At 54.4% G+C, this 142,407-nt stretch overlaps 1 protein-coding gene across 1 annotated transcript; it reads right to left on the minus strand.

The window, feature by feature from the left end:
- Positions 1-33,315: 33,315 nt before the first annotated feature.
- Positions 33,316-99,559, minus strand: Ajap1 (adherens junctions associated protein 1). Its single transcript, XM_042701992.1, has 7 exons — positions 99,469-99,559; positions 93,109-93,241; positions 91,204-92,024; positions 49,323-49,410; positions 46,846-47,088; positions 44,924-45,055; positions 33,316-34,455 (listed from the first exon to the last, which is right to left on the minus strand). The coding sequence occupies exons 1-6, from the start codon at positions 99,557-99,559 to the stop codon at positions 44,983-44,985; spliced, it is 1,449 nt and encodes a 482-aa protein (XP_042557926.1). The 3' UTR covers positions 33,316-34,455; positions 44,924-44,982.
- Between the last annotated feature and the right edge of the window lie 42,848 nt (positions 99,560-142,407).

The raw sequence follows: 142,407 nt of genomic DNA on the forward strand, positions 1-142,407 counted from the left end.
TTCGGAGGCACTGGTGTCTGAACTTTTGTTTTTGTTTTTTTGTCAGTCATGGGGCTTGAACTCTGGGCCTGGACACTGTCCCTGAGCCTCATTGGGCTCAAGGCTAGGTCTCTACCACTTGAACCACAGTGCCACTTCTGGCTTTGTTGTTGCTGTTGGTGGTGGGGCTTGAACTCTGGGCCTGGGCACTGTCCCTCAGCGTTTCAGCTCAAGGCAAACACTCTACCACTTAAGCCATAACACCACATCCAGTTTTCTGTTGATTCATTGGAGATAAGAGTCTCACGGACTTTCCTGCCCAGGCTGGCTTTGAACCACAATCCTCAGATCTCAGCCTCCTGAGTAGCTAGAATAACAGGCATGAGCCACCAGTGCCCAGCTATTGTCAATGTTTACTGAGCCTGACTGAGAGAGCTGTGGCTTCATACCACCTTGCATTTGCACAGGCCCCTCTGTCATATTCCCAGTCCTCCCTCCCACCTAACTTGACCCTAAAAGCCATCCGTCGTTGAGGAAGAGGAGGGAGGAGGCCGATGCATGGAGTTGGCGCCCAGCACCAGCTGTGGGAAGCTCTATGATGCAAGATGGGTGGAAGGAGGCTCCGCAGGATCTTGCTGGGCAGAGGCCTGGGGCATGTTGAGTTTAGAGCAGAGCACAGAGCTGTCTATAACAAGGCGACACGGAGGTCAGTGTGACCTTGAGCCCAGGCCACGGGGTCATCCCCATGGTGTGACTGTCTCAGTCAGGTGTGGCCACACAGCACCATGCTCCGGGCTCCTCTGCTCCTTCTGCCCTCTGCCACAGAGAACTCCTCTGGCAGGTATGGACTTTTTATCCATCAAGCCCAGAGAGGTTTAGTAACTTTGTCTGGCTCCCAGAACCAGGATGTGAGGGGGAAAACAACAACAACAACAAAAATGCCATTCTATGTTTACACTCTTGACAACCACTCCCCAGGCCTATCCAATTAGTGAAAGACGGAATCGCAGAAAAGCCACTGGTGCCTCTGCCTCCAGGATGCGAAGGCTACAGCGGATGGACGGGGGAGAGCTGGGCGCCAGCATGCCCAGAGCTTGGCTACTGTTCCATCTGGAGCTGAACGCAGCCCAAGATTTTCAGTTGCATTAGCCAAAAAAAAAAATCCTGTTTTCCCGAAGACAGTTTGCATCAAGTTTTGTCGCTTACAACAGAAAGAATCATAACTGATTCAGAATTCTCTCACTCCTCACAACTTAACATAGCATGTGAAATCCAAAGGCATCACTTGCATTTTGGGCAACAACAAAAAAAAAAATCAAGATAGATACTGAAAAGAGAGAACGAGACAAAAAAAGTGAAGAGGTCAAGTAGAGCGCCTCCAGGTTACTTTTCCAACCACAGGCAGATACAGTGGCTCCTGCCGGCACCCCTTGGATGTGGGCTAGGTCTTTGCCTCTATTCTCAGCTTTGGGAGGCACCAAATGAGTTGGGTTTGGCTCCTTAGAAGCTTCCTGGATCACTGCACTGCTCAGATATTTTTGTGGGTGGCGGTGAAAAGTTTACCCTAATACATCTTAAAGCTTTACACGTTCAGGCCAGCATGGGAATAGGGAAATGAGGAAAAGAAGTGGAAATAAATACTACCTGTTCTCTCTGCCAGGGGTGTTTCCGCAGCAGTATTTTTAATCGTGGGAGAAAATTAGGTGACGCCGAACAGTACCTAGAGCGTCTCCCCCTGGCAGGGGGCCGCAGAGCCCAGTGAAGATGGCCGATCTGAAGTCACACCGGCCTGTTTATAATGCCCTAGCATCCACAGTCATCAGCCACCGCTAATGAATGCGTTTGCACATCTCCCCCAACTATCCGCACGGATGAGTCGATTACTGCATTAAGAATTTCCCGCTCCTTTTGACAATCACTAAATCACATTTGTTTTAATTCATCTGTTTAAATTAGAGATGGTTGTCGACCAACAAGCCTCCACTGCACAGGGAGACATGATTTGAAATGTTATTCATCTTAATATCAATTAAGAGTAGCTAATTAGCGGTAACGTCCCGCTCGCCGTTTGGACACACGAGTGGCTGTGTCCTGGGATGGTCTTAAGGATTTTGGAGGAGTCTTGGGGATGAGAAGTGGAAGGAGCTGGGACATGGCAGCAGACAGCACTTGGGAGGCTGAGATAGAAGTGTGGTTACAGGCCAACCTGAACTACGTGGTCTCTCCCTCTCTCTCTCTCCCTCTCTCTCTCTCTCTCTCTTTCTCTCTCTCTCTCTCTCTCTCTCTCTCACACACACACACACACACAGAACTGGAGCCAGGCTGACCCCCTGGGTTCATGGGTCTGTGGTGACTTCTTGTCCACCTTCCTGTCCTCTACTCCTGCAGGGCAGCTGTTCCACTGGTCCTGTGGTTGTGGAGGGTGATGTAACCATAAGCTCAAAACCCAGGTTTATCTTCTCCCTGTCTCCCCAGACTGGGGTCTCGTCCCGCTAAGCTGGATTCTCAGCTTCCGGTCTCTCGATGTGGCCGAGGTGTCTGCTGCACCTTGTCCCTTCCTGACCCTCAAGGTCCGGTTCGCAGCTCCCTTCCAGACTCCGCTCCTCGCAGTGTGGCTGAGGGGCCCCTGCTTTCTTGCCGGCTGGTGACAGAGGCACCTCAGTTCCCGGCCACGCAAGCCTCTGGTGCCACAGCAGTCCGGGCCATCAGGAGAGCACTTCTGTCACTTTGGATCTCTCCAGTGTCTCCTCAGATCATCGTTCACGGGACCCACCTGATTAGGTCAGACCCACCACACTCCAGGGTTGGCGGTGGCGCAGAGTCCGTGAGCCAAGAACCGAAGAAAATCTCAACAAGCTTGTTCAAATGCTGCCTGTAATGAATCTCTCCTTCGGTGCCAAGAAAAACTGCTCCAGTGAGTGGAGGGCTTAAAATATTTCTTTTTAAAGGGGAAGCCATCTGGAGGCACTTTTGGGTGTCATAGTAAAGCGGCGGACCCCTAAAGCAGAGTTTTTCAAGTTCTTAACAGGGAAACAAAACTCATTGAAATGTCAGGAGAGAAAACCATCAGACAGCTGCTGTTCTCTGACTCCAGGACAAAGGCAGCAGGCCCAACCACCCACCCAGGACGCTTGAGTTCTGGGTGCGCCCCACACAAGTTCAGGTCCAGGAAGCAGGTGGCGTTGAGGCGTCCGCTCAGGGCTCCCGCGTGAATTTCCATGCTCCTTTTCCCTGGCAACCTGCGGGAGGGCTCCCACTTGTGGGAGGGGGAGGGAGGGCGGCTGGGGATTAGAGGCATCTTTCTCTCCCTTCATTAAAAGTGACACCTCTCGTTTAGTTTGAAGGGAACAGCAGCTGTCTGGAGGTTTCCTACCCCGACACCTCAAGATTTTTCTCTGTTAAGAACTTGAAAAATATGCAAATGTGCCGCATAGTACCAGACAGGCTTTTTTTTTTTTAATGGGTTGTTTCTGATGAAGACAGATCTTGCTCCAAAGTAGGTGGTTTTCCTGAGTCCTGAGCCTGTCATCCTTCTGCCCTAAATGAGATCCTGACGCAGTTTAAAGCGCTGCCCCGAGAAGGTGGGTGAAAAGGCTCTGACAGCCCAGCCCTGGCAGCCTCGCTGGCAGCCACGCTCTGCACCGAGGCCCAGCCCAGCCCAGCCGCCCGGCCCCGCCCAGCCCATAGATACAGAGCAAAGCATAACACCTCCTTCACACCCAGCCCCGGGGGACTAAGGCACACCTTGGCCCTGAACGTGTGTGCAGGGAGTCAGCTCCAAAGATGTCAGTGCAAACCACAGCCACCCTGGCACACTTGCCATATATGTGTGCACACCCCGCCCTGCATGCGTTGTGCGGTGCATGCGCTGTGTGTGTGCATCTGCTCTCAGTCCACACCACTGGGGTGCGTGCTTGGGGTCCTCGTGGAGCCACAGAGCTGAGCTTTCATATGAGGAAATGGACTCTCATCGGGCACACTTGCTCCTCCCTCCTCCCTCCTCTCTTCCCTCCTCCCTTTCCTTCCTTCCCTCATCCCCTCCTTCCTTCCCACTTCCTTTCTTCCCCCTTCCTTGCTTCCTCCCACTTCACCTGCCATTCCTCCTTTTCTCACCTTTCCCTTCTTTCCTTCTTCCCTCCTTCCATCCCAACCTTCCTTCTCCCCTCCTTCTTTCTCTTCTCCTTTCTTCTCCCCTCTTCCTTCCTATTTTCTCCCTCAGTCCTCTCCCTCCTTCCTCCCACTGTTCCTTCCTTTCCTCCCTCCTTCCCCTCTTTTTCCTTCCCTCCCACCCTTCTTCCACCTCCCTCATCCTGCCTTCCCTTCCTTCCCTCTCTCCTTCCCCCTCCCTTCTTGCCTTCCCCCTCCCTCCCCCTTTTCTCTTCCCTCCCCCTCTCCCTTCCTTCTTTCTGCAGTGGCCAAGGGTAACCCTCTCCCCTGCTTCCAGGAGGTGGCATCTGAGCAAAGACCAGAGGAAATCTTGCTTGTTCCTCTCCAAGGGGATTTAAAAGGAAAAAAAGAAAGACAATTAGACAAAGTTGCTGCTACATATTTAGACGCAGACAACGTCTGATGGCATCTCGCGCAATGTTTACTGGCAGAGTTATTTAAATTGGCCCAGACTAGAACATTGTCACAGAGATTGAAGGCTGGATCATTGTCTGCCAGCAGAGGGTCCTGACAGACGACAAGGACGTGGCGTGTGATGATGAGGTTCTTGGATTAGCAGACTTCCCTTGCTTTAATTAACTTCTCTGCTGATGATAGAGATAAGCAAGTGTGGCTTTGAGAAGGAGGGGCAGTGTGTGCACTGGCCAAAGGCCAGCAGCACCACCAGCGTCACCACCGACCACCAACCATGACAAGATCAGCGACCGCTAACCAGGATAAATCCCACCCATAATGACACTGGCAGCCACCCCAGTCCCAGCCACAGTGACAGCACCGCCCACCACCACTACCAGAGCCACCATTGCCATACCCTCAACCAGATGCAACCTCCATCACCATCACTACCTCCACAGCAGCTCAACCTGCCGCCCGGCAGTGGCCCTGAGTGACCCTGAGGTTGCTGTTCCATTCAGCTCCCTCAGGGGGACTCCAGGCTGCAGCTCTTGGTCAGTGAAGGACGCAAACGCCGGCAGGAGTGAGCATGGGAGTTCACCACCCAGACACCACTCCCCAAACCATCTCTCTCCACTGCACCCCAGGACGCCCCAGCTGTCCTCACTCCCTGTCCTGAGGGGGTCAGGGCATGGATCAGGGCGACATCAGACCATTCAACCTTGGCCCTGAGGCCAAATGTAATTCAGCCAACCTCCCCGGCCCTTGGCGGAATGACTGTGTTCTGTGGGCTGGTGTGTACTGAAGGATTTAGAAATGCTCCCAGATCACTCCCAGAACCCATCCGTGCCCTCTGGGGTAATCCCATCATCAGGCTCAGTTCCAGCTGGTACTGGAGGAGGTTGCTGTAGTCTGGGATGGTTTTTTGGGGTCATGTGTTTATTTTTTATTGTTGTTTTTGTTTGTTAAGTCACAGTGAATCCCTAACTTCCCTGTCAATATGCCAGATTATGTGATTAGACCATTCAGGACAGCTAAGCAGACTCAGCGCTCGCATCTGACAAGCAAAGAACTCAGACAGGACTCAGACAAAGTAAGGTGACAGAAAAGAAATGTGGCCTTGAGATGCCCAGGGAAGATGGCACCTTGAGATAGGGATACTGGGTCCAAAGTACCGTCCCTTCTCCTCACAGCTACCCTTCTCTGAAAGGTCTAGAGGTGAGATGGGCCAGTCTTTTAGCCTCAGGAAAGCTTTGCTCCAGAGAATTCTCCTCCCTGACTGTTTCCCTAGATAGTTTGATGTGCTTGCCTCTGAGAATTCTCCTAAATGGAAAGTTCCGTGGGCATCTCTCTCAGATGAAAAGCCTTGCATGTCTGTCCCTGAGTTTTCCCCTATGTGGTCTGCTTTGGTTGGGGTGGGTCTCCACCCTAAACATGGTTTTTGTCTTTAAAAGTTTTATGCAAGAAGCCTTCTGGGCTGCAAGTCTTTGAGACAGTTGCCGGCTCTCCAGTAAAGACTCCCAACTCCACCTCTCAAGATATGGCTTCTCCGTGTCTCGAGACTGAGTTCCCATGTAACACCTTAGCCCATCGCAGCCATCCAGACAGTCTTCTTCCTCACAGAGCTAGGCCTTGAGTCCAGGTCTCCTTTGTGTTTCCCATGAGACAGTGAGGCCAAAGGTTTAGTGTCCGGTCCTTACTTCCTCATTCTTTCCTCCTTCCTGCCTCCATTTTGTTGCCAGGCAGGTTTTGGTTTGTAGGCTTACCTGACCATCCAGTTCTATATAGGCTGAAGCTCCCCGACTGTCTGGTTTCCTATGAACGCTGTCAGTATTATCACTAACAGATTCCAGAAAAGTCTCCTCTCCATGATGCTCCTCTGCTTCACCATCAGAGCTGCAGCTGAGGCCAGCCAGGCTCCCCTCCCGGAATTAGCCAGGGCCAGAAGGTCTGTGTCCCCCGGGGTCACCTTCTCCAGAGAGCCACCCAGGGACTTCCTTCACATTAAAAACCCAGAGCTCGCATCTACCCCCTTCCTTCCGAGAGGCTTGACTTCCCCAAGCCCTGCCTGGAAGTTCCTATTATCACGCAAACATGTTACTAGAATAATGCTTCTCCATTTCAGGAATTATTAGGAGCTAATCTACTTTATTGAGATATGGAAGAAGAAGGCTAGAGGTGGTGCTGGTTGGGCGGGACTCATCAAGACTCTAGAACCTTCCATTGCCTGCTCTGGCCCTGACAGTAAGTAAATCCCTTCCCCTCTCTTGTCCGGGGGTGGGCTGGCTTTCCATCCTACTAAGAAGTTTGCTGAGAGCTCTGACCTGCAAAGGGACCATGGCTCCTGTTCTGGGGAGAGGCTTGGTGACAAAGCTTCTCTTTCATTCCAAATCTCTTGTTTGTTGAAACTCCACAGAAAACAACCTTTTCTCTAAACATTACCATTTGAAAAGAAAAGATAAATAAGGGAAACCATGGGACCTGTATTTCTTCGGGCTTGGCTTACTTCACTTCATATAATTTTTTCCAAGTCTTTCCATTTCCTAACGAATGGGGCAATGTCATTCTTTCTGATGGAGGCATAGAATTCCATTGTGTATATCTACCACATTTTCTTGATCCATTCATCTACAGAGGGGCATCTGGGTTGGTTCCATATCTTAGTAATGCTGCAATAAACATAGTCATGCTGGTAGCTTTAGTGTGGTCTTGTTTGTGATCATTTGGGTAAATGCCCAAAAATGAGATTGCTGGGTCATAGGGGAGCTCTATGTGGAGTCTTTTGAGGAACCTCTATACTACTTTCCAAGTGGTTGAACAAGTTTACACTCCCACCAACAATGCAGTAGGTTCCCTTCTGTCCACATACCCTCCAGCATCTGTTGTTATTCGAGTTCTTGATTATAGCCATTCTAACTGGGGTGAGGTGGAATCTCAATGTTGTTTTAATTTGCATTTCTTTATATATTTTTTATTGTAAAGACACTGTACAGAGGGGTTAGTTACATGAGTAATGAGTACATTTCCTATCTAGCATTGTTACCTCTTCTTTTGTTTTTCTCCTACCATCCATTCCCTCCCCACCTCCCCAACTCCTCCCTCCCCCAACCCCATTGCCTGAAGTTGTAAAGTTCATTTCAACATAGTGTCTTATACATCTCATTGTTACAATGGGTCAACCTGTACCCTAGTATAAGTATAGGACAAACAGAAAAGGTCAATAGCTCTGTACATATGACCATATAAGATGATGTTAACCAGGTGCTGGTGGCTCATGCCTGTAATCCTAGCTATTCAGGAGGCTGAGATCTGAGGATCGTGGTTCAAAGCCATTCTGGGCAGGAAAGACCATGAGACTCTTATCTCCAATAAACCACAGACATCCAGAAATGGTGCTATGGCTCAAGTGGTAGAGTGTTAGCCTTGAGCTGAAGAGCTGAGGGACAGTGCCCAGGCCTAGAGTTCAAGCCCCATGACTGACAAAAAAAAAAAAAAGATGATGTTAAGCAAAATGAACCCCAAGATAGGGACACAACTGGTTTTTTCTTTCTTGCTATAATGTATTTTAAATGTAATATGTGATTTTTTTTCTTTTGTATGTTCTTCCCCCACAGTATAACGCCTGTTGTTACTGTATTTGATTCTAGTGCCCTGCATCTTGTATGTTTCTAATTTGGGGAGGGAAAGAGAAATAACAAAATGTTGAAATAAGGATACAGGTTGACCCATTGTAACAATGAGATGTACTAGACCCTATGTTGAAAATAAACTTTACAACTTGGCGGGGGTGGGGGGGGAAGGAGAGGGGGAGAAAGTTGGGGAGGTTGGGAGGAAGGAATAGTAGGGGAAAACAAAGGAGGAGGTAACAATGATCGATAAGAAATGTACTCATTATCTTACTCATGTAACTGTAACCCCTCTATACAGTATTTTTCCAATAAAAATATATGAAAAAAGAAAAGATAATGAAGTTGCTGTTTCTGGGCTGAATTTCCTTGGACTCATTTTCTTTCAGCCAGAAGTTTGAACATCTCCTTGTGGTTTCCAGCCAAACGGTCTCGCCGTTTCTGTCATCTGAAATTCCTTCATACTCCTTTGTTTTTGAAGAATATTTTTAAACTAAGTACAGTATCTTAGATTGAAGGGTTTTTTCCTCTTTCAGAATTTTAAAGATATTCTTTCATTGTCTTTTGTCTTGAATGGGTTTTGATGAGGCATCTGTAGCAAGTCATCTTTGTTCTCCTTATGAGACATGTCTTTTCTTTTTTACTCCAAGTACTTTAAAACTTTTCTCTTAGCCAGGTGCTGGTGGCTCACACCTGTAATCCTACCTATTCAGGAGGCTGAGACCTGAGGATCACAGTTCAAGGCCAGCCTGGGCAGGAAAGTCTTGTTACCATTGCTTTTCAGCTGTTAGGTGATGGGGCGCTGTTGTGCCTGTGTGGGGTTTTCTTTTTTTTCTTTTTTGGGGGGAAGGCTGCTAGGATTTGTTATGCTTCTTAGATGTGTGTGTTATTCTTTTATCAAGCTGAAAAAGTTCCACCCTTTCCCATCCTCTGCCTTGGGACCTCCGCTAACGTAGCTTATACTATTTAACCTCGCCCTACAGGTCACCAAAGCTTCATTATTTTGTCCCCAGTCATTTTATTTCTATGTTTCAACTGGATAGCTTATATTTCTCTCTCTTCAAGGTCACTGTACTTTCTCTTTTTTCTGGAGCACTGGAGTTTAAACTCAGGTCTTCTTGTTTGCGAGGCAGGCACTCTATCACTCGATCCGCCTCTCATTTCTTTCTGCTTTCATTTATATTTTTGTCCAGGCCAGCCTGGACCATGGTCCCCCTATTTATACCTCCTGCATGGCTGGAATTGTAAAGCTGCACCATTGTGTTCTACTTGCTGGTTGAGGTGAAGTCTCACTAAATTTCTCATACTCATGATCCTCCATCTCCTGAGTCCTGTCTGTAAGCTGTCCAAAGGAGATTGGGTCTGCCTAGCTGCATTTTTGCCTGTTGTTAACTTGATCCAGTTTTTCCACTTCAGATACTTACAGATCTAGAAGTTCCATTGAGTACTTTTATATCTTCTATTTTGACTCTTGTTCTCCTATTTTCCTTTTGCATTTTCAATCATATGGGTGATTGCCCTGGTCTGCGAATTCCACCACATCTGTGACTTCAGGGTTTGCTTCTCTAGAAGTCTCTGGTTGTTTTCTATTTGATGCTAGGCAGTTTGAATACTTCTCAGCATCTTCTTGTCCTCCTGAGAGTTTTGCTCTGACTGTAGTTCCTCTTCTAGGTGTCAGGGTGCTCATGTTGAGACCCGATCTTACTTTCACTTAGGACAAAGATAGAGTGACCTGCAATGAGTGACAGTTTGTCCCTATTGATGAGGTGTAACTCTGTGATCTCCGCCTGAATGAGCTAAACATGGGCTAAACGAGTATCTCACTCTGGATAGTTATGACTCAGTAGTACAAGCATCCTGTGTAGGTTCCAGGAATTGTGTGTCTCTTCGCTCTGTGTTTGTATGCTCCTTAGCCTTTGGCAATGACAGCCTCTTGAGGCCACATAATGCGGATTTATAGAGGAGTCTAGTATGAGACCCGAGGGTTTCAAGTCTCTGTTTTCCCATCTCCATCACTTCAGGGAGACTGCCGTGGTCTTCCTGGGCTCCCGTCCCTCCTTAAGCCACAACATGCAAGCTGCCTCTGAGGAGAAAGAAGGCTCGCTTGGGGCTCACAGTCCTGTGACACCAGCTGCCTGGTGCTCCTTACTGCTTTACTCGGTGAAGGGTGTACCAGTCTGGTCCCACTGACCGTGGCATGGTAGAAGCGGAGATCTACCTCTCTGAGGACTCCGGAGTCGGTAAATACAGCCCAGCCTCTCACTCCTATCTGGCCTCTCATCTGTAATTACCTGGAGGACATTTCCTCCCAGTTATTATCTCCCAGTCACCACATTCCAAAGCCAGCTCCTTATCGGTGTCTTGCTGTCAGCTCTTCCTTCCAGTTGTCTTGTGTCTGACAAACTCAAAATCGTGGTCATCTTTAGACGTCCACTTAAGTGCCCATCTCCTGTTCTGAATCCTTTCCAGCTCCCAGGTACACAAGATCTTCCTTGCAGGTCTTTTAAATCTACTCTCGTCTCTTGCGTTCCACTGTGCTTTACAGGCAGGAGGCCTTTCCCACTCAGGGATGGCTTCTATCTGGGAAGCTGTTGGTGAAGTCAGCTGCCCGCATGCCTCCTATCTCCCAGGGGAACAAGAACTCCTCTCAGTGATCGACAGTGCTCTTCAAGCGTGTCTGGTCCACTCCATGCCCCATGGTGTGGGCAGGGAAAGGGCTATCTTAGTGCTCATTACTGCTACCTTTCCTTCCTTCCTTCCTTCCCAGTCTTCCTACCTGTTATCCCCTCTTCTGAGAGCATTCTTCTTCCCCATCTGCCCTGATGTACTTTGTCTCTAATGGCTGTTCCTCCCTTGGTTCTGAAGTACAGATGCTGAGTCTAACCGGCCCTATCTTGGTATCCTGGCAAAGGATGGGGACTTTCAGGGGCCAAGCCCACCTCTCCACACACACACCCCCACTCCACCACGGGTGGTAGGTTCCTAATCTAGAAGCAGATGGGTAAGGATTTGGACAATAAGCTCCTGGACCTGCTGGACATGTTCCCCAAACTTGAGAGACTCTGAACACTGGAACTCCTGAGACTTGGTCCCCTGAGCAGGACCCCGTTGAGGACCCACCACCTCTCCCTCCACTGAGCCACGCCTCCTGTCTCCTGACTCTTCTCGGGTCACCAGGGTGCCCTTCTTCTACTCTCCACAAGAGTTGATCTGGTCTGTGGAGGTGGTTTTCTGCTCTTTCTCTACGACCCTCCTGGCTCCGTTTCCTAACAGTATTAAGTTGCTTAAGAGGCTGCAAGTCTTTGGAACATGAGTCCCCTCATAGTCGCGGGCTTTCTAATGGTTTAACCCCTCAAAGATGTGTCTTCTCTGTATCTTGCAATCGAATTCCCATACAATCATTCTTAAATTAAAGGTTCCTTCTTGCAAAAAGTGTCTCTTTCCTTGTCTCCCACCTGGGGGAGTGGGTGGCCTCAGCCTGAGTTCCCCTCCCCATGGCATAGCACCTGCATCTCCCTCCAGACTTCAGGCTGAGGTTCTGTGCCCCACGGCATCCGTGTACTGTAAAAGTTACCACCCCATCACCAGGGCCTGGCACACGTGGGACAGTCAACTCGGTTGCTGAGAAGCCAAACGTGACATCCACACCCACCAAATAAACTGGGCTTTGTTAGCCTCCTCAGCACAGAATCGGACCAGTGGCAAGTCTGGATTAGAAAACAGCAGCAGGTCACTTAGTGTAACCTTCCACGCGACGCTGTCAGTCCCTGGCTCCTCCCCGTCGGAGGTCCGCTGGCTGTGTTGGATTCACTCAGCAACCAGGAACAGCGTTCCACCGTTGTCGGCTCCACTTCTGAACTCTTTTGTCATGAAAAAAATGGCAGCAGAATCTCTTCCGTGCCACTTCCTCCCGTTCGCCTCGGTCATTTCCCCGAACCTGTGCGGACGAGGCCTGCTCTTTGTTCTGTGATGGTTCTTCTGTGCCTGAAGGTGTTTGGCTGGCAATACTGAGATGCTTGCACACAGAGCAGCTGTCCTGTCAGCTCCTATGTGTCATGTTGGCTGCTCACTCGCTCTTGAGCAATCCTGTGTGCTAGAGTGTTTACAGTGTTACTAAAGACAAAAACAAAACAAAACTGAGGCTCACAGTGGCAACCCACAGAAACAGCGATGCCCGAGGAGCCGCCAAGGCTGTGTTGCCCGAGCCTAAGCCCAGACATGGGAGGGAGGGAGCCTTCCAGGATCCCAGCACCACTAGATCCCAGTCCCTGTCTGCTCCTGTGTGATCCCAGGAACCACGTGGTGCCAGCCCCTTACTAACTGCAGCCTTATTTTATCCCAACAGCCACTTGACTATACTCAAAAGAGAGACCTTTAGAGAAGCCACTCAGCTGAGCCCTGCCAACTCCAAGGAGATTTGGAGAGACTACACGCTAGATAGCTCTGCTACAAAGCAATGGATAGCATAGCCACTTGTCCCATCCTGCCCAGTGCCTTTGGGCCAAAGTTCAGAATCATGCTCTGGATCATGCTCAGAGGAGGAGTGACCTAACCCCATAAGTTAGAGTCAGAGGAGTCCCAGTATTCTGGGAAGAGTTAAAGAAGGGAGTCCAGTTGTCCCTGGAATTGGAAAGATTCCCTGGAAAGGGACATTTAGGCAGAGCAAACAGCTCAAGCCTGGCCCCAGAGAAGTCACAACGTTCTGATTTTTTACCTGAAGCACAGGATGATTGGAGATTAGGACTATAAAGGCTAAAAAGTAGGAGATGCTCATCCAAACTGATTAATGGGGAGAGAAAGCAGCCTCTTATTGGATGGAACCTCAGACTCTGGAGGCCTCTCATTGGATGGAACCTCAACTCTGGAGGCCTCCCATGGGATGGAACCTCAGACTCTGGAGGCCTGTCTCCCATTGGATGGAATCTCAGACTCTGGAGGCCTGTCTCCCATTGGATGGAATCTCAGACTCTGGAGGCCTGTCTCCCATTGGATGGAACCTCAGACTCTGGAGGCCTGTCTCCCATTGGATGGGACCTCAGACTCTGGAGGCCTCCCATTGGATGGAACCTCACACTCGATACTCCTTTTGACTTTTCTCTGGTGTCCCAGCCTTCGTGGGTTATCTCTCCTAGGGGTGGAAAGCAAGAGTAATGGCCCTACCACTTATCTCAAGAGGAAACAGAGGATTTATTAGATACTAGCAAAAGGTCTGGAGCAGGAAGAGATATATCATGATTTGTCCACTCATATTTCTAGGAGCTGAGGTTGCTAGGTCTTCCTTCAGTAGATGCTCTGTCAGCTCTCCTTTGCTCAGCCTGGCATCTCTGATGGCATAGGGGGTTATGAATCACGCCTAACTTCCCGGTCCACAGCTGGGGAAAGGTGGGGCCGAGTGCAGACCCACCAAGGGCTTCCCCATGCCTCTGAGGCCAGATACCTAGTGTCTGTGATGCTTGATATTCTTATAGCCATCACCAGTAATAATTCAAACTTAATAGAAGAGAGAAGAAGAAATTCCCTTTGAGAAGGTGATGGCTTTCACCTTGGTTAGCTTTCCAACTGTGCATAGATGGCAGAAGACATCCCGGGTACAACACTGGGAGAAAATCACTGGTTTGAGCATAACAAGGTACCCCAGAGATCTGGATGGAGCCAGAAAGTAAGTCTACCATCACAGGAAAGGTGGAAATGCCCTGCAGCTTGAGAGGCTGGGCAGGGCTGGAAGAGAGGAAGAAGGACAGTAGGACGGCTGTCACTAATCGAGATGTATCGTCCTCATAAACTGACTTGTTGAGTTGACATCCCTTTGTGCAACGACTTAAAGTTAACAATAAAAAAAAAAAAGGAAAGCAAACATCATCTTTTACGGAATAAAACAAACTTTCCCCTGGTTCTTAGCTTCCAAGGTGAGCAATTGACAGCCACCTTGTTTTCCCAGGTGCACACCCACCAAAGCTAAGTGCAAACCACCCGGCTCCAGCATGGCAGTCTCTCTAAGCCTGGCTTTAAACATCCCATGGTGGGCCCAACTGGAAAGCCCCAACTCCCTTGACCTAGGGACTTTTTCATTAACCTCTGCCTCCTTGCTCAGCCCTCATAACACCCAGCTCCTGTCTCAGCTCTGACACAGTCTCCAAGCCCACAGGAAGGCTGTGTCCCTCGCTGCTCTCTCTCAATAAACAGTCCTTGCCCGTGGAAGGTGGAGTTCAGCCTGTTTCTTTCCCTTCTCCTCCATTTTCCCAGCATACGGAGCCAAAACCCAAGAGAGGAGAAGTGCCAGGAGCAACGGGTCCCCTCCACCCGCCTCCTGGCCACCTCTCATCGAGCCTTTTACCCTCACTGACTTTCTGAGGTCTCTTCCCTCCGGGAGCACAGAGCTCGCTCTGCCTCTTCCTCCTCCATCTTCCTCTTCCTCTTTCCTCTCTTCTGTCCCCAGACTCTGATCTCCAGGCAGGAGGCTCTTTGCCATTTGACCGACTCCATCCACCACCTAAAAGCCTTTCAGGACATGGGAACTAACCCTGATCTGTGGTGGAGGCACCCCAACACAGACCAGGGGACTCTGGGAAGTCCCCCCACGGACCTGGGGATTAGAATTCCCTCACTCCCTGTCTGCGGGGTCCCCAGAGACTCCTGGAGTCTTTCACGCTTTGCTGATCCCCTGACGCCCTTTAATTACGACTTTGGGGATGACCTCTTCTAATTATTGAGCATTTGTTCATTTGCCTTCTCAAAGCCCTGGGGATGCCTGAGGCCGAGGGACAGGCCACTGTCATTGTCCTGCCAAATTTTCCAAAGTGGGCTCTAAATTGTCTGTTCCCAGAGACACCCAACCATTGGCATGCCTGCAGTTGGATCTTAAGACTCTGGGCTGACTGATTTACAGTCAAAGAAAGTGATTTGTTTGTCTAGTGAAATGTGGTCTCATTATCATGTAAACAATGGTCGCTGTTGGCCTGAGGCTCGGAACCTTCGGTTTTACTCTTACTGATTTAAACAATTCTCCAACCACACGGCTGGGAGTCCGAGGTCCCCTGCACTCAAGCCCCCTTCTACCTCCACTCCAGCACTCCCCCTCTGCTCCCCCTGTTTGCCCACCAAGCCCTTCTCTGCCAGGAGCCTCTCCACCATCTCCTCTAGAGAAGGAACGCGCCTTATCTGTAGCAGCTCAATCTGTGTCTTGCCTCGTTCTCTCTCTTTCTCTCCCTCCCTCCCCCCACCCTTCCTTCGATAAACTCCAGGATCAAAGATCCTTTCCTCCTTCCTTGCTCTTCCAACTATACTCTTGCTATTTGCAGTTGGTCCAGATTCCCGAAGCTAAACTCCCCAAGCAAACTCCTTCTGCTGACCCCTGTCTCCATGCCTGCTTGCCTGGGCCTGCCTGTGTAGTGGATACAAGGTGGAGGTGGTAAACCTCCAAAGATAAAACAACAAGCTAACTTCCCTGCTTAAACTCCCCTCCACACTTACACATTTCTCAACCCCTTCTGTGGCTAACATACCTTCTTCCCTTCCAGACCCTAATAAACCAGCCTCTTCCATGGTTCTTTCATTAATCTGTCACTGACAGTGGCTGGCTGGCAAACACACGGAGGACGGCCTCTCTCTTACTGCTTTTTCCCTTTACCACCCTGAAATCCCATAATAAAAACAAAGCAGTCCTTTTTGTCTTTGGGACTCAGGCAATAATCCAATCCTTTTCTCGTTCCTGAGTCCACTCCCTTCAAAACCTGGATTCTTAATTTCTCCTCTAGGAAACTGCAGAAGAGAAATCCCTCCCTCTCACTCTTCCAATAGCTCTCTCTATCCAATTACTCAAACACTCACTTTTCAGTACCTTCATTTTGCCACATCCTCCCCTTAAATGTCTTTGGGTTAAAAGTGCTGCCTCTTCCCCTTACAAACCTGTTCAGCCATCCCCTCCCCCAATTCTCTACAGGCCCTGGAAGCTGACACTTAGGAAGAGACAAAGGCCCCATGATGAGTTTTTCTACAAACTCCAATCTTCCACCAAGCTTAGTCCTCTTCATTCTTCTAGGTGTTAAAACATTCAATTCATGTACTAATGCGCCTCATCACCAAAACGGATTTAAAGATTTTCTGATCTTGTTGTCAATGTTGGTTTAAGCATGGAAAGTCTGTTAAATTCTGTTTGTCAAAAATTTGCCTTGTATTTTGTTTGGTATTGCCTACTTTTCCAACATTGACCGTGTGGTTTTATCATAGTGGGAAAAGTAATATCACTTTGCTACTGGAATTCTAAAAACCTTATGGCCAATTTTCATTTTTTTTAAACCTAAGCATACCTTAAAACTTTTGTTTAAATTTGGATGTGTGTGTGTGAACATGTACAACATAATCTTATTATAATACATAAAAACTGCTATCATGGTGTAAAAAGGTATCTTCTTCTATTTCTTGGTACTGCTATTTCCTGAAGTTTATATTCCTTGACTGCAATTGTCAATTATCAAATGTGCTGTTTGTTTAAAGGAAACATTTTTATCAAGGGCAGTAGTAAAGGAATGAGACCCAGCTTGGCTGCTAGCCATCTGTGCTGAAGAACACCAGTAAGGAGGTAAAGAAATGTAAACAAAGAGGAAAGCTAGTAAAGAAGGCCCTGGAAAGGGAAACTGAGGAAACATCTTTGGATAAGAAAATATTTGGAAAGTAAGAATTGTCTTACATGTTTGTTCCAAAATGGAAAAGGTAGAAATTAAGACCAACCCTGGAAGGTTCTAGTAGGTGGCAGATGGTATGAGTATGCCATAAATTCTTATAAGATAAAGCTTATTAAAACTGTTATGTACTCAAGCTAGCTATGATTTAAATACTGGTAACACCAGCATGTCATTCTTTTTGTCCATCTGAAGTCTAGTGTCTTTAACCAGTCTCTGTATAAATTTGTAAGCAACCAAGCAGGAGGTGGGGCAATCCATCTGAGGGATGCGGTCTAGCGCAGATGCTGCCTGGACCATCCCGACTACCTCCACCTGGGCTCCTGCCTGACTCCATCACATGCAGCTGGTTCCTAGTGAAAGACTGCTTTAGATTTATTCTCTCTGTCAACCTTACCCAGCCTGACCTGAAAAACCTGGCTATGTTGTTATGCTATTGAAACAGGTGTAGGCCAGGAGTTCCTCTTGTGAACTTTGGTTATCAGGTTTTCCAGGCAGCCAAGCTATACTATATCTATGCTAAAACTCTTTTCCCATCTATTGAGCTTTGTCATTGTAGAATTATGGCAAGTATTTGTTGGTCAATTGTGGAGAGGGTGCAGGTAAGCTCTACTTGTTCCCATTGATCTCCTTGTTGCTTTAGATAGAAATAATAAAGGGTTTCTTTTTGGTGAAGATTGCAGTCCAAAGCCAGCCTGGGCAGAAAAATCCCTCTGAGACTCCATTTCCCAACTATCCAGCAAAGAGCCAGGTTGCAAGCATGGCTCAAGAATTAACCAGCCAAGTGCTAAAAGTGGCCCTGTGACACAAGGTGGTAGGGAGACTCCTCAGGGAAAGTGTTCAGGCCTCGAGTTCAAAGCCCACAAATGCCAACTGGGACAAGTTATCCCAGCAACAAACACCTTAGACCCCCAGGATGAGGTAGAGAGGAGTAAGAGGAGATGATGTCACATCAGCCACTTTGTGCCAACAAGAGCCTGGACATCAAGAGAAAATAGTTAAAAAGCATGCCTATTTAATATCTATACCTGTCTACCTATTACCTGGACAGGAACTTACACTCTTGCTTTTGTTACCTATTTCCCATCCACACTATATATTCCAGACATCTATAGTCCAGTTATATGGAAATTCCTCCTTCCTTGTAATAAGCCAAAACTGGGATTATGCTCCAAGTAGAACTTTTCTGGCTTGTGCCAGGGTGTGTTTTCCTGCGTCATTCAAATCCACGGGCCTGCCACTTTGTCAGCCTTTTGCCTGATCTCATGTCTTTTAAGTTTCTGTCTAACAGGATAAGAGCCCTCACTCAGGCACCCCCTGGGGGCATGTCAAGGCCATCCTATTACTATAGGCACCTGGGGGCTTTGCTTACACTGCCCTGTCCTGTCCAGCACAGACCTGGACCCTGATGACGCCAGCACCTGCTTTCCCAGGTGCATACAGATACCAGGGCAACCCACCATAGATAAGTGCAGACTGCCCGATTCCAGCAGGCAGTCTATCTGAGCCTGTAAACATTCCATCATGGACCCAACCGAAAAGCCCCCCCCCCCCACTTCCCTTGACCTAGGCTTTTTAACTAACCTCCGCCTCCTTGCTCAGACCTCATAAAACCCAGCTCCTGTCCCAGCTCTGACACACAGTCTCCAAGCCCATGGGGAGGATGTGTTCCTCACTGCTCTATCTCAGTAAATAGTCTCTCCTGTGGAAAATGGAGTCCGACCTGTTTCCTTCCTTTCTCCTCTATTTTCCTAATACAAGGGATTGTTCTTTTCTAGATGATAAGTGACTGAAAGGCACTCATCTTTTGGGAGAAACAGATGAAGGAAAAGCCCAGCTCTCAGAGGCCCCTCAGAAAGACAGAACGTGAAGGATCTGCAGGCTTCGACCAGGCTGGGGACCAACATGAGCCAGTGAGGATGTTTGTGCAGAAAATCACTAAGGTCGTGTTATGATGGACAGCAAGAGGGTGAAAGGTCAACAAGAAGAGACTCCAATGGGCTGCCCTACATGCCTCCCACGAGCCCCAGCCCTACCCCTGCCTAACAAGGACAAAGCTTTCTGAGACACAACAACGTGGGAAGTACGGAGAAGGGCCGAGTCTGAGGAGGACCCCGTGACCTGTGGTCCCTACAGGGGTGACGCGGCCCTCAGTGATGCCATCTGCTGCCACAGTGGTCCTATCACCTTCCCTGGCCGGGGCAGCTTCTGTGATCTGCCCTGACTCTGCCGTCCCTCCACAGAACCCACCCAGAAGCACTCCGTCTCTTGTTTGTATCGAGTGTGATGGCGGGACTATGGGATTGAGTCTAGGGAGCAGGGGAGTGAGAGGGGAGCATCTGGGCGAATGGGGCCCTTGGGACCTGGCTGGGGTCCTGGTGTGTCTGCTTTGTCTCAGGGTGGCATCAGGAGACCGTCCACGCCCGCCCCCTCAGTCCCTCCATTCTAGAGGCCTGGCACTTGCTTGCCAGACCTCAACGAGGGCTCAGTGCAGCTGTGTGTTGATGGGTTCCAGCAAGGGTGTCCGGCTTCCTGGTGAGGTCGGCAGATGTTTATGGAAATAGCTCCATGTTCTGTTTCTCCGAGGAGCTCCACAGGTCTGTCTCCAGCAGCCTCGGCCCCTGGCATCTGTTCTCATTCCTGTCTAGATGATGGGTTCTTGCTTGGTCATCCTGTGCCCATCCACAGCCTGCGTCCATGGGCTCAGATCCAGTCTTGTCTGTGATGCCTCACTTTTCAAAGCACAAACACTCCTGAGGGCTTGGAGATGCGGTGTGAGCTTGGGCGTGAGACCTCCCTGTGCTTCGTGTGGAGGCTGATTGTTGTGACGCCCAGCATGGCTGAGAGGAACGGGAGAGGCCCTGCCGGAGGTGGGCGCGGCACTGGTCTGTGGTCAGGAAAAGCCTCACTGGAGGCAAAAAGGAGGAGGAGAAAGCTCACCTCTCCCAGCAGAGCTGCAGGGTTTGGGCTTTAGGGTGTTCTTTCCCCTTCCCTCTCACCGTCAAGGGGCTCCTGGGGAACATTTTCCTTCTTCATAAACATCCGAGGGGAAGGAGAATGGCTGAACCCAAGGAGTGACCACGGCTGGCTGACACAGACCCCAGATCTAGCAGAGAAAATGTCCTTCTCACCAGTGGAGGTTGGGGGGAGCAAGGGGAGGAAGTGGAGATGGAAAGTGCAGCACCCAGCTTCTGCCATCTGCCCTGCGGCAGAACCAGAATTGGCCTGTCCATCAGTCCAGCCCCCCCTGCTGTGCTGCCAATCAAACCCATGCTCAGGGACAATGTGGTAACCATGGGGACGGAGTTACAGCAAACCTGTTCAGGCCTCTTCTCCAAAGAGCTCTGCCCATACTAAAGTCATAGAGACTGGACTTGGAGACCATTCACGATGTGTGCCCCGGGCGCTGTGTGTGGATGTCCCTCAGCTCAGTAACATCATGCAGAGAATTAGTGAGGGCCATTGAAAGAGGCTGCTGTCATGGAGAGCAATGCCCTTGGGATGCTGGCAGAAGCTTGAGCAAACACCATCAGAAAGAGCCCACAGGAGAGAGGACTGGAACAGTGCCATCTTTGACCTCGTTTGAAGAGCAAGTCAAGATGTGGATTTGTAGACTGGAATATTCACTGTGTGAGATCGGTAGACAGGAGGAGGAAAGGTGAGAATGGCCGGTACTGAGGATAATGGGGGGAGAGATGCCACTGAGACCCCTCCGAGAAGGGAAGAGCAGAGCTGGACCAGTTCTCTCCTGTCTCCCTCTTTGGTTCCCCGAGGTTTCTCTACCTCTGACCCCATGGCTGACCCCACCCTAGCTACAGGCAGTGGCCACAGGGAAGGTTTTAGGAAAAACTCTGTTCTCCCAACCGACTAGGACTAGTGGGTCTCCTCCCTTCCCGTGCCTCCAGCCTGTTCTGAGCAGTTTAAATATAGAAGGCAGCAGAACTTGGTGTGGCTTCCTGCCTCTCCCAGTACCAGATCCTGCCAAGCTGGTTTCCTGTGTCATTGCTTCCCCAATGAGATGTTCACTTGCTCTTCGAAAATAACATTTGGAACCGCTGAAACAAGTCTCTTTGGCTCAGATAAATCACAGAGGTGGAAGCGTGGCTCTGGGTTATATTTCCCGGAGAGGAAGCCTGCTCTCCCAGAAAGCACCAGGGCTTCCCAACTGAAGTATAGCATCCTCCTTAATTTCATTCCACAAGCCCCCTGCCCACTGCCAGGCTGATTTAAGTGGCAATTCAATCCCAAAGTGAGCCTCAGATTTCAATGGCTCTCATTATTTTTCTGCATAATGTTACCGTGGATAAGGACCTGGGCTGAGGGATGCTCACACCCCAGCCATTACTCAAGCAGTGTGCATGGTCTCTGAGCTCAGCAAGGGTCTGATTCGAGGAATCAGGTGTCAGCCTTGTTCCTGGAGCAATTGTGGTGTGATTTCTTCTCTCCAGGGAAGAACAAAGCTCAGCCAGATACCCACAAATAATGTTTCATTATTGTTTTTCCTCTATGACACACAACAATGCAGTATGAGTGGTCCCTTGCTGACTTGGGGAGCAGACAACCGTGATGCATGACTTTAACAAAACAAAAGGAAAGCATCCTCGTCACCCTTGGGGGGTAGGAGGCTCTGCACTGCCTCTTCCCATGCTGACAAGCTCTGGGAAGCTGCTGGTCTTAATGGGACCAAACAATTGAAGGTGCTTTGTGGTCCCAGGAAAGTCCAGACTCAGTCCACGGCTCACTTGGTGTCATTACCGAAAACCTCATTATCTCGTAGCTTTCCAGAAGCCATTGTGTGTGCAGAATGGTGCTCAACAACCGAGCTCGGGAAGATTGTCTATAAAACTATCAGCAGGATGTCAACACATGGGCTCCAAACAGAATCAGTAAACTAAGCCTCCATCTCCAGCACCATGGAGAGCTCCAGGGATCCAGAGGCTGGCTAGGCTGACTCTGGGCAGAGCTACAAGCTGCAGAAGGTGCAACGCACCTGAAACCTGACTTCTCTGGCCCTGACCTCTAGTTTCCTGTCTGTGGCCTTGCTCCCAGGAGTACTGCTCATGCAGATAGCCACCGCTGCAGAACCCAGAGATTCTGCTGCATCATTTTCACCAAGTTCAAGGTTGAAGAGTTAGGAAACCGAGAGCTTTGGAGAGGAAGAGCGTGAGGAACTGGGTACAGACAGATAAAAGAGCTGTTTTAAGGCAAAAGCGGCTGGCTTGGGAGGGGCTGCGGGAGAGCCCGCATTCACAGGCAGGATGCCAATGTCCCCAACCAGCAGCGGCCTGCTTCTTTCTCCAGGCAGGCAGCAGATCTTCGCCAGGACACTCCCAGCACTAAAGGTGAAGTGTGCAGGAGCCAGATAGGAAGCCTAGAAAACAGGCAAGAAGGGAAACAGAAAGAAAAAGACTCACAGATGCAAATAAAAGGAAAGTCAACAGGCGAATCTCTGCTTTTGCAGCTGCTCTGTGTGTGGGGAGCTGTGGCTCCACGGCCCTCCTCTTTCCTAGGATTCAATGTAATGGATAACTCCGGCAGCTGTTTCACCTCTGTCTGCCAGCCAGAGCCACAACACAGCACTGCTCTCTGGGCAATTGTTGTAGAGGAATCCATTTCCATTCCCTAAGCCTGGCTGTGCCTCAGCTCTGGAACTAAGGGAGGCTGCTCCTGGCCTTCTTCTGGCTGCTAGGGCAGGAGAAGGAACATGAGCCTATCTCTGGACACCTCCACACTCCCCATTATTCCTTCAAACAGAAGTAAGGAAAGAGGGAAGGTTTCAGCGGTTGGGAAGTGACCCCCTTCCTCTGACCCATGACCCCATTCCTGCATTGCAGTCTGAACCCCACTACCCAGAAGCTAACCCTAGTTAGGTCATTGCATACACAGGAAGTTAAGATGAGGTTGGCAGGTGGGAAGGGCCTTTGGGCACAGAGGCACACAGGAGAAATGCCGTGTGCAAGCTGGAGTGTTCCATTCATGAGCCAAAGTGGGAGAGGCCTGGACCCTGCAGAGAGAGCGCAGCCCTGCCAGCCAGACTTCTGGAGGGAGATAAGGGATCCATATTGCTCTGGGCCACAAAGCATGGGGCCTGTTGTTTCGGAAGCTCCAGCAATCCAACAAACCAAGGACCAAAGCAAACTTGGGAAAGGAACGTTCATCTGGATTTGCTGAGACCACCGGAGCCTCACTGCTCTTGCATAGTGGCAAGCCAGTGCTGGAGCCAACCAACAGGAGACCGAGGTCTTTGGGGAATCCCACTGAGGCCATTCATAACACGCTCTGTGTGATGTGGTGACACCACCTTGCCCTTGAATAGTCTTCAAGATCATCAGAGTTTGTCTATGAAGCTGGGGTCTCTGCATTCCTGGGAGATCCCAGAGGCATCCCGTCCTGTGGTGAGAATGAAGTTCTAAATGTGGCAAGTGTATTGGAGGGAGGGAAGGAAGAACTGGGATATAAGCCCATCCCCCAAAAGCCACTGTTGCAATGGAGCCTGTCATGAAGTCACGTGTTACTGAGTCATAGTACTATCTTGGAATCCAGGCTCTCAGCTCTGAAGTCCATGCCCATCAGGAAAGCCTGGATAATGCATGGGTTTGAGAGAGTACTGCTTCTACAGCCCCCAGCAACTGTGGACAGAAAGAGCCTGCAGACAAGGATTCTGAATCCTGGTGTCTTCCCCCCTGCTGCTGCAGACTGGGTCCTTGGTTTTTTGTTTTTTTTTTTTGTTGTTGTTGTTGTTGTTTTTTGTTTTTTGCCGGACATGGAGCCTGAACTCTGGGTCTGGGCACTGTCCCTCAGCTCTTCAGCTCAAGGCTAGTGCTCTACCACTGGAGCCACAGCACCACTTCCGGCTTTTTCTGTTTATGTGGTGCTGAGGAATCAAACCCAGGGCCTCATGCTTGCAAGGCATGTACTCTACTGCTGAGCTACCTTCCCAGCCCTGGGTCCTTGGTTTTTGTAGCAGATCTAATGTTCATCTTCGTTAAAACACTTTTACCAGTCAAGCACCAGTAGCTCCTGCCTGTAATCTTAGCTACTCAGGAGGCTGAACACTGAAGATCATGGTTTGAAGCCAGCCTTACTAAGAAAATCTATGAGATTCTTATCTACAAGTTACCATCAAAAAGGCACAAGTGTGGGAATCACAAGCCAGGATACAGTAAAGACATTTGTATACCTATGTTCATTGCTGCACTATGCACAATAGCCAAATCATGGTAACAACACAGATGACCTACAATAGATGAGTGGATCCCAAAAATGTTTTCTATACACAGGGGAATTTTACACAGCCACTAGAAAGAAATAGTATGTCATTTGTAGGGAAATGCATGGACCTAGAACACTTCATGTTCAGTAAGGTAAGCCAAGCTCAGAGACACAAATGGTCCATGTTTTCTCTCATATGTGGAAGTAGATCTAATATACTCTGGAACATGGTGAATTTTACAAGACTCTAGGCATTCACACACAGTGAGACCAAAGGAGGATGCTCTCAGGAGAGGAACACAAAGGCACAATACCTGTGTGCATCTGATCATATAAAATAATATTTATCAAAATAGACTCCAGAAAATGGAAACAAGATGTTTTTGTTTTCTTTGTTGCTGTTTTTGGTTTTCTTCCCCCTTTGTCTTGTTTGTTCATTCATGTGTCTTTGGGAGGGCAAGGAGGGAAACACAGAAATGGAGGGACAAAGGATGAAGAAATGCAGCAGTGGAACTCACTAGACACTATGTTGAAAACGAACTGTGTAACATATGGGCGGGGATGGGAGGGACAACTGTGAGGGATTGAGGGAAGGGGTGACATTGTCCAAAAAGAAATGTACTCATTACCTGACTTACGTAACTGTATCCCCTCTGTATATCACCTTTATAATAACATAACAAGCAGAAAGAAAAGGAAAGAAAGAAAGTGTATAACATTTTCAAAATAAAAATAAAGTCAGAAGTGGAGCTGTGGCTCAAATGCTAGAGTGCCAACCTTAAGCGAAAAAGCTAAGGAACAGTGCTGAGGCCCCAAGTTTGACCCCCAGTACTAGCTTTAGAAAAGAAAAAATAAAACATGTGAAACAGTTTTACCTCGAAAGAAGACCTACCAAGTTCCTTGCTCCCTAAAATACACTTGCCTGCCCTTCCTCTTCCTAGTGAAGACAGTGGCTTAAAGCGTGCCAGCCCCACAGACCCCCCTGCCCATGCTGGGGACAGAGGCCTAGCCAGCACCCGGGCCACATTTCTGATGTGCTTGAATAGCTGGAGGCTCACCATGGGCATTCTGCCAAATTTCTCTAGCCATATTGAAGCCTGTATTTATTTCCTTGGCTTTAATTCAAAGACTGGAGCATTCTGCACTAGCAAATGGATAGTAGAAACCAACCCAATCCTTTCACTGGTGAACAAATTGAGTTTATTTTAATGGTATCCAGGCTGTTGATTTGTTTAAATCAGTTAAATGACCAAAATAGTATTGTTTTTTTTTTGTTTTTTGTTTTTAATTCTGCTTGTTAAAGACAGTTACGCATCCCATCCGTCAATGTGTCTGAGGGCATTCAGGCTCTCAGTGACTCGGGGCAGGTCCCTGGGCACCAGTGGTCATTTCAGCCATCGTCCAGAGAGGTTGAGAACGAGTGTGCAAAGCCAGACGAGGCATCACTCAAAGCATCACAGTGGGATGGGGCGGCTGGGGGAGTCCAGGATGGAGCATGGGAGGGACCAGGTAAACTGAGTACCTACTTCATAGTAAGCTAAGGGTGGGGCTAGCATGATGGTCCCAGGAGCCAATGGGAGAAGAAGGAGAGCTGGACCATTCTGGTCTGGATGGAAGGCTCTACCTCCAGCTGCCCAGCCAGCAAGTCTGTAGAGATGTGTTGCCCTTGAAAGAAAAGGTGGCCGAATCTGACCTTCCCTGTTGATGAAGCCATGACTGTAGCTCTGAGCCTTCCTTTCTCTCTCGTCTCCCTTCCTCCCACCCATCGTCTCCTTCTTCCTCCCATCACCCCTCTTCTGCCCTCCCATCATCCTCCTCTTCTCTGTTATCATCCTCCTCCTCCCTCCCATTGTCCTACTCCTGGTGATTAACCTCAAGAAGGTTTTTCATACTAAAAGAAGTGGCTCACATTTCTGAACCTAGATCCTCAGGAGGCTGAGAGCTGAGGACTTCAGCTCAAGGTTGGCCCTAGAAGAGACTCTGATCTGCAATTATCCAGAAAAAAGCCAGAAATGGAAGCATGGTTCAAGTGAGAAGCCAAGCGAGAGCATGAAGCCTTGAATTCAAGCTCCAGTACTGACCAGAAAAGAAGGAAAGGGAAAGAAAGAACAAAGAAACCTGCCTCTCCTGGCAGCTCCTGAGCCTGGGCCTGAGTCTGGAGGACTTGGGAAGGAACAGATCAGGCTCAGCACCCCGCCCGAAGCTTAGCTGCCCTTTAAACGCCAGGGGACCCCTTTGTGACTTGTCTGTTCCATCTGGAAAATAGAAGCCGTTGTGATGTACCTGGCCAGCCGACAGCTTGTTGATCGGCCATAGTAAAAGGTGCTGAGGGGGTAACGTTGATCGAGACAATGCATTGTATTCACAAACTGCTTTGTTAAATGGCAGCCTCTTTGTAACAACTACTTAAAAATAATCATATAAATAAATAAACGTGCTTAGCAAAGATACAATGAACAGGCCTGGGTTGAGCCCTGTGGCTTCCTGAAATGGGCACATTATCAGCCTTGCTTTCTTATGGAGCCCGAAGATCCCGCTGGCTCAGGGACAGGAAAATCTCCACGGCTCAGAGCTCCCCTGAAGGCTCTTCCTGGAAATCCACAACCTTGGCTGCTCACAGGGAGCGGATGAAGCCCAGCACCCTCCGGGATATCCGTGGGGACTCTCTGCCATCACGCCGTCACTCTTTGGGACTGGATGATTCTTACTTAGAGGTCACTCTGAGTCCTAAAGATGCTTATCAGCACACTATCCACCTGGTGCCGGTGGCGACCTCTGGACCAGCTCTGACCCCCAGAAACATCTCAGTTCAGAAAGGGGTCAGCCCTATTGAGAACCCCTGGACTGGAGCCAGAGACCTCACCACATCTAACCTGCCTGGCCACACACAGCCTGTTTGGCAGTGGCTGGAGCTGGATTTACTTTCTACTAATAGGTGTTCAATGCGGCCCCCAAGTCTACTCAGGTCCTTTGGAATTTCCTATCCCGGTCCAGAGGCACAGCTGTGACCCTAGAGGCCTCTGTGGGAACTTTTGCTGACTTTACACTGTTTGTTAAAAAGCCATGAGACTCTCCACCCCTGCATCTGCTGACACAACGCTGGCTGCAACGCGGTGGAATCCTTCTTTCTGTTTAACCCAGGCTCTGCTTTGACCAGCCCAAGGCCAGAACACCCAAGACCTGAGAATGTGTTTTCACCATTGGACTGGGCATTGTTAACTGCTCAGAGACTACACACAGCAGAAACAAAATCTTAGACTATAAACTATGGCATATGAACATGAACGCTTATATTTTTAGAGGACATTTCAGATAAATCACTGAAAAATGAAAAAGTAAATAAATAGCATTTTTTTTCCAAAAAAAAAAAAAGGCCTTGTGATGTTGAGGCCTAAACTCATGGTGATTTTTTTCCCATATATATATATATATATGCATACATAGACATACGTATACACTTATATACATATATATGCATCTATATATACATATATATATTTAGTAGCAATATCAGAGTACTAAATATACATAGGAAAGTTGATATGTGTTGCATTTACAGTGTTTTCCAAATACATAGCTTTGAAATACAGAAATAATTTCAGGCCAAAAGTTCACCTGAAGGAAATTACACCTTTCCCTCCCTCAAACGTATTGTGTTGCTTCTGTTTATTAACATAATTATGATAAGCATTTATGGAAAATTACAACATTAAACTCCAATAATCTAACCGTTTTAGAAGAGGTCGAACAAATACATCCACTGAGATAAGTATAGGTGTGTGGACATGTCCCAAAGGGCCTTTGTTTTTCTTTTGTAAAAGAACCAGCATTTCATGTCAATGTATAGTTAACAGTTTATTGTATCAGAAAGTAATTTAGGTAAATCAAAATAAACCTGGCTTTGCTCTACATGAGTAAATCGGGCTCTGGAACAGTCCACTTAAAACCTGTGAATACACACATGGGACACAGAGCCCATGGCCACATAACTCCTGTGGTCTGTGGGAGAGCCGGGGAAGGCAGAACACCAAACAGGCCTTGGCTTTCAACGCATGCCCTGAGAGCTGCTGAGATGGATTGAAATGAAGTGGTCCTGCTCCTCACACCCACCTTTCTAGGATAGAGGGAGAGATGCCTCCTCCATCCAATGAGATGGATATTCCTATAAGCACTCTGACCTCTGCCACCCCAGTGTCCAGTCCAGAGGTGCCCAACAGCTGACACTTGACCATGTGAAAGCCATGTGTACAGTTAGCCGCCTGGTCTACCTAATCATAGACAAGCTTCCCTGACAATGAGCTTAGTCAATGGTAAACTGACCAACATGAATTCAAAGCCTTTGAATAGACTAAGTATTGGAGACAGGTCCACTGGGCACATGAGCTAGAGTAGTCTCCAGAGGGGTGTCTGTCACCCGTCCCCACACTCCCAGCATTTAACTAAATTGCCACCAAATTAAACAATGATAGAAGGTGTCAGATGTTTTCCTTCTGTTTGGTTATTAGTGCTTTTTCCCCCTTTCATTTTTCTTAAGACAGGCTCTCACTATGTAACCTAGCCTGGCCTTGAACTCATGACCCTCCTGCCTCAGTCTCAGAGTGCTGGGATTGCAGGTGTGTGCCACCATGCCCAGCAGCTTTCGGCATTTTGTAAATGTTTGTAGGAAGTTCATATTCTCTTGAGGGGTAAAGAAGATGTAGACGACTTAAAAGTATTAAAGTATTATCATTGCATGGCCTTTAAACTGTTCCTGACTGTGCTTTCATTTCCTGGGTCTGACGTGTGAGGGGTGTGACTGCAGTAGCCCAGGAAGACTGATCTTCCGACCCATTCATTGCTTACAAATTATATTTCAATGGTAAGTTAAATAAACTTAACCAACAAGGTCGCCGAAGTTCACGTGAGGCTATGTGTGGCTGGTCTACTTTATACTTAGCTTTCTGTTTTGGGGTCGTTGGGGGGTTTTTTGGTCCTAAGGCTTGAACTCGGGGCCTGGGCACTGTCCCCTGAGCTCTTTTGCACAAGGCTAGCCCTCTATCACCTTGGGCCTCAGCTCCACTTTTGAGTGGTTAATGGGAGATAAGAGTCTCATAGGGACTTTTCTGCCCTGGCTGGCTTAGAACTACAATCCTCAGATCACAGCCTCCTGAGTAGCTAGGGTTATAGGCGTGAACCACCGGTACCCAGCTTAAATAGTTTTAAATGGGGTGCAGTCTGTCCTGCCCTCACACAGCCAAATACATTTTCTAGTAATGTAGGGAAAAGAAGGATTTCAATGAGGCTGCAGGAGAGATTCCCAAACCTAAACTTCTCTGGTTCTTTAAGAAAGAAGTGAATGGATGCCTTATACACCACAGAGCCTCCCTCATCGCCGCAGCCAGTACATCTGTGCAGACTACACGTCAGGATAAGCCAAGACTGCCGGATGACGAGAGCCTGGCTCATTTCTGTGGGCCACGCTGTTTACCCTGGGTAGCAAACAAACAATCAAAACAAAAACAAAAACAGTATGGCAGAGCAAGTTGACGAACCGCTCCCAAGTAACCATTCCAGAATGACATGAATCATGGCATGTGTTGCAATAACTGCTTACTTAAAAGCAGATGTTGTATGAAAAAGACAGGAATAAGTATGCTCTGTGTTGGGGGGTTAGGGGGGATTTTGGAAAGGCAGCTGCCTCTGGAGACCAGGAGGACTGGCATCCAGTGTTTCTGTTCCCCGTGGGTGACTCTCTGCTCTGCGGCCCCCTAGTCCTCCTTGAACTTGGTTGACCTGATGGAGACCTGGCCTAGGCAGGGTGGGGGAGGGAGCATGAAGAAAGGCTGACCCTGAGACGGGGCTTTGGGGCAGGCAAGTCCACCCCCGCTTCTGCTTCCCCTTTGGCCTCACCCTTACGACAGTGATGGAGGAGATCTTTGGAAAGCCACTTAGAGCTATTGGTATTGCCTGGGGCATATCTCCCCTGGAACTCCACTGCATTTCTACTCAAAGGGTGAGCTAAGGTGGCTTTGCTCTACTCAAGCCCAGACTGCCCCTCAGAAAGCCAGGGATGACTTCCTGGGAGATAAAGGGCTAATAGAAGGTAATGGATGCAGACAGCATCCACACTCCTCCTTGCTCTGCTGTTCCTCTAGCCTGTCTGCCTCCCTGTCTCTCCTCTCCATTACTTGGTGGGCCTCCTTGGTAATTATCTGTCTTCTCTGACCATAAGGCACAGAGCTGTAGGAACAGAGATGTCCCTCTTGCCCTCAGCAGTGTAGACACCATGGCAGAAGTCCTACTCGTACTTGGTCAATGAGCAGATTGGAGTAGGGATCAGCCAATCACGGGAGAGTTCTTTCTCCTCCATCTACCCATGCCATTGGTATCTCCCTGAAGAACTCACAAGCCAAAACAAGAATGGCTCCACTGGTCAGGACCTGGGTGTCTTCTCCCACAATGACCTGAGGGCCATGTGTGTGGGACGCAGCTCAGAGGAGCATCAGGGAATGCTGTGATCTCAGTGAGACAGGGTGAGTGATGATCCACAGATGGACAAGGAAGGTGTGTCCTGGCGCCATTTTGAAGTGAATGTCTGGGAAGACCTGGCCTGACTGTTGAAGGGCTGTGGGTTCTAGTCTCAGCCCTATTTCCCTGTCTTATCTCTAAAAGTATGGCCTCAGCTCAGTTTCCCAAGCTTCAGAAGATCCAGAATCATCTGGGAGCAGAGGCAGAAAGATGGAATCTTACTCCATGGCCAAGGGCGTCAGCGCAGAGGCCTTCAAAGACGATGTGTTCATTTCATGGTTCGACTATTGGCTGGGCCATCGCCACAGAATGTGGCTGAAGACAAAGCGTGCAAGGAAGGCTCTGACTGGTGTTGGCAATGGGCTGTGAGAGATACTGCATAGTGGGAAGGGAGAACTTAAGATGACAGGAGCAGAGGCGATGGCTGGCGTGTGGGTGGTCAACTTCGGAGTCAGTGAGGTCTCTAAGTATGAAACCCCCAAGGGGGACCCCTAAGAATTGAATGCAGAAGTCCACTGGGGGCCCAAGAACAGGAAGGACCAAAAACACTTAGAGGACCCCAGGGGCCTGTCCTTCCCATGGTGGGAGGTCACCGTGCAGGTCCCCACAGCTCCTGTCTTCCCAGGGTGTCAAGGTGAGTGCATGCTGTATGGGAAGGTTGCCCGCCAGGAGGGCAGTGGGTGACATGTGCCTGGCTCTGTCATGGGCTTGTGCTCAGGTGGAAAGGATCTGGATGTTTCTCTTGCCTTTCATACCTGCCATTTGGACCAGGAGCAATTGTATCCCTCTTGTGGCTATGTGTGAGTGAAGGTTGGAAGTGACTAAGCCTAGAAGTGAACTTGACCATAGGATAACATGGCTTCCAAGAGCCAAACACAGTGACTTCAAAAGCTGCCTCAGGCATGTGTGATGGATAGAAAGAGGGGACAACCAATGTGGATACGAATGTGAGGACCTGACCATCATGTCATGCATGCCTACTTTAAGTGCTTTTCATGAGAAGAAAGGCAGCCAAAGCAAATGTAAGGGCCAGAGTCTGTGGGGACATACATGGGAGGTCCAGGTGAGAAGTGGGAGCACTCGGGACTCAGGCTCCACCCACACTGCTGAAGGAAGGACTGCTCCCCTCCGCTCACCAGGCCCAGAACAGGCTGGGCCTTGCACACCAGCCTGACTGTGAGATCCTGAGCTGCAGGGACCCGCTCATCACTGATGGAGGTCGGGGATGGGGTGCAGATTATAAGACTGTGCATTTTAGGTGTCATCTCTTCTTCTGTAGATGTGTTTTCAGTTGAGGGGTGGGAGAGGTGAGATAAAAAGGGAAAGAGTAAAACAGTACATTCTCACACTCGCCCCGCCATCCCAGGAAAGGGCAGCCTCGACTGGTTTTAGCAGGCGTCAGAACTCTGGGGTCTAGCATTCACACATTTCCTTGTCTGGGGATTGTACCTGTGTGGTCCCTGAGCCTCTTTTAACTTCTCTCCCAAGCCCAGTGTCTCAGGACTCTGCAAAGAGGGCCAAGCACCCTGAGTGCAGTCTGTGTCCAAAGGGCTGGGAGCTTCCTGAAATGACTCCACAGATACCAGTAGGCTTTTTGCCATCGCCTCCTTTCCAGCTGTGCTTGCTCTGGAGCTCAGAACACTCAAGCCACCGCTTGTTGGACATGGATGGCCCTCAGCTCGTACCTGGACTGGCCTGTGCTCACCTAGTCAGTGAGGCCCCAGAGCCCACCTCTGGTGGGAGAGGAGGGAGTTTCATGTGACAGGTGAGGCTGAGACCATGGAGGCCCCTGGACCAGTTCTAGGAACCCAGAGATGGTCAAATGCCAGTGCCTGGTGTCTGCGTTGTCTTTGTAAGTCCCAAAGCTTTGGAGGAAAAAAGATAAGACAGAAAGCCAACCCTGCAAGCATTTCCCGAAGTTTTCATCAAGGCTGTGACTACATATCTCAATATAATCATAGTAGGAAAGCAATGTTCTCCCCTCCGTGGGTGCCTCTCTACCAGCAGGTATTTGGGGAGGTACAAAAGCAAACTTCTCAAGCACACTTCAAGGTGCTTCTGAGGGCAACTGAGTCCCACAGAAGAATCAGACCTTTGGCAATCTAAGAAGGAGTGGCAAGCCGAGGTGTCTCCTGGGCTCCTGAGCCTGAACTCAGGCTGCAGACACATTCTCTCCATCTATCCACATTGGACCACTCATGGAACCCAAGCAGCACTTGGCCACACTGGAGGAACACATTCTCTGGAGACTGATCAACACCTACATTTGATCTGGGTTTCTGCTGCTCTCAAGGAGAGAGAGGCAGGCTGAGAGATGGACTCCCTAGTTCCCTTACGATGCTCCCTGGACACAGGGTGTTCTGATGAGAAGGGGCTGGGGAGGGAGCTGTCCCCCTGGAGCACAGCAGCTTCTAACAGTGGATTTGGTGGGGATTCTCAGAACTAAGGGCTCCTGCTTCCCTGGTAGGACTCTGGACAATAAAACTCAACAGTGAGCCCACAGTATTTGACAAGAGGGTGCCATTTCCACTGGCATTTGGTCATTCGTGGGCTCAAGAAAAAGCACGCTGTCTGCCCATGGATGGGGGCAGGACATGCAGAGGCAGCCACAGCCCAGGAGAGGCCGAGCAGGAGCTGCCTGGGCTTTGAGTGCAGAACCGTGGGGTTCACCTCCCAACACACAGGAGCCCCCGTGCGTACCTGAGTGCTCTCCTGACACATGCACACACGGTGTACGGATATATTTCCTTTAATGTTTGGAACTGGAAAATCTCTTTAATTCAGTCTACGCTTGTATAACACAAATGTTCGAGAATCCACCACCCACCCAACCTGGTGCTCAGGCCCGCCTGTCGGCAGCCAGCGACGGAAGCGTTCACGTGGCTGTTAGGTAGCAGCTTCCAGCAAGTAAATGAAGAAAGGTAACATTTATGCAGGTGTGTGTATACATATATATAGAAAATTGTGGCATCCTTAATTCCGGCCCAAGATTAAGAAAGCATTCACTTGGGTATCACTCAGGAAACATCTGGCAGACACAAGATGTCACTGAAGAGGCACATCATCTGATGAGGCCGCCCCCAGGGATGACACATCAGGTTACTAGGAAGAAGAACGAATATGCTCACCTGTGGAACTGTATCTCCAATAGATGCGTATAGATGCGGGTGTGCAGGTATGTGTGTGTGGTGTGTGTGTGTGTGTCTGCAGGTGTGTGTGGCTGTATGTGGCATGTGTGTGAGCTGCGTGGCCAAAGTAGAAAACACCAGTTTATTCTGTTCGTACTAAGCAAGTTAAATAAATCAGATTTTTTTTTTTGTAACCTATAACACAATTCTTTCATTTTTTTTAAAAAGGAACATTGAAGATCTTCAAAAATTGCTACAGTACAAAAAAAGTGTATGTGTGTATATGTGTGTCTCTGTTGGTATTTATATATTTATATATGTATAATAACCAGAAATAGTGACTCTATCGGAAGATTCCCACCCCTGTTTTCTGTGAAATTTCTACACGTGGTCCGCTTGGCTCCAGCTTGCAGCCAAGCTTTGGGGTCAGATCATGGCACATAATGGCATTATTGGCATGGGTTCAGAATCGTGGTACAAATTCCAGACGTCAGGTATCCTTCCTTCTGTCCTTTTTGCTTGGTCTCCGTGGCTCTCTGACTCCAGTCCCCTCCTTGCATTTCTTCTTTCTGTTCTCCAAAGAAAACTCCAGGAGGAGGCGGCGGCCCATAGGCATGAGCATTTGTACAAAAATATATTTTGCCTAGAGTGTCCCGCTCTGTGAGTTTTCCGCCGGCAAACAGAATGGCAGCTTCCCTTAGATAGTCTAGTTTTAGGTTTTGTATTTTTGTTTTGTTTTGTTTTTACAGGTTCACCAACGGGATCCTGTGTGGAAAGAAGAGAAGAAGACATTAGAAGATGGTCGGGGAAGGGAGGGCAGGGCCCTGGCACAGGGAGCCTTGAGGCTGCGTGAAAAGCCCACTTGCTCTCCATAGCCATTAGCTGGCACCAACATGGCCTCGGGAGGCACAGAATGCCTTGGAGTATGAACTGGCCAGCAAAAAATGCAGCGGACACTGGGAATTCTGGGCCAGGAAGTGGGATGTGACCCTAGCCCGTGACAGGGATCTGTAGAACTTTGACCTAAGAAGATGCTACACTGGCCATCTCTACTACCCCATGGGAGGAACCACAACAGTCGTCTGGTGTATCTGTCTGTCTTTCTGTCTCAACCACCACCAGCAGGAGGCTCACTGATGCTAGCACTCTTAAGGATCAATACATCTAATGGACGGTACCTTACTGAAGAGCAAGCAAGGACCCTGTCTGTGAGGGCCTGGTCAGCCATCTGCAGTCACCTTCAGTAGGTCCTATGGGTGGTGCTGTGACTGAGAGCTCCTAAGAGCACCCCACAAGAATCAATGATGGGCCTGGTTGAAGGTGTCACCAAGTTCTCTGTGGATTCCTCCTGCCCTATTGACTTGGGGAAACAGGGGTGAAGCTCCTGGGCAGAGAGCACCTACAGGCTCCAGGTCACATGCTAAGAACAGCCATGAAAGCTAGGGACCCCTGCAGTGTGTTCATGAACAGCACAGGTACAGCATAGATCACTGACCTGTGCCAAAGCCTAGCCTTGACATGTCTGTCCATGTTACCAACCAGGGGCAGGTAAGGAGGATGGCCTCTCCAGGGGAACCTAGCCTAGACATCAGAGGCTGGGCCCTGGGATGCCGATTCACCTGTCCCACTACCCCAAAGGCCATCTGTGAGGCTGAAAGGGAAATTGCCCCTATGGGCCCCTTGTCGCCTTCCTAAAGAAATGGGACGTCCTGTCCTGTCCAATACACACTGGACCCTTCTTGCTAACCTTACTGCTGCTGCTCCTAACCCAGCCTCCACCCATGCACCCCTCCCAACCTTCTAGAATGGGGCAGAGAGGGGTCTGAAAGAACGAAGTAATTTAGCACACACAGAACTATCCCTCCTGCACACGTGCCTTCCTTAGAGTTTTCCAAAGTTAGAAAATGGGGCACAAGTGTTGTATTGTTCCACTCAGATGAGCCACATGGAGTCGAGGGGTTCATGGAGACGAGAAGAGGAAGAGAAGGGTCTGGAGGGGTGGGGCAGGAGGGGGATGCGAGGGGCAGGGCTGGAGGAACAGAGCCGGAGGAGGGATGTGAGGGGCAGGGCTGGGAGCAGAGCCAGCGGTGGGGATGCGAGGGGCGGGGCTGGAGGGGCCAGGGTCCAGAGGGCCTGGGCGGAGGCAAGCTGCAGGTGGACCAGGGCTGGGGGCTTGGTCATGGCAGCTGTCCCTGCCCCATGGTGCGAATGGACTCCACGTGAACTTACAAACGGTAAAAATGGCAAGCTTTTGCTATATCCATTTTTCCAGTTAAATTTAAGTGATGCAAGTGGGGTCTTTCTAGTGGCTTATACCTGAAGGGTTAAAGTACTAAGAGCAGCAAATTCTGTCTAGCAGAGCAACACGTGGTGGCAATCCAAACACCTGGTTGGTTGTGTGCCTTTATAAGCCCTGCAAATCTTTAGCTTGGGGCTCTCCTCTTAGGCTCCATGGTGTCGGAGTATAGGCCGAGGCCCGAGCTGCAGCCCATCCAAATAAAACCTTAAAATAGCTGTAAAGTCTGACTCTTGGTGGTCTTCTTGGTGGGGGGTGTCCTGCAACCTGGACACAACATATTAGTGGGGGCTCATCCGGGATCCCCCCCAAAGACCCCCAAGACCTCAGACTCCGAAGGTAAAACAGAGCTGTCAAATTTGTCTTTTCCTGTCATTCGTCTGTTTGTGTGTTTTACTTTCATTTTTCTTTGTGAGGACAGCCACTCCGATTCATATTGTGTAAAGGATTGTAGAAGCAGACGCACTTGCAGGACAACCCTGGAGGAACTGGGAGATGTCCCAGATCCTCTTTTGAGGGGGGTCCTTGGAACCCCGCCATGAGAATTGTTTGGCATGAGTCGGTTCGGTGTTGGGCCAGAACTGACCAAGATGGCCTCCTAACCGAGGCCCAACTCACCCACTGTGGGTCCACTCCTGCTTCCCCGCTACAGGAGTCAGCAGACCAATTTGGGAGATCTCCACTTCGTAAGCTTTTTTTTTTTTTTTTTTTAACTGTCAGGCCTGCGTGTGTTTTGTTTGTACTGTTTATTGTTTTTTGGACTGTACAACTGATGGGAAACCATGGGCACCATCCATCTAGCCCCCTAGGCTTACAAAAAGAAACTAAGAAAGAGGAAAAGAAAAGGTACCCCTGGTTTTTCAGGGAGATAACTTGGAAGAAGAAATGTTTCCTCCCCCATACTCCCCTTTCCAGGTTCCTTCTGCAGAGCCTGAGAATGATCAAGAGGAGGAAGGAGCTATAGAACCCTCGGCACCTGCCCTTAAAGTTTCTGAGGGGCCAGTCACTCGACGCCGCCGTGGGATCACCCCCCTTCTAATGCAGCTGTTTTTCCCTTACGCACTGTAGGTCCTGTGGATGCAGATGGTCAACAGCAACCCCAATATTGGCCATTTTCTACCAGTGATCTATACAATTGGCGGACCCAAAATGCCCCCTTTTCTGAGAAACCCCAGGAATTCATTTGCTTGAAACTATTCTCTTTACTCATCAGCCCACTTCGGATGATTGTAGTCAGCTTTTACAGGTCCTTTTTACCACCAAAGAGAGAGACTGTATCCGAGAGGCAGCCCAGAAACATATCCCTGGTCCCACAGGAGTGCCCATCACAGATCCTGCCCTGATCGCTGCCTATTTTCCTGAGATCCGACCAACATGGGACTACAATATGGTTGAAGGTAGGGAATGACTCCTCGTCTACTGCCAGGCTCTGTTGGCAAGTCTCGAGGCAGCAGCTTCCCGACCTACTAATATGGCCAAAGTTTATGATGTTAGACAGGGAGGAAGTGAAAGTCCAGCAGCATATCTTGAGCGGCTCATGGAAGCTTTTAGTCAATATACCCCGTATGATCTTGAGACCCAGGAGTCGGCTCAGATGATTATGTTTGCCTATATAAATCAAGCTGCACCAGATATAAAGTGAAAGTTGCAGGCTCTAGACAGACTTGGTGAAAAGTCTATTAGGGATCTAGTAGCCACGGTGGAAAAGGTTTACAATAAGAGAGAGACAGAGGAGCAAAGACAGGAAAGGAAGGACAGAGAACGTGAAATTGAGCGTGAAAAGAGAGACCGTGCCAAGGAAAAGAGGCCAGACTTGTTGGACTCGCCACTATCACATGCCAAGCATACCTGGTACACAGACAGCAACAGTTTCATTCGAGATGGAAAAAGGTATGAGGGCGCAGCAGTCACCACAGACACTGAGATAGTGTGGGCAGAAGCACTCCCCCAGGGAACGTATGCACAAAGAGTAGAACTAGTGGCACTAACAAAAGCCCTACAGATGGGAAAAGGCAAGAGACTAAACATTTACACGGACAGTCGGTATGCTTTTGCCACCGTGCATGTCCATGGAGCCATTTACCAAGAGAGGGACTGCTGCTGACAGCTGAGGAAAAGGCTATTAAAAACAAACAAGAAATTTTAAGCCTCATCTAGGCCTTATGGGAACCAGCAAATATTGCCATTATGCACTGCCCTGGCCATCAAAAGGTAACTGATTCAATAATCAAAGGAAATACCTTGGCCAATCAGGCAGCTAAGGAGGTGGCTCTCCAGCCCAGAGTGGAAGTACTGACTCTAGTAGACCCAGGGCCAGGAGCTTTGCCTCCTGAGCCTCAGTACTCCCAAGAAGACTTGGAGTGGATAAAGAAAATTCCCATGGCCTATAAACCCCCAAACAGAGAAGGAAATAAAGACCGGTGGAAAACTGGTGAGGGGAAACTTATCTTGCCACAAAGATTGGGCAAGGGAATTCTTATGAGAATCCATCGGGTCTCTCACATGGGAACCCGAAGAGTGCAGGACTTGCTCCGACACTCAGAAGTAAAAATTAGGCAAGGAAATCAACTCTGAGGACATTGTTAAAAATTGTAAAGCCTGTCAGCTCACCAAGGCCCCCAATCAACCGGTTACAAAAGGAGCTCGCCTCTATGGAGATAGGCCAGGTGTGTATTGGGAAGTAGACTTCACAGAAATTAAAACTGGAAAATTTAGATATAAATATTTGCTAGTTTTTTGTAGACACCTTTTCAGGATGGGTTGAAACCTACCCAACAAAGCATAAGACCTCGAACGTTGTGGCTAAGATGATCCTGGAAGAAATCCTACCCAGGTATGGCTTTCCATCCACCATCGGGTCAGACAACGGACTGGCCTTCGTCTCAAAAGTAAGTCAGGGAATAGCCATGGCACTGGGGACGGACTGGAAATTGCACTGTGCTTATAGACCCCAGAGTTCAGGGCAGGTAGAAAGAATGAATCGAACTCTAAAAGAGACCTTAACTAAATTGGCTTTGGAGACTGGTGCAGACTGAGTATCGCTCCTTCCTTTTGCCCTGTTTAGAGTAAGAAATTCACCCTATCAGCTTGGCTTTACTCCTTTTGAAATTATGTATGGACACCCCCACCCATTATCCCTAGCCTTGAGACTGAATTGCTCGCTGATTTGGATGATACTGAATTTCTGTGTAAGCTTGACTATTTACAGCTGGTGCATAAGAGTATGTGGTGCATAAGAGTACGTGGCCCCAGCTTAGAACATTATATGATTCTGCTTCTATTCCTACCCCCCATTCGTTTAAACCAGGGGACTGGGTGTTTGTTCAAAGGCACAACTTGAGATCTCTGGAACCACGGTGGAAGGGACCTTACATGGTGCTACTGGCTATACCCATTTCCCTTAAGGTGGATGGCATTGCTGCTTGGATCCATTGCTCCCACGCCAGACCGGCTGACCCCTTTGCCCTGGACTACTGTGGGGAAACATGGGAAGTCTCCAAGCATCCTACCCAACCACTCCGCGTACGCATCAAGAAAAGAAAAATGCACTGATTGTTATTGGTATTGTTGTTCATGGCTAAGGTCAGAGAGGGACTAAGCTGTTGGAGTTTAGTTTGGGGCCGGAGCCACAAGATTGTGTCTCAGGACCGTAAGTCAAAGGGGGGAATGAACGGTTAAAGTACTTGAGGCAGTGACCACTTGTTGCTTGTTTAAACTAAACCTAAGATCAGCAAATTCTGTCTAGCAGAGCAACACGTGGTGGTAATCCTAACACCTGGTTGGTTGTGTGCCTTTATAAGCCCTGCAAATCTTTAGCTTGGGGCTCTCCTCCTAGGCTCCACTGTGTCAGAGTATAGGAGGCCCGAGCTGCAGCCCGTCTAAATTAAACCTTAAAACAGCTGTAAAGTCTGACTCTCGGTGGTCTTCTTGGTGGGGGTCCTGAGACCTAAGCACAACAATACCTATTACCCTAACTGCTCAGGAGACTGAGATCTGAGGATGGTGGTTCAAAGCCAGGCCAGGCAGGAAAGTCTGTGAGACTCTTATCTCCAATGAATCACCAAAAAGTCAGATGTGGAGCTGTGGCTCAAGTGGTAGAGCACCAGCCTTGAGTGAAAAAGCTCAGAGAGAGTGCACAGGCCCTGAGTTCAAGCCCCAGAACTGATACAAAAACAAATAAACAGAATCATTAAAGGCTGGACTTAGTGATTTTATTCTTGGTTCTGATATATGTGTGCATGTATTCATAGGTGCATATTTATGCACATATGTATTGTGTATGTAATATATAATACATATATGTATGTGTATATGTGTGTATAAGAGATAACGTAAATGGTCTATCTATGTGTATATACATAATGTGTGTGTGTGTGAGCCACTTTACCTGGCCTCTGATTACTGATTATTAATGGAGCCTCGCTGTTGGCCACACCTGTTCTGAGCAGGTTGGGGACATTGAATCACAGGGCCACCCCACCTTCATGGCCAGTTTCCTGTGGAGTGCTTCCCATCCTCCATGCTGACATTGAACAAGTCCCGGCCAGGGGGCAGCCCTGGACCGACCCCCTCCAGCCTGACACCTCTTCCAGGTACCACTTGCAGCGGGCTCCTGAGTAGACAGTAGCCTCTCAGAAGAGCTCAGCCCCTGAGAGCCACACATGGGGACAAAGTCTCCCTGTGGCTGGAGTCTTTCAGAGGAGAAGTCTCTTGGAGGAGAAAGTCTCCTCTAAGCTTATCCATATCTCATGTCTTGGGACAGAAAAAAAAACAACAACACAAAACCAGAAATAAAGGGCAATGGTTCCGACCGTAAACTAGGAGCAGCAACGCTGCTTTCAGAGCATGCGGGGAGCTGAGTCTGTCACAGCCACTCACTCCCATTCCCAGCCAGGCCCGAAGTTGCTGCCCAGCCCTGCAGCTCCACTCCAGGGTCTGCTTGGACTTCCACAGACCTCCCTGCCTGGCATGGGCCTGGAGGAAGGCCGGACAAGGCAATAGAGATGTGAGCGGCCAGTCCTGGACCCCAGGGCAGGAAAAGAAGCAGGTGAACACAAGAGCGCTGTGTGTACTGCAAAGCCATCTTGGAGATGGGATCTGGGATAAATTCTGCCCTCTGCTGCCTGGAGGGAGATTTGGGCTGTAAACATCATGGTCTCTCTGGATTTCATGCTCAGCATTTGCTTTTGTAAAACAGAACAAACCGACAGCAGCCAGACTGCTTGGCACAGCAGCTACTGTTCAGCTCTCCACAGTGGGAAAGGACGTCTGGAACCTAAGATTCTTCAATGTGATCGCAGATGATAGCTAGAAAGAGTCTGGGTGTGACTTTGGAAAAAGACTGCTCCTTTGAATACCAAAACCTTGATACTCCACTAATGCAATTTTTTTTTTTAAAGAACAAAGTGGGAAAGCTCAGGTGCACTTCTTATTTTTATTAGGTGTATCTTTAATATATTTTTGAACCAAATAACAGGATAACTTATTTGTCACTTGTATTGATTCATGATCCTTGATGGTTTTTGAGGCTCTGTCTAGGATAAAGTGGCTTTGGAGAATGGGGAAAGAAAATGGAGTGAATGCTAATGAGGTTTTCTCTACTTTACCTATCCTACGAAAAATGGCCAGGAATTAGCACAGGAGCTAATGTCAAGGTGCTCCCTTCCTTTGAGAGAGGAAGTTAGCTTCACTTAATCTCTGTCCAGAGCAACCTGGTCCCACTGAAGGAGGATCTGAACAGGAACTGGCTGCAACCTCGGAAGGAGGCCGAGCCCCGGAGGAGGCAGCCTGGGCACAGCACACACCTGTCTGCAGGGAAGCCAACAGCCATGGCTGGGTCTCACATGTGTGTGTGCAGGTGGCCTGGGAATGGCATGGGCACGGCCTGCTACATCATCATTAAAGAGGCATTTGGAGCGTCTTAACAACTATGTGAGAGATAAATATCTCCACTGGCTCTTAAACCTTAATTAAATGTTTTAGTATTAATTGCTATTTATTTAAGGGACAATAAGTACCCTAGTAAATCTGAGGGATCTTTCTCTCTCTCTCTCTGACTCTTCCAGCTTGATGTTCATGTCCAGGCATTAATTACTAGAATCAGAGGATTCATGAATCCAAACGCCCTCACTTCAGTGAGTGAAAAATAGTCTGTCGGACACACAGCAACGGAATCTTTAAGCATCTATCACAGACTAACGAGGCTGTTTGCACAGCCCTCCTGGTCCGGTCTGTGCCACGGAAAACCACCAGGTGTAAACCATGACTCTGTGTCAACAAATGTGGTGGCTGAGCTCAGCCATCTAAGCATATCTCCATGGCCCCTGGCTCTCCCAGCTGCCCAGTGGCTTTGTAAGGCCCCCAGGGAGGGACCCTCAAGCTGTCTGTGTCCAGAGACATCCCCTCAGGTACACAGGGCGTGCTCAGAAATAACAGGGTTGACAAGTGGGGTCCCACCTATGGGGTACCTACATCTCATGCTCCTGCCCAGAGAAGTGGGGGGGCTGGGAGAACCCAATAATACCGTGGAGTCTTCAGTACACAGTGGAGAAGGGATCCAAGAATCTAGCAAATGAGATGGAGGGAGAGAGGTGGTTCCTGAGATTTGGAAACAAATAATCGGAGGCATTTGTAGAAGTTCGTTCTTGTGGCTTCCTGCTCTCATGCACAAGGGTCCAGGGCTCAAGCCTGCGGGCACTGTAAAGCTGGCCCCTGTCCAGCAGAGGAGGCTGCCTGGCCCTGAGAAGCCTGTGTACTTGGAGATCTTGTGTCCCTCAGCTGTCCGCTACGCGGCAGGGTCTGCAGCAAGGCTAGGCACCCGGGGGCAGTCTAGCCCCATCGCTGACAATCTGACTGCCCTGAACACATCATTTCCCTTCCCCTTCCCCTGGCTTCCATCCGATCCCCCCCCCCCACCCCTGTGGGATTGTTGTGGGGACTAAGCAAGCTCTGCCTTGGACCGAGTGGCCTCTGTCAGAGGCCGCCTGAAGCTGATGACGAGTGGCCCCCATTCTGTGGGTCCTCAACCAGGGGATGGGGGCAGAGAGGAAGTAGAGGCTGTCACAGACCCGCCATCTCCAGGCCAGAGAACGTTGTTTTCGTACTTTTTAGCACTGGGGATTGAACTCAGAGCCCTGTGCATATTAGGCAAGCACTCTCCCACTTCACTTATGCCTTCATCATCTTTTGTTTTGCTTTAGTTTGTTTTTTTTTGTGCAGGGTCTCATGCTTTTGCCTGGAGCTTGGCCTGGGACATGATCTTTCTGCCTCCACCTCCGGCAGGACTGGCTTACAAGCATGCACCACTATGCCGAGCCTTTAATGCACTTTCTGAGTTAGAACCACCCACCATGGGCACCTACTGAGCATCTCCAAGCTGGTCCTGGGAGCCCACTGCTAATCAGCACGCTCCTATGATGAGTTTGACTGCAATGCCAAAGTGGCCAGCCACTGTTTTACCAGAGCCTCTGTTCTGAGAATGCACCACACTTCTGCCTGCCACCCAGAGGCTGGGCAGACTCCCCTGCTGGCCACAGAGACCTCTGACAAACATCACACGCCCTTGCCCACTGGTGGAACATTCTGTCTTCAGGACAGGGAGTAAGGCTGGAAACCCAAAGTGGAGGGAACTTATAACTCATTAGCTCTGGGATCGAGAGCTGACCAACACAATACTGGACTGAATGTAGCTGCCCCCTGGCCAGCTGAGTGCTGCGGACTGAGTCCCCTACAACTTCCCAGTCTTCTCTCCCTCTGTCCACAGGAATTCCCACTCAGCTCTGTGTGGACGGTGAAGAGGAGGAGGAAGAGCACTTTTTGGAGGAGAGGTCCCTCCCTGATGCCCCCCAAAGGGCTTGGAGGCCTGGGATGGGAGGATTGCAGGGTGAGCTCATTCTGGGGTGGCACAGGAGAAAAACGAGGGTGTCTAGCATGCTTGATATCACCCCCAAAACAAACATGAAAATCCTGGCTGTTCCCCAAGTCTGGGCACGTACAGGGCATGGGGTCACCAGCCCTGGGTGAGGTGCAGCCTGGCATCACATCCTGAGATTCGGCACCAGAGAAGCCATTTAACGTTTGCATCCACATTAATATCACTGAAAGCAAACCAAATGTTCCCAGGCAGTAGAGCGTGGAAAATTCATCCTGTTTGGGTGTCGGTCCCTGGCTTCAAATTAGTAGATGTCTCCACTTTCTTTCTTTATCATGTTCTTTCTTATCTCTCATTTTTATATTTCAAAATTGTATTTGAATTCTGCTCCTTGTCCTCCCTGAGGCCGGGGGGGGGGGGGTGCCAACCCCGCTCACAGAGCTGCAGTCCCAATGTCTTCCTGCTGCGAAGGAGCTGTGACCAGCTGCTTCCAGGGGTGATGCTCCTGCCCCAGGGGCCCACGCCAGGCAGCCACCTCGGGAATGGCACAAAGTGGACAGCCAGACAGTCCTGAAGCCCCACTAGGGATCAGGGGAGCTGCCGCCTCCTCCTCCCCCTTCTCCCCCTCCTCTTCCTCCTCCCCCTCCCCCTCTTGCTCCCCCTCCTCTCCTCCTCCTCCTCCTCCCCCTCCCTCTCTTCCTCCCTCTCCTCCTCCCCTTCCTCTTCCTCCTCCCCCTCCCCCTCCTGCTCCCCCTCCTCTCCTCCTCCTCCTCCCCCTCCCTCTCCTCCTCCCTCTCCTCCTCCCCCTCCTCTTCCTTCTCCCCCTTCCCCTCCTGGCTCCCCCTCCTCCCCCTCCTGTTCCTCCTCCCTCTCCTGCTCCCCCTCTTCTACTCCTCCTCCTCCTTCTCTTCCATCAGAGCACTTCAGAGAGCTGCCATCCAGCCTCCCCATACATCCTTAAAAGCGATCCTTCAAAACATGTCCCACTTGGAGAAAGACCCTCAACAGCACCCCCCACCCCCCACCCCTGCCAAGTAAAGACAGGAGGAGTGGAGCAGCATGCTTACCATGAAATAGACACATGGCGTCTGCCCTGCCCCCAGGAGGTAAAAAAGCCTTCGGCCAGTCAGCAGGAGATTTCGAACCATTTCTCAGACACAAAGGCCACAGGGATGAGATGCCGATCCGCAGAGGAAGATCTGCAGAGGGAGAGAGCACAGGATGGGGTCACAGGGTCTGTAGAGCACAGGAGAGGGGCAGGCAGCGCCGGCCTGCAGGGGGAGACGCGTCAGGATGCTGTCTGGAGACCTGCCAGCATTCCCAGGAGGGGACCCCCAGGCCCGACTGGGGAGCCAGGCTCACACCTGAGGATGCAGGCCTGGCACTCAGATGAAGGAACGCTAAGACTTGTACCTGCTACCCCTTGCTTGTGCCAGCACCATGATGTGGGTTTTGGAATTTGCAGGACAAGCACTGAGCTCAGGGTATACTTACAAATACAATAACATACATACTGTAATAGAATACGACATAATATATAATCCCCTGGTGGCCGAGATGTGATATTCTTTATTGCCCATGACAGAGAGGACAAGGCCTGGCTTTTAAGGTGGAACCCTCCCACTTTGTCACCTATGAGGCTAAGCTACCCTGTCCCCAGGCCAGCGAGCTGCAACAGAGCAGAACTTTGGGCCCCCCTGTAGACACCCCTCCATTCTCGGCCTTTGTGCCAGGACACCAGGGCTCGGGTGGGGCCGACCATGTGCTTATCAGGCTCCTCAGCACAGCGCAGAAAGCAAGGGGGGCAAAGCAAAGGAAGAAAGGCAGCCTGCAGCCCCTTCCCTGAGCACCCGCGTTCTCCCAGGGCCACCCAAGCCCTAATCAGACAGCCATGGGTCCCGCCCACCCACACAACCTTGTGGTTGTCGGCTCTTCATGAACTTGGCCTCTGGGAGATGGGGCTGCTCTTACAGAGCTCCCCAAATATCTAAGAGGAGAACCAAAGGCCGAGAAAAGGGGCTCTGTGGTGTCTGGGCTGGGAGGGCCCTCCTAGAAGGAAGGAGGCACCCAGGAGAGAACACTGGAGAATCCTGCATGGGACGAGTACTCCACTCCCTTGCTGTACAAGGATGCAGTACCAATGGCTCCATGCTGTCCCCTGCATACCTGGGCTGCTGAGCTTCTGCCTTCAGACCCCTGAGGATCACGGAAGAACACGAAAGTCCTGACTGCAAGTCAAGATGCCTGGGGTTCTTGGTCCCTGGGGACTGTCTGAAGTGGCCTCACACCCTGTGGCTCAGGGGTGTTTCGGGGGGCCTGGTGTCACCCCACCAGCTCCTGTGGCTCAGGGGTGCTTCGGGGGGCCTGGTGTCACCCCCACCAGCTCCTGTTTTTTTTTTTTTCAGTTGTTGGGGATTTCTGTTTTAATTTACAAACTAATGCAGGAGTGCACGCTCACTTAAAGAAATAGCTTATTGATATTTTAATTTAGTTCTGGACAAACCTTCAGAAGCTGACTCAGGGTTTTGTAAATATTGCCAGCGATGGCTGGAGAAATACGTCTTCTTTGCGAGATCGTACATGAATAATAAAAGAAAGCATTTAATAAGAGATGACTGCTCCTGGAGTCTGGATGCTGTTTGATTTTCCTCCACGCTCACTGCTGACATTTTATTGATGGGGGTGGGGGAGAGAGGTCTCAAAGACTCGGACTCCAGGAGGGACCAATGGTCATTTGTTGATCTTCAGTGAGGCCAGTGGGCTACATAGCTGGCTTTGAACTCTGAGGCTCAGGGGGAGAAGTCCCAGTGGGGACTGAGGGCTGAGGAAAACCCCTCCCACTCCGCTGCCTGAGTCTGGGGTCTGCCAAGGGAACACAGCTGGGTCCAGGTTCTGCCCCCCCAGCCCTGCCCGCCATACACTTGGGCTACTCATGGCATTGATCAGGCCTGGCCCACCGGGAGCCCGGAGGCTCAGGATCTGTGCTCACCGGTTTCCGTTGAACGTGGACTTGTACTCCCCAGCCGGGTGCAGCGTCTCGTCGGTGTAGACGGGCACAGATGCCCGCACGCACTCGTGCGAGCACTGCAGGGTCTCGTTGTAGGCCGTGAAGATGTCTACACTGCTGGGTACCCGTGCCGGGGTGAAGTCGGTGAGGTTCTGGCAGCTCTCCTCCTGCTGGTTGACCTTCCGCTGGTGGCTGTTTCTCCGAGTGTTCCCACCTTGGGCACAGCTAGGAGACAGGGAGAGGCTGGGGGTGGGGGTGGGGGCAGGTAGGGGCCGAACCCCTCCCCCACCACACACAAGGCTCTGGAGCTTTCCTCCCAGAAGGCTTGGCTTCCAGGCATCCACCATAACTGTTTCCTATCAGATAGCAATTTCCAGCCTCTTCAGAAAGACCAACCACAATCAAGCAATCAAATCTTTTTTTTTGGGGGGGGTGGGGGAAGGAAATAAATACATATATAAACTAGCTAAAACAAAATTTAAAATTTAAATGTGGCTATGAACTGCCAGGAGGGTCGTGGGGGTAAGCAGATGCATGAAGAGCGTCAGCTGGGGGGGGGAGGTACTGACTCAGTTTCCCTGCCGATGTCTCAGTAGGATGAAGACAGCCTTGGTAAGAGGGGGCCTGGGTAGCGGGGAGTCCCAGGGGGACCGGTCCGAGCGGCTGCTCCTTCATGGTGAGGTGCCACAGGACCTTCTCTGGGGAGCTTTGGGCAGTGGTGACACCTCCCCCTCCCCCCTCCCCGCCTCTGGAGAACGATCACAGGAAGGAAACGGTGCGGCTTGTCCTCCAGCCCTGAGGGGGCATCCAGGGGGCTGTCCCGTGTCCCCAGGCGGCCACAGCGGATGACCACCCTTGTGTGTGGGGTTGGACAAGAGGCCCCGTGGAACCCCGGGGGCACTCAGACGACGAGCTCACAGAGGGGAATCTGGGAGAGCTCCCCTGCAGTGTGGGGGTGCCCCCTCACCAGAAACCATACACCCCCTTCCTCCGGCGCCTGTCCAGGCTCCTGGGGGTCTCCCTCCCTCCTGCCTCTGTTTCCCCTTGGTGGGGAGAGAGTCTTGCAGGGGATCACACCCTCCCGTGAAGGACACTGCTCCAGGGCTGAAGCCCCACACAGAGGAGGAGGAGGTCATGAACAGCATTTGGCCACCTGCTGCTAGCCTGCTGCACCTCCAGCACACCGGATGCCCAGGGGAAGGGTTGGCCCCCAGCTGCCTCTGAGTCTGTGTCAGGCCTCAGACTCCTCTGCAGAGAGGGTCTCTCTGTTCTGACAGGGACCATGGAGACGGTCCTGCCATGCCTCTGGGAGCCCCTTCCCTGGCCAGTCCCTGCCTGAGAAGGCCTCGTTCCCCACCGCTAGCAAACCAGGGCCAGGGGTCAGGAGGCATCTTGGGACCCGGCCAGGGGGAAGGGCATGGCCTGGGTGGGGTCCTGCCATCTCCATCCTCATGCCACCTGTCATGGGGTTCCACGGTGGTGAGTCCTTTCCCGAGGCTCAGCCCCGCCTCCCTCAGGCCTGTCTTCCTGTCACCCCACAGCAGCAGGGGACCCCTGGGAGTGGTGATACACCAGGGGAGAGGCGGGTGCCACAGGAGCAGCGGCGCCCAGCTGCTCCCTCCCTGGCTTTCTCTGGGTGGGAGTGTCAGGTGTGTGGCACTGAGGGCTGGCCTCAAAGGAGGCCACTTCCCAGGAGCAGCCAGGGGAGGTGAGCTGCCCACAGCAAGGCTGCAACCTAGATCAGACACAGAGTGACTAGGAGAGGAAGGGAGGGAGGGAGAAAGGGAGGGAGGGAGGGAGGGAGGGAGGGAGGGAAGGAGGGAAGAAGGGAGGGAGGGAGGGAGGGAGGGAGGGATGGAGGAATGAGGGAAGGAGGGAAGGAGGAAGGAAGAAAGTAGGGAAGGGAGGAAGGAAGGAAGGAAGGGAGGAAGGAAGGAAGGAAGGGAGGAAAGAAGGAGGGAGGGAGGGAAGTGATAAAGGAGGGAAGGAGGGAGGAAGAAAGGAGGGAAGGGAGGAAGGAAGGAGGGAGGGAAGGAAGGAAGGAAGGAAGGAAGGGAGGGAGGGAGGGAGGGAGGGTGGGAGGGAGGGAGGGAGGGAGGGTCAGGCTAGGCTGGCCAGGCCCCGCCCCTTCGACCATGGGGAGGGTTGGGCACCAAGTGTGGACCCCACAGGGAGGGGCTCAGGGAGCCACCCAGGGATTATGCATCCGGAGATAATCCTGGGCCCAGCGAAGGTCAGGCAAGAGGAGCAGCCTGAGGCGCTATGGCAGAGAAGCTGGGGAAGGCCAGGGCCAGCCACAGCTGACGGCAGCCAAAGGGCCCAGGGCTGGGGCTGCCTGGGTCTCTATCCAAATGGGAAAAGCCACTCAGAGGGCTGCGATCCCAGCCCAGGCTTGCAGAGTTGGGGTGCCTGTGCACAGCCTCCCCAGGGATCCCACCGCCCCCATTTCCAAGCCTTACCAATTTTTTAAGACAAGAGTAGTGATGAGCGCAGCGATGACCATGATGAGGGAGACGGTGATGGTGATGATCTGATGCACAGCCAGACCTGCAGAGGAGGGGACAGGGTCAGGGCTGCGGCTGCCACCACCGGCCGGGCACGGGCAGCCCATGCCCCTTCACACCTGCTGGCAGGAGCCGTGGGCACAGAGACCATCCTCTCCCGGGAAGGAAGGAGGAAGGAAGGAGGGAAGGAAGGAAGGAAGGAAGGAAGGAAGGAAGGAAGGAAGGAAGGAAGGAAGGAAGGAAGGAAGGAAGGAAGGAGGGAGGGAGGGAAGGAAGGAAGGAAGGAAGGAAGGAAGGAAGGAGGGAAGGAAGGAAGGAAGGAAGGAAGGAAGGAGGGAAGGAAGGAAGGAGGGAAGGAAGGAAGGAAGGAAGGAAGGAGGGAAGGAAGGAAGGAAGGAAGGGAGGAAGGAAGGAAGGAAGGAGGGAAGAGGAAGAAGGGGAAGGGAGGGAAGGAAGGCAGGCAGTAAGAAAAGTTAAGAGGGAGGGAAGGAAGGAGGAAAGCAAAGAGGGAGGAAAGAAGGGAGGGAGGAAAGGAGTAAAGGAGGGAGGGAGGAAGAGAGGGAGGGTGGGAAGAAGGGAGGGAGAGAGGAAGGAAAGAAGGAAGGAAGAGAGGAGGGAGGGTAGAAAGGAAGGAGGGAGGGAGGGAAGCAGGCAGGCTCCAAGTGCCAGTCTCTCTCAGGCCTTAAGCCCTGACATGGTCCAAGGGCAGGTGAACCTGCCAGGGCTTTCCTGCTGCCTTCACCTGGCTTCAGGAAATCTCTGCTGAGGACCCGCCACCTCTTCCTCCCTCCCTTTGCTCTGGAGTCATGACCCTGGAGGGCGAGACATTGGCCTAAGGGTTGGGCCCAGGGTTTCTTAGGGGAAGGCAGATCCACCGCCTGGCAGCCTCTGGGGCACTGGTGGCTTCTGCCTCTCTCCAGAGTCCTCCTCGGGAGCTTCATTTCCCACTGAGTTTCCAGGAATGAAGGACCCGGGCCCAGGGCAGGAGCTCCTTTGGGGAGGAGCGGCCCTTCGGCCTCTCTTCCCTGGCCTTCTCCCTGGCATGGGGCAGAAACGGCAGGGCCAGCAGCGTGGGCAGGGCAGGCCGAGAAGGGTAGGCTGACTCCACAGCATAGCGGCCAGTCTGACCAGCCGAGGGGCAGGAACGCGCTCTCATCTGCTTCCAGCCAAAGATGGAGGTTGAAGGAGGAAGACAGGCTTCTAGCAGCCCCTGCCTCTGGTCCCCACCCTGACCACATTCCTTCCTGACCACATCTGTCACATTCTTTCTGGGACCTGGGATCTAGGGCCAGCCCTGGCTGGCGTCATCGCCCTGGCTCCATCCCGCTAGTGGAGAACCGAACCCCAGCAGCGGAGGACCGAGCGACAGAGCTGCAGGGAGATGTCCCTGCTTCCCCCCCCCCCCGCCCCCGGGGATGAGCTACCAGGAGCTTGAGACCCGGGGGTGCTAGACCCATCTCCCTACCCCAGATCCCCAATCCCAACGTCAGGCAGCAGAGATCTGCCCAGCACACCTGAGACCTGGGTTCTGCTGAGGCGAGGGCGGCAGCTGGGAGCATCCCTGGCCGTCTCCACAGCAGATGTTACCTCTCTGCTGAGCACAGTCCTCGTGGAGGAATCTCTGGTAATGATTCAAAGCTGTCAGGAGCTGAACATCCGCTTTGCCTCCCCACTGCTTCCTCTTTGGGGGCGACTGCCATTTGTCACAAGGGATTCCCACCCTGAACTGCGGGGCGGTAGAGCATTGCTAGGAAACAGTGTCGTGGCCACCTGCCAGCCATCTTCCATCCACTGATTCAAGATCCACCCCGTACATGCCACACTTCGCCCATGGTGGCCCCCCCGGGGTTGGTCCCCAACCCTGGGAGCAACCTCAGGGCACAGCCGCTGTGGGGCTTTGTTTTGAAACTTCACCACTCACAGTGAGCTTGGCCAGTGTGGCCTTGCTTCTGCCCGTGCCTAGCTTGTGACATCTGCGATAAATCACTGCGTGAATTCTCCATCTCCCGGAGACCTGGGGTAGACTTTAAGTCCTCCAAACCAGCCCACCAAGGGGGCCAAAAGCAATTTAAACCACAAAAACCCCTCCCATCCTCACCACCAACAGCACGCCCATCAGCCCTGCCATTTCTTGTTCCTCCACCAAGTTCCCTGAAACCCAACAGGACCTTGTGGGCAGAGGAGGGGTGGAAGAGACATGACGGATGGCCACGGAGACACTAGTACCTGCTCTGTGTCCTCTTCCCCTTCCCCCAGACACACACCCTGAGACCCAGGCAGGAGACAGCTATTCTGTCCTGAAGAGCTGGTGATTAGCCCGGGCCCTGGGATGAGAGGAGGTGATGCGGATGGCGACTACAATGGTGAAAGGGATGTCGTAGGCGTGACGCGGACCGTGCAGGAGGCGGCAGGAATAGCAGAGGTCTTGGTGAGCATCATGACGATGGTGAGCATGGTGGTGGCAGTGGTGATGGTGATGATGGTGGTCGTAATGTTTGTGGCCGAGGTGATCTTGATTAAGTGGTGATATGATGTGGGTGGCGATGCGTGGCTTTTTCCAGGGGCCCCTCAGACATAGTGGATACTCCCTCTCTGTTGACTATACCCAGGCACCAGCAGACCACGGTGATGAGGATGATGACGATGGTAATGGCCATGGTGAATTAGGACGGAGACCGTAAGGGTGGAGGTGGCGGTGGGGACCATGGTGGTGGTGGTGATGACTGGAGATTCTGATGGGGATGGTAAGGGCAGGAGGATGGTGATGAGGGTGGCGGAGGTCAGGAAGATGGTGGTTGTGACGGCCACCCCCTTGCCATCAGCAGAATCCTCATCAGTGCCACCTGGGTCAGCATCCACGCGTCCTAACCCACATCAGCAGCAGCACCACGCCCTGATCATAGTCAGGCACTGCTTCTCACCACCATGGCGAAGAGGATGATGAGGATGAAGCCCACGGCAGGGAGGACACAGGCCTGATGGGGGGCCACAAGGGCCAACAGGTATCCTGTTTACCCCGGACACAGCTCGCAGTGGTGGCAGAAAAACTGTCTGTTTTGTCCTTGGGTCACGGAGGGCCTGGTGATGCCAAAGCTCACACAAATCTGCCGGACTCTGAGCCTGGGCTTGGTTAACTGAGCTGTTGACTTGGCCGGACGGCCTCTTTTGTCCTTCCTTTCAGGTCAAAAGCTGGCTCTTCTCCCCGGTGCAGGTGTGGGAGAGAATAAACTCTCCTGGAGGCAGGCGCTCGTGCCCCATGGCCTTCACTTTGAGGAGGTCTTTTGGAGGAAGCTCTCTGCCCATCTCGGGGCTCCCAGACAGCCATTTCTGGGCATGTTATATACCATATCCCACGGTAAGAACTAGATCTTTGTTTCAGAGGCAAAATGGACCAGCTTCTGGGCCAAGGTAGGAAGAATTAACACCTTCAGGGACAGGTGATATCGAAGAGTAAAGAGAGATAGAGGAGAACCAACAGGCAGATGCCAACAGGACTGGCTCAGCCTGAGAGAGCAGGCCTCTTCTATAGGTCCTAAGAATCCCCCTGCAGGAACTGAGCACTCTGCTCTCTGCTCTGCCAGAGGGGGCCCAGGGTACCACCAGGCTTTGACCTGTCAGTGAGGTCTCTAGGAGCAGGACCCTCGCCCTTTGCCTGAGGTCCGTGGAGTTCCTGAGCCTCATAAAAACGTGCTCCACTCATGATCATCTTTGTATCTACCCAACCCCATGCACGTACTTCCTGACACAGTTTCTATCCTGCTGCAGTAATTGCATGTCACATTGCTAAACTTACAACTGAGAAGTCAAAAATAAGAAGTCAGGGGAACAGGAACAAAGGTGGCAATGCGTGTCTCAGGTTTGATGGCTCTGGGAGGACCCTCCTTCTCCTGCCTTCTTTGTGAATTTTCTCCATTGGATTTCTCCAATTACAATTTAGAGAAGCGATGTGTGGTTAATAACCAGCTACGAGAATCTGGATGACATACAACCATAATAGAGCAGCTGCGCTTTCGTGGGTAGTTTCTTTATGCCGGGCCCCTTGTTAAGCCTCCCCACCTGTGATCTACTCAGTCTGACCTCATCTTGAACTTTCTTCTACCTCTCTGATCAGGAGCCTGATGCTTAAAAGACAAAATGACTTTCTCTTGGTCACCCTGGCAGAGACAGGATAAAAGGCAGTTTTCTGCTCCGCAGATCTTGAGAAAATCAAATGCCTAATCCAAATCCAACAGATCGGCAGCCACATTATGGTCCTAAATTGGTCAGAGACAAATGTCTTTCTACTCCTTGTACACTTTGTTCCAGAAGCAAAGAGCCTTGTGCTTCAAAGCTGGACACATGGGGTTTGTGAGCTATTAGACTTCTGCGTAAGAAGCCAGTGCCTTGAGAAGAACCTACAGACCCTACAGAAATGGCGGCTGGACAAAGACTGAGCCTTTTGACAAGTGGTCCCCATAGTATTTGAAGGAAGCAGTTGGGAAGTGGGAGCTCCAGAAGGAGAACTCGTCATTTCTTCTCTTTGAAAGGCTGGCTACTAGGAAGACAGCAGACCAACAGGTACGAAATTGTGTGGTGTTTAACGCATCTCTGTGATATCTGGTCCTCTGTGATGTAAGTCCTTTATAGGTAGGTGGCTCTTTTCTTACAGAATGAGAGTACAGGAAGAGCCACGTGTGTACTGGTCAACTTTGCATGTCCACAACAGAACACTCCAGCACACAGCCTTACATATGTGGAGGAAAGGTGATCAAGCTCACAGTTCTGGAGGCTGAAGGAAACGGTGCCTACATCAGCTCAGTTCTGACGAGGGCAGGTGGCAAGGGCTGCCTTTTTGCAGATAGAGAGCAGACCGGATGTTGAGTGGGAGCAGGCAAACCACAGGTGCTCAGCCCAGGAGCCACAGACCTTATGCCAAATGCGGCCACATTCCAGCCAAACTCCCTTTGCCAGCACCAATGATGGCCTTCTTTGCCCCACGGACCACAGATGTCAGAGCCCCTGATGAGTCACACAGAATACAGCAGCCAAAGGTGGCTGGGGGTATGAATGACACGTAGGTGTCGGCTCCAAATGACTGGTTTGAGGCTGAGACTCAAACTACAATCTTTTTGGTTCAAAAGAAGAGAAGCTTCGCACTCCATCATCAAACGGTCACCATCTGCTGGGACTTCCACTGGCCACTGTGAAGATGATTTCAAAGACAGCCCCAGCCTGTGGCTCACTCGATACCCAGCCGCCCTGGGTTAACCATGCAACGCAGTTGGAGACTCGATAGCGTCACATTAAGATCTCCTTGGAGAACTCATCAGACAGGACTCTTGGTTTTTTGTTTTTGTTTTTGAATCAAAACTCAGGTAGAGCTGACCAAAGGAATCTTTTGAAGGGTACTCAGAAATATTTCAGCTGCATGTCTCATTTATCAGCATTCACGATACCCCGCCCCCAACAACTTGAGGAAGGCGAAGAGGTTCAGATCAGGCAGTCACGTGATCGAGATCTATGCTGCTGTCTTTGGAAAGAACTTTCCTTGACCATGCAAAGAGGCTCACAGGAGGAAGTCCCCCACCCCCACAACCTCTCACTTTTCCCACGATGTCCCTTAGCACTGAAACCTTACATCCGATTCTCTTTAACGAAGTCTCTGGGGGGCCATAAGCAACCAGGAACGGTGCCCCCAATCCCGTACCTACCCGGGACAAGTGGGCTCCATGCCACCTGGTACCTGGGCTACCTACCCGGGACAAGTGGGCTCCATGCCACCTGGTACCTGGGCTGTGATCAGGCTGGTAATGATGTCACCTAAATAAAACCTATCTTCCACACCCCAAGGAGCGGGGAAATAAAAACCCCACAGACTTCCTCCTCTCTACTGCCAAGGTCAATCAATGCCAAATCTCATCCTCAAACTCTTTGCAATTCAGACATGGTCCCTGAGGCCAGCGGCATGCCGTGCGGGGATTTTTGCTTCCTCTTCCTGACAGGTGTTATTGTTCCTGCTAATTTAGGGGCTCTCTCTGCTCCTGGTAATTGCCACTGTATACTAATGTGCTAGGAATCAGCTGCAGTCCCGATAATGAAAAATTATACCCAGAATAATGGATGGGGACAGATGGATTACCAAGCTCCACATCCATCAATGGGGCTTTTATGGTTATATTTGTGGTGGTTTGTAATAAGATCAGGCCCCGAAGATTGATGTGGAAGTGGGTAATCCATCTCTGGGCTTGAACAAGGTCTTATTAAAAGAAGCCGAATCAAACACAAGCCATTGTCCGTGGCGAAAACAAACTGATCACGGGCTTTCTTTCCTACCACGTGAGGGGGTTTTACGGCACGTTGGGCTGTCACACTTGGGTGACGATAGGAACAATGGCCTTGGAATTTTCCAAGGCAAACGGTGGCATTTCTGTGCTCACGGCAGCTTGTTGGACAACGCGGCCCTTGCACGCAGGCACCGCAGAGACCAAGGCAGCATGTTCTGTGGGGGTCAGTCCAATAGGCGAGGGGTGACACTGCTCACCCCAAAGTGAATGTTCACAGAAAAGCACAGCTGCTGGACTTCCTGGCTGGGGACACACAGAAACATTCAGGGCCTTCCAAAAGTAAGAGCACTGCAACCGAACTCACAGGCTGCACAGAGATGTATTGGTAAGAGATTCGTTATGAGGATCAGCTCATCATGGGAGCCAAGGAGCCCATTGCCTCCCACTGGCAAGCTGGGGAACCAGAGCAGCCCCCACTGTAGTTGGTTCCATCCTAACCCAAAAGTCTGAGAGCCAGGGAGCAGCCATGAGCACCCCAGACCAAGGCCAGAAACCTGGGAGGCAATGAATGGAGAGTCTCCGAATGAAGGTCTCGGAAAGAGCAGGAGGCCCAGCTCAAGGAGAGTTCACCCTAACTCTGCCTTCCTCTTCTACCCAAGCTCTCCGCTGGGGTTGGACGACGCCAGTCCCCACCGCAGGGAGGAATCCTTGCTCTGTCTGCCAGTTTCCCCAGAAACGCCCTGTGATGCTGCTTTCCCAGTTCCCCGGGCACGCTTTGCCAGCCAAGGTGACACACAGAAAGAAGCCACCACCGTTAGCCACGGCCTGACTCATGCAGGCACTCCAGGCGCATCCCGTCGGGAGTCCCTCCAGCCTGGGACGGAAGGGAAGTGGCCGAGCTGGCATCGCATGGGGACTCACCCCAGGGGGAGCCACGGGGAAGGACCTCAGTGCCAGGGGAAGCGGTGAGCTCCCCCTGGGGACATGCGGTGATGTACAGAGACAACGGGGGGCAGAAAGTGGCTCCACTGTCATTGTGGGTGCTGCCCCCAGAGGACAGTGGTGTTGAGGTGGAGAGGCTTTGGGCTGGAAGGTCAGAGACGCGTCCTGACCACACCTGGGTGGGTGGGGCAGCGGCTCTCCAGTCCCCTCCCCCAAGCTCCTGCTGCAGGCCCTGCCTGGCGAGGAACACTTAAGTGCTAGGGACGGCAGGGCAGGACGGGAGGAGGTGCAGGGGATGACAGCCCTGTGGGGTTTGTCACATAACAGAGTGACGTGCACACCGGAGGGGGACACAGAGCACCCAGCACTGTGTGCTGGTCAGGCACGGCTCACTACACTACAAAGAAGTGGTAAATGGAAGGGGGGAGGTTCAGAGAGTTGCCTCAAGACTTTCAGTGCAATTCAGGGGTCCCCAAGACCTCCCCCCTTCTGTTTTGAGGGATTCACAGACCTCAGGATCGCTGTCGCACTCATAATTACATCTTACTCCCGCAGGAGAACGCAGACTAGAACCAGCCTCAGTGGGGTGAGGCCAGCTACCCCAGCAGTGGAGTGAAAATGTGTGGGAGCATTGCTGAGGAGGGGCGCTGGCCTGGGTCTCGGGCCATGGCGTAGATACACAGCTGGTCTTGGTACACAGACCCTCTAGAGGTTAAACGGATAGTGTACGGCCAAGACCCCAAGTAAGCGCAGAATTCTCCAGGGATGTGGGCCCATCCCCAGGGAGGCAGGGCTCGCAGGTGCCCTTACCCTGCACCCAGCGAAGACGCCCTGAATGGGACAGTCGACCCCACACAAGCTCGCTCCGGAGCTAGAGCTGCTTCTAGCTTGAGGCGGGCGGGAAGCCATGGTCCCAGGCCAAATCCAGCCCACTGTCTCTGTAGACAGTTTTACGACATGGCCGTGCCCACTCATCTCCACGTTGCCCCTGGCAGCCCTGCGTGATGCTGCCCCTGTGCCTCAGTTCCCCCGGAGGCACCAGGTCCATGGTCTGAAACATCTGCACCAGCCCTTTGAGAACATGTGGCTGACCTCCGTGCGAGGAGACCCAGAGCCCTGGAGTGGGGCTTGTGGCGTGGCCTGAGTGCCCGGGCCAGCGGTGTGCCCTGCTGTGCTTTTCCCAGAATGCAATCACTCGGGAACGCGGCAAATGCTGAGTGGCCTGGATTCAGAGCTGCACGGCCAGGCCACCCGTCTAGGTTTCTGTGGACTCCCTCAGACTGCGGCACAACTGACAGGAGAAGTCAGGATCCGGGGTTGGGGCTGAACGGGCCTGCCCCTGCCTTGGTCCCTGGCGACCTGAGATGAGGGACGCCAGCTGGGTCCCCACGGGGCGCATTTTGCTGGAGTAGAGACCGTCTTACAGGAGACTTGAAGGGATTAAAGTCAGAACTTCCAGGCACTTTCAAATCCCCAGTGGGTCTGCTGTTCATCTTGCTGAAAAACAGAAGCGGCCGACTGGGAGCGTTGAGCTCAGTAGCAGGTACAGAAATGACCCACTTCCTTCCCGTAACCCCAGGGGCAGGCGACATTCCCACGGAGGAAGCCGCTCCGAAGGCTTCGGCAGGCAATTCTGCCTCTCCTGGCACTAAAGAGAGGCCGAGGCCTCGAGGGGACAGTGAGACATTCTTCAGAAGGGCTGGCGGCTCGGAAAGCGACGAACTTTCCTGCAGGCCATCAGCAGCCCCCTGGGGACAGGCGTGGCAGGAGGGCCGCCCTAGAATCTGTGTGTCAGCTGGACACCGGCTCTGTTATTCCCAGGAGCACCACGCCAAGCTGCATCCTACCCCCGCTGCGCAGAGGCCCCACCCCAGCCATCCCAGTAGAGGCTGCACCTGTCTCTAAATGTTTGGAGGAGAGGCGAGGGCTCTCCTGCCCTTCGGAGCCAGCTGTGCCTCTCCTGGGACCACCTCCCCAGGAGGCCCCACACTGGGTTTACGTACTCTATGCATTGGGCAGGAGGGTCATGGAATGAAGCTGCCCAGATTTTGAGGCTGCAGGCACACAGCAGGTGCTCAGAATATGCCCAGAGGATGCTCGTGCTGTGGTACCACCATGCTGTGGCTTTGGCAGAATCTACCCAGAGTCTCAGAGACAGGCGCTGGGTAGGCCTGGTTCCAGGTGTGAATCGATAAATGAATCGATGCTGGGAGACGGTGGGGGGTGAGACCTGGGTGGAGGCATTTGGTCGCTGCAGACATGCCTTGGGGAAGGGCATCTTGCTCCTGACCCCTTCCTGGCAGTCTCTGCACTTCCTGGCTACCATGAAGCGACAGGCTCATCTGGAGATGAAAGCAATGGGGCCACCCTGGGCGGAAGCGTCCTAAACCATGAGCCAAAACACATCATTCCTCCTACACAAGCTCTCTCTCAGGTGTTTGTCACAGAGGTGGAACGTAGGAGCACCCGTGCCAGAAGTTTGATTCTGCTCAACACTGGTTTGATTTCTTTACAAATATGTACACTATTCCCGAGATACTGCCCCAATGACACAGACGGCCAGCCCACCCAGAGGTTTAAACGTTGGCACGGAAGCCAACCCTGGTCCAGAGCAGACGTGGACATTGTTAGTGAAATGAGCCCCTTCCCATAGCTTAGTCCACTCCTTCCCCTCTCCACAGCTTAGCATGCTCCCTTCCTAGGCAACACCAGGCCCATGTAGCAAGGGCAGTAAGTAATCAACTTTACCTCTACCTTGGGATGGCACTCCTCTGGGACAGCTACCACCATCTAAGGCAGCAAGAGCCCCTTAGAGTGACCTTCAGGTCTGGGCAGCTGCAGGGCCCCTTATCTACTACTTGGACAGCAGCCATCCATCCTAGTCCGCCATGATGAGGCCCCTGACCCGCACATCCACACCAGGGTCTCGCCCTCCTAGCCCCTTCCAGCCCCTCCTAGACCTCCTAGGCTATATAGGTCACCCCAGACAATAGCCGGCGCTTCCTCTCACTTCTCCCTTGTGAGAAGGGGTCTTGCCAACCCCCCTCTCCCGGCAATAAACCTTTCTTGGTTCTCTGGCAAAGTCTAAATGATCTTAATTTGCTAACAGACAGGCTTGCCCTGCTGCAGGGCTTACCTCTAACCAGGACCCAGCAATGCCAGAAAGTTGTGAAGCCATCAGTGGGTTGATTCACTGGTAAGTCAGAGGGCTGGTGGTCCCATCTCCTCTCACTGGATTCACTGGCTAGGACAAAGCCTTCAAACACATGCGCCCTTAGGAGATACTGCAGACCCAGACCATAGTAGTATTGGATGGCATTGGATAAGGATGTGCTGTGGGCACTATGAAGCTTTCTGGCGCCTGGACTGTAGGGGGTGGGCCCTTCCATTTATCTAGACCCAGTGTATATGATGTCTGCTTCAGGCCACACATTGAGCCACCCAGGGATTTCATGTCAAGCCTCAGGGCTTAAGCGACCTGGGAGGCGGCAAGGACTAGTGTAGGTACCTCGGAACAAGGCCTGAGATGCCCCTCCAGGCAGCGCAGATGGCTGTAGCTCTGCTTCAAAACCACTCCTGTCCTCCGAGCCAGCAGGAGGCCACGGTCACCTATGCTCCTACCAGGCCGTCTACAGACTGGAAGGGGGATGGTGCAAGTCCAACACCAGATCCTCCTGACTCTCCAGGGCTTTTGGAAAGGTCCCAGTGGAGCCGGGCGCTGGTGGCTCACGCCTGTAATCCTCGATACTCACGAGGTTGAGATCTTTGGATTATGGCTTGAAGCCAGCCCGGGCAAGAAAGTCCACGAGACTTATCTCCAATTAGGCGATGCGGGAGTAAACTGGAAGTGAAGCTATAGTTCAAGTGGTAGAGTACCAGTGTTGAGCACAAAAGCCGAAGGACAGTGCCCAGGATCTGAGTTCAAACCCCAGGATCAGTACACACACCACACAGAAAAGGTCCCCATGTGGAACATGGTTAAATTTGCTAGCGTCCACTCTAACTAGTCATTTTATTAAAAGCGGTAAATAGATAAACAGATGGGTTTTGAAGGCCCAGAACCCTTCCCTGGGCAGTCACATGATGTCCCTTCTCCCAGGGGATGGCAAAGGGCAGTTTGGAGGCCTGCGGCGGGGCCTGCGGGGAGCGAGCCTCTACTCCAACCCGGGGAGGGGAGGGCCTTGTCTAGGCAGGGCAGTCTCCTTACTCAGCACTTCGTTTCCTGGGCTTTTCTAAGAAGGCCTTCTAAGGCCTGGATCCTGTCGGAGACCTGGAAAAGTAAAAGATTTTCCAGCCTAGGAAGTCAGAATCGGAATTCCCTGTAACTTCGGAGTTTTCCTTCCTGAAGGCCCAGGAAACACCCATGGGCTGGGAGATAATAAAGGTTGAAACTGTTGGAGGAAGATGGGCTATGGCTACGGGGAAAGACGGAGGTACACCCCTCTCTACGGGAAGGAAGGATGGATGGCTTAGGGAAGGCACTGACAAAGCTCCTTGCCAGGGCGGGGCAAGGGTGTGTAGATCATGCTGTCCGCTAGAACCATCCCCACCCCCACCAGTCCCTGTGGGGATGGACAGACGCCGGTGTGCGTTGTGTATGGTCACTGAGTTTAATATTTCAAATAATTTTCATGCATTGAAAAGTATGACCCTTTTGATTCTGTCAACCATTTAAATATGCAAAAGCTACTCGGCTGTTGAGATGTACAAACACTGGAAACAGACAGAATTTGTCCCATAGGTTGTTGCTTGCCAAACTCTTGATTCAGAGCCCGGAACTGTCTCTAGGTTTTCATACACAAATGACGAACGTTCCACACAAGTTCACCAGGCCCACCAGAGGACAAGACCAAACTGGAAAGAAAAAAAAAGAATAAAAATAAAGATCACAAGGTGCAACAGAGGACAAGACCAAATAGGAAGAAAAAGAAGAATAAAAATAATGATCACCAGGCATACCAGCAGACAAGACCAAAAAAACAAGAATAAAAATAAATAAAAAAGATCACCAGGCATACTAAAAGACTAGACCAACTGTAAAAAAAAAAAAAAGAAAGAAAGAAATGGTCCAAGAAATAAGTCACACAGAATTACAACGCATTGGAACTATCGGCACCAACTTACAAATAACAGTGATTAATATATTGGGGCAGGGAGGGGGGGAACAATTCTAAGATGGATGATTTCACAACAGAACCGGGGCACATATAAATGCTAATGTCGTATACATAAGTAATGTGTATGAAAAATTTATATGTTTACGTATGAATAATACATGGGAGTATGTTTTGGAGGGAAGCGCGCGGATCTGTGTCACTAGCCGGGAACAGTACTTGGGTGCTGCCCGATGCCCTCCGTATGCGATGGGGCTGGGCCTGGGCCAGCCGCTCCCTGGCCGCTCTCTGGGCAGAGGGCATTCCTCTAGGCCATCCCTGCAGCTCACACACCAAACCTACAAGACTCACGCCACCCTCCTCAGGCCACCTCCCCGGGGGAGGGTCTGGAGTCCTGCCCTCACTCAGGCCAGGTCTCCTGAAGGGCACCTGTGATGAACACCCAGGGGACGGTCTTGCTCGTTTCGAACAAACCAATCACCAAGTGGTCAGAAAGGAGGAGAACAGGGTGGAAGGGGACCAGGTCCCGCTGCTCCCGCTCTGGAGTAGCCTTTACTTCCTCTTTATTAAATTAACTGTTTACAACTGGAAAAAAAGGAGCCATGCCATGCGGCCTCCCACCAACCACGGCCTTGGGCACCGTCCGGTCTTTGGCTCACACCCTGGGGCGTCCGCCTCTCCCTCTCAGCAGATGCCATCTTCTCCCCCTCCTCAACCCCTTTCTCCACCTGCCTCCCTCCTCAGCTCTCTTCTTCCTCCCCCGCCTCAGCTCTCTTCTTCTTCCTCTCCATCCTGCTCCCCTTCTTGTTCTGCTGCTCCTGTCTCTTCCTCTTCCTCTTCCCTCTCCTCCTCATCCTCTCTCTTCTCCTTCTGTGACATGCTGTGGCTGACCCCATTCCTTTCTAATGTATCTGTGATGGAGTTTTCTCCCATCTTCTGAACACTCAGCTCCATCCCGCCGCTCTCCTGGCTAGCTCCCCTCCATCCCCTCCCCTCCGCTGTCACCATCCACACAGATGGCAGACGCATGATGCACCAGGGATTCTGGCTGAACTCGGATGAGGAACGCAGGCAGGTGACTCAGGGCCAGGCTCCTCGGCTGTGGTCTTTAAGATCACCCTCACAGCAGTGTGGGTACCTCCTGGGCCCATGGCCTCCTCTTTCTGTACACAGTGGAGGCATGCAAGGCAGAAAGCTAGACAGGGGCCACTTCCTTTGGCTTTGGTTGAGCCCCATTTTCCACCCCTGGACCAAATGCCAACATCCATCTCCTCACCCGGCTTCTCTGTGGATAGATTTGTGGGAGAGATAACCCTGGATAGAATGTGTACAGCGGTAGATGAGCTGTTCCCAGGGTGTGGGCTCCAGAAGGAGGCTCCCCATTCCTGGCACACTGTGTCTCCGGAGCAGCAGTGGCTGGGTGAAGAGTTGGCAGGTGAAGGCTCCACTGACGGGAGGAGTGAAGACCATCTTTGATCCCGCGGCAGGCGCTTCTCCCCGAGGCACGCCTGGCAGGGGGCCCAGCCCGCGCAGCTCCTGTCCTGCTGAGTCAGATAGCCCAGGAACAGGCTCCTTGCATCCCTGTCTCCTGGAAGGAATCCAGTTCTGATGCTCATCTGTGGCTTCGTGCACATGCAGGGCCGATCGTCTGGGGTAGTGACAGAGCGGGGAACGGGGACCTGGAGGCCCAGGCCCCGCCCTGCTGGGCTCCCAAGAGGCGTCCTGAGAGCTGTGTAAGCCCACTGAAGGAACTTTATAATCCAGGGGGAGATGAACCATTCACGTGATTAAAACCAAGGCCATTAAGAGCCCGAATGCCCTGGTGTGTAGGATGTGTGTTCCTGGTGGAATTGGGTCAGCAGAGAAGACTGGGTGAGCCTCCTTCATCGTCCATGTGTGCTGTGGTCACAAAACAGTTGGCTGGGTAGCTTGCAAGCTCAAGAAAGCAACTGCCCACAGCTCCTGGTAGCTGGGAAGTCCAAGGTCAAAGACACTGGAAGATGCTGTGCCCACTGGGGACTTGTTCTCTGTTTCCAAGATGGCAGCTTGCTGCCGTGTCCTTGTGCAGAGGAAGGGCCGCAGGGCAGGAGAAGCTCTCCTTGCTTCTCCTGTAAGAGCACTCGTGCGTGTGTGCGTGTGTGTGTGCGCGCGCGCGTGTGTGTGTGTGTGTGTGTGCGTACAAACCACTCATGCAGCAATCACGGGCTGTGGAGTGGATGTGTGCACACAGCCCCCTGCGTGGGTGCAGCCTGAAGTCCACTCCACACCGGCGGCCCCCGCACCCATCCCATGGGGCGCAGCAGGTCAACAGGCTTCCGTGCCAGTGAGGCCGTGCAGGCCATACACTAGCAAGACAGATGCAGCTACATCAGGTGAAGGACGGACATCTTTTTGGAGGGACAGAGGCAGACACAAAGAGGTTCTGGAAGCAACCGGGGATCAGGAGGAAGAAGTTGTCTGGAGTGTGTGTGTGTGGATGAAATCAAGGTGCTCGGGAGGGGAGGAGGGACCACACGGGCGGTGTGTGGGGCGCAGAGCGAGGAAGCCAGACTCCACGTGAGGTCAACCACAGAGAACTTGAGGGCAGCCTGGCTGAGCACTCTCAGTCCTGCTAGAAGGCAGGTGTACGTGCAGGAGGCAGGCAGAGGTGCTCAGCCAAGACGGGGTTCCCCAAGTCAAGTAGAACCGAACCAAAGAGGGCCCAGGAGGTAACAGTGTGGGACAGATGAATGGATCAATGGCCGTAACTGAACCGGGGTCAGAAGGATGTTTGGGGTAATGCCACAGAACCGGGTGGGGTGAGCAGGCAGAAGAGCTGGGAAGGAAGGCGCTGGGTGGCCGAGGGGTGAATGAAATGGGAGCATGGGCGACGCTGGATTGGAGCAGTTCTCAGGCAGAGGACGTGGCCAGGCTGGAAGAGGCCAGCTGCCAGGCTGAGGGACCCATGGACCATGGTAGCTGGCGAGCAAGTTAGAGACCTGGGAGCCAAGGTGCAGATGAAGACCACAGCTGGCAGAGCCCAGAGGGGAGGCGAACAGCCAGACTCCACTGCTTTAGAGAAGAGGCTTTGAGAGACACAGGAAGCCCCGGGTGCCCAGACAGGACAGGACAAGGTCCCCTCTCTGCAGGTGACAGAGAGGGGAAGGGTGAGAGAGAGGAGTCATCTTGGTCTGGGGGATGGGAGGAGTGGCTTTAGGGGCCAGGAGCCCAGAAGGAAGATACCCTTGGGTGAGGGCGGGGCCAAGCACAGGAAGTACACACAGAGGGGTCAGGCCAGGCCGGGCCAGCCTACGCACAGAGCCGCTGTGTGGCAGTGTGCTGTGTGGTTGGTGAGGGTGACACAGAACTTCAGAGGATCTGCACTATCGCCCCAACTGCCTTCTGCCTCCTCTGTGCTGTTCAGTCCCCTCCAGTCCCCCGTGGATACCCGAGCACTTCCCCGCTTGGGTCAGGCTGGCAAGGAGGAAGTCTAACAAGACAGCCTGCAAATGGCTGACCCAACAGGAACAGCGAATCTCTTCCTTTCAGACAAACCTAGGTCTCTGCCCTGTGCCCTCCAGCTAATCCCGTGTCCCAGGGACATGCCGCTTTCCTGACGCGGTGGGCAGCATCACATTCCCCAAGTGCTACCGCTGGCCTGTGGAAGGCCGGTGACCCCACTCTGATGGAAGCCATAGCCACCCCGGTCTATAAACTACCTAGGGACAGGCCACGTGTGGACCTGGCCACACTCACCCACACTGCTGCCCACGGAGCTGGAAAAGAATGGAATTCAACTGGAGTTGTTCTGAATAAGGCAGTGGCTCGTGGTGAGCTATGTATGAGAAGCCTTGTCAGTCACTGGGGGAGGGGCCAGGGAGGGGAGGAGCCATTGAGGGGAGGAGCTAGGAAGAGGTGGAGCCAGGGAGGGGAGGAGCCATTGAGGGGAGGGGCCAGGGAGGGGAGGAGCCATCGAGAGGAGGGGCCAGGGAGGGGAGGAGCCATCAAGGGGAGGAGCCATTGAGGGGAGGGGCCAGGGAGGGTGGAGCCAGGGAGAGGAGGAGCCAGGGAGGCGAGGTACCACAGCTGGAAGGGGCCAAGGAGGAGAGGGTTGGGTGAGAGAGGGCGTGGTCAGGACAGACCACTATTGGTTCTTATGCACAGCCTTCTCCTAGGTTTCCATTTGTGGGGTCCTTGCTGCCTGCCAGGTGCTACGCAGGGCAGGTCACTCGCCCTCCTGTCCATTCTTACCACGCTAATCTGACCCGGTAGGTGTTTCATGCTGAAACAAATGCTCGAAAGAAATGTCCATGTCCTAAATCCCCAGACGGAGGATGGGACCAAACCTGGGAACAGGGTGTCTACCCATGTGACTGGCTAAGGATCTCCAGCATCCCAGAGATCCTCTTATAGAGGAGTGAGGGGTGGTGCGACCCCAGGTCATTTCCCCTAACACCTGCCTGTCATCCTGGAATTCCCACTCGCTCACCTCCTCTACTATACTTCGTTTGCTTACTCAACAGGACATAAAGATGGACAGTGCCATCACAACTTCAATCTGACAGAAGCCAGAATAAGAAGAGCCACAACCCTCCTGAACTGGGGTCCCCAGCGTGGCCCGCTCTGGCTGGGCAGGCTCCGGCTGGGCCCTGCCAGTCCCCACTCCCCGAAGCTGGGATCAGCTCCACCCCAGGTGAGCCCCATCCTTCCCGGAGCTTCTGCTGGCCCATGTTCACCTGTAAGAACCCCACTGTGGGGCACACAAAGGCACAAGGGAGATGGTCCCGTGAAGAGGAAGCAGGGACTGGAGTAATGCAGCCTCAAGCCAGGACACCTGGATCGCCCCCCCTCCCCATCCTCCCACCCCCGCCCCAGTGGAAGTTGGGAAGGACCCTCCCAGAGCCCAGCCAATGCCTCACCTACATCTTTGGTCTAAGTCTCCCTGCTTGTGGCAATTTTTAAGGCAGATAGGGTAAACTAGGGTGGCTGGTGATTCTCTCTTCATTTCACAAAGAGAAAGGGAGGCTGAGATACTTGTCCAGGTATGTAGCAGAGCCTGATTCCCCAAACCCAAGCCACCTCCACAGAGCCTCCCGTCCCAAGCGACTGACGTCCCTGGGTGATGGAGGGACTTGGGGGAGTGAGGACACTGAGTTCAGAGAAAGCACTGCCCAGATCTGCATCTTCCTCTGGGCAGACTCCACCTGCCACCCCCACCCGCCCTGCCTAGGCTGGCCTCCAGGCCAAGCACGCAAAGCAAGCTCTGCCTCTTTGGTGGGGGAGGGCTTTCATCTTTGATCTTCTCCTCAGCTCTCCATCAAACGCCCTGAGAACTCTGAGCCATGCATAATTCAGTTCTGTACATCAGCCAATGCAAGAGGTGTGGTGCTGGATGACCAGGGGTGGGTGGCATGGGCCTGGTAGACAAAGAACAGGGAAGCAGGCTTAGGAGCTGCACACTCTACTGACTCTCCTACTATCTGATGACAGACCTGCAGAGGTGGGCAGCTGTCCTGGCTGGAGGGCAGGGAGTGTCGCACCCAAAGGTGTGCAGAGATGAGGCTCACAATGGGGAAAGAATGCCTAGCCTGGACCCGGTGTCCACCCTGGGAGGAAAGGAGCTGGGGCAGAAGCTGCAGCTGAACAGTGCAGGCTGAGGTGGGGACCCTGACACAATTAATCCAGGAGATTGTCGTTGTACCAGGCTTTGAAGGTGTCTCTGGAGACTGAGTGTTACTGCTACGTGGTCTTAGCATGATGGCAGGCAATTAGCTTCAGCACCTCTACCCCAGCTACAGAGAGAAGAGCAGTGGGAAAAGGCTTCAAAGAGCTCACTCATTCCTTCCAAGATCTCTGCCTAAGGGCTAGCTCTTCACTGGGTGGCAGAATGGCCTCCTGCGAACATGACTCTCAGAGATCTGAAGCTGCTAACCCAAGCAGGCCCCATTTCTCTGCCTACCCATTACACCTGCTGGTGACACCATGCCTGGCCAACCATCAGGTGTGTCCTGCTCCTAGTAACCATCTTCTTCAGTACATGGTGTGTGTGCCTATGTGGTGGGCACACAGCTGGGCATGAGTCTGTGAATGCATGAGTATGCACTATGCACACACACACACACACACACACACACACACACACACACACACGTGCGTGCCTGAGTCTGTGTCCAGGTCTCCTCTCTCTCTCTGCAGAGCTGAGCCTTGGGCCTGCCGCCTCTTCCACCTACCTCTGCCCATGGCCTGCAGCCACACACCCACGCTAACAGAGTTCAATAATTGCTCCGCTGATTGACTCATTGACCTTGGACAGATCACTTACGTGCTCAGCCCACTTGTCTGCCAGGGGAACAAATCTGTGGGAGCCCTGAACAATCACAGAGCACTACAAAACGTGTGAGCCTGGGCTTGGGGACAGCTTGGGGGCAGGGCTGCTGGGCTGCAGGAGAACTTTGGTCATCTACATCCGGGGCCCAAGCTCCTTCCCAGGCAAAACCTACACACATGAGCAACTGCAGTAGACCCAGCTGGCCTGCTGCCCTTCACACAGCGACACAGGCCCTCCCGAGCCAGTCTGACCTCAAATCCATGCCCTGAGAGAATGCGATGGCATTGGCAGGGAGCCGGTGTGCCTCTGTGTGACCTGCCAGTCCCCAGCCTGAGGTCCCCTCAACCATCCCTTCCGTTCCAGAGAGCTCAGCTCTCCCCAAATGAAACACCCAGTGGCTTCGCCTCTGTGCTGCACTGCGAGCCCTCCGGGCGGCCCTGGCTGAGTCCAGACCAGGCAGCTCCCCAGCTCCAGGTATTATATCATCAGGCAGAATCAGCAAGCTGGAATCCCTGAAGTTAGCAGGCCGATTACTGCCAGTCAACCTCCAGCAGGTAAGTCTGGAGTTGTTCCGGTAGAGACCTCCTGTAGAGGTGTTGGGCCAACCTGAGCTTCACTCTGTGGCTCTGCCCCAGCTGCACAGAGCACTTATGGGTCGGGTGGAAAATGTAAAACCGACTCTCACTGCCGGGCAGGGAGGGAGGGGGAAATTAGAAATTAGAAAGTCATCTTAGCCCTTCTGTTGGCAAGCTCCCGGCAAAGTCTGCTGGAAACGAATGCATGAATAGATGAACGAATGTACAAATGAATGAGGGCACAAGTGAATGTAGGAATGAATGAACAAATGCACCAACGCATGCATGCACCAATGGACAAATGTTCTAATGCGTAAATGCATGCATGCATGCATGCACAAGCAAATGACAACATGAATGTGCAGCTATGGGTGGACGTTTCTTCATGGAATGACATGTAGGAAGCCGGGATAAGCCCCACTCTCTGTTTCTGTGGAATTTGTGCTCAGTGTTTTCACACCCAAATGGGGCTGTTTTCCCTCCAGCTCCCCACAGCCTCTGTCTCCAGCCCCCTTTGCCCTTCCCCTCCCAGCTCTGCCCCTTACGGTTTTCATCTACACAGAATCCTGGATACAGAGACTCAACTTCACAGCTTTTGTCATCCCTCCTGGCCAAGTGCCTACAACCTGAGGACAGAGCCTAAAGGCCGCGGGGGTTCAGCTGATGGCTAGGGTCACCACTGTGTTGATCATGGGGCAGAGCTGGGCACCGGCCAGGGCCTGGATGCCCAGCCACACAGCATAGAAGCTGAAGAACCTGTGTGGGGCTGGGAACCTTAAAGAATTTTCCAGGATACCCCAGCACACCCGAATCTTCCCGACATGTTCTATGGTAGCCAGTCAGAGGCATCAGTTCCAGATCTATCCACAGGGAATCGGCCTCTGCATACTAGGGCCTTGGGAGAAAACACAAAAGCAAAGAATCGCTCTGAGCTGCCCTGCAGGTGGGGCAGGCGGAGGAAGGGCTGGATCACTGCCTACGTGGCCTTCCTGAGGGCTGGCGGCCGATCCCAGGGCAGGAAGTCACTAGGAAGCAAAGAGGCAGCAGGCTTTGCTACTGAGCTATTTGACATATTTTGCTTTATTCTGACGTACGTTCAATCTTGGAGAAGAGGAGCAAAGCACCGCCCCCCTCAGTCTCCACCCCCAGACCTCGCCCTGCAGGCCCACAGAGATTCCAGGTTTGCCTTTGGTGGTAGAAAATCGGGAGCTCCCGGGTTCCAGGCAACGTTTATGTGTCTCTTGTCCCAGTCTATTTCAACCCGGGACCATTTCCTTTCAGACTCTCCTGACCTCGGCCTTTTGAAGATTACAGACTAGTCATTTTGTAGAAAAGTCCCTCAATTCTGACTTGTCTGAGATCTCCAGGATTCTGGGGACGAAAGTCGTGAAACAGTGACAATCCACGCCCTATCTGTGGGGGGAACAAGGCCTTCAGCCCGTGCCCCATGTGTGGGGAAACGGTCTGACCTCTGCTAGGCATGGCGCCGGGGACCTGGCTACTGTAAGAGGAAACACGCCCTTCACTCCCCCAGCTCGCAGGGATTTCCGTGTCACCCGTGGCTGGTTGTCCCAGGGTTTGTTTTCTCGTGGTATGGCCAGCAGTGAGCCCTGGGCTCCTTCTGACTCTTCTCCATCTTTCCCTGACTTCTCCCTTACTTTCTAGGGAACCCAAAGAGTCCAGGCTTAACTGATTTCCCTGGTAACCTGAAGAGCATTTTCATGGAAAATGCTGGAAACCAGAGCCCGAGTAGCAGGTTGGCTCATGGCAGCTAGAGAGCCAGGGGCTGTGTGAGGGACACACTGGGGAACACAAGTTGGCACCCACTGGAAACTCTGTGTTGAGCTGAAGAGTGTGCCCCAAGTCATGTGCACAAGGACTTTCGAGTGTGCCCGTTATGTGGAAAAGGGTTGGTAAGGCAGGGGCCAAGCCCGGCGCATGGGATCTGGAATATGAAATAATGCAGTGCAGCCGCAGACCGCAGAATACCTGCAGCCCAGAAGCTGGAGGAGGCAAGGAGGAGCCTTCCCCAGAGCCTCTGGAGGGCGCAAGGCCTGGCCCACATACTGATCTAGGTTTTGGTTTCAAACTCTGGGAGCAAACACCGTACTGCTGTTTGAAGTCAACCAGTTCGTCTTTGTGAATGAATACACACCCCAAGTCCAGCCGGGCAGCGTGGGCTCCCTGAAGTCCCTTCCCCACTTCTACCTCTGCTCACCACGAGGAACCAGTTCCCGGCACCTTCTCCAGGCTCTCCTCCACATGAGGCTGACCTCAGACGGCCAGTCCCTGCCATGTGACCCCTCAGAGGGAACTGGCTACCCTGCTTCCAGCACAGGGACTGGGGCAGGGGTGGAGCAGAGGTCTCCAAGGGAGAGCCATCTGCCTGCTCCTTAACCTACACGACACTCTCCATCATACCCTTTTCTGTGTGTATGTCAGTCCTGGGGCTTGAGCGCAAGAGTTGGGCACTGTCCCTGAGCTTCTGTGCTCAAGGCTAGTGCTCTACTGCTGGAGTCACAGCTCCACTTCCTGCTTTCTGGTAGTTAATTGGAGATGAGAGTCTCAGAGTTTTCTGCCCAGGCTGGCTTCGAACTGTGATCCTCAGATCTCAGCCTCCTGAGTAGCTAAGATACACACTTTAAGTTGTGATAAAATACATACCGCATAAAAGTGCTACTTGTAAGTGCACAGTTCTACCACATTGGGCACACTCACACTGTAGGTCTCCAGACCTTTCTCTTACTCTCCCCAACTGTGATTCTGTCCCTAGGACACACTGACTCCAACCGCAGCCCCTGGCTCCCCATTCTACTTCCTCTACAGGAAATAGAGTCACAGTGTAAGGCAAAGCCTCATGTCTGGCCTCCTTCTCCGAGCACACTGTTCCCAGGCCACCCACGTTGGATGTCTCATGTCTGAATTTTCTCTTCTTGTTTGTTTTCCTTACTTAGGTTTGAACCCAGAGCCTTATCCTTGCATTGTACCACTGAGCCACGTCTCCAGCTCAATTCCTTTCCTTCCATGCGCTTCGTAGATGGGTCCGGGCAGCCCGGTGTGTCTGCACGCGGCTGTGGATGGGAACACAGACTGCTGCCAACACAACACCCGTGTCATCTCGAGTGGAGGTTTTCACTTCTTGGGGCACAGATTCTACCAGGTCCTTTCACTGCCAGACCCCCTCCCAAGGGGAGCTTTCCTGGAAGCCTGCTCAGGAGACCACAGCCAAAGACGGCCAAACACCTAAAGAGCAGCGAGGACAGGAGACCTTGGAGTCTGCTTGCTAGGGGAGCCGAGAGAAAGGTACATGGTCAAGTCCATAGCTCAGTCTCGGAGGTGAGTGAGGCCACAACCAGACCACACCTCAGGGGAAAGAACATCACAGAACCCACTGCATCTTCAGATGGCTGTCTTTATTTGGAAAAAAAAAAGTTCTCTCAGGGTCATAGCTGTGCAGGGAGAGACCATGAAGGATGCCACCAACTCCTTGAAATCCTGTCTGGGGTGACTAGGAGAGAAAGATCGGGTGCAAATTGAGCTCTGCCTCTTGGGAGCGGATTTAAGGATCTGCTCAAAATCAAATTAACTGTTTGACTTATCTCCCCAGGAAGCTTGCGGGAGGCTACAAGGGCCCTGCGATTCACCTTCTAAGCAGAAAACAAGGGTGAGTTGTGTGTGAGTATGGAGGGGGACATTATGAGAACCTAGTTCTAGCACGGGTTTCCTGACTGGTTGCTCTGACAACCAGTGGGGACAGTCCATGCTGGACCAGACAGGAAGCAACTCGCCATGGCTGGAGACACCAAGACCTTTGGCCACATTGGGGTCTGTCTAGCTGTTTTATCTGGCTCCAAGTACCAGGAGCCTTGCACTGGTATCAGTGGGTAATCCGAGCTCCTGGGAGATGAGAAGAGATTTGGCCTCCATCCAGACCCTTGGCTTTCCTGTGTCCAAACACCTTCTCCAATGTGGTAATGACCACTGTCCCATGGCTCCCAGCCTTCCTGCTTCCTCTCCCTCACCACCCCCGTTGTACTGATCCAAAGCAGGTCTCAGAGCCCCCCTCCCATCCTCCACGCCGGTCCTGGCCACCTGTGCTTCTCCTGCAATCTGGATCCTTCCCGGTCCCCCTAACCACAGGAAGCTTTGGAGATGGGCGTCAGCCCTGGCGGTCTCCAGTTGAAACCCTCCGGGTTTCAGATGTCCTCCAGGGCTTCCTGTGGCTTTCCAGGCCTTCTGCGCTGGCCTCTCCCCCTCCCCCCCGACCGCAGCCCCCTTCCTGACTCCCCACACCCCGGTCCCTGGCAATCACTACTGGCATTTTGAAGGCTGTGGTCTGAGGGGCTAATCAGGAAGTCAGAGGCTCACTTCCCATTTGTGGTCACCTGAGTCGATGGGTACAATCGGGTAGACTCGACGCGTATTTGGGAAAGGAGAGGGTTAGGGGATGTGTCTGTGGTGAGTGGCTGTGGAGAAGATGGGGGCTTGTGTGGGGAGTCAGGGGGGGTGTGGTGGGACACATGCTTGGAGTTCTGAGCAGGGGAGGGGCAGCTGCTGTTTCGGGAAAGCCGTGCTGCAGCATGGTGGGCACCTCTGTGAACTCAGGGGCCACCTGACAGCCAGGGCTGGACACCGGGCACCGTCCCAGCACGTTAAAGGGTCACCTTTTTCTGCCCTCCACTCTGCCATCTCCACCGCACAGGGGAGAAGGGGAGGAACCTGACATCACGGCTCGCGGGCAATCTGGCTCAGCTCCACGCTCGCAGCCAAGCCCTCTGCGGGTGCCCACGGCTTTCCCCGGGGTCCTGTGCTCGCAGAGGTGCTGCAGGCAGCCCAGCATCATGGGAAGCGGTGAGACCTTGCAGGGCAAGCCCAGGAGAAGACGCAGAACGCCTCGAACTCTTGCCTCGACACTGTGACGCTAGACCACGGTGAGTTGGGGCCCTGGGCGTGGGGACAGGGGAGTGCGTGGAGGCCAGGGCCCGCCGCGCTCCAGTGTAGTAAAGGATGTCCATGTGCGGCGGGGCGGTGTGGGCGGTGGACAGGAAGAGGGCGGACACCGTGCCTTCTGCAGGCTTCTAGGAAACTGGGGCTGTGCCTGGGCCCCCAGAAACTCTGCCCAGAGGACAGTGCGGCCACCACCAGCGGCTCCTGCTGGGAGGGCTCTCCCTCCCCTTTCCTCATGCGTGAGCCAAAGGCGGCTCAGACACGGCACCCGAGTCCCCGGCTCCGGGTCGCACGGCAATGCCTCTGCCCTCCCGTCATGCACCGCTCCGCCATCGCCCGTGTTAATGTGTCAAGTGATCTCTAAAGAACACCAGGGTCTGGGGAGCAAGGTGAATGACCGACGTGGTGGAAACACAGGCCCAGCCCTGGGGCCCGAGTTTAAAGCCAGAGTGACCACAGGTGAGGCGTCTGAACATCTCTGCAGCCGGTAACCAGCTCTGCTGACTCACACGCGGAGGAGCGGCTGCCACCCAGGCCTGCGGCACACACTGCAGGGCCGAATTTGGGTCAAGCTTGTAGAATCCAGCTCGTGAGAAGGGTGTCTCCGCGGCACTCATTGTCATATCCAGGAAGGAATTGCAGAGAAGATGGGTCCTTCCTTCCCCTTCCCCCTGCTCTGAGCCCAGCTGGTGTGTTGCTTTCATCGAAGCAGCGTAGCGTGCGGGCCGGGCGTCCGACTCCCGGTGCTCAGAGCGAGCGCGCCAGGTCAGGCTGGTGACGGTTTGTACGCGGAGCTGGGGTTTCATTGTCAGGACTGGAAGAGCCTCCCACTTGGCCCGGCCCCAGCCAAGTCCGTGCTCGGATGGGCTCGTTTCCGAGCGTGGCTAACTGGGGCGGCGAGGCCCGGCTGGGGCCGTGTGCCTCACGTGACCCGCTCCACCTCCAGCTCCCGTGGTCGGCATCGCAGAAGGGCATCTTGCCCTAGAATCATGAGCTCGGAAATCAGAGCGAGGCTGTTCTGTGGTCTATTTCTGGACACGCGCGCACACACACACACACACACACACACACACAATGGACCATGTACGGGCGGATGGCAGCAAGAGTTTCCTCTGGGAAATAGCACACGTCACAGTGGCCTTCTCCTGCCCTGTGAGAGGCCCCGTGGCAGGCCATGCTCCTGCCTCTCCCACTTCCGGTCCTAGGCCGCAGGAATCTTCCTCCACACTCTTCTCCCCAGACAGCATGTGGGGGCTCTGGGAGGCTCTGGGGGCTGTTGGGTCTGGTCCCCCTGGGGAGCATCCTTGTGGACCTGGGCCGATCTAGCACACTGCCCCGCAGAGGTCCCCTCCGGCACAGAGCACCGGTCACGTGGTGATTTTGGTGGTTGAATACGCCAGTGGTTGCATCCCAGCATAGGTGACTCACGCTGCAATGAGCGATGCGGGAGAGCAGACCTGGATGATCAGGTTTTGGAGCCAGTCCAGGCGAGACAAGTCTATGAGGCTCTATTTCCAAAAGAAACAGCAAAAAAGCCAGGCAGGAGGCCTGGCTGAAGTGATAGAACACCAGCCAGGAGAAAGCAAGGTAAGTTCAAATGCCGGTCGCGAAAGAAGAAAGAAAAAGGAAGGAAGAAGGGGAGGGAGGGAAGAAGGAAGGAAGGAAGGAAGGGAAGAGGAAGTGAGGAAGAAGGGAGTGAGGGAGGAAGGACGAGAGGGAAGGAAGTGAAGGAAGAAGGAAGAGAGAGAGGGAAGAAGGAGGAAGGAAAGAAGGAAGTGAGGGAGGAAGGAAGGAAGTAAAGGAGGAAGGAAGAGGAGGGAGGGAAGAAGGAAGAGAGGGAGGAAGGAAGAGAGGGAGGGAAAAGGGAGGAAGTGAAGGAGGAAGTGAGGGAGGAAGGAAGGAAGAGGGTGAGGGAAAAGGGAGGAAGGAAAGAAGGAAGTGAAGGAGGAAGGAAGGAAGTAAAGGAGGAAGGAAGAGAAGGAGGGAAGAAGGAAGAGAGGGAGGAAGGAAGAGAGGGAGGAAGGAAGGAAGTGAAGGAGGAAGGAAGAGAGAGGGAAAAGGGAGGAAGGAAAGAAGGAAGTGACGGAGGAAGGAAGAGAAGGAGGAAGGAAGTGAAGGAGGAAGGAAGAGAGAGAGGGAAGAGGGAGGGAGGAAGGAAGGAAGGAAGGGAGGAAGCTCTGCCTCCACTGCCTGGTGAGGGTGTGGGGTCTGCTGGGGAGGGTTGTCCCCATGTCACAGATGCAGTCCACCCCCAGCTCAGACTCGGCCCACTCTCACCCACGGCTCCCTCCATGTTGCCCGGGGAGGCCCAGGGACAGGAGCAGGTAGCACTCTGAGGAGGGCTGCTGCCCGAGGGAGATCCTGGAGGGATCCCTGAGGAGCCCACGCTGCGGACACGTTTCCTGGGCCCTGGAGCTCAGGAGACAGATGGCGGACAGGTGTGTGTGGGGACTGCAGAGCAGGTGCGCTCAAGTGCACACTTCTGAGCGTCCACACACACTTTCCCCATCCCCGCCCTGGAGGAGCCCCAGAGCCTGGGTCAGCCATGGGCCCCCTCCGCAGGGAGCTGTCCCAGGAGGACGGAGGCCGGGGTCCACAGAGCCTGGGATGCCTGCCACATCCCTCCTCAGCTTCCCGGGGATGGGAGGAGAAAGGCGGCCATTCCTGCCCTGATGCGGTGGGAGCTCCTGAGCAGAGGGCCAGACCAAAGGGATGCCCTGCCCTGCCCGGCCCTGCCCTGCCCTGCCCTGCTGAGATGCGAGGGACTGGGCATCGGCCCAAGCCGACGCCGCTGCCTGGGGGAAGACAGGAGCGTGGAGGCGAGGCGGGCAGGACAGTGCACCCCATCCCACACATGCACCCACACACGCACTGTCGCAGGATGCCAGCCCCAGGGGAGCAGCGGGGAGAGGAGCCACCGAGGGCCTGGTCCTGCCGCCGGAGCCCAGGGGGAGCCCCAGCCTCCCAAGACCCTCCAGAGCCAGGGACGGGGACAGACGCACAGCTGCGTCTGGGCTTTGATTTCTCTCCAGAACTGGGGTGGAGACAAGAGTGGTGGGTGGCGGTGTCCCCGGCGCTGTCGCAGGCAGGCGGGGAGGCTGGCACTGCCCGGGGGGAGGGGAATGGCTCAGGTGGGAGCTGGCACCTGTGCACAATCAACAGGAATGAGCCTCTTCGGGGCTCAGTACATTACCGCAGCCCCTCCTTCTCCAGCCATCCCTGTCACCCTGAAGAGACAGACCTCTCCACAAAGGTCCTTATCTGCATCCGTACCTTCTCAGCCCATCACAATACACCTACCAACGTAAAGAGCACTACTAAAGGAGTCTGAGTGAACGCTGGCTCTTCATACATTTTGTTTTAAAAGCAGTAAGCGGTCATGTCCCCATAGTAAGAGCAATTCGCCATCTCCTGTTGCATTTGAGCACCAAGTCTCTGAGTGAGGCAAGGAGAGGGACTGAGAGACAGCTATGTTGTACGTAGCGGGGAAGGAAGGCTGCAGGTACAGTTTGATCCAGCAGAGGTTAGGAGCACTCCCTCACAGTGCAGGAAGGAGGCCAGGCTGAGTGTCGCTCTGTCTGTCTATTCTTCCTGTGCCCCTCCGTCTGGGATGCAGGAGTACAGTTCTAGACTGGGAGACAGCCTTGGTCCGGCAGGCTCCATGCCAGGCAGAGGTGACCAGCATTCCCATGTTGGGAATGGTCTCAAGGGGCAGCTCAGTGGACACGGCCTTTGCCTGGTGCGACCTGCCTGTAAGTCCGCTGTCTGGTTCACAGGAGACTCTGCCCACCTTCCCAGGGGCTGCTGGGCACCAATGGCTAGCTGAGCAGGAGTAGCAGCAGCTGAGGCTCTGCTCTGCCTGGGAATCTGAAGGCATGCGAGGTGAGGAAGCTGACAGGTGTCCCCCGGGCCTCGTCTCCTCCCAGGACACAGCGGGTTAAATGGGGCTGAATCTGGGTTTCTGGCCATTTGGAGCCACGCTGCTCAGAGTGCCCTCCCAGGGTGCTGCTGGGTTACCCTTTCCCCCAGCCGCCAAAGGCAACAATACAATCACGGGCACCTCTGCTACAGACGCAGCAAGCTTGGTTGCTCCTGTCTTTTCCACCGCTGATCAAGGAAAGCCTGGAGGAACTCCTGCACCCGTGGAGCGAAGAGTTGGCAGTGCACAGACACGGTGCCCTCTCCCCTTTGCCAAACCCTCTTTCCTCTATGACTTCTCGCCATGCACCCCATCCCAAGCTTTCCCCTGCTCTCTCCAGATGGGTGTGGGCTCCAAGAAGCCATCTGGGCACCCTGCATTCCAGGCAGGAGGGTGGCACCCACCGGGGACAGACCCTGCCCAGGAATTCCCCCCTTCCGGCCTGCACCCTCCTAAGAGAAGTCACCCGTGTTCTGGTCTGAGCAGCTGGGCCACTGACTCATTTCCCATTGAAGCGAGGCATGGTGTGAGAAATCAAGATGGCTGGATGGGTCAATCCATGACCCCTCTCTTCCTCTCTCTGTGTGACTCATCCCAACTATTTGTTCCAAGGACATTAACAGACCAATGAGCTCTAGGCAGGCCAAGGCTGGAGGGGCAGTGGGCACATCATCCCTGGGTACAAGGAGCAGGCTGTGAGCTGCTCAGAAGCTAAATGGGGGACAGGTGGGGTCAGGGCTCCTGCTCTGACCAGGGAACCAAAGACAGTCCAGCATCAACAGCCAAAGCCAAACTGGAGAGAAATCCTGGTGGTTCATCCGATCAGATACTGCGGTTCTCTCAGAAACCAGGACCCCGCTGTGTGTGGCCCAAGACAGAAGTTCCCAGCAAAGTGACCTTTAGCTACAGGGGGTCCCTGGGCTCTGTGTGTCCAGCTCCTTCCCTCAGCATGCTGCAGGGTCAGGAAACTGTCCCTGCGCCAATTAGGATGGGGCCTCTGGCCCTGCAGAGACCTCCAGGGGGCGCACAGGGGTAGGGAGCCCCAGGGGAGAGAATACAGGGGCGAGGGGAGAGCACAGGGAACGCCGGCTGAGTGGGAGTTGCCTCTGTATACCCCACAAGGGCCTCAAGCACTCTACATGTCTGACGGGCCTCCGTGGCCGTGCCCTGGCCTTCCCTCCCTTCCTACTCCACCCACTCCAGCCTGCTCGCCAGCCCTCACCCATTCCAGCCTGCCCGCCAGCCCTCACCCATTCCAGCCTGCCCGCCAGCCCTCACCCAGCTCCAGCCTGCCCGCCAGCCCTCACCCAGCTCCAGCCTGCCCGCCAGCCCTCACCCAGCTCCAGCCTGCCCGCCAGCCCTCACCCAGCTCCAGCCTGCCCGCCAGCCCTCACCCAGCTCCAGCCTGCCCGCCAGCCCTCACCCAGCTCCAGCCTGCCCGCCAGCCCTCACCCAGCTCCAGCCTGCCCGCCAGCCCTCACCCAGCTCCAGCCTGCCCGCCAGCCCTCACCCAGCTCCAGCCTGCCCGCCAGCCCTCACCCAGCTCCAGCCTGCCCGCCAGCCCTCACCCAGCTCCAGCCTGCCCGCCAGCCCTCACCCAGCTCCAGCCTGCCCGCCAGCCCTCACCCAGCTCCAGGCTGCCCGCCAGCCCTCACCCAGCTCCAGCCTGCCCGCCAGCCCTCACCCAGCTCCAGGCTGCCCGCCAGCCCTCACCCAGCTCCAGCCTGCCCGCCAGCCCTCACCCAGCTCCAGCCTGCCCGCCAGCCCTCACCCAGCTCCAGCCTGCTCGTCACCTGTGTTCTACCAGACGGCAGAAACCTCTGGTTTATCACCACCCAGGGCACTGGGGGGCCTGGCCGGGGCGGGTCCGGGTCCCCTCTCAGGGATGGAAGGAATGGAGGGCAGCTGGTGCTTCTGTGCCTGTGGAAGTCGCTGGAGTCCAGGAAGCTGCACTGGGCGGGCAGTGCATCCCCGGGACAGCAGGGCTCACTGCTTGCTCTGTAGGCTGAGCACCACGTGTGTGGCTGTGATGTGTGGGTCCCCTCAGCTTGAGGCTGCAGCCTCCCGCACACAGGACCTCCCTGACCCCAACACAGACAGCTGGTTTCCCCCAAGCTGTTGAGGCAGAGCTCCCCGGCCAGCTCAGGGGTAGGGCAGAGTCTCCGAGAACAATGGTGGGATGGGGTCTCTTACCCACTCATCTATTGGTTAGCAGGCCCTGCCCTCCCTGGTTGACAGCATCTACCCTGCCTAGCACCAGGCCTGGGGCAGGTGCAGGGGGTCACTACAGGACAGTATGGTCTCTCTGCTGCCTGAGTTGTGGTGGTAAATACAGATGTGTAGTCAGAATAGGGCATGGCCACGTGCCTGGTAGTGAGCAGCACTGCATCTCCAGAGTGCACCTCAGCAGGCTGGTCCGTAAACCCAGCGTACGGGAGACTTCAGAGTCATGGACGCTGGGGGAGGTAGTGGTGGTGAGGTCAGTGGGCTGAGCACGCTGAACGGGGAGGAGACTTAGAGCTGTCTGCATCTCTCGATCGCCAGGGCGAGGGGGCGGGAAGGGAGGAGGTCACAGGGTCCCAAGCTTCCTGGGCTGCTCCAGGGTACTCCTGGCTCACGTGATATTTACCCAGCAGACCTGGGAAAGGCCACCTGGTGAGAAGAGGGCCACGAGGCTCAGAGCCGAGCCGTGACTCACCCAGGAACAGATGCAGCCCGAGCGGCAGAGCAGACGCAAGCAGCTGCCGTAAGTAGTGCTTTGCTCTGTGTGGGGGCCAGGGCGGGGGGGGGGGGGAGGACTTGTCAGCCTCTCCCCACCAGAGATGGTGCTGGAGATGACTGCACTCAGCGTGCAGGCTCCCTACTTCCTGAGAGCCGCATGCTGGAGACTGAGCTCCATACGCAGCTTCTCAGACCCGTCTGAATCAAGACTTCTAAAGAGGAGAAAGCAGACATGCACCCTTTAAACCATCCCTGGGGGTCGGCCCCCTCTGCAGTCCGAGTGCATGTGGGGGGGGGGGGCTGTAGCCCACCTCTGCACAGGCCGAGATGGCTTTGTCTTCCTGCTCAGCAATCTCCTCCCGGCACCCAAACCTGCTGTCTCCCATCTGCCCCCTGGATGTCTGAGAATCCCTGTCTCTCTGGGGGTGGTCCCTTAGACTCCACCCTGTGAAGGGTCAATAGCCAGAGTTGTGCCCTCGGCAAGCTCTGACCCCAAGTATGGGATGAAGGAATACCAGTCCTCACAAAACACCTTAGTGGAGGCTGAGAAGGTGGCTCAGTGGTAGAGCACTTGCCTTGCATGCATGAGGCCCTGGGTCCAATTCCTCAGCATCACATAAGCAGAAAAAGCTGGAAGTGGCACTGTGGCTCAAGTAGTAGCGCGCTCGCCTTGAGCTGAAGAGCTAAGGGACAGCGCCTAGGCCCAGAGTTCAGGCCCTACAACTGACCAAAAGAAAACAGTGCCCCCTCCATTGGGGGTAAGGGCGGAGCTACATCCCCCACCCCAAGGCTCCAGGTCTCAGCTGCATTGCATCCTGGGAAGATACTGTCCTCAGTGTTCTAAACTGTACTTCCCGCTGTCACTTCAGGTCTACAGATGGCGTGGCACCCTAGCCCCAGGGTTAGGAAACATGGCGGGAGAACGGGGTTACAGGATCCGGGCAGTTTGTGACTGTCCCATCCCCTGGAGAGGCAGGCAGACCCCACCCTGAACTCTCAGCCTGCTCCAGGAAACCTGCCTACACGAGAGCCCGTGGTCAAGGCCGAGGCCAGGAGGACCCGGGGCTTGGATCCTCAGGAAGGCTCGGGCATGGAAGATCTCCCAGCCACCCACCCTGGGGAAGCTCACAGTAAGAGCAGGGCAGATGCCAGTGAGGATCTACCCCCGGGAGCAGCAGCCCCTGAGGCCTTGTCTGGGTGGCTCTAGATCCCACATAATGGCCCAGAGCGCCCCACCCTCAAGGCCCTGTCCCCTGCAAGAGGGACTCTTGCTAGCTGTATATCTTGCTCTAGATAGCTCCAGCACTCCAGCCCCTAAGCCTTTGAACTAGGAGCCCTGGAAGCTTTCTTCTGATGCATGAGACCTGCCTGGCTAGAAGACCCCTCGTGGTCAGAAGACTCCTTGAGGTCAGAAGGCCCTGTTTGGCTGAAATCAGGCTGGTGTCTGGGGGCTTATGCTGCTCCTCACTGGTACTGGAATGGCTCTACGTTGTGGTCCAAATGCTCTAAAAAGTGCACCGATGTCCCCATGGGGCTGGTGGAATAACCATCCCCCAAAGCCCTGGCATACGAGGGACCACAGAGGCCATCATTTACACGTCCAGCTGAGCCTGAGCGTGGTCGGGAGCCGGCCGTTCCTGGCTGTGGGCCAGAGCTCGCGGGTGCAGACCCCATCAAAGGCGCTGATGGAGGCGAAGGCCCCTCCCGAGGCGGGCACTCACACCGTGTGGGGCACGCCTGACGCCGGGTGCCTTTGAGGCCCGTGGGTGGCATCTCCCCAGGACCTGGTTCTGACCGGAGCCAGCCGGGGGATGGAGGATGTCCCTGAAGGCTCCTGCGTGGTGGGGTTCATGCCCAGCTTGTCACTGTTGAGGGTGGCACCGTCTCCAAGAAGCATGGCATAGTGGACGTCATTGGAGAGTACTCTCCGAGGGCACCGCAGGACTCTGGTCTCTGCCTCTTCCTGCCCCTCCCACCCAGCCAACGGGCACCTCCGCTGCGTTCTAGCATGGTGCACGTCACAGGCCCAAAGCAATGGGCCCAAAGGAGATGGGCCAAGACGTTCGACCCTGTGGGCCAGAATGAACTCCTCTTCGGAAGTTGGCTGTCTGGCTTCCATTGAATACCAGAATGCTGCCGCCGCCGACCCTCTTCTCCAGCCTGCCGCCCAGATGGCTGAAGACACTGTGCTCAGCAGGGGACACAAGTGGCTCACACCAGAGTCATCAGACCTCCAGAGTGGCATCTGCTCCTCACACCCACACCCCATCCTCCTCAGAGGATGCATACCTGCAGATGGGCGTGCACAGCTCAGAAGTCCTCACCTCTACCCAAGTCCAGGCTGTCCACTCCTCTACCTGGATTCCAGGAATATTCCGGAGCAGCGCAGGGTCTCCGCCCTGCCTACCCCGACTCCCCACCTTCAAGACTTCCCATTGCTCTCCCACTGCACGTCCCCTCTCCTGCCCTGCTCTCCTACTCCAGGCTCCTAGGCCTCCATCCACACTCTTCCTCTCCCTGTCTCTTCCTCTCCCATCCCAGGTCTCAGCCCTGTGGTCAGCCCCTCCGAAGATGAGGTGTCCCTGGTCCCCCCAATTGCAGGAGTTAAGGTTTTCTTGTTTCTGATGGCCGTCCGCTTGCGCCCGGGAGAGGCCCAGGGGCAGGAGAAGCCTCTGTGTCAGAGCATCCTCGGCTCTGGTCACAGCCCAGGGCAGGAACTCAGTGAACCCTGCAAGTGAGGGAATCGGTCAGCAGGCTGAACGACAAGTCCACAGGGGACTGGGCCACCCGGAGGCACACGGGTCACCTCTCCCACACTCAACACCAAGGCAGCCTCCGCTTCCTCCAGGCCCAGGCCCCTGGGCCTCTGGACGGCTCTTGCCTGGGCTAGTGCCCTCCCCACAAGATCCGTCTTCCTCTCCAGCAAAGTCCAGATTTGGGGGACACCTGCAGACAAACAAAACCATGCCAGCACTCAGCCCTGAGCTCACACAGGCTCCGAGTCTAGGGGGCTGAGCAAGACCCAAAGCCGAGGATGTGACCTCATCTAGACAGAGGGTCTTTTGCAGTGTCATTCAGCTGAGGAGCTCAAGATGAGATCACCCCGGATTACCCAGGGGTCCCTGAGCCCCGAGTGTCCTTAGAAGACAAACACTCAGACCTGGGGATGGTGGGTCAGCCAGGAGAGAGGCCGGAAGGAGCCTCTCCAGCCTCCAAGGAGGCCACACGGGGACTCCACACCTGAGCCTCCCAGCTGAGAGGGACTGAGGTCATCAGTCCTGAAGGCCGGCCCCCACCCACGCAGGACATGGGTGGGTCATAAGTTGACATGACCTGGGTGAAAAGCAAACCCTAGAGCCTGGCACCGGTGGCTCACGCCTGTCATCCCAGCTCCTCAGGAGGCTGAGGCCTGAGGATCGTGTTTCAAGGCCAGCGTAGGTAAGAAAGTCTATGTATCTTTTATCTCCAATTAACCAGCAAAAGGCCAGAAGTGGAGCCGTGTGGCTCAAGTGGAGTGCGAAGCTTGAGTGAGAAAGCTCAGAGACAGCGCCTAGGCTCCGAGTTCAAGCCCAGTACTCACACACTCATCAAAGTGGCCACTGGGACTGGGTCACGGCCTCCCAGGAGACATTTAAAACTGTTTGTCATGGGACTAATGCTGGCTAGGCTGGGCAGGGATGTCACGTGTCCTGTGGGACAGGGGACAGACGGTCAGACCACAGACCTCCAAACTGGACAGACACCTGCAGCTAGCTTCCCAGGGTGGTGTTCTTCCCATTGGGCCCCTGCTCCACTACCTCCCCAACCACCCCCCCCCCCCACTCCCGCCCTTCCATGGCCAATGCCCAATCTCTGTTCACCTGACACATGTGTCTGCCCCGGTGCAGAAAGAAATCATGGCCACTCACCACACCCTTGCGAGAGCTTCAAGGAGGAGGCCTAAGACTCTCGGATCCCCTTCCCCGCACAGCCCCGGACCTGTCTTCCGGACACCGGACCACATGGCACACCTGCCTGTCCTGTCTGCTGTGACTCTGGCTGAGTTTCCAGAACCAGGAGCTGGGACCGACTCCGGGGTGGGGTGGGGGGCGGGTGGAGCACGTCTTTGCTGAGATGCCTGGGGCAGGGTGGGGGGTGGGGGAAGTGGGAATCTTTCCAAGCCCCACATCAGGCTGTTCCCAGGCAGGGACGGGGACCAGCTTCAGCAGGGGGAGGCTGACTCATCACCCCCGTCCACAGCCACCCATCCCAGCAAATGCTGAGGACGCCTGGAACCGGGGAGGAGGGCAGGGCAGAGCGCCCCGGCATTCTCCTTGTGCTGACGGCTACGCGGTGAAGAGCCGGTCTCTCCGGCCCTTGCTCTGGCTCTCAGCAGGAGGGCCCTGGAGCCACCAGGAAGCACAGGGCTGCCCTGTCCCCAAGGCTGGGCTAGGAGCCCGAGTCCTCCTGTGGCCCTGGCCCAGCTCCTCCCACGGGTCAGGCTGAAGAGGCTCCGCCAACTCCCTCCTCCCTGCCCACCGCCCCACCCTCCCCGTCGTCCATCGTGGCTCCCAGAACTCACCCTGTCCCTCTGGACCGCAGTGGACCCCCTGTCCCCCAGACTGGTGGGGAGTCGCTTGCTCCCCCTTTAATGCCAGACCAGGGGTGAGGTTAGCTCTGTGAGACACTGCCTCTGTGGTCCTCACCTGCCACATTGCTCTTGTACAAAGGTATGTCCTCATCTGTCTCACTTGCCAGACAGAGGCTTAGACCCTCGGGACCAGGGTCCAGGCTGTGCCACCCGGCTCCCTGCTCTCGCCACCTGAGCTTTGGTGGCTTCCTAGCATCTTAGTCCACATAGCTGGTCAAGAAGGAAGAAATCTAAAACCTTGTCTTACATTGTCAAATGAAAGACCTCAAATACCACAGTGTTCTGTACATATGGCATTTGAGCTCACCACCCAGGACTGTGGTCCCCTCCAATCCTGTGGGTCTGAATGAATCTGGTAGTCAGTGGCATGTAGGATGCAGAGAAAGACATACTGTGCCCTACCTCCCTGGTGGGATCTCCCTCTCCCCCCCCCACCCCTGCCCCAGGCAGCGGGCTGCTTTCCAGGCAGAGGAGTCCTGGGGCTGCCCCTCAGTGCCGCCCAGTCCCCAGCAAGACAACCCACAGACAGAGGCAGCTCTCAAGGGCCGGAGGAAGAAAAGGACCCCGGAGAGTTGATCTGAGCAGCGCCCAAGGAGGCAGCGCTTAGGAGAAGAACCTGGAACCTGGGCTGGGCAAGAATCCAAGAACCTTCCCCACGCCCGAGGAGCTGAACCAAGAAGTTAAGGAGGCACTAAATGCACAGGAACGGGAAATGAAAGGGAACTGGGGAGAAACCCCTTCAGAACACAGGTGGGCTTTAACGAGTCCCTGCTCACCTGTGCACTTGGGGCAAACAGCCTCATTCAGCAAATCAGAGGGAGCAGCGACTCTCAGGGACCGCCTGGGAGTCCACGTGCATGCTCACCTGTGTCTGTGTATGGCGGCCATGGTCACCAACCAGAGGCAACGGCTCGTGGGAAGAGCCAGTCCCACAGATTCAGAACGAGTCCCAATTATGACTGGAAAGCCCGGCCCGGTGGTGTGCAGTCTCCAGTGCTTCGTGCCACTCCAGCCGCTCCTACATTCTTTGATGTTCTAACCCCAATTAAAGCCACTCAAAACTTTTGAAGTTCATGAGTCATTTGCTTCAAATATCTCTAAATTAAGGACAGATTCGCCTCCTTCCCAGCAAACACCCAGCAACTTAATTAAAAGGGATTCAGCATTTAAACTGTCACCACATAGCTTCTGGCCAAAGGGAGAGGCGCTTGCTCCTCCCTGGTACATCTACCTCTACGTCCCCCCACTTCAGTACCAGTATTTAGAAAACATCTCCTCGTCACCAGATGTGATCACTGGGGTTTGCCGGCCAGCACCACGGCGACTCAGAGCAGCTGTCTGCCAGACGGCCAGTGAAGACACAGTGCTCACAGAGGGGCGTACCGGAAGGACATCGAAAGTGACAAGGACAAAGCGGTGTGGAAGTCACCGTGGAAACGCATGAGTGAGCTGTCACGTGAAAATTACAAGGCAAGACTCAAGTGACAAGTGAGCCATCACATCCTGGACTGCCGGATGTCACAAGCAGTGACTGAGCCAACGGAGAAGACTCTTCACTGACAAGATGGGGCCTGCAGGCCTGGCCGCCTTCCTGTGGCAAGGGCACCATCCCAGGAGTCCCAGGTGCGGGCATCTGGAGAACGTGCTTGGGAGTCTCAGGGCCAAATGCCACCTCCCATGGTCAGGGGCCTCCCCTGAGCACTGATCGTACACCAGGCACCCGTGTGCCAGGCATTCTGAGGTGACACATGCAGCAGCCCAGAGCCGCTGGCTCTTGATGAGTTCTTAAGATCAAAGCTCAGGAAATAACTTTCTGCTTTTCTCCCGGGAGACTCTGTAATTCTAGATTCTGAGCCTGATCAGCGAGAGGGCTGTCACAGGACGCGCTGTGGGAAGCCTGCTCGCTCAACCTCAGGCGAACTTCTGACCCGCCCCACGTCCTTGCTCTGCCACCTATGGGAGGATGGATCTCTAACCCTCTACACCAGGTGATTTTCCATCTCAGGCAGCTCCTGGTGAGAGCCATCTCTACCTCTGTACAGAGCACCAAGGTCAGGAACAAGGGCTCAGGACTTCATCGGATGATTCCCAGAGCTGGCAGCAGCAAATAAGCCAGTGACAGCAATCAAAACATCATGGTCATCCCTGCCGCATTGCTATCATCGTAACCATGACCATCATCATTATCATCACCACCAACATCACCACTGACAGCATCATTACTATTACCATGATCATGCTTTACCATCACCACCATCACTACCACTATGACCATCATCATCATCATCATCCTCATCACCATCGTGACCATCATCGCCTGTATGATCATCTTTATCATCACCATCCTTGCTAGTACCACATCACAATCATCATAACCATTATTATTAACATTGATATCATCATCATCATGGTCATCATCATTATTATCATATTGTTACCAAAATCATCACCATTATTGCCAGGCTCACTACCATCATCATCACCATCACCGTCACCATCATCATGATCATGTTACCATCGTCACCCTCACATTAACAGCAACAAACACATACTGAGCAATTACGTGCCAGGCCATGACCACATGGTGTGCTCCTTCTCCTTTCAGCATACAACAACGTTAAGAGACACCGAACATCCTCGCTGTGGCACAAAGGGGTCAGGCAGGCTGTCCAGGTTCATATGGCTAACATCAAGGGAATCCAGAGATTGAAGATTCTTGCCAGGTACCGATGGCTCATGCCCATTATCCCAGCTACTCAGGAGGCTGAGATCTAAGGATCATGGTTCAAAGACAGTTCAGGCAGGAAAGTCTGTAAGACTCTTATCTCCAATTATTTACCAAGAAATCTCAAAGTGGAGCTGTGGCTTGAGCAGTAGAGTGACACCCTTGAATGAAACAGGTCAGATATATCATCTAGGCCTTAAGTTTAAGCCCCAAATTGGCATCAAATAAATAAATAAGCAAATAAGCAAGCAAGTAGAGTCTTCCATCATTAACCTAAAATTCAGGAAGATCTCTGAGTTATTCCGCCTGTCGTATTCCTACTAGGTAGGTATTCCACATAACCATAGGTCCCTAGGGATTTCAGAGCACCCTAAAACACTATGCCCTACCATTTCTGAGCCCAGAAATGCCTTACTACAGATAGATTGGAGCAGTGTAACTTGCATTTCCTACATCATTTTCCACAGAAGCAAAAAGACAAAACTCAGTTCCCAACCTGGCCCTGAAGAACCCTCTTCAGACCACAGATCTGACTCAGTGACAGCTTGCGTCACTTCCTAACACCCTTCTTCCAGGTTTTTGGGTGCCCTCAGGCAGGGAGTGGGTGAGTCTGACGTGACAGCACTCCCAGTCCCTGGTAGACGGTTGTGCCACCAGCAACCCTGTCCTCGTAGCTGATGGAAGATGGCTTGAAGTGGAAGCACTCACCGTTCCAACAGCCACATCCTAGAACTGTGCTTGCTGATGACCCACTGAATCTTCTCCCCTCCTCTCCCCCTGAACAAATGCACCCGGTGGTCTTGGGAAGAGAGCCTAAGACCAAGGCCACTTCTGAGGCTGACACCCCTGGTGAACACAGATGCTGTTGACACCTTGAGACTGCTTAAAGTAACACACAACTCCACTTTGTCTGCCTAGTATTTAGTGGGACCCTAGCTGTAAGGGATGCGTGTCATACTGGGCTGAAGGAGACTCAGCTCTCATTCCATTTCTTCTTGAGTAAAGTCAATTGGACTGCTGAAAGTCGACCTTTCTACTCTTACTTTTCTTGTAGCAGCCACTCTTGCTGGGTATAAAAACAAGTGCCAATCAGGGGAACTGTTGGGGAAGTTAATGCTAATTCCTCTCGGCAGTGGTCTAGGAGAACGAATTTCAAGCTTTCAGCTCACAGGTGAAGAAGAAGACATCAGGAGAGAAGAGACCTTTCCCAGGGGCACACAGCATGGACAGAGGGGCTCAGATGCATACCTGGACCCCAGCCTCCGGCACAGGCTGCCTGTGGCCTCTAAACACAGCTCCCCAGAACAAACTCTGGCATCCTGGAGACTGCTCTTGCTGTCTGGGACCCTGCCTGATCATCGTGCCAGGAGCTTATGCCTGAGTCTGACACAAGCTGAGGAACACAGGGAGGCCAGGATTCCTTCTTGACCTCTCCCATCCACATCCAGAAACTCACACAAGCCTGGCCTTAAGTATCCCAGGAAAATAACTCACTTCCTACACCTCCAGGCAGTTCTTCCAAGGGTGTAGCTTGAATTGCTCCTGCTTGGGTATATAATACACTTAGATAGTGCCAGCTGGGCTATAGTGAACCTGATCAGGAAAGCCATCCCAGAATTCCCTCTCCTCCCTTGGCCTTGTCCTGGAGACAGAGCAGTGCCTCTCAGCCCCCAAGGAAGCTGCCACCAATGGCCTTCTCTTTCCTCCTAAGCCAGTGTCATTTCCCAGAATTCACAAGTCCCTGCCTAAGTAACAAACACCCATATTTTCCTTACTTTAAATTTGTTTTGCTAAACAAATCAATCGAGCACCAGATTACAAGGAGCCATAAATCTTCTGTGAGATAAGCATCTGTCATGTTGGATTAGCAACATCCAGTGTACTGTGAATTAATTTGCTAAGCCTTATGATGCTGTCCCCAGCACTTAACTTTAGTAATAACAAATGCAATTTGGAATAAATGGGAGCTTGTTTTCTCATCTGTGTCTACATAAGATGTGACAGAGAGTTCTGTTATGATGATGGCTTCTGAGTTTATTGAGGTGAAAACCAGAGCTTTGTAAAGCACTTGTAGGTACCTAGCACCAAGGTGGTGACCCTTGGGCATCCCTGAGCATCTCTAGATCCCTGAAGGAGGATGCATGGGCACAAGCCTAGGCAGGCCCCAGACCCTCTCCCTGGGAGCCCCCAAGCTCAGCCCCCAACCTGACCAGCCCTAGGCCTAGGAAGGCCCCAGGCCCTCTCCCTGGGAGCCTCCAAGCTCAGCTCCCAGCCTGGCCAGACCTATGCCTAAGCAGGCCTCTCAGGCTCTGTTCACATAGACAAACTGCTGAAGAGTGAGGATCCAAGAAGAAACAGCAGGTTCTCCTGTCTAGAGTGAGTGAGGGAGGGAGAGAGGGAGGGAAGGAAGGAGGGAGGGAGGGAATGAGCAAGGGAAGGAGGAAGGGAAGGAAGGAAGGCAGACAAGCAGAGAAGGAGGGAGGAAGGAAGAAAAGGAAGGTAGGGAGGGAAAAGGAAGGATAAAGGGAGGTAGAGAGGAAGGGAGGGAGAAAGGACGAAGGGAGGGAGGGAGAAAGGGAATGAGAGAGGAGAGAGAAGAAGGGAAGGAGGAGAGAGGGAGGAAATAAGGAAGGAAAGCAAGGACTGAAATATGAACACAGTCCACCCATGAAGCCTTGTCTGCCAAGGTAAGAGGAGGCACAGCAATCTCCTGAACCAGACTCCAGGAACTGAGCCAAATGTCCTTCAGGCCCTTCCTCCTTTGGTTCAGAAGAAACCCATGTGAGCTTCAGGGAGGCTGACCATACCACCATCCCCATGTATCTACACCCTTGAATGCCTTCCCTCCCTTAGGAAATAGCAGATGGCACTTTTGTCTGGTATGTGCTATTACCAGGGTCCATGTGTGAACTTCTGAGTCACTGTGAACCCCAGCCTGTCAAGAGAGGCCAAGGACGCCAGGCCAGGGGGAAAGGAGACCTGGCTGGGGGCTATTCCTGGTGCAGGGGCCGCTCTGGCCTGGGATGCTGCCAAGGTTAATCTTGGTAAAGCAACTAGAGGGTAAAGAAGGGAGAAAGAAGACAAGCAGAGCAGCAGGGACAGACATGGCTCAAGCCAAGGAGCTGCGGTGTCCACATGCATGGAGGACGGCAACCTAGAAGAACCAATGCCCTGTGTTCCGGCTTCACCTCTGGCCATCCCATCCCCTTCCTCCCCTCTCCCTCCTCCCTCCCCTCCACCGTACTGCAGCAGCCCTGTTACAAAGCTTCAGCTCACAATGATGGCAGTTTCTGCTCTGACTGGCATTGGCCATTCCTGGTACCGAAGGCCATTCCTAACCCTGGACCATGCTCCCCCTGCCCTCTAGGGTTCACACCCTTGGAGGGTCAGCTGTACTGGTCCCTGGAGACCAAGTTCTAAGGTTCCAGGACACGTGGCTGTGGGTAGATTGGGGTTCGCAGAGGCCCAGGATGGAAATGCAGCATCCACTTCCAAGTGGATGTGAAGTTGGGGCAGCACACCCTCCTTGCATCCACCTTATTCCCAAATTTACCGACACAGGAGCGCGCACCTGCACAACACGATACCTTGCCCCTCCTTCAGTCTTCACCCTGGAGAGGCTTGGTGTCCCTCCTGACCCGCACCATACCCTGAAAGCCCCCTCCAGACAGGAACCCTGGGAGAGGCACCTACCTGAGGTCTCCCCCAGAATCCTTGGGGGCTTGCTGTCTTTCCCGTTGCTGCTGGGACTGGTGGAAGGCTCCGTTGTGCTAACCCCAACAGGGATCTTTCTCCGGGGACCCAGGGACTCCGTGACCCCCTTAGTCTGCAGCGTCACGGCAGTAGCCGTGGTGGTGGTGGAGGCCGTGGTGGTGGTGGTGGTACCCACAGTTGTCTTCCGTGTCTGTAAGGTGGAGATGGTGGTGGGGCCAAATAAGCCCGGAAACGTGTTGGACTCTGGGGCCTCCTCGTCCCCTGTGGGGCCCCAGGCGATGAACTCAGTCTCTGTGGTGGGCCTGCTGCCTCTGAAGTCAAAGCTGTTGAATGCCACGTCCTGTATGTGCCGCCGGCCCCGCCGCAGGAGGCTCTGCTGCTCAGCCGCCCCACCAGCCATGGTAGAGGAGGAGGAAGAGGAGGAGGAGGATGTGGAGGCCAGAGAAGGGCTGGATTTGGCAGCAGCTGGGGGCTTAGAAAGACCCGCTTTGGGCACAAGGATGGCCACTTGGTCCCGAGGCCTGTGGGCCCGCCGGACACGAGGCGTCTGCATCTGTCCGTGGGCCCGTTCTGTGCGGGTTGCCCGTGGGCTCCACACGGGCGTGGGGATCCGGGCCGGCTGCCCGCTTCGCAGGTTCCAGAGCCGTGGGGGCCGCTGTGGGGGCCGTGGCAGGAGCCGGAACTCGGGGCCAGGACCCAAGGACTCACAGGATGGAAAATCCACAGCGAGCTGCATCATGGCTATCAGTATCCAAGCATGGCTTCCGAGGGAGCGGCCGGGCCAACGGATAGACATGGAGCTGCCAGGGAGAGAGAGAGAGGAGAGGTCAGTGGGAAGCAGGGAGCAGGGAGAGGGACCCCTCCCTGGGGAGGCATCTGCTCCCCCCATGCCAGGAAACTCTTCTGTAGAAAGACCTCATCTTAACCTCCAAGGAGAAACCCACACCCTTCCCACAGGGGCTCAGATGCCACTTCCTCTCCAGCACCAAGGACAGAGCCCACCGCGGGTCGGAGGCCTGAGCCCCAACCCTTGTTCACCAAAGCCCCCTTCAGTGAGGAGGGAGGTCCCATCCTCAGAACGATCCCAGGGCCAGCCTTGCCAGAATGTCCTGGAAGACCTGGCCCATAAGGACACCAAGCAGACATAGTGGCAGTGACAATGAGGCCTGTGGACCCTCCTGAGGTCCCGAGGGACAGGGGCTCCAGGGCCTCCAGTGCCCCCTGAGGCACAGCCCTGGAGGACACAGGCCAGCCTGGCCCCTTCGAAGTCACCGGCCTCCTCCTCCTCTTCCTCAGATCCCACACATCAGAGCAGGCTGGGTGCCTTCCTTCTGCATGGCGGAGTAGTGAGATCTCACATAAGCTCAAGTTTGCCAATGGTCAATTGTTTGTTCTGTGGACATTTCCACTCCCACTGTTTACCTCTGGCGGTGTGCCTTTGCCACCCCAGCCTCTGCCCCCATCAGCTCAAGGAGGGCTGAGACAGGCCCAACCACAAAACCAGGTGGGAGGCAGAGCTGCCTCCCAGGAGGCCATGACAGGAGAATTCACAGCCCGAGGAGACCAAAGTGTCTGAGGCCTACAGGCCAGACCCCTAGCCTGGATCCTGCCAGCATCCTGGTCCCTGTGCCCGAGTTTCCTTTCCACCACTGGACCCTGGAGCATCACGTGCCCATCCGAAGCACGGCGCAGAGACCACAGCGGGGCTTGGAGGGCGCAACCCACGCTCCCTCTTCACAGGCACGGGTAATTGAAGGCTGATTAGAGGTGCCACTCAAAGTCAGCTTTCGTCACCAACCCCCTGTCTGAAAGTTAAATTGAATCTGGAGCTTCCACAGCTGCTGGCGTGGGGGTGGGCAGGAGGTAGGGGTGCTGCGCGCGAGCCTGAACAGCTGGGCCAGCGGGCCGAGCTCCGCATTCAGCAGTTTCCTTACAGAGTCTTGTGTCTCTACAAAGGATGCGTCGGTGTGCATGCGCTGCGCCACTGTGTGCAGGTGAGGGGCATGTGAGTGTGACCCTGTGAGGGCACACGAATGTGTTGGCGTGACTGGGTGAGTCCGTGCATCAGTGAATAGGAGCCCGAGTGTGTCAGCACGGTGGGCGTGACGACAAACATGAATGAGTGTCCCTCAGGGTGAGAGACAGTGCAGGCACGCCCCAGTGTGTCTGTGAACATTGCTGGGAGCTGGTTGTGCACGCTCATGAGTGTGCGTACACCCCCACAGGTCTGGATGTACACGTGTGTTAGCCTATGTGTGTGCATGCAAGTGTGTCCGAGTGTGCCTTGGCCACGTGACTGGGTGGACTCTCGCTAACACGTGGGAACGAGACAGCTCCCAGGAGTCCTCCAGACAGCCGAGGGAAGGAACTCTGGTTAACGAGCGCTAATTACCAAAAAGGGCCAGTCCCCGAATAATACGGCCCAGGTTAATCAGAACGAAAGTGCTCTGCTGCGGAGATTAGGCAGCGCTCATTGAGTGCCTCCACGCCGGCACTGCCCCTGTGAAATTTCCCTGCACAAACAGGTTGGTGAGGGGCAGGGCCGCTGTCACTGCACACAGAAATCTAGGTCAGCAGAGGCTCCCTGAGCACCCCCCTTCCCCAGGACTGGCACTTCTGCAGCCACTGGTGACAGAGCATGGCTGAGCACCTTGGGTGTGTCCCCCTGGCTGCATGGCTGGACAGGACTCCAGCCTCAGGGGAATGAGGAGTTTGGGGCAGGTACAAGGTACAGGGTCTCACCGGGGCTCAGTAGTGCCCTATAGACCCCACCAGGCCTCCCTAAGCCACACTGGGCCTATCCAAGCCCTTCCTCCAGGACTCCCTAGGACTCCTGAGTCCTGTCAGGCTTTTGCAGGCCTCACTAAGACCTCCCCAAGCCACTGTAAACCCCTCTAGGTCCCACCACGTGCCGTGAGGTCTCAGCACATACCTCCAGGTCCCTAGACCCCACCAGAGCCCCATCAGGCCCTAACAGGCCCCTCTAGGCTTCCCAGACCTATTCCAGGCCCCATCAATCTCCCCAGGTCCCTGCAGGCCCCAGCGAGCAGGCTGAAGGACAGGAAATGGGAGGCAAACGCTCCCGCCTGCCCGCAGTGCCGGGTGAAATATTGCCCCAGGAAATTAAAACCCCAGCACCTAAGCCCGGGCCTGCCTCCCCAGCATAACTTCACACACAGGATATTTCTGTGATTTTTCACCAATCATGGGCTGTAATTGGTTACCATAGAAACCCCCTCATTTCCAAGACTCCCAGCTGTTATGCAGAAAACCCAGCATGGCAGAGGAAGCAGCTCCCTTCTCTCCTTCAGTCCAGTTTCTCCCCTTCATTGAAGGGGTTCAGAGAAAAGAGGGAGGTGGGTGGGTGGGAACCCAGCAACCCCCCCCCACATACACACACACTTGGGAGCCAGGAAACACGGGCCGTAGAGGACAGCAGCTCCCTCAAGATGGTCAGGACTGACTCTGTCCCGCGGGGTCCTGGGAAGGAGGATGTGGTCGGGCAGTGCCTGAGTGACGCCTGGCCCTTCCTTCAGGCCTGGCCAGGCCCCTGGGCTCGCTGGACTTCCTGACTCTGAGTCACTCTGGGCCTTCCTGGCTGGAAGCTTTGGAAGCTTTGGTTGTATCTCCAAGGACTCGTACAAGACACTGCCACTCCACAACAAAGGCCCAGACCTCCTGGATGGGCCTTGCCCCAGGAAGCCGCCATCGTGCTACAGCCATCTGCCAAGATGGAGGCAAGGCCTGTGTGCACTGCTCACCACTGTCATCACTAGAGCTGGAGGGTGACGTGCTACCCAGGAGGCCGGGCAGAGCTGGCACCCATGCCCCCACACTCTGGGGCACCCACAGGCCACCAATGATACCCACAAACCCAGCTACAGGACAGGAAGGCAGACCCTCCCCCGACCCCCAGGGCAGCAGGACTGGCAGAGAGGGGAATCCTGGTGCATTGTGGGGGTGGGGGAGGTAGGTGAACAGGCCCACATCTGTGAGGGGACAGTTAATTCCTTACAAGCAGCGAGCACTGACAGAGATCCTGAGATGAGATCCTACTCTTAAGATCCAACCAAAGCCGGCACACCAGTGTCCACGAAGCACCACCCAGCTGCCCAGAGTGCCCACAAGCCAAGCAGTGCCCGCACATGCTCAGACGGGCACTGCCGGGCCAGGCTAAGGCAGGAAGCAGGGACCGCGTGACGGTAGGAGGAGCCTTGAAGGGTGACACGAAACGAGCAGGTTCAGGCAGGGCTGCGAGTGACCTGGCCATCCCAAGAAGGGTCAGGAGAGAGAGAGCTCCGTAGAGACAGAGATGGCTGTCTACGGAGCTCGGGGAGGGGAGGGGAGGGGGTGGTTGCTTGCTGGGGATGGGGTTCCTTTGGGGGTGATGGAATATTCTAGAATTGACTGTGCGCCTTATAAAACCGTAAAGCCACTGAGCCAGGCACTTCCAAAAAGTAAGTTTAATGACATGTAGATTACACCTCTAACAAAATGAAGGGAACTAGACAGAGCAGGGGGTATGCAAGGGGACTGGGGGTGGCTGATGAGGGGGTCTCCACGCCTAATCCTAGAGTGTGATGGGTGGGAAGGAGGGAAGGCCTGAGCTGACCCTCGGAGCGGCAGGCAGGCCTGAATGCACAGTGGAGAATTCCAGCGTCCTCCGCATTGTACCCAGGCTCCCTGAGGGCTCACCCCCCCCCCCCCCGCTTGACCCACGTCTACCCCTCCCCACCAGGACAGGCCTGGACACTGTCATTCGAATGTCTCCAGGGACCTTTTTCAAATGCTAGCAGAGAGTAAATATTGTGCCACCTCCCCTTATTATGGCAGCTTCTTGATACTCTCCTTTGTCCCTTTTTTTATTGAGATCATTTATTTTTGTGCTGTGTCCTGGGACTTGAACTCAGGGCCTGGGTTCTGTCACTGAGCTTTTGTGCTCAAGGTTAGCACTCTACCACTTGAGCCATAGGACTGGCTCTGAACCATGATCCTCAGATCTCAGCCTCCTGAATAGCTAGGATTATAGGCGTCCTGGTTTAATAAGATCGGGTGGGTTGAGACTCATTGCCTTCTGTAGACTTTCCTCACAGGAGAAAAGTCACTGTCTTTAGGGGGCACGGATACCTCTTTATCTCTGAGGTTGGCAACATGAGCTTCTGGAAACTGCTGGTCCCTGACTCGTTGGGACACTGAGGCAGAGGGAGTGGGGCCTGGTGGAGACCTTGGGAGTCCAAGGCCATCCTGAAATCTTAGGATGGGACAGGACTGAAGAACTGCCAGACAGCTGGGCCGTCCGCCCCAGACCAGCTGCAGACCCCAGGCCAACATCTGCACCTGTCCCATGGCCCCTGCCTCTGAACCCCGAGAGGACAAAGCTGTGTGCTGGAGAGGTGAGCCTGAGCCTGGGCCTGTCACTTCCGATACGCCGTCTTTCCATCTCACAGCCGGAGCGTTTGGTCTGAGGTCTCCTCCCATTCTAAGCCCCGTGTGTCTGGAACCAACAACCCACAGGACACGGCTAACAGGACCCCAGAAAGGTTTGATCGGGGCCACGAGTTGCCCAGTTGGCCTTGTGTGAGCCCCTCGCCTGATGAGGAGGGGCTCGGCGGAGTTGCACCCCAGCCCCTAGCTCCACGTTCAGTCGCTTTCGGGCTGCGCCTTGACTCCCCTTTGGAACGCTTTTAGACTGACACAGAAGCTGCAGGAGTGCAGTTCGTTCCTGGGACTCTCCTCCCCGCTTTCCCTCCTGCACGTCACTCCACGCCTCACTGGCTCAGCTGTCACACTCAGGGAGAGGGGCCGGCGCAGGTGGCTGTTAACCAAACTCCATTCTTTATTCGGAGCTCGCTAGTTTGTGCCTGAGATCCCACCCGGGACGAAGTGTCCCGTCCTGGGCAGCCCTGGTCTCCTCAGGCTCTGCTCTGCTGGGAGCTCCTCTGATGCTTTGGACTGTGACGGCCTGGATGGGTTGAGCAGCACTGGGCAGGGAATCCGTAGCTGCATCTCCATCCAGCTTTGTGATTTGATGAGGGTCCAGGGCTGGGGGTGCAGTGCCCTCGGGTCCCCTCCCATCCAGGTCACCTGCTCTCCACAGTGTGGTGGACGCCACCGCCATCACCTGGAGGAGGCTTGCCTGCAGGGGTCACCCCTGGGCGGGGCCCCCCGCTGCCATGCTGGGCAGCTGGTCACTAGCACAAGGCACATCCTTGGGCTCACCCACTTTCTGTGAACTCTTCAAGACACGCCCACAGACTGCTGACAGCCAGGGCATGCAGGAGTGAGCACAGGCAGCCTGGCGTGTTGCCTGTCCCAACCGGGGGTGGAGAGAAGGCAGGACTGTCCCTTTGTTTAAAACCTCCCTCCACCCTGATATGTGGATGCTAAAGCCAAAATACAAGAAGATATGACAAAGTAACAGGACTCAAGAAACAAAGGACAGCCACCCCTCTGGTCCTATCATTGCTAAATGACTCCATGTGCTTGACCATATCTATGGTAGATATATGCATGCAATGGAAGGAAGCCAGGAGGAGGAACAGAAGAAGTGGGAACAGCCTACACTAAGCAAAAGGAAAAAAAGGCAAGCATCACCTGATGTGGAAAAAATAACTTGTACTGTCAAAGCTCATGGAATTCACAAACTGTATAGACCAGGATAATGGCAATTTGCCTTGTGAAGGTTAAAATGTGTTTGTGACTTTACCTGAGTATCACTATTCCACAATACTGCAAAATATGTGAAATTTATATAATCACCTAATCTCAATTAAAGAAAAAAAGTGAGAGAATGGATGGGTTAGGAGAGATGTGACAATGTTGTCAGACGCTTTGAGCTCATATACTGTTTTGTAGATTGGAAACTTCTTTGTACAAGTACTTAAAGATAATAACAATAAAAACAACTCCCTCCAGAATTCTAGGTGCTGTTGGGGCGACAGGACAGCCTTTGGAGGGCAAAACCCTGCTCCTTGCATCTCTCCTGGGGTGGGATGGGGGGGGGGGGCTGGAGGCCTGGGAGGGAGGCCTAGAACTCAAGCATGCACAGACCCACCTTTGCTTGTAAGAAAGCAGCTGAAGCTAGGCGCCAAGGCTCATGCCTGTAATCCTAGTTACCCAGGAGGCTTAGATCTGAGGATCACAGTTCAAAACCAGCTCAGGCAGAAAAGTCATGAAACTCTTATCTCCAGGGAACCACGAAAAAGCTCAAGTGGTAGAGCACCAGCCTTGAACAAGAAAGCTAAGGAGCAGTGTGTAGGCCCTGAGTTCAAACCCCAGTACCATCACAAAAAAATGAAGGGGGAGGAACAGGAAGAGGAAGAGGAGGAAGAGAAGGACAAGCAGGAAGAGAGGAGGAGAAACAGGAGGAGAAAGAGCAGGAGGAGTCTGCTTTTTGCAAATAGGAGCTGGTGGCATGGCCACACTTCTGTGGTGAGGGCACAGTGCCAGCCAGGCTCAACCTGGCCTCGGGGCAGAGCAAAGCTCCAGGGGAGGCCCACTTGCTGTGGGTTTGGAACTTAGGGTCCTCCGAGGCCCCATCTTGAGTAGCTGCTCCTCAGCGTGGTGGACCTGGGGTGAGGGAGAGGAAGCTGAAGCAGATCAGGTCCACTGGAGGACTGACGGGCTGGTAAAGGATGTTTTGGAAGGGGACTGGGGGCTTCAGTCTCTCCCCCCTCTTCTGCTTTCTGACCACCAAGGAAGCAGTTTTGCCCTGCCAAGACATTCCACCACACTTCCAACGCACCGCCGGGGCCACCGTTGATCACAGACTGAGATCTCCCACACAGCGAGCCAAACCCAACCTTTCCTCTCTCTGAGTGATGAGAGAGAGGGCCTCTGGTATTGGTTATGGTGACGGGAAGCTGACTGGAACGGGCCTTTCCCTCCCAGTCCTGCCTGACCTCCAACAGAGAAAATGTGCTTTCCTCCAGAAGAGAAATGGGATGTTTACTGAGAGGCGAGATCTCTGCGTCTGGGGCGGAAATGGTTCCATTATCTCTAATTTCCCCTCGGAGCCCACGCTGCTCAAGTTTCCAGGTGCTTCTACCCCTGGGAGGGAAAGAAGGATGCTGTCTACCAAGGCCGGTTCTTCCCTTCAGCCAACAACAAGCCAGGCTCCCCTGAGACAGCCAGGCCCAGATCGCCTAGCTAAACACCAGGAAAGGTACAGGCAGCCCCTCCGAGTCTCAGGCAGAGACCTGGCCGGGAGCCCTCCAGCCAGCCCAGGAAGGGAGCGCCCCTCACCCGCTCCTGGGAGGCAGGGGCTGGCTCCATCTTCCTCACGAAGGTGCGTTAGGCCCTGATTCACCACGGTGGTTTTGGTGGCTTCTGTCATTGTCGCGTCCGGTCACAGTGGAATCTCACACTGCTCCTGATTCAAAAGGCTCGAAAACAGCCCTCCCTTTCAGGAACCTCCAGGGTTCTCATCTCTAGCGGCCCCCACCTCACCTGTCAGGTGTGCCTGCCGCCGGGTCTGACTCGCGGGGGAGCGGATGCCAGAGCCGAGTTCTCCAGCACCCGGATCCCCCCAAGAGCCCGCGCCACTCTCCTTCCCCAGCGTGGGGGTCGGCAACACCCCGGGGTCCCCACAACACCCAGCCCAGGGTGGCAGGGCACCCCCTGGCTCCCTGCCTGAGGCTCAGGAAGCATCTTCCAGGTCCGGGAGGCACAGGTCAGAGCCCGGGATGTCCAGAAGGCACAGGGGACAGCACTGGACAGACAGCCCCTCTCCTCTGCCCACGGGGCCTCCTCCAGGCCAGGCCCCTGGCACTGCTGTGACTGGTTCTCTACCCCAGAAAAGGAAGGCCCACAGGCTGACCCAGCCTGCTCCAAAGTGCACTCCCCACCCCGGCACCCTGGGAGAGGTGTCCGTCCACCTCGCCCACAGGGTTCTGGGATCAAGCTCTCTCAGAGTAACGGACCAGCAGCATCTTTTCTGTTGGGACATCACGTGGACCGGTGCATCTGCACTGGGCCAGCCTCCCGTTAGTACGTGCAGGTCTTTCCCCAGCCCTCTTAGACCCACCGTGGAAGCACCTGGCGTGGGCAGCATCGTGCTGGCCTCAGACGCAGACCCGAAGCCCAGGACCTAGAGTATGAAGATGCTGGACTCGGGAGTCCCAACACCTGTTAGAGAAACTGGAGCAGACGCAACTTTTTAAGCTGTCTAGAACTTTCCTTCTTGGACGATCCACGTGGCTGCATTCAGCCAGGGCAGTGCCTGTGGGGTGTGCAGGGCACCCTGGTCGGCAGTGTCCACCTGTGGGGCCTCCCGGGGCCCAGGGGCCTCCACCAGCCATGCCACACCCTTGTGCAGAAGGCTCTGAGGGACAGCGTCCTGCACTTACAACAATCATCCCGACGCATCACTGGCTTTCATCCCGGGACAACCCTGTCCCCAAGGAGACAGCTACAGTGTCTGCGGACACATGGGCTTGGTACCATTCAAGGGTATGACCAACACCCAGTGAGAGAAACAACAGAAGCTGGGGAATTCCTGGAGATCGGGTGGCCCCGCCCTGAAGACTTACCCCACCCTAAACACTGAAGCCCCAGTCGGGGAGCCCTGATGCCAGACCCCTCTTCCCCCCTCTTCCCTCCCGCCCCCTGCCGCGGGTCACACAGCAGTAGCCGTCTCTCCTCCAGGAGGAAGGGTGGTCCTGAAACCCAGCTCCAGGGACCACGCGGCGTCGGGGCTTCTTGTCTGGGCACTGTAACTCCCGAGCTGGAGGAACTTGGGCAACCTACTTAACCACTCTGGGCCTCAGTTTCCCTGTGTGTACCCCCACTCAGGGCATGCTGGAGACCGCACAGTGGGTATTTTTAGGCTGGCTCTGGGTAAGCGTTCTCAGGGCCTCCGCAACTCCTCCATCCTTTGCTGACGCTGGGCGGTCAAGGCCCGACTCCTCCTCAGGGGCTCCTCGGCCACACGGGGCCCCCCGAGGCGTGGGGCCCGCCAGCCCTCGCAGGTGCTCCGAGAAGACTGAAGGATAGCAACGCGTTGGCATTCTGGTTGCCCGGGCAACGTGCCCGCAAGCATTCCGGAGGAGGGAAGTGGTGACAAGCGGTGGGTGGCGATGTACCGGGTCCCGGGAGCAGGGAGTGTGGCTTCTGCATCTGAAGCTGAGCCTGGCTCCCCTGTCCCCGCTGCCGTCCCACAGCTACACGGGGACAGGCCCCGCTGCCCGGAGAAGGCCCATCACCCAGAGGGCCCAGCCCACACACCATGCACGCCTGTGTCCTTTCCAGCCAGCCGCCCAGCACGAGCAGCCCACGCCCATCTGCCTCACTTTGCCACGTGCCCTGAACCATACCTAGCCTCACCCCTGCAAGGAGTGAAGGGTCAAAGGCCTGTGAGGGGTTCCTGCATGATCCTGCCCACATGAGTGTCACACCCTGTCCCTTCTCCACTTGCCTCTACGCACAGGACAGAGCTGGCACCAGCGACCGCGGATCAGCGCTGGCCTGGAGCCTTCCGTGAGCAAACCCCAGAAGCCTGCCTGGAGCCAGGAAGCGCAGAGGCCTGCAGGCGCACAGCTGGCTCTCAACACCCGGCACAGTCCTCAGCTTCTCTTCGCCGGACTCGCTGGGGGTGTGGAGGGAGTTCACTATGCACAGAGATCCAGGCCCTGTCAAGATCCACCCGTCAGCTTCCAGGCACGAACCAGCACACCGAGTCAAGAGACAACAAGCACCCTACTTCGTCCTACTTCCCACCTGTTCTTAACCCAGCACCGGGGCCTGCCGGGGGAGACAGGCAGCCCTTCCACAGATGCAGAGGAGGTGGACCAGGGATGCTGGCTGACATGAGGGCAAAGCAGAGCCACCCTGGGCCACGTGATGACACCAGCGTGCCAGACGCTCAACTCAGAGTCCAGGACACAGGGCCATCTGGCCGCAAAGACTGTCAGGGAAGGTTCTAGGCCATCATGGGAAGACACAAGAGCCATCACGCAAGTGCATATTTAACTACGGAAAACCAAACCGCGGAGGACTGAGCGTGGAGAGAAAAAGCCAGTGGGATCCTAAAATAGCGCCGCCCAGGGACTGAGCAGTAGCTGTGTGCCAGGCAGGCATCTTGCAGGAATCGTCTCATGCCGTTCGCTCGCCAGTTCTCTCGGTAACCTGAGAGAAACGAGTGTTACTCTCATCTTGCAGAAAAGAGACAAACAGAAATAGTAGCTGGGCCTCTCTGCAGGGACAGCTCTTAAAAATACAACTGGAAAAGGTGGTGCTCAGGGAGGGCGTCACAGGCAGAAGCTGGTCCCGGGAAGGACACAGCCCCCCCTCGCCTCTCCCCCCACACACACCCAGTGTGCATCCTGGGACTGCTCCCTGGCTCTTGCACTGGGGAGCACACGTTCCTCTTAGCCAGCCTTGCACGTGTGGAGATGTGGCTCCTGTGGCTCATTACTGATAGTCTTGTTCCTGCAAGGGGAGCTGAGAGGAATAAATGTCAGGCTGTCGCCAACTTCCTAAGCGCCCGTTGCAGCCTCTGTATCTTCACAGGAATTTTCTATTTTGGTTTTTGTCGCAATGGTTATGTTCGTATTTACGAAACTCCACACGATTGCCCGGCACTTGTTAAATCAAGTGAGGAGGAGGGGAGGAGAGCCACGGAGGAGCAGCTGCCTCTCAAATGCACAGCCCCCTGGCTTCCAGGATTCTCAAAAGAATGGCACTGCCCGGGTACAGAGGCCTGGCAGGGGCCCAAGGGCACGGTGGCCCAGGACAGTGCTTGGGGTCAGGGGGCTTGGAGCCAACAGCCCCAGACCCCAGCAAGATCTTGGACCAGTGGCCAGAGGAGTCCCCGGGCCTCTCCTGGCTCTGGCGTGTGTGATCATGGCAAGGAGCCGGCAAAGCTCCTGCAGAGGGCCTGGCTAGGAGTGCCCAGAATGGGAAGACATCTCTGGACTCCAGCCATGGCAGGCTACGGTCCCCAGAGCAGCTGTGTGCCCAGTGCTGGAGGGGCAGACGGCCAAGGCATTAAGGAGGGGCAGCTGGGCCAGCAGGGCCGGACACCCCATGGTTTTATTCCTCTGCTCTGCAGGCCACACCTCTCTCTGACCTCCACCCTTAAGGAGAAGCTTGATAAAGGGCATCTTCTTGGGGTAGTGGCCATTTGGCCAGTGGCTGGAGCGTGGCGGGGGCATGGAGGAGAGCGGGGCTGCAGGTGAGAAAGACCCATCTGGAGTGCGAGAGCAGAGCTCCGGCAGGAAGTAGACAAAGGAGCTTCTGGGACTTCGGTCACAGAGGGGACCGGCGAGGCTCAGCACTTCCTGGAGGATGTGTCTGATGAGCTTCACACCTGGGAAGGACTGCCCATCAGGCATGACCTTGAATGTCTGAGGAAGGCCGGGGTGACGAGGAAGGCAGGTGACCTTGAGGGTCCTTCTGAGTCTGTAAACCCCGAATCTCAGGCTTGGAGAAGAAGGGCAGGCGGGCAGGCCTGGCTGCAGGCACCAAGCACAGGCTGAGGCTGAGCCCATCTGAGGTGACCTTGGGACCCCCAGAAGCACTTAAGAAACTTTCTTCATACCTGCTCAAAACAGACTGCGGTCCTCAGTGCTTCACACCCAACAGGGAAGGGGACTAGGGCCCTGAGTTCAAGCTCCCCTTCAGCAGCCTCTAGCAGAGCCCAGAGAAGGCTAGGGAGGAAGGTGAGGCATGTCTTCTGGGCTCGGGCTCCTTGGCAGCCTCCTAGCTCTCCACCGTCCATGGTAGAGAGCAAAGCTCAGACGAGGAGGTGGGCTGGAGTGGGAGAGCCTACCTGTGCTACTCGCTCAGGGCAGGTGTGGCTCTCTCTCCTGGGTGGGGGAAGGTTCCCAGGTCCCACCACAAGGCAGTGGAAAGAAGGAGGCGCGGGCAGCCGGCTGGAAGTCCACATTGACCCCATCCACAGCCAGCACCTCCCACCCACAAGCCCGCCCTGGTGCACAAGGCCGCATGCCCCCAGACAGGCTGGACTGGTCCGTGCCCACCTGCCATGGGAACCCCGGAGACAATGCCGACCTCAGCACTTCCGAGATCACGGAGCAAGGGCAGATGGTGTTCCCACTGCAGAAACCTTCCTGGGGAAAGCCATCACGGCCCCCTCGGCAGGACCCAGGGCCCAGCTAACCCTGTGCCATCCTCTCCTGACACCCACCCTCCCACGTGTACAGGCAGAGGACACATGGACACATGTGCCTCACAAAACACAATCACATGTACACACAAATCCACAGAGAGACTTCCTGTGCACGGGGGCCCCGAGAGGTACACACAAACACACTCCTGTGTGTGCACACCGTGAGTGCACACCGTGTGTGCACACCGTGTGTGCAGTGAGCCTTCCCACATCCCCTCTGGTAGCCTGGCTGTGAACTCCCTCACAGCCCACAGGACACCATCTCTTGAGGACTCTCTCTCCCCTCCCCCCACCCCAGATCCATCCTCCCTTCCAAGGTCTGCAACTGGAAGGCCCAAACAGAGCAGTAAACACAGCCTGGCTGGCGTTATGCCAGCTGCTGGCGTGGGGACAAGAGGCTGCGGGCCGGGCAGTCATCCACGGAGAAACACAGAGGCAGCCAGAGAGTGGCTAAGGGGCGGGACCACGCCTGGGACCTAAACCTCTAAGACTCTGTGAGAAGGACCAGGGCTGCTGGGACAGAGTGGGGGTCTGCGAACTTGTCAGCGCGTCCAGACAGCCCCAGGAGTCTGGGTTGAGAAAGAAAGGGGAAGAAGTTCTACTTCAGGGGGAAGCATCTTTTCTGGCTAATCAGAGGTGGGATGGCCGGCCCAGGAGGACCCTCACGGAACACACCTGAACACCCGACATTCCAGGGAAAGTTGATCCTAGGTGCCTTCCTGATGCCCCTGGCCATGTATTTGCTTGGGAGGTAAGGGAAGTGGGGTGCTCATCTGCTGATACTCAGTACCTGTAGGGCTCGAGGCCGGGTACCGAGCCCACCTCGTCAGGACATCCCGACACTGGGACCCAAAGACCAGGGGCCCCTGAAACCCGCAGGGCATGGGACAGATTCTTCACAAAGAGGTCGGCTGTCCAACTTCAGCCATCCATCCCTATGTCCTTGCTCTGTCCCAGCCCTCTCTAACTCCCTCTAAACCCAGTGGATCGGCCTCTCCTGTCGCCCCTCTCCTCCTCTCCCTCCCCTCTCCCCCGCCCCAGGGCCTCCACAAGCACAGCAATCGCTGTCTTCTCAGCGGTAGTGCCTTACTTGGGGGCTGGCCCCCGCCTCCCCAGGGCCTGGTTATGAATGTGTTGTATCTCAACATATCCACAGTCCTTACCCCAGAGGGCTGGGAGTGTACCTGCGCCTGGGGAGTCTTTGCTGGGGACAGTTAAAGCGAAGTCAGTACAGTGGCCCTGGTCCAGTGGCACAGGTGTCCCGAGATGAGAGCACAGAAAGAGGTCTGTGAGGGAGAAGATGGCATCCAGCAGCCAGAGAGAGGCCCCAGGAGGAACAAAGTCCTGCTGCACCTTAGCCCTGGACCCATTCCGTCTCTCCCTGTCTGACTCCGCCCACCTGGGGGCTCAAGACTTGGTCCTTCCAGCACCAGTGCCTTTCCCCCTCCCTCGCCTGGCAGCACATGGCACTGTCATGGCTCACCATCCACTAGCTTGAGACTGGATGGGTAGGTAGGTGAGTGGATGGATGGATGGATGGATGGATGTTGGGTGAGTCTGTGAATAAATGAGTAGATAGAGGAATGGATGGATGAGTGGCTGGCTACCTGGCTGAGTGGGTAGGTGGGTGGGTAGACAGGTGAATAAATGGATGGTTGAGTGGCTGGATGAATGGATAGACAAGTGGATAGATGGGTAGGCAGATGGATGGATGGATGGATGGATGGATGGATGGATGGATGGATGGATGGGTTGGTAGGTGGATGGATGAATGGTTGACTGAATAGATGGATGGATGGGTGGGAAGATGGGTGGGTGGATGGATGGGTGGATGGGTAGAGTGGGTGGGTGGTGAAGTTGATTGTCAACTTCATTGGATTGACAAATGCCTAGAATATTAGTAAGGTGCAGTTGCATATGTCTGTGTGGGTGCTGGCAGGCAGAACCGGCAAGAGGGAAGACCTACCCCGAGTGTGTGTGGTCCCATCTTGTAGTCTGGAGGTCCGGTGAGAGTGAAAGGAGGGAAAGAAGAAGTGATGAGCTCCGCCATTCTCTCCTTCCTGACCTCACCAAGAGGTGAGCTACTCTTCTCTACCTCCCTGCTGTGCTCCACCACACCCTTCCAGCTCTTCCCCACCACACCCTTCCAGCTCTTCCCCACCACACTCCCTGCCATGATAGACGGAAACTTCTGAAACTGTAAACTCATTTTTTTCCTTGTTTAAATGGTTCATAGCAGATATGTTGCCCCAGTGATGAGAAATGAATATGCCACCTGAGGAACTAGGCAGTTTAGCTGCAGAACCTGGTCCTGGATTCCACTCTGGCTGGGCAAGCCCAGAGGAGGAGTCAACAATCTTGAGTACCAGGGAGGAATTCCCTGGATGGAGCAGAAGGTGGGCTGAGATCCCTGGGAAAGAGCAAACCAAAGAAGAGGGCGGAAGGGTGCTTCCACTGTCAGCTTGAGGCAGTCAGTTGCTTTTATTTTGTTTTTATCCAAATACAAGTCTCACCTCCCAAGATCATCTCCCAAGGAGTGAGTTATCGCTGGGCTTTGGTGGCATCTCCTGGGCACACTGTACAGACAGACCTGCAGACCTGACACCACGAGGTCCTCTCTGGACCCTGAGGAGTTAGCCCCATGGCATAGTCCCAATGATTCCCCGGATGCCCACCATGGGCCAACACTCCCACGGCAATGCAGTGAGTCACAGAGTACCAACAGGGCAGAGACACCCACCACACACACACACACACACACACACACACACACACACACACACACAAGCACTGGCTCTGCTGGCTCCATTGTCCCCTGCCCCCAAGAGCCCTACTGGACCACAGGAGGTGTCATCTACCCCTCGCCTGACCCCACTGTCCAGCTCCAGCCAGCCGAGGAGAGCAGGTCTGGTCCCAGGAGGCTGGGAAGGAGGACTGGCTGAGTGTGGCTGGACACTGCTGAGCCTAGTGGACTTCACTGAGCAGAAATGGAGCTGTCCCAGGTGTCTGCCAACGCATCTCTAGGTCTGCCTTCCAGCCCCTTTGCACAGACAACAGACTCCCAGCTGAGTCACCACAGCTGGCCGCCTACCTCCTGACCCTGAGTGTGGATGCTGCCCACGCCCTGGCCACACCCAGGCTTCATCCAGACCGGCACACGCTTGTCACCACAGGATGCCTACTCGGTATTTGTGGGGCCAGCGTGGGGCTAGCTTCCACACGGAGGCTGGGAAGTACAGGGGACAGGTGGACACAGCCAGCCCTACAGCAACAGAGTCAGCCTGGACGCTGGACACATCGGAGGGTGGGGTTCTGGAGCCCCAGAATCCCGCTTACTAGGAATGCCTTCTCCCCACTGCGGCCCTGGGCCTTGCAGGCTGGCCTTAGCCCTCTTGTGGGTGGGTTGTATGATGCTCCACCTCTCTGACACTAACTCAGGAAACAGGTATTTCAGGTGCAATAGCTTTCTTGTTCGGTTGTTAATCGGGAACCCTTTGGCAAGGGAAAAACAATTTAGCAGCCGTAATCAGCTGAATTCATAGCAGGCACGTTGCTCCGATTTATCAGTAATTGTCTCTGAAGCCTCTTTGGGGACAGAGGTGTTGCTGTGTTTCTCTCTCGCTTCTGCCGAGGACTTTTCTGGATGTGCTTTTGTTTCTATGTGATCTCAGGCAGGCTTTGTGGAGTGACACATCTGAGAAGGGACGGGACACCACAGGGTTTCAGACCTGATGCCCACAAACAACCAGACGTCCACTCTCCATGGCAGAGCAGAGCTGGTAGCCCTACATGCACTTCCGTGCCTCGGTTTCCCCACCTGTAGAGGAAAACCTCCCTTGAACTTGGTGAGTGGGCATGACTTCAGTCTGTGAACATCTTCACAATAAGGAAAGGAAAACCAGCCAACGGGCCCTTCTTGCCACAAATTCTGTCTTGAAGTTAATCACTTGTTTGCTTATAGTATGAAGCTACACACACCTTGGATGTTTTCCCCACACGAGACCATGTTTGAATACTGGCCAGGATGCTTCCACGTGACCCCAGGTGGCATTTAACCTGAGGATGTCAATCTGTCCTTCTTCCTCTCCTCCCCCACTTCCTCCTCCTCTTCATCATCCAAACCAGGCCTGGGCTCCCAGTGGCAGGGAGAGGGGAGGGGGGCCTCCAAACTCAGAGTCCATGTAGCAGGAATCTGCAGCGTGGCAGGCTGGTGACAGAAAGTGCCTGGACGGGCCTGTGGGGGCCCAGGCAGATCGAGGAGTCACGGAGGCTCGGGCTCAGCCTTGGCCGGGCCCTGCATGACGTGTTGGTGGTCGCTGGGAGGCCAGGCCAGGCCCTGCTCCCCTCACCATGCCAGCACCCTTCCTTCTCTCCATCCCCCTCCTCCCGTCTTACCAACCCCAGGCCACAGGACACACCCAAGTCCTCGCCTCGAGGCCTCCACCAGCACAGTGCCCCCACGCTGGCCACGCTCACGTCCGCAACCTCGGGTCTTGGGGGAATATTCCATCCTCTGAAGACTTTTTGTTGCCCTGGACAAAGGCCTCATGCAGCTCACTGGCAGCCCTTGTCATCAGTGGAGAGCCACAGCCCGGGCCTTGCCTGTGTGATGTATCGGTGTTTGCTGTCTGCCTCCTCTGCGGATGGAGACTCTGTTTCCTGTGTCCTTGATGCCCATACACGGAGGGCTGGGTCTGAACAGGGCCCGATGGACGGCTGAATGAATGAGTGGGCCAGTGGATGTAATGAATGAATAAGTGAGCGCATCAGTGAATGCCTCTGCTGCCCTGTGCTGGGCCTTGGCCCAAAGTGCCCCGCATTCAACAACAGCCATATGCTCCCTGTGCTCAGCTCCTCCGAGGTCCGCTGTGGCCGAGTGGAGTGTGGGCACACACTCTGCTGGGAGCCTGTGTGTGCTTAACGAGCCACGGTCCCCGGTGATCCTCGAGGCCCCGGCCAGCTCTCTACCTCTTCCGGCAGCACGTGACCCTGCCCCTCCCTCCAGGAACTCCAGAACGTCCTGCCCGGACTGGTCTGCCCACCAGGCCGCTCCTAACTCTCCCTGTCCCCCCACCGCTGAGGAGAATCGCCCCGGAATCCCTCACTCAGCCTGGCAAAGGTTGGGAAGGTGTTCCTATACCTTGTCCTGCTCAGTGTGAGGGACGCACGGCTCCAAACATCACTTAGGGGGAGATTGTGACAATGATCCCGGAATAAGCTCTCCTGGGATCTCACCGGGCAACCGGCACCCACCATGTGCGGGTCCACGAGCATACATGCTCGTCATGATCTTGATTTTAAACACTTAACAATTTTCTGTTTGAGAAAGACTCGAAGGAGAAACAGGCACACGGTCCATCTTGAGAAGAACATGGCCAAGGTGAAGGACCCAGGGAAGCACTGGGCCTCCAGTCTACCATGCACACTGACCTAGGGAGAGGACATGGCCCAGAATTGCCGCTGTGGCCGAAGGGAAGTGCTAGCCAGCTCAGGACAGAACCCAGGAAACCCATGCATACACGTTTGCCTGTCTGCACACCCATGAGCACATGAGCATCACACAGATACCAGCATGTGTATGCGTATGTGCATGCAGTGTGCTTTTTTGCATGTACATGTGACTGCATGTATGCAGCTGCGCATCCTTGTGTATAAGGGCATGTGTGCATATATGCATGATTGTCTATTTGTATGCGTGCACATTCATACGTGTGTGTGTGTATGTGCACATGCAAACTGTCCTGCACATATGAATGTGGAGGAGGTACTTTTGGGGGGTCAGGGTGGTTCTGGGGGCACAAGGAAATTAAGGGTCTTAAGCACATTTTCAGGCAAGAGAGTTTGAGCATAGCCCCCTGCATCCAGTTCAGGAGGGAGAAAAAGGATGGGGTTATCTGGGGAGGAGCCTGAGCACCACAACTCAATAGCCCTAGCGTGAGGTCCAGCTTCCCCTCCCCCACTATAACAGGCACTGGGGCCTCTGTGACCCTGTCAACTTCACAGAACAGGAGTGACAGCGCTGCCCATGGCGCCGGGTTCCGAAAGAGCAGGAAAGGGAGCATGAAGGTCCTGGCACAGCAGGTGCTCCGTGTGACATCACTGCAGCAGGCTGACCTGTGACCCCGGTCCTGTGGTGGACACTGTCTGTAAAGAAGCAGCCTTTGATTATGTAATTAAGTTAACTAAGAATCCTGAGGAGGTCATCCTTCAATTCCATAGCCAGTATTCCTATAAGAAAAAGACAAAGGAAGATTTCCTACATAAGGGAGCAGCTACAAGGAAATCAAGGCAGAGACAGGAGAGAAGCCAGATGCCGGAGCCGCCAGGAGCTGAAAGAGGTGGGAAGGGCCGCCCGTCCATCTCCAGATGGAGGCTGGAGCCGCTGGCATCTCGTCTGGACCTTTGCCCTCCAGGACCATGGCAGGTCAATGTCTTCAGGGAGCCCGGGGAGGAATAGAAGTCTGAACGCCACCACCGTAGAGTTCTGGTAGACCCAGAGGAAACTGGAGGTGACCCCAAGGAATAAAGAGTTCCTCCGAGCAGAGTCTTCCCATGACTGCCGGCTCCATCCATCACCTGACATTTCCTGCCAACACAACCCTACAACGCATGGGAACAGCCAAGGTGGAAAACCACAACCCTGCATCCCAGACGGACCAGAGGGACCACGGAGACCACAACCAACACCAGCACGGGACGCGCGCTGGACACCAGCAGCACTGCAGACTGTGTCCCCACGGTGCACGCCAGGAGAACACCAGTGGGCATTACTTGTGGATGTGTCTGCCCAGCCCGGCAGGAGCAGCAAGGGTGGGGTCCCCCGCGCTGGTCCTCAGCAGGGCCTCCTACCAATGGGAGCTTACAGACATCTCCCTGTGACACAGGGTGAGGCAGAGCTGTGCCTGCCACCGGACTCCAACGAATTGTGAAGTACTCATGGTTAGCAGTTCTCGGACCGCTTGCAAATGAACCACTGTGGCAAGGAATTAAAAGACCCCTAAATAAAAATCCCAGGGGAGGCAGCTACACAGAGCTTGGCCCTCTACCTTCCGCTGGACACTTGGAGAGGCTGCACAGGCAGCCTGTGAAATGCAGAGGTGTGCTGGTTTCTTGTACAGAATTACACACATGGAAGTGCTCTTCCACTTCATGGCTGAATTCCGTGCTGCACTGGTGGTGTAGAAAGAACCTTAAACCTGCAGGTATGCCTTTGTTCCCCATGGTTTATGGACTTAGAACATTCTGTAGCTGCTGGTACTAGACACAATCACGCCAATGGTGGTCATGCGAATGGTGATCATACACACTGTGCTCACGCTAACGGAGATCATGCCCATGGTGATCACCATAATGGTGTTTCATGCTGACACTAATGACCTCACCTCCCAGAGGTCATGCTAACAGTGCTCATATTCACGACGACCACCCTGACAGTGAACACACTAACGGTGATCACGCTAACGATAATGACACTAATGGTGCTGTGCCTCGGGTGCCCAGGAAGGCTGCTGTGGCACAGGCACTGGAGGCCAGGGCACCTCCGTCTCTCCCTCCAACCCCAGTGGGAAGGACACCGCAACCCGGGATGGCTTTGTTGTTTCGCCTCTTTTCCTTCTGCCATCGAGACTGATGACAACCAAGGCAGGAGACAAGCACTGGGGACTGTCTGTGACTCCATCCTCTGAGGCCACCCCAGGCCCAGCTGTCAAAGGCGAGAGGTCTCTTACGGTGGCAGTCTCAGTGGGCACAGCCAGGAGGCCAGGACCCAGTGAAGGCAGGACAGCCCCACCCTGTCTTGGTCCACCCCGTTTCCATCTCCATTGGGTACTGACCAGCTACCCTGGGACAACAGACACCTCTGAGACGATGCTTCCTCCATGAAGTGAAGACAGATAGGCCCGTCTGTCTGAGGCTGAGGCACAGGTGCTTGAAGGTAGGGGAGGAGCCAGAAGCCCTTCAAAGGCCTTCTCGTCCCAGGCTTCCTCCGGGAAGGGCGGTAGCTTCTGGAGGGCTCCAGCGCGGTGGGAGAGAGATGCTCCTGGAATCGGGACAGCAGGCGTGTGCTCCGTGTGCTCCTCCCACACCGGCTGTGGGGCCTCCCAAGGCTCGTTCGGCTGACTAGCAAGGTATGGGCCCCTCCATCTCTCCCCACACGCCTGCCCCTCCCAGTCTACCCCTGAACTCTTCAACCTGCAGATACGCTGAGCCAACAACAGTTAGGAGGAGAATGGCTTCCGGGGGAGAATTATCCGCTCATTAACAGCTGCCCCCAGCACAGCGGAGAAGCAGCTCTGCCCTGCCGGTGCCTGCAGACGCAGCAACATTTGGAACCCGGGCCCTCACAGACAGGAAGCAAGCACTACACCTGAGTCCCAGGGAGGCCCGGCCTCTCCCAGGGATCCCCACGCTCCTCTCCTGCCACCTCCTTCACGGTAGCCCTTGCCCCTCCGAGGCCAGACCCTGGAGAGCACCCATCGCCACCTTCTCATGCTGCTTCTGACCAAAGCCACCGGGCGCTTGGCTGGTGCCCTCCAATACACAAAATGACAGTCCTGGGACTTGAACTCAGGGCCTGGGCACTGTTCCTGAGCTTCTTGCGCTCAAAGCTAGCACTCTATCACTTGAGCCACAGTGCCACTTCCAGGTTTTCCTGTGTATGCGGTGCTGAGGAATCAAACCCAGGGCTTCATGCATGCCAAGCAAGCACTCTACCATTAAGCCACCTTCCCACCCCAGACATGCATTATTCTCAGCCAGGTGAGTCCCAGGGAGATCAGCTCTGAGTCTAGACTATGTGCAGCAATGCCCCTGGGGAAGGCTTGGGGGAGCTGTCCTGATCCCCTGACCCACACTGAAGCCATGTCCTCTTGGTGGGCCTGGCCCAGAAAGAGACCTTTCCACAAGATCTCTCTTGTTAGTACCCAGTGACAGTACTTGCCCGACTCAGCCGAGCACTGTGTGAGGGGCCTGGGCATTCATTGATCTGACCTGGCTAAATCCTGAGCGGCATTGGCCCAATTATCCCCCTGCGGACAGATGAGGGAATGAGGCTGAGAGAAGTCGAGCGATGAGCCCAGTATCACACAGCAAGCTAAGAGTCCAGATCTGAACCCAAATCTGAACTGCTTTACCGTTAAGAGAGCCAGGTCTCTGGCGATTGGTATGAGGTGGGCGGAGCCTAGGCACCCTGGGGCTGGACTCCAGGGCAGAGGGATGCTAGGCCAACACGGGGGCTGGACAATGGCGAAGGCTCACTGTTTACCCTGCCACCACCTTCGTCATCACCATTGCCTTGGTCATGGTCACACCCCCTCAGACCAGCGTGAGGAGCTCAGCAGGGCTGGGAGCATCCCAGTGGGGGGAGGTGTTCCAGGAGCACAGGATGTAGGCTCGAGTGGGAAGCCCAGCGGAAACTCAAGCTGGCCTGTGTGGACCAGTAGGGTCAGGTGGAGGTGGGGAGCCTGGGAGAAGCTGGCAGTTGGCCAAGCCTGGCTGGGCGTGGTCAGAGACTCAGAGGGGCATGAGAAGGGAGATGCAATTTCAGCAACAGGACGTTAACAACGGCGTCCCTCTGGTGGTGCCGTGACCTCAGTGGCTTGCCCCTCCATCGCCTAGGTCCTGAGATGTAGCTGGGAAAGTAGGATGTTGGGCCAGTCCACTGGTGATCTCTGAGCCACGCTGATCTGGGCTTTGTGAGCTCCTGCTGCATGGCATTACCAACTTTGTCAACCCTCTCTGTACCTCACCTGTAAATGCAGATTGTCACTGAGGTGCTGGCCCTCAGACAAGCAGTCCCGAGGGAAGCAGCGTCTGTGACTACAGTCACCCCCCTCATTTTGAAAGTGGGGAAACTGAGGCGGAGAATGTAAGTTGCCTGCGACTGTAGAGCTATCACTGTTTGTCTGATTGTGGAGGTGTGGTGTCCTGCGTGTGGCCGGCCTGTCCTGTGTATCCAACAGCAGGCAGGACATGCTCTACACAATTCTGGATACGGAGCTTGGCTCTGCCTCCAGTATGGCTTCTGTCTGAGCAGTGTCTCCCCAGCTGGACTGGCTGGGGACAGTGGGGCAGAGGGCCTGGAACTCAGACAGGACTGAAGGTCTTCTGTGGACCGGGTTCCCAGACTCTGGGATCCAAATAATCCGCCATGGGCTTTCCCGGCGCCACTGGCCGCCCTGCGGGGCCCCCATGCCGGTCCTCCGGGCGGGCGTGTCCAGCACCCAGCCCCCTCTCCCTGGCCTTGGGCCCGGGCAGTGTGGCCCTGCTGGCTCCTGTTCACGCCGCAGCCTGTGGTAATTCTGCACACTGCCCGTGCTGCTGCAAACGCGCGCTTCCCGGCCTTCAGCAAACACTGCGGGCATTTAGCAGGCTGTGGGTTAACAGTGGGGCATTTTATCAAACTGTCTGAAGTATAACACTTGATGTTTGTCCTGCCTAGACAAAGGGATTTTGTATGAGTTTGGCTGTTTAATCTAAAAACTGCACCTGTCTCTTTGATTTATTTAACTCTTCTCCCCCACCCCCAGGATTTTAAACCGATAACGGGTACTGGAGAATTTGCTCAGAGTTTATCTTTGTTAAATTTCCAAATCCGCCCAAATTCTCAGGCCAAAGGCCTATCATTTAGCTCATCCATCGCACAGGTTGGAAGACACTAAAATGTAATCCTGCAGAGAAATGAGCCATTTCTCCTCCCTTCACCCACAAGTCTGTATAAAACCACAGCCAAGGAGAGTCTCCTGATGGAATCAGGGACCCTAAGTAGCTACGCGACATTGAACTTCACCATCTTTACTGGGACCAAAATGAATTTTATACATCTGTATAAAAACTCCGGTGCATCTGAAAATACAGCTCTTGATCCTCCTTCCCCAGGGAGAGGCTCGCTCGGCCCAATCTCCACCCCAGGCTCAAGGGCGGCTTTGCGAGAGACAGAAATGAACACTAGTGGCTCACAAGGAACAGAGATGGAGCCAGAGGCTCCCTAAGAGTCATCTGTATATGTCACCAAGAAAAACGCTGGGCACCAGGGATGGGGTGGAAGGGAGCCCAAGGCACGCACCCTTATCTCCTCCAGCCTCTGCCTGCCCAGAAGTACACTGGTATGAACAGAGAAAGCCCAGGTCTACCTAGACCCTCAGACTGGGGCCTTATTTAGAAAGAGGGCCTTCTAAGATGTACGTAAGCAAAGATGGATCCATGTTGGATAGTGGGGACCCGCCCCCAGTGGCCATGTGAGGTTACTATCAGGTACGGGCTAGACCAGGCCCCAGACATCCGGTCCAACCTTACTCCAGGGGCTCTGTGACAAGCCCCTGAGTGAGATGAACCCCTGAGTTAATGGAGGTCTGATCCAGCATCCCCCAGTGTGAGAACCTTGTCCAATCAGCTAACGGCACAGCGGGAAAGGGTAACGGGAGTTTTCCCTAAGCACCGGTCCTTTCAGGCCGTCAGCCTGGAGCTGTACCACGAGCAGCCTCCTCTCCACCCCTCGGTGCATCGCAGGGGTTCTCCACAGCCGGTCACTGCAGTGGAAACACCAAATACCAAACGTCCTCTCCCCGCAGTCTGGCACAGGAAAGGTGTGGCAGTTTGCCCTGTGACCCTGACGTAGCACAGAGAGAGTTACAGAACAGCATGTCACTAGCCCAAGGAAAGACCCACATTCAAACTTTAAAGCACAGTTTCTAGCAAACACGTATCACCTGCACAGCACTGAGAAGTCAAACCATTACCATTTGTGACATCATCATAAGCACACATGTGCTACACACAGTGTGTAGCAAACCAACAAAAGCAACACATGCCACCAATGCTTCCTTCCTCCAAAGAATCTTGACTAGTATGACTTGTGACTCTATAAAGAAGAGAGGGCACAAGTGCACGCGTGCGCGCACACACACACACACACACACACACACACACACACACACACACACAAGAGGTTTGCGAGGCTAGAGGCAGCAAGACATGGAACCTCAGCAGGAGCCATGGGAGGCTGGAGAGGCAGGAAGGTTGGTCCTGGAGCCTGCAGAAGGCGCAGGCCCTCTCAAAGTGGGCACTTGTAGCCATGAGAGAGTGCACTCTGCTGTCTAAGTCATCTGCAAGCAGTCCTGAGCTGCAGCAGCCTCTGGTGGACTGGAGGCCGGGGTGCGGTCACCCACCACACATCCCTGCATCTTCATGGTGCAGTGGTCTCTGCTCTGGAGCTGGGGGCACAGGGTCCACTTGTCAACCACGTGGACTTCAGGCTCTAGGGGGAGGACACCAGCAAGGCGCACATGCAGGGCTGGTGACTGGTGCTGGGGACCGATGGTGATCCCCATCATCCAGGAGGGGTGTGGCCACTTGGTGGAGCCCTGGAGGCCAGAGGGAGGCCAGGATGTCCAGCCGTGGGTTTCAAACTCTTCCCTAGCTTCTCTGTGAATCAGTTTCCTGAGCAAAGGACTGAGTGAGGCCAGAGCCAGCCTGCTAGGAGGCCGTGGGCCCCGGCTAGTGGGACTGTGAGTCAGGAGACCCCAATCTCAGCCCTCATCAACGATTATGTCAGTCTCCCCGAGGAAGGCACTGCAGACTCGCAGACGCTTGTGGTCCCTGCCTCTCGGACTCACACACTCCTTAGACCACTCCTTGAGGTCAGTGGGACCCACGACTTGCCTGCCAGCCACAGACCAGCAAGGGTAAGGATGCCACTTCCACAACCAAGGCTGTACATCCACTTGGCTGGGGTTGGGGGGAGTGGAGCTCTTCCTGCTGGCCCTGCAGTGTACGCTGTGAACTCTGGTTTGGAGGCCTCAGGGCCTAGAGCTGACTGACTGCCAGCGAGGGCACAGAGCCCAGCAGGGAGATGGCCCATGAGGACCGCAGGCTGCCGGCACCATGAGGGCCTGACCACCAGGCACAAAGGTGGGCACAGCCACAGCTAGCTTCTCAAACAGCAGCCCAGCCCCACCCTGACCCCTGACACGAAGGCAAAGGTCAAGGCACCATGCCTTAGGTCAGCTTCCCTGCCACTCATTCCCTAACTGCAAGAAATCCCACGAGCACAGATCTCCCGAGGGAGGAGGCATAGTGGACACACAAATAAATACCAAGGTGCGGGCGGAATAGCGGTGAGCAGAGCTCTGGTAATAAGCTGAGAGAGATGGGACTTACGAATGCTGAGCTTCAAGTCATTCATGCTGCAGGCGCAGGATGTGAACCACAGCAGAGAAAGAGACGGCCAGGAGTGAGAGAGAAACCCAAGCAGACCCTCACCAACCCCCACAAAGCCAGTCCCACCCCATCTTGATACGCAGGAAGAGCAGGGCTCAGCACTTACTACCCGGCCTCGCTGCCCACTGCCCACAGTGACCGCCCTGTGCTGGCCCTCTCAATCCTTCGCCTCTCCGTCTGCCTGCCAGGGTAAGTCTTGCACAGCTCTGTAGCCACAAAATCAGCCTGGCCCCTAGAGCTGGAGAGAGGCACCTTGTCTCCATGCTTGCTGGGGGGCTTCCCTGCTGTATGGGGTCCAAGCAAACAACCTCCACCCCCCTGGTCACTAGGCCCAGCCCTGCCTGCCCCCCACCCCAAGCTACCAGGAAACCAGGTACTTCAGGCAAATCTCAATGCCTGAGCCCACCTGATGTTCCATTTCTTACGCAAATTAGCAGATTAGCATTCCAGCTGGCTCCAAAGACCACAAGGGCAGAGAAAAGAAATACACACTTTTCAATGACTTATGGGATGGGACATACTTAGTATACACTCCTAAGGATCCAGATGCACACCCCACACACGCTTTTCCCACTCCCTCCAGACCCAGATTCCCCTGAGAACAAGACTGGCTTTTCCAGCCCTTGAAAAGTAGAAATGAGTTTAGGGTGAAGTAAGGTCAGGTCTGGCCGGCACCATATTGGCGCATGGTGGATGGTAGGGTCTGGCATCTTGTCTTCATGCTGGGGGGAGGAAATGCCCTCTGGCCATCACCTGCCCCAGGTAATAGGCATGCCCAGATCCCTGGAGGCAGAGGCGGGCACTTGGCTGATAGGTTACTGAATCTGTCAGTCCAGTGCCTGGGACTGGGAATTTCCTGAGGATCCACCCCCTGCTCTGGCCCTATTTATGCCCAGCCCAGCCCAGCCCAGCCACCATGCCACCTGCGTCCCTCTCCATGACGGTGTCCTGTGTCCTGTCTCCTGGCTCATCTCTGGTCATCATGGTATTCCAATTCAGCTCTCCATTGGAGCCGAATTGGATTATTGGATTGTTGGTATTGTTGGTATTGCTTTTTTTCTTTTCTTTCCTCTCTAGCCTGTTATGTGTTTGGGGGACTGCAGGCTTTTGTAACAACGGGCCTCCTGCAGTCTGCTAACTGTATAATAAAGACTCCAATATTCCATATTCCAAAATGTGGCTTCTGGGATAATTCACTTTATAACAAGGGGGTTCTTCCACACACTGGGACAAGCTTAGTCTTTTATTCCCCCCCAGCCTCCCGCCGCCCCTCAAATTTGTCTTCCAACTTGTCTTGACCAAACAGGAGAGGAGTAGAATTCCCTGGGTCAGGGAGACTCGATGGACAGGTCCTGTGGCGGGGGAGGGGGGGAGGGAGGACGGGGAGGCGGGGGGGAGGGGTTGTTGGGAATGGGGGAAAGTCTTCCACCCTCCAGAGGAGCCCTGACAGCTGGGATGGGCAAGAAATGACGGTTTTCTTCCATTCCTCCCCCCCTACCCCCCCACCCCCCGCACCAGTCTTCCAGGCCTCCCCTCTGCATTCGCCTCCTGTGTGTCTCACAGCCTGGCCTGGCCTGGCCTGGCGAGAAGGGTCATTTCTACGGATGCCTCTTGCAACAGGGATCTCACCCTGAAGTGCTCCCAGCTCCCATGTGACCCCTCCTTGCCCCCCCACCCCCGCCATGCCTTCCCTTCTATCCTGGGACCTCTAGGCCACCAAAGACCCCTCCCGCCTCAGCCTCCCGCTCTTACACACGCACTTTCCCAAGCCACGCCCCTGGACGATCACACAGTCCCTGGTGTCCCCATGTGCAGTGTCCCCCCACCTGTCTTCCTCCCATGGGGCCAGCATATCAGGACCCCCAGGGGACCTGGGCCCGCTGGGACGCTGAAGGGTCCTGGCCAGCACTCCAGTCTCTTGGGGTAAGGAGTCGGGAACACATCAGTCGCCAGGGGAGTCACAATCCAGCATCAGTGACTGCAGACAGAGAGCAGGACGCAAACAACTTGCACAGAAGACAGCCAGAGAGGCCCTTGCGAGGGGGCCGTGCAGGGTGAGAATGGACAAGCCACGGGAGGTGCTGGGCCTTGGGCACTCCAGAATGTTCTCTCTGAGGCTCTGCAGGCAACAGGAAGGAGTGTGGTGAGGACAGGCCAGGGTTTTCGCCCTGCCCCGGGATGTCCATACACAGGCTCCGCAGCAGCGCTGTCACCCTCTGGGTTTGGGGGGTGCCACCCATCCCAGAGGACCAGAATTCACAAGGCAGGAGGGAGTGGGGTCCAAAGCTTGGTCTGAAGAAGCAGAAGGGTTCAGGAATCTGAAGGCGGCCTGTCCCCCCTCCCCAGGGAGCTGCACTGGCTGGCCCTCCGTCCCCAAGACACAATCTCCACTTACCCCTCTGGGCAGTGACAAGTGCTTCTAGAACCAGCATTGTCGGATACACTGTTCCTACTCTGGGCCAGGGTTGTAGCACACAACCTCATGGAACCTCTGGAGGCTGAAAAGCCTCCTCGATGGTAGAGTTGCTGCTGGGGTCCGGCTGGTGCAGACTTGGGCAGAGGAGACCTGTCTGAGGAACTGGATGTCCCCAGAACCTAAGGACCGGCCCGCGTACCAGCCCTGCCAGCCCTGCCCTCCGTCCCGCAGCACATCCTGCTACTCGGGGCCTGGAGCTCCAGCGAGCAACCTTCTGTTCTCCTGTCCTCTTGCCATCTGAGAGCCGCCTCTGCAGAGTCCTCCCCCCACCCCCAGGCAGCACTGGCCTGGGCTCTCAGAAGGGATGCTGTCCCCATGGGCATGCGCCTCCCAGGAGGACAGAGGCAGGTCAGAGCCTCCCCAGGCCAGCTGGACCGGAAACGTCGCACGCCGTGACGCACCAAACCAGTATCGACAGCCAGTCGCCTCTCCTGGCTTTCTCTGCCAAAAGTTGGATTCTACTGATTGTCGTAAATAAACTCAATTTTCACTCCCTTCACACAAATCATCTTTTTTTGGAACTTTTTTTTTTTTTTTAAGAAGAAGAAGGAGCAAGTACATGAGGAATGAGGAAATCAGAGGAGCGTGACTCACACAGCAGCACCGAAAATGAAATTAGGAGGCGGCATTGGGGGCCCACAGTCTCTGGGACAACAAGAACCAGGCAGGTGGATGCCAAAGCCACTCCCCACGCCCCCCCCCGAGTGTCCAGCCACTCCCCACGCCCCCCCGCCCCGAGTGCCCAGCCACTCCCCACGCCCCCCGCCCCGAGTGTCCAGCCACTCCCCACGCCCCCCCCGCCCGCCCCGAGTGCCCAGCCACTCCCCACACCCCCCCGCCCCGAGTGTCCAGCCACTCCCCACACCCCCCCTGCCCCGAGTGTCCAGCCACTCCCCACGCCCCCCCCCGAGTGTCCAGCCACTCCCCACGCCCCCCCCGCCCCGAGTGCCCAGCCACTCCCCACGCCCCCCCCGCCCCGAGTGCCCAGCCACTCCCCACGCCCCCCGCCCCGAGTGCCCAGCCACTCCCCCCGCCCCCCCGCCCCGAGTGCCCAGCCACTCCCCACACCCCCCCCGCCCCGAGTGCCCAGCCACTCCCCACGCCCCCCCGCCCCGAGTGCCCAGCCACTCCCCACGCCCCCCCCGCCCCAAGTGCCCCGCAGTCATAGAGTTGGGGGGGTGAAGGAGCCAGGGTCCCACAGGGGTGGCTCTCCCCCACCAGCACGAGGGGTCGGAGCCCTTCCACTGCTGGCGATGTCCTGCTGACCACGGACTCCACGCCAGCTTTTCAGCACACTCTGCTCCGGCGGGGCAGTGCAGCAGGAGGAGGGGGCCGTGACCAATTCTCATCTGTGACAGGCACCTGGTCCCCAGCTTCGCACACAACGGGGTGAAGAAATTAACTCTGCTCAGGAGAGACCGGGTCTTTGCTCCCAGCCCCTCCTGGAAGGCATCTGAATGCCCTGTGTAATAAATAACCATGGTTTGCACCCAGAGCCTCAGGTACTGCACGGGCCAGCAGTGTGATTTAGCATGAGGGTGTTGGGTGACACTGTAGCTAGTCAAGCTCCTGGGGGCTAGAGACCAAGATCAACCCCTGGGGAAAAACCACCAGGTCTGTATGAGTAAGTCCAATAAGAACTCCGTACATCGAGGTCTGGGAGCTCTCTGGGCTGCCAGCATCCCTGTGGCCAGGAGAGGTGTGGGCCACACAGGCTCCAGAGGGACATGTGGCTGTGTCAACCCCTGGCCTCTGCCCCACACAGGCCCCTGCCCCTTGGATGGCTTTAATGTGCCCCTTCCCTTTCTATCCTTGTGATAATCTACCCCTGCAATGAGCACCGTGTTCAGCGAGGCCCTGAGCCCTGCGGGAAGTCATTGAGCCTGGTGTGGAGGAGTCCCGGGGCCACCAACTGCTGCAATAGGTGTCAAAAATGGGGCCGTCCCCTGGGGATGTCCCAGCCTTAGCTTCTCACACACTGATGGCCAGACAGGAGAGAGAGCGCTGCCCTGGTCACATGCCTTCTACAGTCCCCACGGCTGGCCCTGCCCTCCATCCCCCCCTCCCGCCCCCGCCCCAGGAAATGAGTCTTCAGTTTGCAAAGAGCTTGCTAACAGAGATCTCAAAACACAGGCAGGGAGGAGGACGATGGGGCCCTGTCCCCTCTGCGACGGGGCCTCTGGAGCTTCAAAAGCTGCCACAGCCAGGGAAGGAGGCCTGAGACCAGCAGCCAGGAGCCTGAATTCCTCGGCTTCCGAAGGCCCAGCCAGGACCCTCGGGGCCCCAGGGACTCTGGCTGCATCATCAGGTAACACAGTGAGCATCTGGCTTCATCAGGTCCTCCCGGTTTCTGGGCTGGGCAGAGTCTGTGAGGGACTCACAAATCAGCATCATTCATGATACCTGGTTAGTCTCATGAACTAGTGGAGCAGCTGCAGGCACAGCCTTGTTCCCGGCAGCCACTTTGGAGAACACAGGTAGCCACCAGAAGACACCTGTGCCCTGGAATCCTCGGAGCTCGTGCAATGGTCCATTCCTGGGATCCGACCTGGCTCAGGTCTGCAGGACACATCAGAGCACTGACTTCCACAAGCCATGCTGGTCTCCAGGCTCCAGGTGGGGTGGGGCACACATGGCTGGGTCCACTTAGACCACCACGATAAAAGCAGGCTCTAACCAGCTCCTTACTTCTGTTTCCTCCTCCTGCAGGGACTTGATTTTGCAAAGTCTCTGGGTTTACTGAAGCAGGGCAATTGATGGACAACTATCGATCAGATTGGAGGCAGGGCTAAGGAGGTTTCCACATAGGTTCACACCTCCCTCTTTTGAGGCAGAGGAACGTGACAGGTCCACGGGATGGGTGAGGCACGTGGGAAAAGAGTGAGGCCCTGGGTGGGCCCACCTGGTCCCATCTGCTGTGGTGTCGGTCCACTGGGGAAAGGCTGAGCCAGCCACACCCGGCACCCCATTCCCATGGGACTCCTGATGCCGGGGCAGACACAGGAAGCGGGAAACGGGAAGTCAGAACATCTGGCTGTCCTTACAGCAATTATTGCCGTGAGGTTGGCATGGCTCCTCCTGCTTTGGATCTCAGTTTCTCCTCTCAGCACTGGGCTCTGCTGGTTGTGTCGGGGGGTGGGGGGTAACGGTGTGGTCAGTGTGCCATGTGCATGTGTGGTAGGTGTGCCACGCATGTATCAGTACTCCATGGGTGTGCTCAGTAACGTGCTCCACCTGACACAGCGTGCCCCTCCCAGCAGGGGAGACATCCCTAAAGGTGTCTTCCGAAATCTCAGTTCCCCGCTATCAGCAGTTTGCTTCCAAATTCTCCTTCCTCTCCAGAAGGGAGAGAGCTAAATATTCCAGAACATCCCAAAAACCTGTCCTGGCTGATCTGGGTTTGCTGTTGCTTTTACCTTTCTTTCCTGAATATATTATCTGGTGGGCTAAGAAACAGCAATGGCTGCAGCCAGGAGGTGCAGCCCCCGCCCCTCCCACACCTCACCCCTGCCCAGCGGACTGGGAAGGGGTGTGGAGGGCCAGGGTGTTGCAATCAGCCCACAGCGGACTAAACAGAGCGCTTCTGGGCTGTGCTCTAAAGCAAAGCAACAGCGCTAGTGCCAGGGCCTCACCAGGAAAGCTGGCTGCCTGCAGTACACAGCTAGGTCAGGTCCGTGTCTCTGTGGGTCCCGGCTGGCGCCCTGTAAAGGGATCAACGTCCACTTGGGTGTTTGTCCACAGACCGCACGGCTCAGCTCTGAGGTCCAAGAAGAGGGGGAAGTAAAAGTCATAGAGAACAAGATTCATCCCAGGGGCAATTGCCTTAATCCACTCCCAAAATGGCTCATAATCCCTGCTTAGCCAAGAGCTTAAGAGAAGCTTGCCACTCACCAAGCCTCTCTTCACCCGGCTAGGACTGAAGATGGACAGGACAGCACCCAGCACAAGTGCCCGGGCAGATGGGCCCCCCTGCGCTGCGAGGGGGCAGCTCAGGGCACTGCAACCGTTCCGTCTCCACGCTCACCAGACAGCCACCATCCTGTCAGCTTCACTTTCCAGACAAGGAAGCCGACCCGTCTCACCCCTCAGAGAGACACCAGAAACAACCCAAGGCCACACAGCATGTCAGCCACAGCAAGTACTGACATTCAGGCATGTAATCTGAAGAACGGGCAATGCACAAGAGAAAGGGACACTCCCATTCAGAGTCCACCTTCGCAGTAACAGCCCAGAAACCAAGGCAGACCCCAGACACCCGCCCGCGAAGCTACAGACCAGTAATGCGGCACCGCACAACACTGGCATGATATACAGTTGTAAAAATGAACGGAGTGCCCATTCATGCCACAATGTGAATGAATCTCAAAAGCTCTTGCCAGGTGCAAGAGGCCCGGGATGAGTGGTGCTCTGGGGCTCCATCTCCACGAAATGTCCAGGACGGGCCAGTCCAGAGGCAGCAGGTGACGCGCAGTTCCCAGGGAACGCAGTGACTGCAAAGGGTGTGGGCTTTTCCTTTTGTGGTGACGACTAGAACAGGTTTGGGAATGCACTGAATGCCAGCTGAAGTGTACACTTTTAAATGGTGGATGGTACACGAATGTCACTCTAATTTAGAAATAAATATGAAAAGACTGGTTCTGAGTCTGAGTCTCTCCTGTTGGCTGAGGCTGAACCCTTTCTGTGAAATCAGACATGCCCCGGGCATGCCAACCTGGGTTCTACCTACTCGTGCTCAGTGGGCGCTCTGAGTAAGACAAGGTCTTAGAGCAGTGCCGGGCTGAGGGGTGTCCTAGCAGCCCAGAGATTCCACAGATTCAGCTCTCACTGAGTGAGGGATAAGGGAAGGCAAGGCACCCTCGGGCCTGGCCAGCATGGGCTCTGCCCCTCCCTCCTCCTCCCCAACCCCCCCCCCCCCGCAGCGTGGATGCACGGCCTGCAGCGCGGATGCACAGCCTGCAGCGCAGATGCACGGCCTGCAGCGCGGATGCACGGCCTGCAGAAGCACAGGCGGTGGCCTCACTCCCTGGACTCCCTCTCCAGGACCAGGGCAGGATGGGCAGAGAATCGGTGGAGCCAAGACAGGGGATCCCACTGAGCAACTAGAGGGCCACTCTGCTTACCTCCACCCTGCCTCGGTTTACCCATCTGTGACAGGGTCTCTAGACCTTGAAGCACAGCTGAGGTTCTCCCGAGTGACGTGAACTGCTCTGGTTGCTGGTGGGGAGAGGGAGGTCTGATCCCTTAATGACAGTTGTCAAGTTCACAGATGCTTCCTCAAATCCAGTCCACACACTAGACATGCACAACATGCACACACCTATGTGTACACATGAGTGCACTCATGCACACACACACACACCAGACACACAAAACATGCACAGAGCCACATACAGACAGACCCCTGTACATGCACACACATGTACTCACACATACACCAGACATGCATAACATGCACACAACTACACAAACCCCAGACACACCCTGTATGTGCACACCTCTGCATGAACACACACACCAGATACATCCAGACACGTGCTCACACGCAAATGCCTACATACACCCACACTCACACAATGATGTACACACCTACATACTCCAGATACCTAGAAACCCAGGATATACACCCAGATCATGTATGCATAAACATACACACACACTTACATGTCAACACCTACCTATAGATGTGACCTAGTACCCCACACATACTGACTCCCACAGCACGCACACCTTCACTTATACACACACACCAGAAACACCATGCCACAGGTACACAAACCCCTGTACACATACAGACACCTACAGCAGCACAGGCACACTAGACACACCCAAACACACACCTACACACACATACCTACTGACACTGACACCCCTCTGCACAGGAGCACACTCACACATACACACATGTGCACACATACCTACTGACAGACATACTGCACACACATAAATGTGTATACACACCTACTGACACATTGAGCACACACACATGTTCACACACACCTACTGAGACACACTGAGCACACACACACATGTTCACACACCTGACAGACACACTTAACACACACACACCTCCTGCAGCAGCTTTAAGAGCAGCCTTCCCTCCCGGCCGCCACCATGCGACTTTGACTCCACATGGGGACAAAGGAGGTGACCGCTCTGATGGCCTCGGGGGGCTCAGGATCCCCCAAACGCCTTCCCTTCCTGCCAGTGCCCGCTCCGCCACATGCCTGCTCCTCACCAGGGTCAGTGGTACAGGTGCGGTGAGCGCAGGGGAGCAGGGAGGGCAGGCAGGGGGCACCCAGGGCCCAGGAAAGAGAGGGGCCAGCCACTGGCTGCTTCCTCCCCCTGTGCGGGCAGAGGGGTCCACCAGGCTGTCCTCCTCATTGGGCCTCCATCCAGGGAGAAGCCCTGAAGCCTCCTCGGCCTGCCTCACCATCTAGAAGTCTGAATGGCCTTCCATGGGACCGTGCTGTCCCCAGAACCATCAGGTCCACTCTAGGGTCCCAGATCCACCTGTCCTTTCCACCTGAGCACCGGGCCCAACAGTCCTCAGCCTGGACGATGGCTGGCTCCCAGGCCCCGGCACAAAGACCCAAGCCCTGGGCTGCTGCCTCTCTGGGCCCGTTCCTCCCACTGCCCGGCCCCGGCCACAGGGCCCAGTCCATGCCCCACCTCCCTCCCTGTGCTCCTGGCCCTGAGGACCCCCACGTCCCAGCTGCTCCCCCGTCAACAGCAGCCCCACCCCGCTGCCCAGACGCCCTTCTCCTTCTGAGCTGCAGAGTCTCAGGCTCGGCACCACCACCTCCAGGAAGCCTCCCGATGCTCCAGCACGCTTCCTCTCAGCTTCTGCATCCTGTGTGCAAGCCTGGAAGGTTCTGGAACACTAGCAGGGGTGACTGTTCCAGTGCCCGCCTGGCACCGGCATGGGAAGCACGTCAGGGTGTCAGTCCTGCAGCCAGCCCAGCCCCAGGCAAACTCAGCTGCCGGCGGGCCTGCCAGAGGGGCTGGCCCTCCGCTGGGGCCGGCAGACCCGCAGGGGACCTCGGGCTGTGTGGCAGCTGAGGAGCACACAGGGCCAGGGACGAGAACCAGATCAGACTGAAAGATGGGGACAGGGATCCTGTGGCCAGAGAGGCTGTGGCAGGAGGGGCGGCTGCCAGGAGGGCCCTTGCGACCTGGGGGTGGGGATGGGGGTAATTGGCCCTCAGCCCCAAGCCCTGCCCACACCAGGAACACACAGAAGGGCCTAGAAGGCAGTAACACAGCGCCCCAGCACAGGGGACCTAATGGGGCCATTCCATCAATGTTTTCTGGGGTTTTGAAACGCAGTACCATAAAAATAAACATGCTTACTCTTGTCTTGTGTAATTGGCTCCCCAAAGAATCCTTGCACTCTGAAAGCTACTGCACCCCTCGGCAGGAAGCAGGGCTTTTTCTGCATCTGGGCACAGCCTAGAACTTTCTCTTTGCATCCAAGAAGGGGGTGAGGGCAGTGATTGGGTGCTAGTCCCTGACAGGGACTAGCCCCTCCTGCCCTGGTGGCTCAGTTCTTCCTTCCCAGTGGAAAGAGCATGAACCCTGGTCGGCCCTGACGCCGAGTCTTGGGTCCTGGGGGCCCTGTGGTTTGGGAAGGTCACTGAAGACACCACATCGTGTCCTCCAGAAACAGCAGGGTGCCTGCTCCCTGCAGCCCATGTCTTCACGCTGGTCTAAGACGGCTCTGTGGGACAGCACGACCCTCCAGCGCTCAGTGAGACACATTTTCCCATGGTGCCGTCTGGCTGTGTCATGCCGTCTTCATCGACACCGAGCTAAACTGTCCCAGTTTGCTCTGCGGGGAGCAAATCAGAGGCAAGAGAAGCCAAGCCTCAAGCCGGGGAACAGAAGCCAGGCTGGGCTGACCCTGTCCTGCTCTCTCCAAAGGGGCCCTGGCCTGTGCAGCCCTGCACACCGCCAGTCATGGGGAGGAGAAGATGGGGCCTCCAGCCCCCCCTTTTGCCTGGGAGCTGGCCAGCTGGCCCCCAGGCCAGGCCCGGACACAACGCATTAGGCGGTGCCCGGGCTCCGTGTCACACAGGTATGGCACTGCTGATCCCTCTCCAGCTCAGGCCTGCAGGTGTCAGTGCCATACCAGACACAGCCAGGCAGGGGGGAAACCAGCCATGGATTCTGGGCTCCAACCCACCCTTGGCTGCCAGCCCCAGCCTGGTAGACGCCCCTTCCTTAGGTACATTCTGATGCCACAGGGCATCTCCAAGCCTAAGAGAGGCAGGTCAGAGGTCAGAGCGCAGAGGAGGGATGCGGGAGCCCACTCTTCACCTACTGTGGGACCTGGCACAAGTCACTCGGCCTCTCTGTGGCCTCCCTGACACAGAGCGGTGAGCACAGAGCAGCCAGGGTACAGGTGATGTCCACCAGTCAGGGAAGGCGGTGCCTGGCAAGGTAGAGGTGAGGGTCATCATCAGTCAGGGAAGGCGGTGCCTGGCAAGGTAGAGGTGAGGGTCATCATCAGTGAGGGAAGGCGGTGCCTGGCAAGGTAGAGGTGAGGGTCATCATCAGTGAGGAAAGGCGGTGCCTGGCAAGGTACAGGTGAGGGTCATCATCAGTGAGGGAAGGCGGTGCCTGGCAAGGTAGAGGTGAGGGTCATCATCAGTGAGGAAAGGCGGTGCCTGGCAGGCAGCACCACACTCAGGGTCAAGAGTGCACTCCGCATGGCCCACAATGGGGGCTGGGCACAGATGCTCAATTCACACCCACTGTGGGGGCTGGGTACAGATGCTCTACTCACACCCACTGTGGGGGCTGGGCACAGATGCTCTACTCACACTCACTGTGGGGGCTGGGCACAGATGCTCTACTCACACTCACTGTGGGGGCTGGGCACAGATGCTCTACTCACACTCACTGTGGGGGCTGGGTACAGATGCTCTATTCACACTCACTGTGGGGGTTGGGCACAGATGCTCTACTCACACTCACTGTGGGGGCTGGGCACAGATGCTCTACTCACACTCACTGTGGGGGCTGGGCACAGATGCTCTACTCACACTCACTGTGGGGGCTGGGCACGGATGCTCTACTCACACTCACTGTGGGGGCTGGGCACGGATGCTCTACTCACACTCACTGTGGGGGCTGCGCACAGATGCTCTACTCACACTCACTGTGGGGGCTGCGCACAGATGCTCTACTCACACTCACTGTGGGGGCTGGGCACGGATGCTCTACTCACACTGTGGGGGCTGGGCACGGATGCTCTACTCACACTCACTGTGGGGGCTGGGCACGGATGCTCTATTCACACCCACTGTGGGGGCTGCGCACAGATGCTCTACTCACACTCACTGTGGGGGCTGGGCACGGATGCTCTATTCACACCCACTGTGGGGGCTGCGCACAGATGTTCTACTCACACTCACTGTGGGGGCTGGGTACACATGCTCTACTCACACTCACTGTGGGGGCTGGGCACGGATGCTCTACTCACACTCACTGTGAGGGCTGGGCACGGATGCTCTACTCACACTCGCTATGGGGGCTGGGCACAGATGCTCTACTCACACTCACTGTGGGGGCTGGGCACAGATGCTCTACTCACACTCACTGTGGGGGCTGGGCACGGATGCTCTACTCACACTCACTGTCGGGGCTGGGTACAGATGCTCTACTCACACTCACTGTGGGGGCTGGGCACGGATGCTCTACTCACACTCACTGTGGGGGCTGGGCACGGATGCTCTATTCACACTCACTGTGGGGGCTGGACACAGATGCTCTACTCACACTCACTCTGGGGGCTGGGCACAGATGCTCTACTCACACCCACTGTGGGGGCTGGGCACGGATGCACTACTCACACTCACTGTGGGGGCTGCGCACAGATGCTCTACTCACACTCACTGTGGGGGCTGGGCACAGATGCTCTATTCACACTCACTGTGGGGGCTGGGAACGGATGCTCTACTCACACTCACTGTGGGGGCTGGGTACAGATGCTCTACTCACACTCACTGTAGGGGCTGGGCACAGATGGTCTACTCACACTCACTGTGGGGGCTGGGCACAGATGCTCTACTCACACCCACTGTGGGGGCTGGGTACAGATGCTCTACTCACACTCACTGTGGGGGCTGGGTGCAGATGCTCTATTCACACTCACTGTGGGGGCTGGGCACGGATGCTCTACTCACACTCACTGTGGGGGCTGGACACAGATGCTCTACTCACACCCACTGTGGGGGCTGGGCACAGATGCTGTACTCACACTCACTGTGGGGGCTGGGCACAGATGCTCTACTCACACTCACTGTGGGGGCTGGGCACAGATACTCTACTCACACTCACTGTGGGGGCTGGGTACAGATACTCTACTCACACTCACTGTGGGGGCTGGGCACAGATGCTCTACTCACACTCACTGTGGGGGCTGGGCACGGATGCTCTACTCACACTCACTGTGGGGGCTGGGTACAGATGCTCTACTCACACTCACTGTGGGGGCTGGGCACAGATGCTCTACTCACACTCACTGTGGGGGCTGGGCACAGATGCTCTACTCACACTCACTGTGGGGGCTGGGTACAGATGCTCTACTCACACCCACTGTGGGGGCTGGGCATGGATGCTCTACTCACACTCACTGTGGGGGCTGGGTACAGATGCTCTACTCACACTCACTGTGGGGGCTGGGCACAGATGCTCTATTCAAACCCACTGTGGGGGCTGGGCACAGATGCTCTACTCACACTCACTGTGGGGGCTGGGCACTGATGCTCTATTCACACTCACTGTGGGGGCTGGGTACAGATGCTCTACTCACACTCACTGTGGGGGCTGGGCACAGATGCTCTACTCACACTCACTGTGGGGGCGGGGCACAGATGCACTACTCACACTCACTGTGGGGGCTGGGCACAGATGCTCTACTCACACTCACTGTGGGGGCTGGGCACAGATGCTCTATTCACACTCACTGTGGGGGCTGGGAACGGATGCTCTACTCACACCCACTGTGGGGGCTGGGTACGGATGCTCTACTCACACTCACTGTGGGGGCTGGGCACGGATGCTCTACTCACACTCACTGTGGGGGCTGGGCACGGATGCTGTACTCACACTCACTGTGGGGGCTGGGCACAGATGCTCTACTCACACTCACTGGGGGCGGGGGGTGGAGGCTTGGCAGGGGAGCCCCTGTTGTCCTTCTCAGAAGGAGATCTCACTGGGCTGTTCCCTTGCATGCAACCAGATTCTCCAGGCTCCTGACTCCCCAGACAGCCGTGTCTTGGGATGCTCATGGCCAGGGGGAAGAGACGCCACCTTCCCCGGAGCCAGGGTGACGATGCAGCGCCAGAGCCCAGGCTCCCGGGAGAGCTCTGACTGATGCTTGGGGCCCGCAGGGCCCCGCGTGCCCCTCAGGATGTCCCACAGCCCTGCGGTGCTGCGCACATGAGCTGGGGACCCAGAACACGCCTGGGTTCTTCCCTGGCGGGCCTTGGCACAGGCCATCCCCGCGCTGGGAGAGGCGCTGACCACGCTGCCACCCCTGTGGCCGCCCCTCCTCCAGCTCGGGACCTCCCCGAGCTCCATGTCCTCAAACATGCTTACTGAGGAAGAATAGACTTCAACCTCATCTTTACTGCACACTGGGCTAGAGCAGCAAGTGTGCACAAGGAATGAACTTGCAACCTTCATTGGACTGTTCACTTAGAGAGTCAAGTCTGGCTGGGGTGGTGGCTGTAACCCCAGCCGCTCAAGAGGCAGAGACCTGAGGGTCACGGTTTGAGGCTGGCCCCCAAGGCAATAGCAAAACCCTGTTTGAAAAATTAACTAAGAAGCAAAACTGGCTGGAGGCATGGCTCAAGTGGTAGAGCACCTGCCCAGAAAGTAGAACACCTGGAGTTCAAATCCCAGTACTGCCAAAAACATTCACAGCCAAATTTCATGGTATGCAAATTTTATTTCAAAACACAGGTGCACGCATGTGCACGCACAGACACACACATCTGTGTGCACGGGCAGACACACAGATGTGTGAGGGGCAGGTCCTCTGTCCGTCCCAGGCTTCGCATGCCAACCTCAGCAGTCTGGTGACTCCCACGGCAGAAGCACCCAAGAGCCCTGCTGGGTCCCGTCACACATTGATCCCTCAGGATTAAGTAGATTGAACAGTGGTAGCCTGTGTCAAGGGAATGTTTCCTGTCCCCAGACAGTTCATTAATTCCTTGCTACAGAATCATCTCTCATTCTGCAGAAGGACCCATTTCTGAAGACTTCACACAGCCCTGACTCCGCCATCCTCACAGCAACCGCGGCCACCGCTTTATTTAATTTTTTAAAATTTGTTTTGCTTTTTTTCCCCCAAAGGATAATGTATAACTTAATAAAAGGAATAAGAAATAGGATTTTATAGCAAACACAAAGGCCACGGGGGATCGTGAAAAGAAAATAAGGAACTTGGAGTTCTCAAAATCTGGGTTGAAAGCCCAGCTCCCCCACTAGCTGTGTGACCTTGGACAAATGACCTAACCTCTCTGAGCTTCAGTAGAATGTAGAATGAGGGCAATAATCCTGGTCTTTCTTAAGGATCGTAAGGATGTACATCGTGATGTCTATGACGAGAGTGGGAAGGCTTGGTGCAGGCGGACCCCAGGGTTCAAAGGTGAGTTACGGAAAAGTCTGGAAGCAGAGCAGCTTTCGGCGTTTCCTGTCTGATTACGGGCAGACAGGAAGCACAGTGTCGGGTGAGGCAGGCGAGCATGCAGAGCTTCGGGAGGGTCACCTGACTTCATTCAACAAGGCTGGCGGAGCCCCACACATCCCAGTTCTTTTATCATCTCGAGGACTGGAAGGCAGGACGGACGGCGCCAAGCCTCCCCTGCCTGGGCGCACCTGCCACACGTCTCACTGAACCAGAAAAGAGACACAGACTGCTTTTGTGTTTGATTTCAAATCCCCCGAGCCTGGTCTCCCAGCATCCTGGAGCCGGGAGCGCAGGAAAGTGGGTCTGACCCCAGGAAGGCTGCTCCACTTTCGGAGCTGACCTGGTTTACGTAAGGTTCTGGACAGCAATTCAGATCCGTCATTATGCGGCGGGCCATTTATCACTGCTTCTGACAGCGAAGGTAGGATCACATAACCACAGCACCCGGCCTAAAATACAACGAGGCAAAGACAGACAGGGCCTCAACACTGCAGCAGATGGGGTTTGAACACTAGCACAGGGACCTGAACACTAAAGCTCAGGAGCCTGAACACTGTAGCACAGGGGCCTGAACACTGTAGCACAGGAGCCTGAACACTGTAGCACAGGAGCCTGAACACTGTAGCACAGGAGGCTGAACACTGTAGCACAGGGGCCCGAACACTGTAGCACAGGAGGCTGAACACTGTAGCACAGGGGCCTGAACACTGTAGCACAGGGGCCTGAACACTGTAGCAGAGGAGCCTGAACACTGTAGCACAGGAGGCTGAACACTGTAGCACAGGGGCCTGAACACTATAGCACAGAGGCCTGAACACTGTAGCACAGAGGCCTGAACACTGTAGCACAGGGGCCTGAACACTGTAGCACAGGAGCCTGAACACTGTAGCACAGAGGCCTGAACACTGTAGCACAGGGGCCTGAACACTGTAGCACAGGGGCCTGAACACTGTAGCACAGGGGCCTGAACACTGTAGCACAGGGGCCTGAACACTGTAGCACAGGGGCCTGAACACTGTAGCACAGGAGCCTGAACACTGTAGCACAGAGGCCTGAACACTGTAGCACAGGGGCCTGAACACTATAGCACAGAGGCCTGAACACTGTAGCACAGGGGCCTGAACACTGTAGCACAGAGGCCTGAACACTGTAGCACAGGGGCCTGAACACTGTAGCACAGGGGCCTGAACACTGTAGCACAGGGGCCTGAACACTGTAGCACAGGGGCCTGAACACTGTAGCACAGGAGCCTGAACACTGTAGCACAGAGGCCTGAACACTGTAGCACAGGGGCCTGAACACTATAGCACAGAGGCCTGAACACTGTAGCACAGGGGCCTGAACACTGTAGCACAGGGGCCTGAACACTGTAGCACAGGGGCCTGAACACTGTAGCACAGGGGCCTGAACACTGTAGCACAGGGGCCTGAACACTGTAGCAGAGGAGCCTGAACACTGTAGCAGAGGGACCTGAACACTGTAGCACAGGGGCCTGAACTCTGTAGCACAGGGGCCTGAACCACTATAGCACAGACAGGCCAGGCCAAACCCTATGGCTCTTCTGTAGCAAGTTTGGAAGAATTATTTTACCTGTTATCCAATTCTGCCTCATCTAGGACCACCTTGAAGAGCAAGCAGGTGTTCCCTAAGAACGTCACACGCATACACACACACACTCACACACTCACATAGAGACTTGTGAGCAGCACGTGTTGATCTCATACAGATGGCCACAGAATGTCACTTTGTCCTCCTTATCTAAAAGGTCTTGATAAAACTGCACTGGTACGCTCTGGTGGACTGGTACAGTGGTGTCCCGGGACTCCTTCGTCGGCTTTCCCACAAGGTGCCATGTTGCTAAAGAACAAGAATGACTCCATGACCACAAAACCCCCTCCTGCTGCCCTTCTGATGTCTCCCCTCCTTCCTATTGCTGCTCACCCCCAACGTGGCCCCACAAGCCCCCCTCTGCCCTCCACTTCTGTCCTGTTGCAGTTTTGCATTAGGGGACCCTCCCCCAGGTCTCAAGATTTGGGCATGGCTTTCCTTCCCCACACAGCCCAGAGCCCCAGGAATGGGTGCAGAATCCCTTCATTTTCACTGCTCAGCAATCTTCCATGATTTGGGCACACCATTTGTTTAACCACTCACCCACAGAAAGACATCTGGGGTGTTTCTGGGCTGTAGTTATTGCAAACAAAGGTGCTACGGGCTTCAGTGGGGGTGCATGCTTGCATCTCCAGGGTACATGCTGGAGAAGGAAGAGCTCAGTTGCAAGGCAGGTGCATGCTTAATTTCACAAGAATCTGCTACGGCATTTTTACCTGTCTGTCAGCATTGTACCAGGGACCCTGTTTCTCGGTGGCCTGGCCAGCGTTTGGCGTTGTCGGTTTTTATTTTTATTTTCGCCATTTGGATGGGGCTGTTCCGATGTCTCTCCTGCTTTTGGTGAGCATTGCATTAATGGCTGAAGATGCTGGACATGTTCCTACCCAAACACCTCCTCCATGAAAAGAAACGCCTACCAAATGTTACCATCCTTCTTGCTTTCTGCCTATTGCTAACTACAGTGTCTGAGGCTCCACAAACCTTTGTGTAGTCTACATATGCATCCTTCATCCAATGTGCATTTTGTGAACATTCTCACCTGCTCTGTAACTTGGCTTTCTACCCAGAGTGTCTTTAACAGGACACAGTTGAAAATTCTGATGTGGTCCAATTTATCAGCTTTTCCTTGCATTGCTGATGGCTTTGGTAGGAAACCTAAAACTTATTTCCCTGAACATTTTCTTCCCAATATTTATCATTTGGCATTCAATGGTTCAACTTAATTTTTTAATGAAGTGTAAGACATGCTTTTCTCTTTGGGCTGTGGCTACAAGACATGGTTTCTGGGGTGCTCTTGGCTTCGCTGTGCTGCGTCGCTGATCTGTTTGGTCCCCCGTTCACTCTACGCGATCCTGCTTTGTGCTCCTCACAAAACATGTGTCTTGCTCCTCAGCCCTGACATCAACATTGTGAAGTGGAAATGCACTGCACATGCACTGTCCAGGATGTGATGCAGACCACAATACCGTGTCACTCTATAACTATTTCGAAGAGAACCACCACCTTTAGTATTTCCACTCTTCCATGAACTTGGCATGCCTTTCCAATTATTAGCATCTTCTTAGATTTATTTTTATCAACACTGTGTAGTTGCTCAGCACGCTATCAGCTTGGTGTGTTTTTTAAATTTTTTGTTCTTGTTCTTGTTCTTTTATATTTATCCTTAAATATTTTGTGTGTGAGCAACTGGAGATGGTATTTGCTATAGTTGGGATATGGAATGTCCCCAAAAGGCATATGCAAGAGGCTTAGTTACCAACCTGAAGGCTACTGGGAGATGGAGTCTAGCAGAAGGAAGTGAGGTCTTGGGGGTGTGCCCATTAAGGGAATCCTGCGATCCCAGCCACTTCCTGTTCTCTTTATTTCCAGCTACCACACACTCTGCTGTGAGGTACAGTGCCAGCACTGGCCCAGAGCCATGGGACAGAGTGACCACAAACTGAAATCTCTCAAACTGTGATCCAGTTTTTGGGCTGATACCTCAGGGGTAGGTTTCGATGAGGGAAAACTGACTAACACAGTATTGTATTTTTAATCTCACTGCTCGTAGATAGAAACACAATTAGGTTTTGTGCATTTACCTTGCATTCTATGACTTTACTAGATTCACTGTAAGGCCTAAGATTTATTGATAAATGGTCCTCTGTGTGGACAATCCCATCACTGCAAAGAGGATCAGATCTGTTTTTTTCTCCTTCCTCATTTTTCTCATTTCCTCTCCTTCCTGCCTCACTCTGGATAGAATTTCACCATTATGATGACAAGAAGCCGAGAGAGTAGAGATTTTTCTGTCTCCAGGTTCACACCCTTGTGAATGGCAGGCTTCAAGATTATGCAGATGCTTTTTCTCCTACTGAGACATCAACTGCTCCACGGCTGTACTCACTGTTGTGAGTCGAATTTTATCCGATTTGTCTTTTGTATCTATTGATGATGACATGATTTTTCCTTTGGCTTTCTGGCAAGGCAGATTTCATGAAGTGCTTTTCAAATATTGAACCATCCTTGCATTCCCAGAGTAAACCCTTACTTGGCCCTAGTGTGTGCTTCCTTTTACATATTGCTTAATTCAACTTATCAATATTTTACAAACACCATCCTGTCTTATTTTCAGGAACAATATTGCCCTACAGTTGTATATGTGACTGCACATACGTTGATAGCCAGGTAAAACCAGCATCCTAAAAATGACTTGAAAACACTGTTTTTATAATACATTCCTGCTGCCAAGCCTTCCTCACTGGGATCTTTCCTTCTCTAAACTTCCCTCGAGCCTAAGCGTCCTGAGAATCAGCATAAAAAGACCTTGCACAAATCTGGTCTACTGTGGCTTGTGAACTAATGCACACCTCCTTTCTCTCACGAGTATCTGTTCCTGGAGCCACTGGTGCTGGCTTTTTCTGCTAGAATTGGAACAACAGGTAAGAGGACCCAGTCAGAGGAGAATGCCAGTTTGAGGAGCCTCTACCACTGTGCTTGACTGGAGATCTGCTATTCTGTATCTGCAGAGACTGACACATTTGAATTTAAGGGTCTTAGAAGAAATCTCTTCCTTGCTTAACTAAGTCAGTGTATTCAAAACAACTTAAGCCAGATCAGTATGAGAATGGTCTCAGAACTCAGAGTTCACTGTTGAATTTAGACAGAGTTCCACACCACATTTTTATTTTCACACTTGAAATGAGGACACGTGTATTAAGAATCAATCAGACACCTGCCTTCAAAGATTAGTGCACAGCAGCATTGTGAAGCCAGTTCCCACAGCTAGTATTTTATATAGACTCGTGCTGGGATGCTGATATTTTGGGGAGATTGGGTAGAATTAAGTATAATCTTAAAACCACTCCTGTCTGTGTTTTGGTGTGGCTAGAGGAAATTTTGTCATTTGGGCAGGACAAGGTCAGCCCTGGTAAGTGTGCCTTTATCCTTGCACAAATTCCCACCAGTTTGGGGAAAGCAAAGTCTCTTGAGGATGGAAACCTGCTCCTTCAGCCACTGAACATGGCATTAGTTCATCAGTTCATCAGTTCATGATCAGGCTTGGCTGGAGCTGCAGAGCTCAGGAATGAATGGAAGGTCGGAGGAGTGAGCGATGGCAGAGACCACGGCTTCCTGTGTTGCACAGGGCTCTTGTTACAAGCAGCCGTGCATATCCCAGGACCCAGTGATTCCCACTCATACCTAGTATATGACTGGGGATGTTGCACAGCTCTCTCGACAGACCCCTCCCTCTCAGCTATGTCCCATCCATGTCCCATCCATGGACACACACACTGACCCAAAACTTCTCTTTCTAGCCAAGCGACCCAGACTCTGATCAATTGTCCCTATTCAGTAAATAAGCCATTTCAGTCCCATGAGAGCTGAGGGCAAGGGGAGGCCTCAGACAATTGCAAAGCCAATGAATTTGTCTTCCACACCCCTCAGCCCTTTCCCCTCTGGGGGTGCCTTCTCTGAGGAACCCCAATGCCACCACCTGCACGTTCTCTTCCCATCGACTCCTACTCTCTCCCAGACCATGACAAGTCTAACACTGCCACCTGTACTGAGCTGCTAAGGACTAGAAGAGTCCCGAGGGGCTGTTTTTCCTTCACACATCCAGTCTTTGAATGATGACAAAGGCGCAAGCCACAGGAATGGAATCCTGAGCCGCAGTAGCTGGATGGAGAAAGTTGCATTTACCTGGAGCTCCAAAACCTTACAGTGGAGATTTCCCTGGATTTTAGTTCACAGCCAGGAAGGAGCAGGCACACAACAGGACGGGATGAACGGGGCACCCGAATCCCTACTGTGCACCAGGCAGTCTCCCAAGAAGCAGTATGAACTAGGACCAGACTGGCACATCCCTGGAGATGTGCAGCCCTCACGTCCTCAGGGTTCCTTTGCAGTTAAAAGAAAGCATGCACATGTGCTCCATGTATCAGATGGACAGCCCCGCTGTGTTTCCGTGGCATACAAGCACCTGGCCTCTGCCACCCATTCCAGAAGCACCCGAGGCCACGCATAGGCTAAGGAGCAATGTGTCACGCCCAGGACAACAGCAGCAAAGCCCCAGGGGCCACATTTCTCCAGCCACAGCCCATGCGGCTGGCCCCACAGGCTGACAGGGCAGGGCAGGGATGCAGCCCACCAGCCATCCTCAGCCAGTGACAGAGGGTAAGTATGCAGGCCAGAGCCAGGGAGAGGGTGGGAGAGGTGGAAGTCACAGCTGGCCTCACCAGAGGCACGGAGGACTTAGTAAATTTGGAAGCAGCACCTTTCTGTAGAGTGGAGATACAGGACATAAATTCAGACACCAGCCTGACTCCTCCCTGCTGAATCCCTCCACGCCCACCACAGGAAACTCTGCCACTTACGAACACACAGTCCTCCACTCAGCTCCCATTAACTCTTCAGGGCCTGCGGATGGACACCAGGCTCTGTCCACTCCCCATCCCCAGGGCTCTTTGCAAACAGACAGGCCAGCAAGCTGGCAGAGCTCCCCAGCCTCTTCCATGTGCCGGCATGACCCAACTAACCTGGGCCATCCTCGTGCAATTAGGCAATCACCACCAGGCCCAGGGGGGAGGACACTGCCTCCCCCTCCGCCTGGCACATGGGAGCCCCTCCTTCCTAGATGTTGTCTGCCAGGGCAGAGCACGGCCTTGATGAGCAGATGAAGCCTTCCCTGATGGCCAGGTCTGACCCCAACCCCAATACGCACAGAAGCTGGGGGTGGCCAGGGGGCCCGCACAAGCCCCCAAGCCCTGACGTGATTGCACACCAGTCTGCTTTGCTCTTCCAGGCAGATTAACTGAGTTAATCTGAGTTATGTAACTGCCAACTCCCCATTCACGGCCTCATGAGTCACCAGCCCCTTTGAATTCCTGGAAGGGGTCTCAGGGGGAGAAGGAGCCGGGTCGGTGCCGCCCCATTTGTCTCCACTGGCTTGAAGCCCCCACTCCTTCCCCCCCCCCCCCGGTCTGAATAGCAGGAGGCAGAGGAACCCTCTCAAGCCTGACTTCAAACATGGAAATCTAGATCAAGGATATATTTGGCTTTCCAAGCTAATCTTTACATCAATTTGGTCTCTACTGATTTGTAACCCTTTGAAGAAAACCTAGTGGCTGATGTTTAAGCAAATGAGCCCCCATAACCCCTAGAAAGGAGCCCCCAGCTCTGGAGGGTCCTTGGCTCACTGGCCAGGCTCTGTGTCCACCCCCTCCATCAGGACTGGGGAGTAACTCCCATTCACATGCCAGGTGTCCTGTGGTCTTCCCACAAGAGGCTTGAAAAAGATGCAGAACCACCCTCCCTACACACACACACACACACACACACACACACACACACAAACTCCCAGAGCCACACCTGCCAAACACTTGGTGTAGGGATGGAAAGGGAAGATGAGGCCTGGGAACAAGCCCCTCCTTGGAGGGTACAGATGCTGGCAGTCAGAGAAGCAAGCTGTCCCACTCCCCAGGGACCCAGAGACAGATGCCCCCAGGAGGGGAGAGGGGGGAGGCGTGGGGCGCTGTCTGGACCCCTCTCCAAGTCTCCTAAGGCATGGAAAGGAATAAAGTGACAGACAGGCTGAGTGTCACCAAGCCCCAGCCCCAGGGGGGCAGGGGGAGCAAGAAAGGAGGGGTGCCTGAAGATGGTCCCCAAACCTTTGAGCTGCCACTTACATGTTTGGAAGTTATTTGAGCACCCCCTCCCATTCCCCACCCCCTTCCCCTGCCTGTGACACCACATGGATTCAGTGGCAATCAGTTTAGGAGCAGCAGCTGGGAAGCAGGGAGAGGCAGAACACAGAGGGGGCACAATGTGTGTGGACAGAGCATTTGGCTTCAGCCCCTAAAGCCATGTACAGCCATGGCTACCGGGGCACCAGGTGACAGCCATCCATGAGGCCCCAACACGCAGAGCACAGAGCACACACCACGAGGGACAGAGGAAGTGTGAAACATGTCATCACACACGCAGGGCCTCCCAAAGAGAAGGAGCTCTGGTACCTCCAGGGGCAAAAGAGGTGTGACCCCCCTCTTCTGCCCCCCCCTTGCCAAGGCAAGGGCTGGGAGTTCCGCTAGAGAGGAAGGTGCGATCTCCCTTCGCCCTGCGTGGGGCACGAACCCCTGACAAGGCTCCCGGCTCCCAGCTCTGCAGCTCCCAGACAACTAGCAACCAGGAGCCACTCAGATCGCAGAGCTGCCTGCCTGCTGACCTGGCACACCCTCCAAGCTGCTCCTGCTCAACAGCTCTGCAAGCTCCCGACCTCCTGCAAGAACCCCTTTGCTCAGGACCCCTTTACCCCTTTTCTCTGTGCTGGTGGAAGATGCTTTGGAGCTTTGAAACAACTACCACCAGAAAAGACAAAAACGGGGGGGGGGGGGGGAGGACATAAAAACAAATCGATAAGACTCCATCTGTTCCTCCCTCCTAAAAAGTGGAGGCTCCGTGTACAGCTCAGAGCCAACGCAGAAGGAAATAACCGCGCCTGGCCTCGGCTTTGGCTTCGTGCAGGAGCTGAACGGCCCCTCCCCCAGCCCACGGAGCAGCCGCTTCCCCGCACAGGCCACAAGCACGGCCAGTGTAGCCTTCTGTCACCTCTGCTGGGGGTCCTAACCAGGATCCATGCTTGGCAGCAAGATGCCCAGTGCTCACCTGGGGTGCTGGGGAATGCCTACAAGCAAAGGCAAGGGGCTTCTAGAAAGGCAGGCGACATGCACAGAGCAGGGGCTCTCAGTTCCCCTGGGGCCCAGAGGATACATAACCACCCAGCCCCACCGGGGCCCAGGACTCCTAAGCTGTCTAGGAGAAGGCAGGAAGAGCCAGGACAAAGCATGCCTATCAAGATCCCTAAGAGGTGGCAGCTGTCCTTAGAGGCACAATTACAGAAAACCTCCTGGGCTGACAGCGAGGGGAAGAAAAACAAAAGGTCAAACTTCAAAATCACCAGCGGAACTATTTCTGAACACACGCACACAAATCCCAGGCTCTTCCAGAGAAGCCGTTAGAGGGACTGTGAGTGATGTTGAGCTGAGAGAGAGAGGATTCTTTCCTTCATATTTGTTCTCTTCTCTCCTTATCAAATGTGCTCATCTTTCAAGCTAGCAACTTAGTAATATTTAAAAAAAAAAAAAAGTCTGTTCAAATAAGTTCCCACCAGCAGGCAAGCGCCAGACAGAGGCTGGAGCAGCATTCGGGAACCCAAGTCCATGGCTAGGCAAAGGGGAGGGGGGGGTGGCAATTCACAAAGCCCAGGGGAATCTGGCTGGTCCAGGGACAATGCCAGGCCTAGGGAGGGACAGCAAGTGCTCAGGGTCATCCCAGAAAAGCTGTCCTTGCTCCCTGTGTAAGCACCCCAGATCTGCTGAGCAGAAATCTTATCTGTCCTCTTGGAAGGAGCAAGCAGCCTACCGGGGGCCAGCCAATGCCCAGACCAGACAGGACCAGCTTTGCCATTAACCTCTTAAAGCCCACGGCTGACGACAAGCTCAGCCACCAGGAGGAGGATTAGTAAAATAACCAGCGGTCGACAATTTCTACTCGATGTGTTTGTTAAACAGCACTGAC

This window comes from Dipodomys spectabilis, unplaced genomic scaffold, assembly GCF_019054845.1.
Source record: "Dipodomys spectabilis isolate Male_0828 unplaced genomic scaffold, ASM1905484v1 ptg000299l, whole genome shotgun sequence".
Classification (NCBI taxonomy): Eukaryota; Metazoa; Chordata; class Mammalia; order Rodentia; family Heteromyidae; genus Dipodomys; species Dipodomys spectabilis.

What these genes read in the sequence shown, in the direction of transcription:
- Ajap1 (XM_042701992.1), bottom strand. Translation starts at nt 99,559, where the DNA reads ATGACAGAAGCCACCAAAACCACCGTGGTGAATCAGGGCCTAACGCAC. An exon ending in GATTCTGGGGGAGACCTCAG is followed by an intron (nt 49,411 to 91,203) that starts GTAGGTGCCTCT and finishes CCTCCTCTGCAG; the next exon opens with GTCTGGCTGTGCATCAGATC. An exon ending in TCCACGTTCAACGGAAACCG is followed by an intron (nt 45,056 to 46,845) that starts GTGAGCACAGAT and finishes CTCCCTCTGCAG; the next exon opens with ATCTTCCTCTGCGGATCGGC.